Raw genomic sequence first — 125853 nt, forward strand, 5'->3', positions numbered from 1 at the left:
ACATGAGCAGGCCTGGGGTCAAGTTCAGAGGCCGCCATGTGAATTTCTAGATTTCATTCCAAGGTATCCTTTGAAAGTACCCAGGAATCTGAGAAGTAGTTTGGTAGGAAGATGCCTTGCAAAGTCTAGCAGATATCTCCTACCTCTGCTCCAAAATTCCAGGGTAAAGGCAGGCTCTAGTAGATGTGAACAGGAACACATTTTCATGATATTTCTGATATTAGTTCAGAACAATCTGAGAATAGGTAGGGTAGATAGATGAATAGATAGATAAACAGATGGGCAAATACTAGTATTGGTATCAGAATCATATTCTGCTACCCAAGTTTCTTTTTTCAATAGCTACCTTCTCTGTTGTAAGAACTTTAACCTATTTACATATAATTATTTTCCCTTCTAAAATGGTTTAAAATGCCCATTTGATTTCTAAGACACAGTGAGTATTGGGGGCACAGACTAGCTTTTTAAATGGGCTGGTTTCTTTCAAAACAGGAAGCAGTACCAGCCAAGTTCATTAAAAATCAGCATCAGAGAATACTTACTAAGTACTTAATTATGTAATCAGATTTTGGCTTGGGGGCTGGGTACAAAGTTAGAAAGAGAGAGACTGGTTGTACCTGGCTGGGTGAAAAGAGAGCAAGGGACTGAGACAACATCCCTCTCCAGGCATGCTGGCCTCTGGTGGCCCACGTCTCTGAGCCTGCAGGCCGAAGCCCCAGACCCGAGATGTCCTACTTCTCTAAGTCCAGTGAGTAGGGACCCTTTTCCGTGGGGAGGATTCACCCCCTTCTGGGAATGATTGTCATCGGTGCACCGTGCCTAATGACACAGTCTAACTTTAGAATAGCAGAATGTTTTTAAAGATGTAGATGTACATTTAACTGGGAAGATATTCCAGGGGTTAAACCCTGCCTTTTCCCTGCCCTTGCTATGTACTCCTTTGGCTCTCCTTTGTAGGTTGATTTACCTCTCTGTCTCATTGTAGCAGTCAGCCTTTTAGAAAACATCTTCGTTGTACTTTTCAGCTTTCATAGCATTATATCATTATACGGAACCATAGAATTTTGAGGAGGGAAGGCACCTCCTCAAACCCACATGAGTTGCTACCCAAACTCACACTGAAACTAGTGATAAAGGCTGAATCCTGTCTCTCTTGTCCCTACCGTGTTGCCTCCCTTTCTCCTTGCCAAGTCACCATCACCTTAGAGCCACAAAAATGCAAAACAAACTTGAACCTTGGTTGAGAGCTAAGCCTATGAGTCATGGTTGAACAACAGCTTCTTTCTCTCCACATTAGCTGTGTTTCCTCCACTGTAGCCCAAACAAGAATCAACCATGCTACCGTGAATGTCATTAAAACGACGTTGGTTCGCTTAGTGGCAATGGAGTGGCATTCAGGGGCTCCTGTCGTGGAGCAGGCACTGTTTGGATCCTGCAGAATCCGGGTAGTAAGCTGTCTTATCCTGATGGAGTGAGCAGGGGGATTCCTGAGTGCAGAAGGCACCTGACCTCATTCACTTTCAGATGGTCAGCAAAGCCTCTGGTGGAGAGGAGGATTTCCAAACATCTTAAATACCTGAGGGTAGGGAAGGCTCCCAGGGCAAGAGGAAGGAATTTCTGGGAATAAGCTGTCTGAAATCAGCAAAAGAACTGATTGGAATGAGACCTTGTGTCACTTTCTAAAATTGGACGTGGCTAAAAATAGCTGTTGGAGGGACTTGGGAAAGAAGGAGCTTTGCCTTGAGTTCTAGGAATGTCCCGCACGGTGGGTGTCCAATTTGCTTCCTGACCTCTGCTCTGTCCTTCGCTACCACCTCTGCCCCTCTCACTTCCCACATCAGCTCTGTTCTGCCTGTTCATGCTTATCTCAAACTTCTGCTAAAAACTTCCTCTCTCCAGTGATGCTCTTTGTTCTTTGTTCTTTGTAGAGGATACTTGATTCTCCCGAGTCCAAACTCAAAAAAAGACCTTCCCTCTAATGTTTTCGAATGTTCCCCACTTGTGGACCAAATATTTTTTGAGCAATTATCATGTGCTGTTGGAAAATTCACAATTTATAAAACATTCACCCTACATGATTACTTTAAAACAATACAACGTGATATATGGTTAAATATCAAGGAAATAGCAACCCATTCCAGTATTCTTGCCTGGAAAATCCCACGAACAGAGGAGCCTGGTGGGCTACAGTCCATGGGGTCACCAAGGAGTTGGACACGACTTAGGGACAAGAACAGCAACATACACAACGGGTAGGAGGTGTTTCACGAATTTAGAAGAGACAGAGAGATCATGCTGGGGCTGGAGTCCACACTGAAGGCGCCACAGAAAAGCAAGCCTTCAGACTAGATGGTAAGAAGGTGGAACCAGGGCGATTCGAAATAAAGCCAAGCTTAGCGAACAAATACTCGCAGGAGGAATTTCATGGTAGAGAATAATAAAAATAATGTTTAACAGCTAAAGAGGACCTTATGGTTTGCAACTGCTTTCACACACACACACACACACACACACTATTTGAGGGGTACCTCACCATGCAGCTTGTGGGATCTCAGTTCCCTGACCAGGGTTTGAACCTGGGCAGTGAAAGAGCCAAGTTCTAACCACTGGACTGTCAGAGAAGTACTTCCCCGCCTCTACTATCCCTACACTATTGAATTTAAGAGCAGTGAGCTGAAATAAGGTCCTGCTGTATAGAGGGGGAATCATATCCAATCTCCTTAGGATAAACCATAATGGAAAGGAATTAAAAAAAAAAGAATGTATATATGTGTTAAAAAAAGAATCTGAAAGAGTGGATATGTATGCCTGTTGTATATGTATAACCAATTCAGTTTGCTGTACATCTGAAACTAATGCAACACTGTAAACCAACTATTCTCCATTAAACAAACAAACAAAAAAAAGAGTCACGAGCTGAGGCAGATTACAGACACTTCTGAACACCAGCTAATACATGGCAGATTCAGCAAGTTTTTGGTGGGCACTTACCTCCTATCAAACAATTCTGCATCCCTTATCTCATTTAATTCAATAACTAAACTTGTGAGAAACATGTTGTTATCACTATTTTACAAATGAGTAAATTAACAGTTAAGAAATTTCTCAAGGACACATTGTTATTAATAAAAATAAAACAACAGCAATGGCTATTACACATAGCAATTCCAATGTGTTAGATACTATTTAAGAATTCTTATAACAACTCTTATAGTGAGGTAGGAACTATTGTTATTCCCCATGTTTTAGATAGGGAAAACTGAAGCATGGAGATGTTTAGCAACTTGCCCAAGATATACAATTAAGAAGTATCAGAGTCTAGACTTGAACTTAAGCTATTTGAAGCCTAAATCTTAGTCTCTGAATTCTCTACCCTAGAGTAGAGCTGTCAATAGAAATACAGTGCAAGATACAGATGTGAGCCACATATGTAAGTTTAAGTGTTCTGGTGAAAGTGAAAGTCGCTCAGTCGTGTCCGAGTCTTTGGGACCCCACTAACTATACAGTCCATGGAATTCTCCAGGCCAGAATACTGGAGTGGGTAACCTTTCCCTTCTCCAGGGGATCTTCCCAACCCAGGGATCAAACCCAGGTCTCCCGCATTGCAGGCAGATGCTTTACCAGCTGAGCCATAAGGGAAGCCCAAGATTCCTGGAGTGGGTAGCCTATCCTTTCTCCAGCGGATTTCCCAACCCAGGAATCGAACCAGGGTCTCCTGCATTACAGGCAGATTCTTTACCAACTGAGCTATCAGGGAAAATAAAGAGAGGGAATTCCCTGGTGGTCCAGTGGTTAAAATTCCATCCTTCCACTGAAGGGGACACGGCCTCAAACCCTGGCCAGGAAACTTCCTGGAAGCCAGGTGGTACGGGAAAAAAAAATTTTTTTCTAATACATAAAAAGAAAAAAGGTAAAAATTAATTTTAATAACATATTTAATACCAAATATCTTCAAAATATTATCATTTCAATATGTGATTATTATGTTTATATTATTTATATTTTTGTATATTCAGTTCAGTTCAGTAGCTCAGTTGTGTCCAACTCTTTGCAACCACATGCACTGCTGCATGCCAGGCTTCCCTGTCCTCCACTGTCTCCCAGAGTTTACTCAAACTCATGTTCTTTGAGTCAGTGATGCCATCCAACCATCTAATCCTCTGTCGTCCCCTTTTACTGCCTTCAATCTTTCCCAGCATCAGCATCTTTTCCAGAGTCAGTTTCACATCAAGTGGCCATAGTTTTTGATGTCACATTTTTATTCTAAGTCCAGTGTGTATTTTTAGACTTAGACCACATTTCAATGCAAATGCTAAATTTTCATCAGAAATATTTATCTTCTATTTCATACAATTTATAGTTTAAAAAAGTAGAGTTTTTTCAAATTACTTCAAGCATACTGAAAAGTTTTCCAATGACTGAGTTGAGTTCCAAACATCACTCTTTCAATGTGGGCATTTGTATTGTCAAACTTGTTTTTTTTTATTTTAGAAGAAATGACCTGACTTTGAAGCAAATTGAAATCAGTTTCAATTCTATCTAAGTTAAGTAATTCACTAACTTTTCTGTAAACCCAGTATTATTAACGTTCAATTCAAAGAAGTATTGCACAAATTGAAAAGCAACTGTGAATTCATTGATATTCATATTTGTATAAAATATTCATATTTTTATTTTAGTTTTTGCAGCTGACTTACATAATGCTCTTGGTTACAATGAAAATCTTCTATATATTCATGTTTGAAAATATGAAAATGAATTATTATTATTATTGTTATGAAAATTTCAATTTCAATATAAATTCTTATACCTTCTGGATAGTACTGGTGCCTGTTGGGGATCCCTGCTATAGAGTCTCTTCTATTTCCCAGCTCTGCTAAGGAGCTCGGTTAACTTTTAGCAATCTGAGTTCTCTTTCCTGAGTGCCATAGAGTTAGTTGTACCTTATAAGTTTAGCATTCAGCTTAAGATTCAGGGTAACTCAGGATTTATTTCTCCATATACCTCTGTTCTCTGCTATTCTGCCTCAAAAAATACAGCTACCTCAGTTCAGTTCAGTTCATTTCAGTCGCTCAGTTGTGTCCGACTCTGCGACCCCATGAATCGCAGAATGCCAGGCCTCCCTGTCCATCATCAACTCCCAGAGTTCACTCAGATTCATGTCCACTGAGTCAGTGATGCCATCCAGCCATCTCATCCTCTATTGTCCCCTTCTCCTCCTGCCCCCAATCCCTCCCAGCATCAAAGTCTTTTTCAGTGAGTCAACTCTTCGCATGAGGTGGCCAAAGTACTGGAGCTTCAGCTTTAGCATCATTCCTTCCAAAGAAATCCCAGGGCTGATCTCCTTCAGAATGGACTGGTTGGATCTCCTTGCAGTCCAAATCCTGCCCAAACTCTGATCTTTTTGCTGTCGTTTTAGCAAGACTGTTTTGTCTGCTTGGATCCCTCTTCTTGTGATCTGGAAAGTGCCTCCAGGCAGAAAGCTAGTCTTATTGTTTCTCTACTCCCAGGAATCACAGTCCTGCACTGTGTGTTGTATGATGAAAACAGTTATTTCAAGCATTTTTGCCTAAATTTCTTGTGTCCTGTGAGAGGGTTAATCCAGTTTCTGTTAATTTTCATGTCTGGAAGTACAAGTTTTTTCATCGTGATTTCTTTTTTCACTACTAAAATAGCTCTTGCTTAAGTCAATAAAAATATTTTTCTGTACACGTCAAACTGTCTTCTAACTTTCCTCCTTGATGTCACTGACAGGCTATTACTTCCTTTCTCCCCAGGAATCTAAATCAATGCATTTCCTTTGTTTTTGTTTTTGCAACCCATCTGTTCTGGCTTTTACTCTGCTGGTGCTACTTCAGTGTCACTTTTCCTGTAGGTGGACATTCTCTAAAGTGGTGCTCAAGCCTTCCTTTGTCTAGCTCGCTTTCGGGAATCCTTACTCTGCTACCTGAAGGTTGGCAGTCTGTCTGCTGGCTGGATCTAGGGCACATAGCAGAGAATTCTCTCCGTGTCTGGATTTCCCCTTTCATAAATGCCCAAGTATCAGCAGGAGGAGAAGGGGACGACAGAGGATGGGATGGTTGGATGGCATCGCTGACTCGATGGACATGAGTTTGAGCAAATTCTGGGAGTTGGGATGGACAGGGGAGCCTGGTGTGCTGCAGTCCATGGGGTTACAAAGAGTCAGACATGACTGAGCGGCTGGACTGAACTGATCAGCTCAATTTCACCATTTTTAAAATACAGTGACCCCGACCAGGGAGTTAGCTGGTGCCACCCTGCATTGGAAGCGCAGAGTCTTAATCACTGGACAACCTGGAAAGTCCGCGCTGAGCCCTATTTGTGAGCAGCGAGGGCCGCTTTGTTCTTCATCCCTGACTCCCCGCCACAGCGGCTGAGCCCTGCTTCTACTGCAGCCCTTCTTCGTGTTTAGCCCTGGAGATCCCCGAGGAACATGGCAGGCTGCACATCTTTTGCCCATTTGTTTCTGTCATTCTTTTTTTTTCCTTAAAGAAGAAAGAGAGGTTTGTGTTGTTTGTGTAATTTCCCTCTTTGCTCCAGCCTACTCCAGGCGGCCAGCCCAGTCTAGCCTTCATCTTTCCCTCTGTTAATATCTAACATGTCATCGCCTCTTTTAAAAAATAAAGATCCAGCTCTCCGCCTCAAAGACCTTAAGAAACTCTGTTAACTCGACTTGCCTAGCCTCAGATTCATCTTTGCATCCCCTTTCCTTTCTTCCTCTGACACTCCTTTCGTTCCCGTGCCACAAGAGAAAACTGGCTTAGCATTTGAACATTTGGTTAAAGGCCTCCAGTTCACATGGTCCACCAATTCAAATTCTTGGCACCATTTGTAATTCTTCCCTTTGAGTTGCCACCCTCACATCCATCCAGTCTCTCTGGTATTTCCTTGTAATGTCTTTCATACCTGTTCTCAGGGCCATTTTTAGTTAAAGCCTGTGGTCATCAAGGAAGGGGAAATGAGGCCAGGCAGGGGGCAAGGACTCTGGATTGTCATTTGGGAATTTTTTCAAAATACTGTAGAGCTTAAAAAATCTCCACACTGATATACTCTGCTTAGCACCACTCAGCCAAGTCCTTATCCTGGACACCCATCCTCATTTTCACCTAATCTCATTGGCTTCCACTTTCCCCACCCACTGCTCTTAAAACACCTTCAGTTCAGTTCAGTTCACTCGCTCAGTCATGTCCGACTCTTTTTACAACTCCATGAATCACAGCACACCAGGCCTCCCTGTCCATCACCAACTCCTGGAGTTTACTCAAACTCATGTCCATTGAGTTGGTGATGCCATCCAGCCATCTCATCCTCTGTCGTCCCCTTCTCCTCCTGCCCCCAATCCCTCCCAGCGTCAGGGTCTTTTCCAATGAGTCAGCTGTTCACATGAGGTGGCCAAAGTATTGGAGTTTCAGCTTTAGCATCAGTCCCTCCAAAGAACACCCAGGACTGATCTCCTTTAGGATGGACTGGTTGGATCTCCTTGCAGTCCAAGGGACTCTCAAGAGTCTTCTCCAACACCACAGTTCAAAAGCATTGGTTCTCATCAAATACTGTCCTGAGAGAGAAGTCATTAATATCTTTTCCTGGGCGTATGCCTCATCTCTTCCCCTTGAGTTGGTGCTCCCTTAGGGTTGGGACCACAATATTTACCCACAGGCTGTGTTCATAACAGGCCTCAAATCTGTGATGGTGCTTGTTTGGTCCATAGGATGACCAGCCCTCCTGGTTTGCCCAACTGTGTGTGCAATTATACCATCTTTCCTTTGGTGCATATTCCCTGCTTTGTTCTCTTAGTTGAATTTTTTTTAAAAATATGTATTCATTTATTTATTTATTTGGCTGTGCTGAGTCTTAGTTGCAGCATTCAGGACCTTCCATCTTTGTTGGGGCGTGTGGGCTCTAGCTCCTTGACCATAGATCGAACCCCGGCTCCCTGAAATGTGAACTTGGAATCAGCCACTGGACCACCAGGGAAGTCCTCATAACTGTAATTGATGTGAGCTCTCCCCACTGATGGTGAACTCCATGAAGTCATTCTTGTGTCACTCATAGCTACCCTCCGAGCACCTGGAATAAACCAGGGACGTTACAGATCAATGGATATTTTTTGAGTGAATGAATAGGAAATATTGGACACCATTATATCTCTTGACGAGCTCATTTTCCCTCTAGATAACAGTACTTCAGAGCGCCACATTTACAAATTTTTTTTACAGTGCTAGGCATCTTATAGCAGTAAGATTTCAATCCAGTCAATTAGATTTCTTTGTGAATGTCTCTATACAGACTGAATAAACGAACTTGAATTTCCACTGATTTCTTTTTTTTGTTTTAACTTTTGGGTGTCACTGTGTACAAGTATTGAAGCTTGAAATTCTTTAGATCATCTTACAGCCACAAGGAAGTAAATAAGTGTTAGTCACTCAGTCTTGTCCGACTCTGTGTGACCCCATGGACTGTAGCCTGGCAGGCTCCTCTATCCATGGGATTCTCTAGACAAGAATACTGCAGTGGGTTTGCCATTCCCTTCTCCAGGCTCCACTGATTTCCACAAGAGAAGAATAGAGAACCCCAGAGATGCTAGAATATAAAAAAATTGTTCCTGGACATGACAGACGTCACTGGAAACAAGGAGAATAGGAGAATCCTAGGACAGTAGAGATGAGTGTCACACAGATGAGAGAGAGACCTTAATAATCTTGTTTGATCTCTTTCTGCCAGATTTGTTGTATGAATAATGCCTGGTATATGGTAGGTGTTAAATTTATGCAGGTGATTATATGTGCCTACCCAGACACATACACAGTTTAAAAAGAAAAAAAAAACAACTGCGTCCTTTGGCACAGAAGTCAAATCTTAGGATCTGGAAACACTGGAGAATTTCCAGTTCTATAATTCCTGAAAATCCTGTAATATTACTAGTACTGCTTCTTCAAAGCATAGACATCACCTGATACTGAGGATATAAGGTTAATTTCTTAGATTTTCAGATTGACTATTTTTTGGAAGTTTGAGCCAAAGGAGCAAGCTAGTAAGAGAGAACACATTGCTGGCATGCAGCCACTAGGTATTTTAAGATAGGCACTGCTTCAAAACTTACTATATGCTTCCTCCAGGCAGATGAAAGAAGATCAGTTACAGGTTTGTATAAAATCTGCATATGAGTGGAACAGTAAGTAGCCATATAGTGTTTTTATGGGCTTCCCAGGCAGTGCAGTGGTAAAAAAAAAAATCCGCCTGCCAAGGCAGGAGGCACTGGAGATAGAGACATGAGTTTCATCCCTGGGTCAGGAAGATCCCCTGGAGAAGGAAACTGCTACCCACTCCAGTATTCTTGCCTGGAAAATTCCATGGACAGAGGAGCCTGGAGGGCTACAGTCCATGGGGTCACAAAGAGTCAGACAGGACTGAGCAAGAAGGACAACAGTACTTTTATAATGACTGTGCTGCAAAATATAGCCAGAGAGCAGTCCTGATTTGAATTTAATCTGCTTTTTTTTTTCTTTTTGCCCATTCACCTCCAGGTCAAATTCTGACTCAAGGTGTGGTATAATATATTCTTCTGCTGAAATGGAATTTTTTTTTTTTTTTTTGGTAAAATGTTGTGTGAAATAAGTAAGTTCATTGACTGAGATATTGAAATCTTTTTTCTCAGTTCCCTGGCCAGGAATTGAACCCAGGCCCATGGCAGTGAAAACCCAGAATCCTAACAACTAAACCACCAGGGAACTCCCTGGAAATCTTTTTAGTAATGAAGAAAGGTGGGTAAGTTAGTTTCTTGAACGGCAAGTATTCTTCTCTGTTGTTTTTGCCCTTATCCATATAAAATTTTTGTTTTGTTTCAAGAATCACTTCAAACATTACTCTTTCTGTTACATTTTCTCTGACCCTCTTTGCAAACCAAATTTGCTCTTTTTTCCACTGTGTTTACACAGGGCTATAAGGAACACTTAGGATATACTCTTTGGTCATTTGTTTGTGCTGTCCCTCCTCACTAAATTGAAAGATCCATGCTTCATTTATCTTTTCATTCCTAGTGTCTGGCATATTGCCTGGCACATGGATGGCACTTGAAAAATACTTGCGGGGTTGATTTAAAGAGTAGAGAGTTCACCAATATCAATCTTTTAAACCCCACTCTGCAAGGACGAAAGGATATGGCATGAGCTGAGCTCCTTCAAACTATTCTAGTTCCTCATCTAGTATACAGGTAAAGTGTTGCCCACATCAGGAGTTATCCAATATTTTCAACTCAGCCCACTTAGATGGGGGCAAAAGACCTCACAGCTATGGGAAAAGGATTCAGAGATAATCATAAAGTGTAATTGTGCCGGCAAATGCTCTGGGGGAATTACTAGTACCTCTGCTGTACCAACAGCTCACATTCACTCCTTCTGCAAGTCCTATGTAATCCTCCACTAAGATAAATCTCCAATCTAACCATCTCTACAGCCACTGACCTTGTCTGAGTTCTTGGTTCACCAACACAATAGCCTGTAAAATAGCCCACAACAAACTTATTTAATAATGACAAGCTTAACTGAAAGCAATTTATAATTGAAAGCAAAAATGGCATCAACTGAAAACCATGACTACCAATCTTCCCCTTGTGACAAAGGATCCTTCCTGAAAATTGCCAAAATTCCAATTGTCTCAATGTGCACTGGTATTTGAACAGTGGCCAGAAAGACAACACAGAATCAGAGTTCTTGGAAAAAGTCTAAAAAGTGCTGAATTTAGTTTATGAAAACCAAGTGCCAAAAATCTTTGACCACTTGGAGAGTAAGTTATTAGTCAGAAGATCTCATTGTATACAGAAACAAAAGTCTCCTGTAAGTCCTGGAAAAAAAAAAAGGACTTTCCAGTTTGGATCAGTTTGAGGTCTGTGAGGAGGACCTTCTTGGTCTACCTGAGGTCAGGTAACAGCTTGACCTGATTAGCATTTAAGGTCTCTTCAAATTTCATATTTTGTTGATTCACAGCATGCATATATATCTGCAACATGAGTGACTTAATAAAGTAATGAAAGAATGAATGCATAGGCGTGAGTAAGTCTGTAAGAACTTTGGAAGCTTCACTGAAGTATAGAGCAGTGCTTTTCAAACTTCTTCAGTGATGCGTGCTCAGTTGCTCAGTCGTGTCCAGCTCTGCAAGTCCATGAACTGTAGCCCGCCGGGGTCTGCTGTCTGTGGAATTTTCCTGGCAAGAATACTGGAGTAGATTGGCATTTCCTACTCCATCTTCAGTGATGAAATACCTATAAATCATGTAGCTTTTGGTGGAGCCTCTAAAAATGTTAATTTATTAAATCTTAAGAGAGTAAACTGATTCTATCTCTAGAAGCACATAAAAGAATCTGATAGCTTCAATTACCTCCCAGGGAGGGAATTTTACCTAATTTAAATATACTTAAATAAGAAGGAATGACATATTAAAAATTAATGTTTTATGATACTATCTTGATTTAGATTCAAGTACAGTAGTGCAGTTGTAAGAATCACAATTCTAAGAAAGATACAAGGAAAAAAATCTTTATTTTGTTTCTGTAAATTGGGAAAAGATCGGTACTATTTGATTTTCATATAAAGCATATTTGTTTGGTGTTCTATAGGAGTACCGTTTGGGTATCATGGTTCTTAAGGAAAGAGAAATGTTGGCAGCCAAAACTTTGCTTGGACATGCTTTAGAGAATTTCACAGTGATGTGGACATAATACAGTCTCTGATGCACTCTTTAAAAAAATTTCTTCTAGTATTCTTGAAATTTAAAGCACAAATAATATGCTTAGCCATCAGAGTTGCTGGAATGTTTTTTCCTCTGATGCACACTTTAAACCATTAAAAGACCTTGATTTTGCTATTGTAAGTATCGTCATCTCACTCAGTTCAGTTGCTCAGTCATGTCTGACTCTTTGCAACCCCATGGACTGCAGCACGCCAGGCTTTCCTGTCCATCATCAACTCCCAGAGCTTGCTCAAACTCATGTCCATAGAGTCGGTGATGCCGACCAACCATCTCATCCTCTGTCATCCCCTTCTCCTCCTGCCTTCAATCTTTTCCATCATCAAGGTCTTGTCCAGTGAGTCAGTTCTTTGCATCAGGTGACCAATGTATTGGAGCTTCAGCTTCAGCATCAGTCCTTCCAATGAATATTCAGGACTGATTTCCTTTAGGATGGACTGGTTTGATCTCCTTGCCTATTTTCTCCTGCAAGATAGTCATTGTGAATAAAACAATGAAATCAGTAAATAAATCAAGTCATGTGAGGATAAAGTAAAGCAAAGAATTTGCCAGTGGTGAAGTCTTGGCCTCTCACTTATATATGGGTCTTAACATATGGAAAAAAACAGGAGTTCTACAGCATGGAATGGTCACTGACACTCTTCCTTGTCAGGGGTACAAACAGTTCAGCACTGAGATTGTGGTTTTCTGTTAGATGATTCTTAGTGACCAAATCTGTTTATGACTCAGATACTTTATTTACTTAAGACAGTGCATGGAAAAGAAATGATTAATATCATGCACACGATAATTTTATGGACATACATATGTGCATAAAATTATCAAGTGCATGATATCTACTTTTCCAAGAGTTTGTTTTATGTATCATATTTAAAACTCATGCCAATATTGTAAAGAAGGCTGGTTACTTTTTTTTCTAATATACAAATGTGGAAACCAAGCCTCTGAGAGGGTAAGTGACTTGATAGGACCATACTATAATTAATAAAGTCAGGCCTTTTGAGTCTTTGGCTATAGTTCTTTCCATCCCACCCAAAATGTTTGGTAACTTGAATCTAGAATGCCATCTTGCTCTCTTCTTTGGTTTTGACTCACACTTTCTTTAAAATTTTTCTCAAAATTCTTCTCCAAGAGGCTGTTTCAGAAAACTCAGACAGTTTTGCTTGTTCCAAACCTCTCAAGAATTTGTTTCCAGTATCTATTTTCTATCTGTTCTATTCAGTCTCTATTTTCCATTATTTATTATGTCATATTCCAGTATGAATTTTACCTTTGTTGGTGTGCTTTCTGCAATTTATTTCCCCTTCTTAGCCTATACAAATTCTATTAAAAATTCTGGACATTTAAGATCTATTTTAAATAACATCCAGGTGACTAGAGAATAGAGTTTCAAACATTCATGTGCATAAGAATGACATAGGAAACTTATTAAAAATATATTTCTCAGGGAACTTCCTTGGCAGTCCAGTAGTTAAGACTCTGTGCTTCCAATGCAGGGCATGCAGGTTCAATCTCTGCTTGGGGAACTAAGATCCTACATGCTATGCCATGCGGCAAAAAAAAAAAAAAGATATTTTAGTGCTTTTCCCATTGGTTCTGATTCTGTATGTGTGGGAGAATCCTGTGTGTTAGGCCCAGCAATCTGCATTTTAAATAAGCTCCCCAGAGGATTCTTATGCAGGTAATCCAATGACTATACTTTTAGTCATTTCCCTGTTCTTGAGAATTAAAAATTAGATTGGTACATACTGCATGTTTATACTTTGTTCAGTAAGAGATACAAAGGTATAAAATAACTGAGTCCTTACTCTTTTTTTATTAATTTCATTTATTAATTTCTTTTCGTCTGTGCTGGGTCTTCATTGCTGCACGCAGGTTTTCTCTTGCTGCAGAAAGTGGGGGCCACTCTCTAGTTGCAGTGCTTGGGCTTCTTGCTGAGGTGGCTTCTCTTGTGGCAGAGCACAGGCTCTAGGCTCATGGGCTCAGTTATAGTGGTATCCAAGCTTAGTTGCTCTGTGGCATGTAGGATCTTCCTGGACCAGGGGTCAAACCTATGTCCCCTGCACTGGCAGGCAGATTGTTTACCAGTGGACCACCAGGAGGTCCCTTACTCTTTCGATGGTTACAAACAGCCGGGGAAGAAAGAGCATAGCACCTGCAATATCTGACCTTATATGAGGACAGACTCTGTGAGTGGTGTAGGTGATAAATGCTCTGTGCTTAGTTGCTCAGTCATGTCGTACTCTTTGCGACCCCATGGACTGTAGCCCGCCAGGCTCCTCTGTTCTATGAGGAACAGAGGAGGAATCCTCTGCTTCTAGGCTATCAGTATGTGGAATGATGCGTCTAAATTGAAAAAAAAAAAAAATTGTGTAGAGACATGGCACAATTTATGCCTGGAAAGACATCCACGAGTTAGAATGAGGAGAACCTGGAATTGGGACTTTATTCCATAGGTACTGGATGGTTCTTCACACATGCCAATAAAATAAATGTGGCAGTAGTAAAAAGACTTATCTGGCAGTGAGTTTGAAAGCCCTGAACTATATTTGGGGATCGGTTAAGCAAATTGTAAGGAAAGCTTGGTTTGAACGTTTGTAAGGTAGATTCAACACAGTCTGGAGCTTGACTGGATGAGAAAGAGAAAGATGTCTAAGACACTGCTGAAGTTTGAACCTCCTTGACTAGAACGCTTGTGTACAATTTCACTACTCAGTGAATATACTGCTACTGCTGTCACTTCAGTCATGTCCGACTCTGTGCGACCCCGTAGACGGCAGCCCACCAGACTCCTGTCCCTGGGATTCTCCAAGCAAGAACATTGGAGTGGGCTGCCATTTCCTTCTCCAATGTATGAAAGTGAAAAGTGAAAGTGAAGTCGCTCAGTCGTGTCCGACTCTTGGCGACCCCATGGACTGCACCCTACCAGGCTCCTCCGTCCACGGGATTTTCCAGGCAAGAGTACTGGAGTGGGGTGCCATTGCCTTCTCCCAGTGAATATAAGGAGGGAAATATTTTAAGGTAGCATTTGATTCTAGATCTAGAATTCAACTTCCTACCACCTTCTTTACCTCTGCATCAGTTAGTGTTGCTTAAATATATGGCAGTATTTTTAGCATGTCGAAAAGAAAAGATCTGGGGCTCGTCGAAGATAAATGGAGATTGGGGTCCAGTAAGCCAAAGACAAGACAAGCTGTGCAGTTCACTTATTTTTATTAGGCATCATTATACAGAAAGCACCGGACAAAAAACTAAGATGACCAACATTTCCGGTCTTTAAGAAGTTTAAAATCTGGATGGAACCTGTAAGAGATCCTAGTAAGAGTAAACGGCCAGTCCTCAAATTTACAAACTTCTGATCAGCGAATTCATACTCGTCCTGTTGAAGCAGTTCAAGGTCTCCGGCTGAAAAAGCGAAAATTAGTAGGATGTTAAATTGGGAATGAGAAACCTTTTCTTGGAGGATGTGGATTTGGGAAAGGCTTTCAAGTAGTAGGCACCAGACAGTCCGAACTCGCGCTAAAACAGCTCTCAGGAACTGTGTTGCCAGAACCTTCAGAAAGCTGTAAATTTATCCGGTAACTTCCAAGTGCGCTGCTTAGGGCCAGAGAGGCTCCAAAGCCCGCCTTTGGAGAGTCCAGCATCTCGCTCCCATTGGACAAGCTCATTTCCTCGCCTTCCTCCGCGGGGCGACTTCAGCCATCAATCACACGGCTTATTGCTCCACCCCTTTCCAGTGACGTAACACTTGGCACGCCTTCTCGCTCCAGCCCTCAAGCTCCCCACCAGTCGCTTCAGCTCCTTATTGGCTACCAGAAAGGGGAGGAAAGGGTACGGGCTTTCTCTTTTGCTCTCTAAACTCCCTCCTCTAGTTTCCCGGTCTCCTCATAGGCTGTCCACGCACCCATAGCCTTGAGCTGTCGCGCAGGCGTGCACAGACGCTTGTTGCTGGAGCCGCACCTCCCCTCAAGCCTTCGCGAGTTACGCGGTTGTGACGTGAGAGGGGCACTCCGCTAAGCCGTCTTCACTTACGATTGGCTGTGGTCGAGGTCCGTCACGTAACCACGCCCCCTCTCTCCTCCCAACCTCCCAGTTTGATAAGACCTTGCAGAAGGCCACGCCTCAGCCCGTTGGCCGCTTCACCCTGCGATTGGCTGAGGGAGCTGGCATGCTTTCCCACCCCCTCCACCTCGCAACTCCTTCCCGAGCTTCCGAGAGGCTGGCCGGACCCTGCGGAAGTTGTCAGTCAATCTCCTCCCGCGAGGCCCCGCCCCCGGGCCGCGCGCCCCCAACGCGCGCGCGCACACGCGCTCGCACTCACCCTACCGCCGCCCTCCCCTCGCCTCTCCCAGCACCTTCTCAAGTTGTAGCGGCCGCTCGCCAGGGGTTCTCTGTGGGCGGCGGAAGGGCGCGTGGGGGAGGGGGTCCGGACCGCTGGGCGCTTCGAGGAGCGAGTGTGAGTGTGTGTGTGTGTGTGTGTGTGTGTGTGTGTGTGTGTGCGCGCGCGCGCGCGCGCCCAGGGCCGGGGCGGCGGGTCACCGCCCCGGGAGATGAGGGGTCGGCGCTGACAGGGAAGAGCGCCGGCGGTGGAGACAGCGGCTCGGAGGGACCCCGCGATGGCAGCGCCTCGGGAGGAGGCTCGAGACCGGGCGGGCTGCCCTGGCAGCGGCCACTGAGGTGCTGGCGGACCGGCCGCCCGGGCACCCGGGCCGCCAGGGACGAGAGGCGCGTTCGACGTCCGCGCCCTCGCCTCAGTTGTCTGAACTTCGGGCTCCCGTCCACCCGCCCTCGGAACTCGGGAGTCAACAACTTCTTCACACACCACCCCCCGCCAGCCCCGGGGAGCTCGCCGAGCGGCGGGGACCGGGAACCTCCGGCCCTGAGATGCGGCCGTGAGGCGTCGGCGGGCGGCGAGGAGAGAGCTCGGCGGGCGCCCGGGAGCGGGAGGGCGGTGCGGCTGGGGGGCGCGGGGCGGAGGGGCGCGAGCTCCTCGGCGCCTCTCCCCCGCCTCCTCCTCCTCCTGCCGCTGCCCGTTCCGTGCTAGCCGCAGCCGGAGCTGCCAAGCGCCAGGGCCGCGGAGATGTCGTCGTCGTCGCCGCCGCCGCCGCCGCCGGCGGGGGCTGCCAGTGCCGCCATCTCGGCCGCCGAGAAAGTGGACGGCTTCACCCGGAAATCGGTGCGCAAGGCGCAGAGGCAGAAGCGCTCGCAGGGCTCGTCGCAGTTCCGTAGCCAGTGCAGCCAGCCGGAGCTGCACCCCTTGCCCCAACTCAAAGGTAGGTAACCTCCGAGGGCGCAGCCCGGGGAGGAACTCGCGGGTTCTCTTCGGCGCCGCCGGAGCCTTTGCTTTCTCGGGCGCGGGGGTGGGGAGTTCCTTCTGCCCACCTGGGGCTCGCGTTCCCCAACCTTCCTTGGCGTCCTCCCACCCTCTTTATGATTCTGACAGGTTTGATGTTAAAAGAGTCTTACTTTTTCTCCCCCCTCACTTATCTGGGTTCACTTTAACTCTTCCCTTCTTGGAGGAGGCCAGCACCCCTCCCTCCCCACCTGCGCGCTCGGGTTCTTGTCCTTGGGATTGCAACTCTCCTGAGTCTGGAGGGGTAGACTTTTTCTTATTTCAGTCTTCTTCCTCGAGTCTTGCCCTTCCCCGTCTTGTTGTAACAACCTGTCTTACGTTCCGACCTTCACTTTTCTGAGACCTGCCTCCTCTTTTCGGCCTCTCTTAATCTGTTGCTTTTCCGATTATAAAGCGTCTTTGTGCACACTATAACTTTTTACTTTCCTCTGATCTTTCCAAAGAGTCTTAGGATTAGGAATCCTAATGCGTACACCCGTTAAGAGTTACCTGCCTTTAGATTGATTTATAAAGAAAAAGCCGAAAAATCTGACCAAGGTAGTGTCTTACTTACTGGGTCATTAGATTTAAATGTTACTCTTTAGCCCAAAGAATGGAAAGATTTAAAATATTGTCTGAGAAGATACACACGGTAGAGTTGGAAAAGTATTAAGGAGTAGGTCGTGGTGCTTTGCAATGAAATAAGAACTTAGTTCGCCAAGCAGTGATTCCAGGGAGTCTGTAGATTTGTACAGTAATTCAAATTGGTATCCATGCCTAACGCCTTACAGGAGAACTTGGCACTCCTCCTGCCTCACTTACTTTTCCCACTAGGTTTAGAGGATTAAAAAAGAAAAAGAAATTGATTCCTGACGTTCTAGTTTATTTTTTTTTGTGGATTACTACCTTTTAATTTTATTATTTTAAAGTCTTTGCTTTTTATGAGACAGACATTGTCTTGGAACAAGATGATAATGGTCCTAAACATTTGAATTTTTTTTTTCTACAAAAGAAACCTGATAGAAATCTAGATCATCTGTTTTGCAAGACCAGGAAATGAAAGTTTCTGTACCGGAATAGATAATGTTCAGGAGGTTTTCGATCAATTTCAAGGAGCTCCTGCATCCGGTTCAAGGCCAGCCTGGTTCTGATTTGTCTTTAGGCCCAGGAATCCAGTCTTAGTTTGGCCAGGAGTCTAAAGAAAACCCCAGATCAAATCACAGTTGACCTGCAGTAACTTTGGAGCCCCATTCACATCCTACACTACCCTGCTTCTTGGGGTGCTTCTAAGCATCCCACTGCCAGAATCAAACTGGCTTTTGAAAGAAAGTTTTAAGATGAGTAGCCTGTGGTACTGCGTTATCATTTGCTCTTTAGTATACAAAAATTGTTCAGACATTGGCATCATAGCCTACAGTAGACCACTAATGGTAGATGTTGCCAAGACTTTAATTCTTGAGTGATGTCATAGCTATAAAACAATATTATCTTGTTAGGACATTGAACTGCTATTCATGAATTTTAGATTTTAAACTTAACTAAAATATCATACTTATTTCTACATTATTGGGTTTTTTCCCCATTAAATTGGCAAATTATTTTTGCAGTTTGAAGGTTTGGTGCTAGTGTTAGTGTTTTTCTTTCATATGTCTTTACTTTGCTTTTCAGTAAGATATTGTGGTTCTTTATATTGTCTTTTTCATTTTTTATCAATTTTTATTAGAGTGTAGTTGCTTTACAATATTGTGTTAGTTTCTACTGTACAACAAAGTGAATCAGTTCTACATATATCATCTGTTTTTTAGATTTCCTTCCCATTTAGATCACCACAAAGTACTGAGTAGAATTCCCTATGGGTTCTCATTATCTATTTATTTTATACATAATAGTGTATATATGTCATTCCCAATCTCCCAGTTCATCCCACCACCCTCTTCCCTGCTTGGTGTCCATATGTTTGTTCTCTACATCTGTATCTCTGTTTCTGCTTTGCAAACATGTTTATCTTATATTGTCCTTTTATATATAATACTTATTTGTATTTAATAAAAATAATTGAATATTAAACATATATTGATAGTTCCTTCAAGCCAAGAGATGCAACTTTATTTTGCTTTTAAAAGCCTAGCAAAAATATACAGTCAGTAATCATCTAAGTTATATGGTGTATAGTTCAACAAGTTGAAGGTGCCATTAAATGTTTTATTTATAGTATTTTGCTCACTAGTAGAGAAAATTAAAATTTTAGATTTAATCTATGTGTTTCACATGAAAATATAGTACTCTTTATAAGGAAATTTATGTATTCAGGATAAATTTATGTAAATTTAATTGAGGAATAAGATTCTTACTTAGATTACCCACTATTAGGAAAAATGACTTTTACTCCAGATGCCAAAATGCTTGAAAAGTGGTTTTTTAAAAATTCAGTTGCTTCACTTAGAACTTTGGCAGTGTCCTTGATACCACATGTTGTGTGCTTTTTCTGTCAGTAGTAGTTTTTTCCATTTGTGGCCTTAACAAAAACCAGTGGAAAGCCCTGTAATATGTGTATGAAAGAGAATTTTTCTTCCTGCTCTGAAATACCATCTTACAGTGGAGTGATTCAGGTATCTGGGCATCCAAGATCTTTTCAGTGTTTATACCAACCTGCTTACATTACACTTTGTCCACATGGATCTGAGCTGGAAAGGTGCCAGCTATTTTCCTCAAAGCATATTGTGGGTAATAAAAATAATCCCACTTTTTCATCCAAAGAAGTTTATTTGTGCAAAATAACTTAGTAAGTGGGTTGCAAAATTTTAAAGGTAAAAATGTTCAGAGAAAATTCCGTTTTATTGGAGAAAGTATTTTAAAAACAAGCCTTGTTAAAAGGAGTTTTTAAAAATGAGAAACTGTTATATAGGCCCTCAATCTACCTTGTATAGCTTAAAAACAATTTTTTTTCCAAAACACTTGAAATTTGTTATGTTAGTTCTGTAAGTTCCTCTGAAAACTAAGTATGAAAAAATAAAAGTAGGGATAGTCTATCAATCATTTCTCTGTATTTATATTTACATTAGTATTGTGCTTAATTTTTCTACCTTAAACTTTTCCTCTAGTAACCAACAGGAAACTTTTAACTTAAAAAAAAAAAAATAACCTGTTAATGGGAAGTTTTTCTGTCTGTTTAACCTGTTTTGTGTCTCTGAAAGAATTGATTTGGTAGAATAATAGATGTTATACAGTTATATAATAGCATTTATAAATTATTTTATACTTTTCTTTACATTTTAAAATTATAAGAACAATATCGATCATAATAAGTGAAACAGTCCAGAAAGTTGTGTAATACCTAATCCCGGGTATCTGTTTCTTTTTCACACCTACTGAGGTAATGTTGTGTGAGAATCCACTACCCTGTATTTTTACAAAAATTGCATATCATTGTGTTATCCCAGCAACTCTGTGCAAGACCAATATTATTCCCAGATGTGATGTTGAGACTTAAAGAGCTTAGTTTCAGGCCTGTGATTATTTCTCTGGATGGCAGTTGATACTGATACCCAGGTTAAATGATTTCAGTATTTTTGCTGTTAACCTGCCTTATGAACATTTGAGCAGGATGATAATCGAGTTGGGTCATTGGGGTCAGCCCTGGGTCAAAGGTAAAAGTTTAATCTTTCTGAGTTGCTTTCCTTTTCTGTAAAATGGGGATAAAACCTTCTATCTCCCTAGGATTGTAGGGCTTATGTGAAATAATGTAATTGGTTCCTAAAAATAGGCAAAGAATATTAGTCCCATTCTCTTTGATATTTGAAAATCCAAATTAAAAGTATTTTTTAAATGAAGGGTTCACATAAATAGTAAAACTTTGCTAGTGTAAAGTATAAATTATTTAATCAGATCTCAGATATGATCTATGTGCACTGAGGTAAAGCCATACATCAGCATAAGTGTGGATATGGAAATAGGGTAAATGACTTTTTAAATGTTGAATGCTATAGTTAGAAGTTTTTTTTTTTTATCAAGTAAAGAAATTGAATTAACCAGTAGAATTATATAGGTGTGAGTCTCTCATAGGAGACAGACCGTAAATGGCAAAGAACAGAATGAAACTGGCATTGAGATTAAAGTCCCCTTCAGATGAGGTAAAGAATTTCCCAAATTTCCTCAGTTTCTTGGTTGGTATATTCTTAGAAGTTGGGTCCTCCTGGAGGTATTGAGGCTTGTAGTAGTGGTGTTCATTTGAAGAGTTCCCTTATCTTTATGGAACACTTTTTGTTTGTTTATTTTTCTTGATATATGTGGTTGCAGAGTCGGACATGACTGAACAACTGAACTGATGTGGTCTTTAGGGTATCTGGTACAAGAGCACTGACATGATTTGAAATTTCCTAACTAATGACTTTTTTTGTGCTGGTGAGGAACACTACTCACTCAACTTTTAAGGTTTATAGATTTTTCTCCCCAAAGTTAATTTCATTCATCTAAACCCAAAACCCATTTTAGTAATTGGGACAGCATTAAAGGAGAGTTGAAATTCACCTGAATATGTTAAAAGTGTGTTTACAAAGGAATATATAACATTTTAGTCATTTTACAGCTATCTTCTGGAAGTATTAATAATACCATATTTCTTCTAGTCAACTTACATTTTAATTTTTAAGAACTTTTAGGATATACCTCTAGAGAAATTAATATAGTGTCATTGTTGGCCTTCACATGAAGGAAAAACTTTTCCATTTAAGTCTTAATTTAACATTTTCAGAATTCCTGTTTAGGGTCAGACTTCTTTTTCCCCCAGTTTTATTACCTCCTCTGATTCTTAATTGAACTTTGCCTCCTTTCATGAAGTGCCTGTAAAGTAAGACTCCAGTTAAATGTGTTTAAGTAAAATAGTGTGATCATTGGGACAGAGTACCGACCCGTAAATAGACTGAAGTTGTCTTCCTGCATTATTGATGAGTCACAATCACTTTGGGCTGGTTGGTTAACCCTTCTGAACTGATTCAGTTAATTATTTTTACTTGTAAGAATAGTATTTTCTCTTGATACAGTCTTAAAGATGAATTAGTCTTTAGTGAGTTAAAGACTTTGGATGACAAAGACAGGTTTATCAACAAAAAATAATACATTTGGGAAATAATAGATTTTTGAATAGTCTTTGAATTTTAACTTTTTTAAGATTGTAAAAAGCCGGGGATGGAGACTAGCTTATTTTTATTTGTTATGTGTTTAGCAGGGTTGTCAACCCTGGCTGTGCTCTTAGTTTTAAAAAACATCAGTGCCTGGGTCTTACCCTCAAGTGACTCTAAATAAATTGGTCTAATGTAGGTTGCAGGCATTTGTATTTTTGGAAGCTCCCAGAATGATTCTAATGTGCAGCCAGGGTTGAGAATCACTGGTTTGACATTATCTGTCTATTGATTTAATTCATTAATTGAGACTTTGTCCTTTTCTCTAGATATTCATGGCTCATTACCCAGCCTGTTAACATTTCCTGCCCTCACTTCACCTGCTGCTGTTTACTTTTCTCTCTCTTAACTTTGCTGCCCCCTATGGCTAATCAGCTGCTTTCCTGAAGGGGGAGAATGCTGTTGGATTCTGGAGTTTTAGGCGTTATCTTTTGTATTTTCTTGTAGTTAGCGTAATTAAAACTCTGCTGTTATCCTTTGATACAAGGTGATCAGGTTTGGTTTTTTCTGTGACTTTTGGAGCTGTGACTGAGCTGTCAAGCAGAAGTGAGAACATAAGAAAGCAGTTTGCCTAGTTTTAATCCCCTCATCCAGGGTAACATAATCCCAACCAATCTGGAATGTAAAATTGTTTGCTGGATGTTCTCAGCAGTGTTCCATCTCTTGAAGATTTAGAACTAATATAACTACTGTGTAAATTGACTATTAGGTGTTGAACAAATGAGATATTGTTTATCATAACTGTGTTTTTGGTAATGCCTTATATTTATTTAGCATCAAGTAATGTTTTTCTTGTGGTTGCCTTGGCAGCACATATACTAAAATTGGAACTATAGAAGATGAGCATGGCTTCTGCACAAGGATGACACACATTTGTGAAGCATTTCAGAATTTTGCAGAATAAACAGAGCAATTGGGGGGGCGGTTAGAGAGAGAGAAAGAAATTTTTTCTTCAGAGGGTTTTCACATCTGTCCTCTAAATCTTGACCGTAGTCTTTAACTGAAGGTAGGGCAGCAGTGACCTGGGGCCGTTTACATTTTATAACCGTCTCTTGTCTTTGGCCTTTCTGCCAGCCAGTTTGAATAATACCCGTGTTTGCTGATTTGCTGTTTTGAGTCAGTTTCAGTCATTACCTAGTGAAGTCCTCTCTCCAGAATGAGATGGTAAGATTTTTGTGAAAGCAGAAGTCACCTGTGTTTTCATATCCTGTTATAGTACCAAAATACAGTGTTTTGTGCATAACAAGTGTGATCATGTAGACCGTCACTGTTTTGATTAAGAAATTACCTGTTAGCCCTCCCTTTACACCTTTATTCAGGGTTTTTTTAAGTAAATTAATTTTGGGTTTTTAATACCATGATAAATAGTAGATACAGTTTTGGAACAGATGATTGTTTGCTCCTGTATTTGGGGCTTTGCCTGGAGAAGGAAATGGCAACCCACTCCAGTATTCTTGCCTGGAGAATCCCATGGACGGAGGAGCTTGGTGGGCTACAGTCCACAGGTCGCAAAGAGTCGGACACGACTGAGCGACTTCACTTTTACTTTCACTTTCACTTTCACTTTTGGGGCTTTGCCAGTGACGGGTGTGACGTAACATTATTGCTGTGGAAGGTACTGTGTAAGATCTGTGTGGAAAAGTAATACTGGGTTGACTTCCAGATGTGGACAGCTGTATATAAATACCAGATAAACTGAAATAACTAATTTCCAAATTTAAGGTTCAGTCTTTATTTATAAGGATGTCCTTGAAGGAGATGAAAGGAACAGATTTTAAATATATAATTACTTTTAGTGCATTATTATGTAACAGGTAACCCACGTGATGTGCCAAAAGAGTTTTACTGGACAGACTACATTTATATGGAATAAGTTGTACTTGTCTGAGCAGGATATTCACTAATAAGCAGTTTCAGACCACTTTTTATGTATATGTTTTTGAACTCTTCCCTGAAGAAATTTATTCATGTGGGTTTTTTGTGTGAGTAATGGTGGATTTTAGAAATCCTGCAGTTTTGATCATATTTCCTAAAGAAACCTACTAGGATTTTCTGGTAGTTTGCTGAGTATCATAGGTAGGTTCACATTATAAAATCCAGAGAACCTATTTCTAACTCGGATACTGAAGGCAAGGGATTTCTTGGGAACTCACTCCTCCTACTGGAATGGTGATGCTAATTGCATTTACGGTTCCCTTACTGTGCTGTTGTATCTAGTTGAGCCTTCCAGTGCTGAACGGGACCTCAGGAGTCATTCTGGTTTAGCTTTCATTGGGAAAGAGTTTCATTGCTCTTTAGCAAAAGAGACATAGATGTATAGAACAGTTTTTTGGACTCTGGGAGAGGGAGAGGGTGGGATGATTTGGGAGAATGGCATTGAAACATATAATATCATATAAGAAACGAATCGCCAGTCCAGGTTCAATGCAGGATACAGGATGCTTGGGGCTCGTGCACTGGGACGACCCAGAGGGATGGTACGGGGAGGGAGGAGGGAGGGGGGTTCTGGATGGGGAATGTGTGTACCCCCGTGGCAGATTCATGTTGATGTATGGCAAAACCAATACAATATTATAAAGTAACTAATCTCCAATTAAATAAATTTATATTTTTAAAAAATCTATGCAGGAACCTGGGTTCGATCCCTGGGTTGGGAAGATCTCCCGGAGGAGGGCATGGCAACCCCCTCCAGTATTCTTGCCTGGAGAATTCCCCATGGACAGAGGAGCCTGGCGAGCAATAGTTCATGGGGTCGCAAGAGTTCGACACGACTGAGTGACTAAGTGCACATGCACACACATAAAATAAATATCTTATTTTCTCACCAGAAGAGCCTTCTTTAAGGTAGGGAGAAAAAATGTAGGGTTTTTAAGCTCTTAGATGCTCCCTCAGAATCTGCTTAGTTAGTGAGTAAACTGCACAGACAATAATTAAAAAAAGTTAGCTCTGTGAAACCAGAATTTTTTAAAGACTGGACTTAACTTGTAGTAAAGGAGTATAAAATATTAACTCTAGCTTCAGAAATGATACATTTTCTCTGTTTGATTGGTCTTTGCCTTTGATTCACACTCACTGATAAAGGATGTTCTAGAATTATAATTATTATCAGAAGATGATGATTATTTGAACTCGTGGTTAATCCTGTGCCTTTAAATTTATAAAGTAAAAATGATGAGACAGTTTTTGTCATAAGCTCTGAATTTTGATTTAGCAAAGAGGGGTGTCTTTAAAACAATTTTCTAAACAGACTTTTCTAAAGATAAACATTTGTTGAAGTCATAAGTAAAATATAACTTCTATAGGAATATATGCTTTTTTTTCACTTGCAGTACCATTCTTCTTTTAATTAGCCAGAGGAAAAATATTTTGTTTGCCTGCTGTGAAACTGGAAATATGCTTTGCTTTCAAAATCTAATACAGAAATATTTTCCTCTTTGATGTTCATAGTGCTTAAATTTTAGGTGAACCATTGTAGAGGTTAAAATTTTACTCAGTAAAGTTAATAAAATGATGAATGCTTTTTCTTTTGAAATGTCTTTAGGAGCTTGTGGTCTGGTGGGGTACATCTAGACATGTAAACTGGTGGTTTCAATTAGCGACAAGTGTTGTGACAAGAGTAAGCAGTAAAAGCCTAGGGGAGTATGTGAGGGACCCAACTCAATTTTGTGTGTGAGGAGAAAGATCAGGGAAATCTCTGGAGAAAGTGACAGGTAAGCTGGGACCTGCAAGGCTAGACGTGTTAGACCAAGACAGGTGGGTTCTAAGAGGCCTGCCAAGGACCACATAGAGGTAAGTAAGTGACTGTGATGTGCTTCGTCTCTTTGCATGCCCATGGGCTGTAGCCATGGGATTCTCTAGGCAAGAATACTGAAGGGGGGTTGCCATGCCCTCCTCCAGGGGATCTTCCTGACCCAGGGATTGAACCCTGGTCTCCTGCATTGCAGGTGGGTTCTTTACCATCTGAGCCACCAGGGAAGCCTGTGACTGTGATAAAGAATATTACAGTAGGGAACTGGCTAGAGAAGAGATTGGAGCAGCATTTAGGGTCTAAGTAACAGCCTTGATGCTGTGTCCTGCAGTATTCCTGACAGTAGTGTGAAGAATGTATTGGGAGATGAGAGTGAAGAATCCTAGTAGATGCTGGCACAGTAACACAAGCAAGAGGTAATGGTCTCCTTGTCTAAGTAGGAGTGAGTGAGATCATAGCAGGGACTTGGAAAGAGGGAAAAATCAATGATGATACATTCCTGACTTGAGCAACTAGGTGTATGGCAGCAGTTTCCTGAAAGGGAAAAAGAGTAGAAGAGCCGATGTGGGAGAAGATAGTGGTTCTACATGTGGGACGGGTTGAAATACCTGTGGAAATAAAAGTGAAGAGTCAAGTAGGAAATTAGATGTTTGGGTCTGGAGCTAAGTAGAAAGAGCTGTGCTAGGAATCAGCGTTTAAAAACTTTAAGGATGATTTTTGAAGAGATGCAAGTAGAAGCAACTGCCTACTGGAAATGTACAGAACAAGAAAAGGGCAAAGAATATCATCATTTAGATGATCAGAGGAAAAGGAGCAACAGCTTGAGTGGAAGATAGGAGAGAGTAGGGACAGGAGAGGGTAGGGACAAGGTGGTCAAAGGAAGAAAATGTGTTTTTAAATAGGGATGAGGTGGGGCTAGTAGCAGTCAGAAGAGCGGCTGACAGGTCAAATATTTAAGAACTGAAAAGCTTCCATGGGTTTGGTAGTCTTCAGGCAACACTGGTGACTCGAGATGCATTTCAGAGGGTTGATGATCTTGAAACCAGAGTTCTCTAAGGTGGGGAGTGAATGGAAATGGAGAGCCAAGTCAGTAAGTATCGACATCTCTTTCAAGACGTTTGACAATTAAAAAAAGTATCACTCGAGCTGCTGGGTGAATGGATTGTAGCAGAACTAGGTTTTTAGAAGGAGGACCAGTCAAGAATTTGTTTTAATAGGCTAGATGAGATATGATATAGCTAGGGCTGGGTGCTAGCAATAAAGATGGAGAAAAGAGATGTGTTCAAAGTACAGCTAAGCTGGGACCTATCGATGAATTATATGGAGGAGATGGACAGACAAAGGTAGGAGTCAGAGGTATTTCCCAGGTGTTTTAGCTTGGACAGCTGCTGCTGCTAAGTCGCTTCAGTTGTGTCTGACTCTGTGCGACCCCATAGACGGCAGCCCATCAGGCTGCCCTGTCCCAGGGATTCTCCAGGCAAGAACACTGGAGTGGGTTGCCATTTCCTTCTCCAATGCATGAAAGTGAAAGTGAAGTTGCTCAGTCGTGTCTGACTCTTCGTGACCCCATGGACTGCAGCCTACCAGGCTCCTCCATCCATGGGATTTTCCAGGCAAGAGTATGGAGTGGGGTGCCATCGCCTTCTCCAGCTAGCTGAGTGCATAGGTCTACCACCACTGAGAAGGAATATGTTAGAAAAAGAACCAATAAAAAGGAAAAATTCAGAGTTATAATTTAGACATTATAAGTTTGAGATGTCTTTTGGAAACCTGGGTATAAATATCAAATAGACTTTTGGATGTGTGAATCAGAGAGTGCCCATTGGTAATTTCTGTAACTTCTAAATATGAATTAAAAGATGTTGAGATTGTTTATTAGAAAATGTTAGTAGTTTGAGATGCTGACCACTATATTTTTTGGCCAAAATGGGATTATCTAGCCCCAATGAGTGCAATGTCTGTACAAGACATCGTATAGTGGTAAGATATCCGTGATATATGTGTGAGGTGATCACAAAATATGGTGGGACAGGTGCATGAATAGGGTAAGTTACTTAATTGACTGTTTTCTGCCTTTAGATTAGAAGTTAAATACTTTAGGACCTAAGATCCATAACTTCCTTCCTAGTATTTAGGCCTTCAGTGCTTGGTTTTAATATTTATTGAGTGAAATAATGAAGCAAATGCTATTAAATTGATTTAAAGAAAAACACCATTTTGTGCCATGCAGTAATTTACAATTTTATAATGATTTATAATTGAGTGATAGTTTACATACAGCTCCAAATTGAGCATTTTGTTGATGAGAAAAACATAGGTTATATTCTTGTGCAAGTCATTTATAACTTCATCTCAGTTAATTCCTCCTCTTTAATGTGAAACTGAAGATATGTATTGTCTGCAGTAAAGCAAAATTAGCACTTTATTTTTTATTTTTAGCACTTTATGTTCTAAACAGTACAAAGGAGAAATAGTTGAGAGCCTTACAAGAAAGATACTGAGTTCTTACAGGACCTGGGCAGGTAGGCCAGTACTGAACATAGGTTTTTCCAAGACCCTGTAAAGCAAAAGATCTTTACGTCTCAAATTCTTCTGGTATAAAAATGCTTTGTTGACCTTCTTTGCAGGTCTTCCTTTTAGCACAGTTCTTCCATTTTTTAAGTAACATAAAGTTTTTCTGTAGAAGAAATCGGAGAGTATCTGTTTTATGAATGAGTACTGAGAAGCAAGATGAAGTGAACTTTTAAATCAGCACATTTGTGTCAGCTAGATTTATAATTTGGTGTCTCAGTTAAAAGTTATAATCTAATTAGTAGCTTTGAGGAATTATGGAATTGTTATGGGATATCACAAACTGATTAAATTCTGTCCACTTATTTTTTCCTCTCTGTTCCCTACTACACGTGCTATGTACAAATAGTTTTGAAAAAAATTTTTTTAACTGTGACATTAACATTGTACTTTCTAATCATTATTTCCCAATTTAAGGAAGGAAAATAAATTGGAGCCAGATAATTGAGACTTGAGTATAATAAAAGTCAACTGGGCCAATTCATCTAATCACTTGACTGCTAAATTGCCCCCCAAAACTGAAATTAGACAATATGTCATCTCCTTAAGTAGTTATTTACATACATTTGTGCTCCCAGACTAAATTTGAATCCGAAGTGGAAATAAAGTAGCAAAGTATTTTGTAACAATGAAATATTTTAAAGGTGCATTTAATTTTCACAGTTGTATTTTCTTCATAGGAAATTTCTATGATTCATGTAAGAGAGGTTGAAAAAATAACCCAGCTTTTACATACCTACCAGATACCTAGGCACTGATTTTGGTACTTCATATAGTTTGATAATTCTGTTTTTAATTTGTACCACCTGGGTAAGCTTACACATAACATATTCAATATTTTGAGAACTGCTTTTAAAAAAATCTAGAAAAGTAGTTTCTTCTGTGGAATAAGAATGACTATTTTAGGATACAATACTTGCAATGAGTCATGAGTAATCTCAGTTTTCATGGTTTTCTAAAATAAACTCATTTAAAGACTATGCAGTAAGAAATGTCATATTCTTAACTTCCCTATTTCTTGTATAATGGCTTTATTATTTTTGTATAAACTTACAGACTCACTCTTAAAAAACAAGCCAAAAGAGAATCTTAAAAGATAGAAAGTAAAAATCCCCAGCCAGAAGAAACTTCTAAAAATTTGAGCATCTTCTTAGATTTTCCCATTAGTGAGATCATATAATAATGTATGCTGTTTTATAATTCATTACTTTGACTTTAATAAAATGTTATAAATAGCACATTTCTGAAACAAAAAATGAAATCTATTTAGAATTGTTTCTGACTATATTATTTTTGGAAATACTTAGTCAAATAATTTTAAACCTTGATTATGAAAATTCCTTATATCATCCATAAAAGGAGAGAAAATAATTTCTAAGAGTAGTGGTTCTTTATTTTAGGGAGATTATACATGGATCTTTTAGAAAATCTAATTAAAGGAATCCATCATCTTCTCAGAAAATATATACAGTATTTTATATATAATTCCAGGGTCCTTGAATTGCACCACCACCACCCTGAAGCCCATCTCTGGTCAGATAGAGGACGGGAGTGGGTAGGGTATTTTGTGGACTATCATAGGACTTGCTCTAGAAACTTCAACAACCTTGTTAAAATAAGTAATCCTTTTTCTTAACACAATAGCAGGTGTTTCTTAGGGGGTGCATGTAGGGTTAGCTAAAAGATGAAACTCATCACAGCTATCAGAACCATCTATAAAAACGCTTAATACTTCTTGTTCCCCAAAGGCCCCAAATGAAACAATTCAGTTCAGTCACTCAGTCGTGTCCGACTCTTTGCGACCCCATGGACTGCAGCACACCAGGCCTCCCAGTCCATCACCAACTCCTGGAGTTCACCCAAACCCATGTCCATTGAGTCAGTGATGCCATCCAGCCATCTCATCCTCTGTTGTCCCCTTCTCCTCCTGCCCTCAATCTTTCCCAGCATCAGGGTCTTTTCCAGTAAGTCAGCTCTTCGCATCAGGTGGCCAAAGTATTGGAGTTTCAGCTTCAACATCACTCCTTCCAATGAACACCCAGGGCTGATCTCCTTTAGGATGGACTGGTTGGATCTCCTTGCAGTCCAAGAGACTCTCAAGAATCTTCTCCAACACCACAGTTCAAAAGCATCAATTCTTTGGCACTCAGCTTTCTTTATGGTCCAACTCTCATATCCACACATGACCACTGGAAAAACCATAGCCTTGACTAGATGGACCTTTGTTGACAAAGTAATATCTCTGCTTTTGAATATGCTATCTAGGTTGGTCATAACTTTCCTTCCAAGGAGTAAGCGTCTTCTAATTTCATGACTGCAGTCACCATCTGCAGTGATTTTGGAGCCCCAAAAAATAAAGTCAGCCACTGTTTCCATTGTTTCCCCATCTATTTGCCATGAAGTGATGGGACCAGATGCCATGATCTTAGTTTTCTGAATGTTGAGCTTTAAGCCAACTTTTTCACTCTCCTCTTGCACTTTCATCAACAAGAGTACTTCTAAAAACCTTTACTGTATTTAATGAGTAGTAGGCTTTATAATCAAATTAAGCAGATTGATAGAGATATTCCATTTATTCTCCTAGGAGCCTGTTTTTCAGTATTCTGCTTCTCAAGGTTCTACATTCTGAGAAATCCATGTAACATGCCCCACTAGCTTATCTTCATTTCTTGTTCTTATCTACTTTAAAGTGGTTTGTTAATTGGAAAAAAAAAAAAGTGAATTTTTTGAGATAAAGATTGAGCAGTTACTTTAACCCTTCTGTAGTGTAGTAGTTCTGGACATACTCATATTTGAATGGTAGTTGAGTAAGACATGTGAATATTTATGTTTTAATGTCTATGTCTTTAAAGTTTTAGATAGTATTCTAGGGATTTTCTTAAAATGGTGTATACAGTTGTATATTAGAATGTATTATCAGACTGGTAGGGTGCATATATTCAGATTCCTAAAATGTGATATCTACAATTTTCCCAGCATTTTCAATTTTAAGGAAATCATAGACCCTTAACTAAGTCATATTTAGTTAAAATGCTAAGAATCATCTGTTAATAAAATTTCCGTTATTACTTTGTAATAGCTTGATCCTCTAAAGTTTCAAATAAAAGCTGATTTTAGACTCCTAGTTATTAATGTTCTAGGGGTATTGCCAAAAAAAGCTACATGTCCTATATTCTGTGCCAGTTTCTTAAATTAGAATCTTGGATTGCATCCTCAGCGTGTCACTGTAGTGGTATTGCTGGGTTGCTATGATACGGTGCTTGTTCTATAATTTGTAGCATGAATCTTATATGAGTGCCTACTTTAGATTTCAAATATGTGAGCAGCAGTAATTGGGAATATGTTACCTTTTTTCTTTTAAGAAAAATTATACCTATAAAATGTTATTTCTGTTATGACTTCTGATACCTAGACCTTCAAACTGTTCTTAGATGTAAAATAATGAACAACTTGAAATAATTTAGTTATCTCTGTGAAGTTTAGTATATCATATTAACTTTTATGAAAATGGACAAGAAGAGGAAGATTTTATGATAATGAATATTTTAAGATTTCAATGTTCTCGGTATTTGAGGTCTTGAAAGAAATGAATGTAGACTGGATTTTATGATAATATTCATTTAAGACAGTACCAGTAAAACCATATGACAAGGGAAAACTCCAAGTTATATTACTGTTCTGAATGTAATTATTTTACTCAGTGTACTCTTCTTAAAACCAGCCTTACATGGCCATATTAATAAACTATTATTATCATCTCTTTTAAAAAATGTTATTGAAGTTTAGTTTATTTGCAGTGTGTTAATTTCTGCTGTTTGGCAAAGTGATTTAGTTATACATGTATATATGTATATATTAACTTTAATATTATGGACAATATTATATATTATCATTAATATTATGGGCTGTGATCAACCTAGATAGCATATTAAAAAGCAGAGATATTGCTTTGCCAACAATGGTCCATGTAGTCAAAGCTATGGTTTTTCCAGTAGTCATGTATAGATGTGGGAGTTGGACTATAAAGAAAGCTGAGCACTGAAGAATTGATGCTTTTAAACCATGATGTTGGAAAAGACTCTTGAGAGTCCCTTGGACTGCAAGGAGATCCAACCAGTCTATCCTAAAGGAAATCAGTCCTGAATATTCATTGGAAGGACTGATGCTGAAGCTGAAACTCCAATACTTTGGCCACCTGATGCAAAGAACTGACTCACTGGAAAAGACCCTGATGCTGGGAAAGATTGAAGGCGGGAGAAGAAGGGAATGACAGAGGATGAGAAGGTTGGATGGCATCATTGACTCGATGGACATGAGTTTGAGTAAGCTCCAGGAGTTGGTGAAGGACAGGGAAGCTTGGCGTGCTGCATTCCATGAGGTCGCAGAGTCAGACTTGATTGAGTGGCTGAAATGAAACTGATTATAGTTTATCAGAATATTGATTATAGTTCTCTGTGCTATAAAATATGACCTTGTAGTTTATCCATCCTATATATAATAGTTTGCATCTGCTAATCTCAAGCTCCCAATCCTTCCCCTCCACACTCTCCTCTTCCCCTTGCCAACTACAAGTCTGTTCTCTGTATCTGTAGCCTGTTATGTTTATTTGTGTCATATTCTAGATTCCACATGTGAGTGGGATCATATGATACTTGTCTTTCTCTTTCTAATATACTTCATTTATTATAATAATCTGTAGGTACATCCATGTTGCTTCAAATGACATTATTTCATTCTTTTTTATGGCTGAATAATAGTTCATTGTGTGTTTGTGTGTGCGTGCATGTGTGTATATGTAAAATACTACAGCTTCTTTACCCATTCATCTGTTGATGGGCATTTTGATTGTTTCTCTGTCTTGGCTATTGTAAATAATGCTGCTATGAACATAGGTGTGCACGTATCTTTTCAAATTATAGTTTTGTCTGGGTGTATACCCAGCAGGGAGATTGTTGGATCATATGGCAATTCTGGTTTTTTGAGGAAACTCCAAACTGTTTTCCATAGCAGCTGCACAGTTTACATTCCCATCAACAGTGTAAAAGTGAAAAGAGAAGTTGCTTAGTCATGTCCGACTCTTTGTGACCCCATAGACTGTAGTCTTCCAGGCTTAGTCCATGGGATTTTCCAGGCAACAGTACTGGAGTGTATTGCCATTTCCTTCTCCAGGGGGTCTTCCCAACCCAGGCCTTGAACCCGGGTCTCCCACATTGTAGACAGATGCTTTACCGTCTGAGCCACCAGGGAAGTACTTGTAGACTTTTTGATTTTGGCCATTCTGGCCTGTGTGAGGTGGTACCTCATTGTAGTTTTGATTTGCATTTCTCCAATAATTAGTGATGAGGAGCATCTTTGCATGTGCCTTTAGGCCATCTGTATGTCTTTGGGGAAAAGTCTGTTTAGGTCTTCTGCCCATTTTCCAATTGGGTTGTTTGTTTGTTACTGAATTGTAGAAGCTGTTGGTTTAATATTTGTTTATTTTGGAAATTAAGCCCTTGTTGGTTGCATCATTTGCAAATATTTTCTCCAACTCCATGGGCTGTCTTTTAATTTTGTTTACGGTTTCCTTTGCTGTGCAAAAGCTTATAAGCTTGATTAGGTCCTATTTGTTTTTGCTTTTATTTCGGTTGCTTTGGGAGACTGACCAATCACTAATATTATTTCTGTCAGAAAAGAAAAGAAAATTAGTCTCTCAGTCGTGTCCAACTCTTTGCCATCCTGTAGACTGTAGCCTGCTAGGCTCCTCTGTCCATGGAATTTTCCAGGCAAGAATACTGGAGTGGATTGCCATTTCTTTCTCCAGGGGATCTTCCCAACCCAGGGATCAAACCCCCCCGGTCTCCTGCATTACAGGTAGATTCTTTACAGTTTGAGCCACGAGGGAAGCCCCAGTAAAATTTCTGTCAGAGAATTTTTTAAAAACTTTATTTTGTATTGTGGTATAGCTGGTTAACAGAGTGTTGTAATAGTTTCAAGTGAACAAGGAAGAAACTCAGCCATACTTATGTATGTATCCATTCTCCCCCAAACTCCCCTCCCATCCAGGCTGCCACATAACTTTGAGCAGAGTTCCATGCACTACACATAATGTAGGTCCTTGTTGATTATCTATTTTAAATGTAGCAGTATGTATTTACCCTTCCCAAACTCCCTTACTATCCCATCCCTCCAGCAACCGTAAGTTCATTCTCCAAGTCTGTAGATCTCTCTTTCTGTTCTATAAATTCAACTGTATCATTTCTTTTTAGATTCTACATATAAGGAATGTCATACAGTATTTCTCTTTGTCTATGTCAGAGAATGTTTTGCCTGTGTTCTTATTATTAACTCTTACATGATGGTTTTTAATTTTTATTTATGTGTTCCATGAAAATGTCTAATTTAGTATGCTAAATTAATATAGGCAACATAAAGACAAAACAAGAATATTCTAAGCATCTGTTGTAAACATGTACATTTATGGTGGAATGAAGTTTATGTGATTATTATGTGTATATGATCTTTAAACTGTAATTTATCTTTAAACTTTTACTCTGTTTGAATAATATCTTAGGTATTTGACATAAAAGTATTTTAGGGACTGGATTAAATTTTTTAAACATCTTTATTTAGATATAATTTATGTACTGTAAAGTTCATCTTTTAAAGTATATAGTTCAGTGGCTTTCGGTATATTCACAGATAAGTGCTAATATCACTGTAGTCAATTTAGAATATTTTCATTATCTCAAAAAAAATGTTATACTCTTTAACTATTACCTCCGTTATCCCTTCATCCCTGCCATCCCTACACTAAGCAATCACTTATCTATGTTCTGTTTCTATAGATTTCCCTATTGTAAACATTTTGCATGAATGGAAGCATACAATTATGGCCCCCCATTTTTTTTTTGGCATGCTTAGTCATGTCCGACTCTTTGTGACCCCATGGACTGTAGTTTGCCAGGCTCCTCTGTCATGAGATTTCCCAAGCAAGAATACTGGAGTGGGTTGCCATTTCCTTCTCCAGGGAAATGGCAGTAGTTGTGACAAGAAAAGAAAGTGAAAGTGAATGTCGCTCAGTCTGTCAGGACTGTTTGCAACCCCATGGACTATACATGAATTCTCCAGGCCAGAATACTGGAGTAGGGAACCTTTCCTTTCTCCAGGGGATCTTCCCAACCCAGGGATCCAACCCAGGTCTCCCGCATTGCAGGCAGATTCTTTGCCAGCTGAGCCATAAGGGAAGTCCAAGAATACTGGAGTGGGTAGTCTATCCCCCAGCAGATCTTCCCGACCCAAGAATTGAACCAGGTCCCCTGCATTGCAGGCAGATTCTTGACCAGCTGACTAGGACTTTTTGTCTTTCCTGACCACAGCCTCACCTGTAAATTCCAGTGACTCTCAGCCAGCTGCTGTCTTGTTTCCAACAGTGCAGTGGAGCATCACTGTTCAGCAGTCCAGTCAAATTCAGGCTCCTTTGAAGGGATAGTTCTTGATATTGGTGTTCGATATTTGTTCTGACACCAGGAGGGCTCCTCTAAGCTGCTCCTTTATCTGGTATTGTCTTGCAAACTCTCCAGCCTAGAGTTTAGCCTTATGTCCTCATTGAATCTACAGATCTCTCTATTACCTTTTACCACAACTGCCATTGTCTTGAGAGATTCAGCTTAAATTTAAGCTTGAACTTTTCATGCTCTGTTGAAAATGAAGCCAGTTCCTTTGGGAAGAGATAAAACAGCCGATTTATGGCTTGTTTCTCCCTCTTCCCCCGGCAAAATCTTGTGAGCCAGAGCCCTGGAGCTGGGAGTGGGGAAAATGGCATGCTTCTCTCTGAGAAACAACCCATTTTAGGAGCTGAATGTGAGGTGGAGAGGGGGCAGGCGTCTGAGATTCTCTTGGCTTTCCTCTTCCAGTATGGAACTACAAACTTACAGTCCAAGACTAAGGTAATTGGAGCCCCAGTGTTCTCAGTGGTTCTGCACCAAGAGTAGAGTCTTTGTCCCATGGATCGAGGTTGGGTAGAAGATCGGACTTCTGCCCAGGTAGGAGAAGGACTTCTACCATTCTTGACAACACTGGCCTGGGAGTTGACCTCAGCAACAGGTAGCTGTGGGCAGAATGAGAACCGCCAGCATTCTGCTCCACACCTGAAGAAAGCTGTCTGACTGGGAGCTGGAGGTAGAGGGATCCTTGGGTGTACCTCTCTGGAGTGGAATTTCTGCCTAGCTGAGCTGACAGGAGAAAGGGAGAAAGCTATCTTGGTTCAGATACTAAGATTGGCTTTTCGCTTCAGATATTCATAGATACTCTTGGATAGATGATTCCTCATTTACTTTTTGCCTTAAGATTATTTCCAGAGGCTTTAAAAAGTTATTTTTTAAATGATTTTAATCAGTTTCACTGGAGAGCAGGTCTGGAGCTCTTAAGCTTGTCTTGCTGAAAGTTGATCTCCCTGTGGACTAAAAGATTTAGCTTCTTTTATAGTAATAATTTGTACCTTACAATTACCTAGAAATTCATAGCTTGCAGGTATATAATAATGCCAATAAATTTGAAAACTTAGAGGAGAGGAGTTGGGAAAATCCCTTGAAATAAACAAACAGCTTTCTCAAACTGACACAGGAAGAAACAAAAGTCTGAGTAAGTCTTACATCTATTTAACTGAGTCCTAATTAAAAACCCTGGCAAGGACAGTACAAGAAAAGGTGGTTATAGACCAATATCCCTTATGAACATAGATGGAAAAATCTTATACAGAAGATTAGTAAATTGAATTTAGCAGCACATAGATAATACCTTATGATTATGTGGGATTTATGCCAGGAAGCTACGGTTGGTTTACATTCAAAATGATTTGCTGAATAAATATTGATAGAATAAAAATGTCCTATTATTACTTCAGTACAAATAGAAAAGTAGAAAATTCCTTTTCTGTATAGTTAGCTTCTCTCTAGTACTTTTCCATGCAAATTCCAGCCATTCAGGAGCCTTGATCTGTGATGTCTATTTAGCTCAGTCTATTTGGCTTTTGCTATTTTGAACCTGTATTGTTTCTTCCTATACTGCAGTTACAGATAGAGCTGTTGCAGTTGTGGAACTCACTCTCTTTTCCTTCTCTCAGGAATAGCAGTCCTGTACTACCTGTTTTCCAGCATCTGAAAACAATTACCTCATGTATTTTGTCCAGTTTTTAGTAGTTTACTATAGGAAGATTGGTCTGCCAGAAACAGAAGTCTTGCCCATACTTTTTGTCAACCTTATGCAATAAGTATGAAATGATATATGGCATTTCATACATAAACTCATATATATAGTTTATATATATTTACATTTTTCTCCTTAACTAGTGTGGTTAAATGTCTTTTCTTCTTTATTGGTGGTTTGTGTTTCACATGCCTTTCTGTAGGTTTATTTTCTTTATCTTACTGATTTATAGATTTTTGTGTGTGTGCGTGCTAGATGCCATTCAGAGTTGTTTAGAAAACTCTAAATAGTTTATAATTTTCCTATTTACATTTAGTTTTTTAGTTCTCTTGGAATTAAATGTATAAATAAGTGAGGGAATCTGACTTTTTAATATGAATAGCAAGTTGTCTTTGCATAATTTATTTTGAAATTCCCCACTGACTTTTTTTTTTTTAAAAACACCAATTCTATTGTATATCTTCTATGTATGTGCATGTATTTGTAGGTGCCTTATTTCCCTGGCCAGTGGTCTTTTTGTCTGTTCCTGCACAGTACCATTTAGTTTTAATTACCTTGTGTAGTAAGATCACTGTTGCCTTCTTTGTCTTGAAAATCATCTTGCCTATTCTTGGTTGTTTGTTTTTCCAGATGAATTGTAGAGCAACTCTTCAAGTTCTAGCAAAACACCCTGTTGTAATCCAAAATGTATCTCTGTTATTTATGTCTTTGATATATTTCTTTAGAGTTTTATAATTTTCCTCATAAAAGTCATGTTTTGTTCTTTGTTAGATCGCTCAAATCACTTGCCCTTGGAACCAAGTCACCATATGATGAGGAAGCTTAAGCCATATGGAGAGGTTACATACGGGGGTTCTGGCACTAGCCCTAACTGGTCGTTCAGCCAGAGGCCAGGATCAACTATAAGACATATGAGTGATTGAGCCTTCATATGATTGCAGTCCCTAGTTTTCTAGTTTTTTTAGCTTGAGGACTTAGATATCATGGAGCAAAGATAAGTTGCCTGAATCTCTGACCCAATGAAATTGTGATAGATAATAATTCTTGTTTTAAGCCTCTAAAGTTTGGTATAATTTGTTATTAAGCAGTAGAAAATTGGGCTTCCCTGGTGGCTCAGAGGTTAAAGCGTCTGCCTGCAATGCAGGAGACCTGGGTTCAATCCCTGGTTGGGAAGATCCCCTGGAGAAGGAAATGACAACCCACTCCCGTATTCTTGCCTGGAGAATCCCATGGACAGAGGAGTCTGGTGGGGTCCATGGGGGTCACAAAGAGTTGGACACGACTGAGCGACTTCACTTCTTTCACTTTCAGTAGAAAATTAATACACTGGATACCATTCTGGTTATGATTTGGCTTCTCCTATAATCAGGAGAGTTCCAGAAAAAGCATCTACTTCTGCTTTGTTGACTACGCCAAAGCCTTTGACTGTATGGCTCACAACAAACTGGAAAATTCTTCAAGAGATGGGAATACCAGACCACCTGACCTGCCTCCTGAGAAATCTATATGCAGGTCAAGAAGCAACAGTTACAACTGGACATGGAACAACAGACTGGTTCAAAATTGGGAAAGGAGTCCATCAAGGCTGTATACTGTCACCCTGCTTACTTAACTTATATACATTAGCTTATAGTACATCATGTGAAATGCCAGGCTGGATGAAGCACAAGCTGGAATCAGGATTGCTGGGAGAAATATCAGTAACCTCAGATATGCAGTTGACACCATCCTTATGGCAGAAAGCAAAGAGGAACTAAAGAGCCTCTTGATGAAGGTGAAAGAGGAAAGTTAAAAAGCTGGCTTAAAACTCATTCAGAAAACTAAGATTATGGCATTCAGTCCCATCACTTCATGGCAGATAGATGGGGAAACAATGGAAACAGTGACAGACTTTATTTTCTTGGGCTCCAAAATCACTGCAGACAGTGACTGCAGCCATGAAATTTGACACTTGCTTCTTAGAAGAAAAGTTACGACCAACCTAGACAGCATATTAAAAAGAAGAGACATTACTTTGCCAACAAAGGTCCACATAGTCAAAGCTATTGTTTTTCCAGGAGTCGTGTACGGATGTGAGAGTTGGACCGTAAAGAAAGCTGAGCACTGAAGAATTGATGCTTTTGAAGTATGGTCTTGAAGAAGACTCTTGAGAGTCCCTTGGACTGCAAGGAGATCTAACCAGTCAATTCTAAAGCAAATCAGTCCTGAATATTCATTGGAGGGACTGATGCTGAAGCTCCAATACTTTAGCTACCTGATGTGAAGAACTGACACATTAGAAAAAACCCTGATGCTGGGAAAAATTGAAGGCAGGAGGAGAAGGGAGTGACAGAGGATGAGATGGTTGGATGGCATCCCCGACTCTATGGACATAAGTTTGAGCAAGCTCCAGGAGTTGGTGATAGGGAATCCTGGTATGCGGCAGTCCATGGGGTCGCAAACAGTCAGACATGACTGAACGACTGAACTGAACTGAACTGATAGGTCTGCTTAAGGTTTCACTGGGCTTCCCTGGTGGCTCAGTGGTAAAGAATCTGCCTGCCAATGCAGGAGATGTGGGTTCAATCCCTGAGTTGGGAAGATCCCCTGGAGGAAGAAATTGCTACCCAGTCCAGTATTCTTGAACCCAGGTCTGTGGCTCAGACGGTAAAGCGTCTGTCTACAATGAGGGAGACCTGGGTTCGATCCCTGGGTCGGGAAGATCCGTTGGAGAAGGAAACGGCAATCCACTCCAGTACTATTGCCTGGAAAATCCCATGGACAGAGGAGCCTGGTAGGCTACAGTCCACGGGGTCGCAAAGAGTCAGACACGACTGAGTGACGTTCCTTCCTTCCTTCCAGTATTCTTGCCTGGGAAATCCCATGGACAGATATAGTACTTGGAATAATTTCTCATCCTAAATTAATAAACTAAACTAGCATTTGTTACTATGTCATGAGTTTGGCTAATTTATATTTGTATTTTATATGATAAGAAATCATGTATCAGCATGTATAAGGCCGAGGAATGAACTCATTGAAAATTCATCATGAACATCATGTTTCTTGAGAAACTGACCTTCTTCTCTTGAGAATGAATTAACATACCAATGTGGTTGAGATTGAAAGTTTTCATGTATTCCATAATACTTATATAGTCAGATACAACTTGTACTATGTTAAAAAACCTAAACTTGTCTTAAATACCTGTTAATTTGGTGGTACAGTCTTTCTAAATAGGTTTCATAAACTGACACCAAAGAGTACAGTGTAAAACTTCCTTACATTTTTCTAAAGACTCTAATTTACTTCAAAAACTTCTTACAAAGTTCGCTAATATCAAATGAGTCAGGTGATAAACTAGGTTCTGTACTCAACTATATAAGTGTTACTTTTTTCTCAAACAGTTTGTTCTGTGAACCTTGAGATCTCTTGTGACTCCAGCAAAAATCCACCTTGGAAGTCATGTTGCATCACTTCCACAGTATTCAGTCTGTTCCCTGGAAGCAAGTCACTTTAGTCCAGCCCACATTGATGGCAGGAGAAGTAGACTCCATCTTCTGAAGAAAGGAGTATCAAATAATCTGTGGACAAATTTTAGAACTACTGCGCTTGATAGTTTCCAGTAGCTTTGGGCTTCCCTGGTGGCTCAGATGGTAAAGAATCTGCCTGCACTGCAGGAGACTTGAATTCTATCCTGGGTCAGGAAGATCCCCTGGAGAAGGAAATGGCATCCCACTCCAGTATTCTTGCCTGGAGAATCCCATGGACAGAGGAGCCTGGTGGGCTATAGTCTGTGGGGTTGTAAAAGTCCAACACAACTCAGAGACTAGCAAACACTTAACACTGCACTTGACAAGCTTGAAATTAGTACAAAGGAAGTTTTATAAATTAATGATATTAGGCTTAACATATCCTGATTCTCTGTCTCACAATACAAGGTATAGTTGTGTTTAGGTCCTGGTAGACTTCAAATCCTTTGACTAAAATTTTTTACTGCAAGAGGAGAGAGTGGGATGAATTGAGAAAGTAGTATTGATGTATATAAGTAACATGTTTAAAGTAGGTAACTAGTAGTAAGCTACTGTATAGCACAGGGAGCTCAGCTCAGTGCTCTGTGATGACCTAGAGGGGTGGGAGGGAGGCTCAAGACGGAGGGGATATATGTATACTTAGAGCTGATTCACGCTGTTTGTACAGCAGAAACTAACACAGCCTTGTAAAGCAGTTATCCTCCAATTAAAAATTTTAAAAATAAAGTTTTTTACTCATTGAGTAGTGTTTGCATGGGCACTGTCTTTATTTGCTTCTAAAGAAAATGAAGAAATAATGATGGGAAAGTGCATTCCAGCCAGTACATGTGCAAACGGGCCACCTGGGGAACTTGGAACTGTCAGCATGAATGGAACTTGGATGATGGGAAGTGAAGTTTCTCCTTCTCTCCTTTCACCCTCAGCTTTTGTCATCTTTACATTTTTAAGGTTAATATTTTCTATGGCCATAATTAAGTTTTATATAAATTGTTAAGTTAATTCTAAAAGTTGAAAGCCAGTGGGCAGGGTTTGTGTGTGACTGCATAGGCTCCAGAGCTACATAATATATTTCCATTCTTATTTAGTTTTCTTAAGTATTTCCTGGAATTTCTGTCTATTTTTTCCCACCTTTAACATGCTCTCAGTTTTTTCCTCCAAATCTCCATGTGATAAGATACCCTAATGATTCTGCTTTAGAGACCAGTTTCTTAGGGCCTTTCCTCCTGCTCTAAACGGACCCAGTTTTTCTCTAGGTCTGCTTTTCTTGAATTTCTGTAATTCCTGGATTCCATTCCTTTCCCTTTCTCCGTATTGCTGCATCGTGTCCTCAGAATTTCCTATAAAAGGTTGTTTGAGGGTGCTAAGTTTTCCAAGTAGTTGCATGTCTGAAAGTGCCTTTTTTGAACCTGTATCCTATTTCTGCTTTATTGACTATGCCAAAGCCTTTGACTGTGTGGATCACAACAAACTGTGGAAAATTCTGAAAGAGATAGGAATACCACACCACCTGACCTGCCTCTTGAGAAACCTATATGCAGGTCAGGAAGCAACAGTTAGAAGTGGACATGGAACAACAGACTGGTTCCAAATAGGAAAAGGAGTACGTCAAGGCTGTATAGTGTCATCCTGCTTATTTAACTTATATGCAGAGTACATCATGAGAAATGCTGGGCTGGAAGAAGTCCAAGCTGGAATCAAGATTGCCAGGAGAAATATCAATAACCGCAGATATGCAGATGACACAACCCTATGGCAGAAAGTAAAGAGGAACTAAAAAGCCTCTTGATGAACGTGAAAGAGGAGAGTGAAAAAGTTGGCTTAAAGCTCAACGTTCAGAAAACAAAGATCATGGCATCCAGTCCCATTACTTAATGGGAAATAGATGGGGAAACAGTGTCAGACTTTATTTTGGGGGGCTCCAAAATCACTGCAGATAGTGATTGCAGCCAAGAAATTAAAAGATGCTTACTCCTTGGAAGGAAAGTTATGACCAACCTAGATAGCATATTCAAAAGCAGAGACATTATTTTGCCAACAAAGTTTTGTCTAGTCATATGGTTTTTCCAGTGGTCATGTATGGATGTGAGAGTTGGACTGTGAAGAAAGCTGAGTGCCAAAGAATTGATGCTTTTGAACTGTGGTGTTGTAAAAGACTTGAGAGTCCCTTGGACTGCAAGGAGATCCAGTCAGTCCATCCTAAAGGAGATCAGTCCTGGGTGTTCATTGGAAGGACTGATGCTAAAGCTGAAACTCCAACACTTCAGCCACCTCATGCAAAGAGTTGACTCATTTGAAAAGACCCTGATGGTGGGAGGGATTGGGGGCAGGAGGAGAAGGGGACAACAGCGGATGAGATGGTTGGATGGCATCACTGACTTGATGGACATGAGTTTGAGTGAAGTCCAGGAGTTGGTGATGGACAGGGAGGCCTGGCGTGCTGAGATTCATGGGGTCGCAGAGTCAGACATGACTGAGAGACTGAACTGACTGAACCTTGTTATCAATATCAGGTATTTTGAAGCAATGATGATAAGTATGAATATATTGGTATTTCAAGTCTATTACATTGGCCTAGTAAAAATAGCCAAGTAAAAACAATATGTGACCTTAACACCTGAAAGTGCTAAATTGCCATATTGAAACACCACTGAGTATACTTCATTTGCAAGCATGCTTGTAATGGGGAAACTGAAGTATAAAGTCATCAGTGTAGACACTGTCAGTACTTTTTACATTTAGTAAACAAAATTATTATACATTCTTTTTCTCACATTACTTTTTATTCATATTTATGAAATACAGCCAAGCTATAGTCTTATTTTTTCAGGTAATTGAAGTATATTTTTTGTCTCTTTTTCTTATGAGAAAATTCTGAAAATTGATGTTTCAGAAAGATCCCTAAGAGGCTATATTAAACATCTATTTTATAATTTTTTAATAGTGAAACCATTGATCTTTTTTTACTAGGATAACCATTATAAAAATTGGACCAATATAAAAATGTTATGTGTCTTGAACCTAAAAGTAGGCCAACCAATAGTAGACGATAGGAGCATCCTCTCTTCTCTCACTTAACCTTTTCCAATCTAATCAACTCTTCCACCACTGTTTTACCTTAGCTTCCAAGAGACTCAACGCAGAGTGCTTAAACACAACAGTCAAATACCTTGTATAGCTTTCCTGCTTTTAATTAATCCTGATTTTAGTTTTAATTGTTCTGTTTATATTTAATCTTGTAAGCACTCTCAAATTCTTTCTGACTCCAGGTTATATTTTTTAAGGTTTTGTATCTTGCCTTTTCAACTTGCTTCTAAGCCCTTGAAGACAGGAAATCATCTCTAACTTTCAAAACTAGCCTCAAAGGACTGTTTTAAAGTTAAATAGACATAGGAAACACTTAGAATTGTATTTGGCATGAAGGAAATGCTAATGTTAGCAGTGTTATGTTTTATTATGTTCAGATTACTCTATAGAACATGTACTTATAGGAGGTGTTTAGGTAAGAAAAGATTTTTCTGTTCCTCAATACTTAACAAAAATTTCAGGACTGGACATTTGTATTTTAACTCAGTGCCAAATGAGTTGAAATGTTAACTGCTTTCTAAATATATCTAATGTTTGGTAAAATCCAAAGGTGACCTCTTCCATCCAAATATTAGGTAATGCTGGGACATAATTCTGGAGGAGAAAGCAACTTGAAAGAAGTCTTTAGGCTAAGTAGCACATTACTGAATTGAGAAGCTATGAAAAACATGAATTTATTCTCAGAGGAGGCTGAAGAGATAGGTGCCCAGAAAAAGAAACTTACTTTTTATATGTAACATGTTCCTGAATCTACTGTTTGCTAGTCTTGAAGATCATATTGTATCTTTGAACATGTTAGCTGTAGGCTACTAGCCTGTCGTGTAAGAGAACCCCGTGGACTTTAGCCCACTAGGCTCCTCTGTCCATGGGACTTCCCAGACAAGAATACTGGAGGGTGTTGCCATTTCCTTCTCTAGGGTATCTTCCTGACCCAGGGATTCATCTTGCGACTCCTGCATTGGCCAGTGGATTCTTTAGCACTGGGAAAAAATAACCTGGGAAACCCCCTATATATCCCATGTTAGTAGTAAAACAGATGAAAAGGAAAGCCTGCTCAGTGAATGATCCTTGCCCTTGAGGAACCGTCTCTGAGTTGGGAAGATCCCTTGGAGGAGGGCACTGGTAGGTGGTGGTGGTGGTGGTTGTTTAGTCTCTAAGTCATGTCTGACTCTCTTGCGACCCCATGGACTGTAGCCCGCCAGGCTCTTCTGTTCATGAAATTTTCCAGGCAAGAATACTGGAATGGGTTGCCATTTCCTACTCCAGGAAATCTTCCCAACCAGGGATTGAACCCATGTCTCTTGAGTCTCCTGTGTTAGCTGGCGGATTCTTTACCACCACGTCCTGTGGGAAGCCCTAGGATGTCACGGCTGTAGCCTAAATGATGAATGTGTGAGTCATTAAAGTGGCAGAGGGAGTGACAAGAAGCGGATAGATTCCAGATTTAAAAAATTGAATCAATAATACTTAATGATTGATTATGGGTAGTGAGAGAGGAGGAATGTAAATTTTCATTCCTGGCATGAATAATGGGATTATATGGTAAATTTCTCACTAGGCTTTTGAGAGAAATTTTACTTTATGTATGTGAAGAGCTTCTTCAAAATAGTAAACATATGAAGGTAACTTCTGAGTAGGTCATTTCTAAGTTTCTCTCTTATTTTTATTTATAGATGCCACCTCAAATGAACAGCAAGAGCTTTTCTGTCAGAAGCTGCAGCAGTGTTGCATACTGTTTGATTTCATGGACTCTGTTTCAGACTTGAAGAGCAAAGAAATTAAAAGAGCAACATTGAATGAACTGGTTGAGTATGTTTCAACTAATCGTGGTGTAATTGTTGAATCAGCGTATTCTGATATAGTAAAAATGGTAAGCTTCTAGACTTAAGTTCCTCAGATTTATATAAATTCAAGTAAGATCTGAGGTGTAATTACAATTTAATGAGATTGGTTTTTAGTAAATGTACAATAGTTGATGTACTCAAAAGAATGTTTTTTAAAATAGTCCGTTTGAAAGATTATCCATTCCAGTGATGCTGTCATTGCTTTATGATCGTTTGGGACTTCGGTAGCCACAGTGACTGATGGCTACCACATTGGAGAGTGTGGATCTAGAACTTCGGAGAAAGATGTAAACTCAAGATTATATGGGTTGGTAGGTAATTAATGTTGTGCAGCTGAATGGAGAAAGAATAGCTAAAGGGGGAAGAAAAGACTAATGAAAAAATATGGGGCTCTCCACACCTCAGAAGTGGATAAGGGAGTCAAATATAGACCATTCTTATTTAGGACATTTTGATATCATATGTGTAGCTTCTATAGCACTGAATTTTAATCAAAATTCAGGACCCTTAAATGATATGAACAAACATTTGAAATATCTGATGCGAAAAAAAAAGAACTAGAAGTGTTGAAGAAGTGTTGTTCAGGGTACTGTTTATTATTTAACCATATTCTTCAGACTGTAGAAATTTGCTTAGGATGTATGATTTTTGTATTTTATTGCATAACAAAATATTAAAAAATTCATTTGGAATTAATATAGTCACCAGGCACACAATTTAAACTTGTGTTGGTTATGGAAGGTTTCACGGAATCAGACATGACTAAGCTATTCACACACAGAAGGTTATAGCAAGTATGATCTAAACTAAGTTATACTCTTTGCATTTGGTCACTTAAGAAGGCTTTCTTATCTCTCCTTGCTATTCTCTGGAACTCTGCATTCAGTTGGGTATCTTTCCCTTTCTCCTTTGCCTTTTGCTTTTCTTTTCTCAGCTATTTATTAGGCCTCCTCAGATAGCCACTTTGTCTTCTGGCATTCCTTTTTCTTGGGGATGGTTTTGGTCATCACCTCCTATACAATGTTATGAACTTTCATCCATAGTTCTTCGTCCAGTCTGTCTGCCAGATTTAGTCCCTTGCATCTATTCGTTATCTCCACTGTATAATCACAAGGGATTTGATTTAGGTCATACCTGAATGGCCTAGTGGTTTTCCCTACTTTCTTCAATTTGAGCCTAAATTTTGTAATAAGGAACTGAAGATCTGAGCCACAGTCAGCTCCAAGTCTTGTTTTTGCTGACCATATGGAATTTCTCTGTCTTTGGCTGCAAAGAATACAATCAGTCTGATTTTGATACTGGCTATCTGGTGATGTCCATGTGTAGAGTCATCTCTTATGTTGTTGGAAGAAGGTGTTTTGCCAACATATGTTGGGTCATAGAGAAAGTAAGGGAATTCCAAAAAAAAAACCATCTACTTCTGCTTCATTGACTATTCTGAAGCCTTTGACTATGTGGATCACAACAAACTGTGGAATATTTGTAATGAGATGGGAATCCCAGACCATATTACTTGCCTCCAGAGAAACCTGTATGTAGGTCAAGAAGCAGCAGTTAGAACTGGACATGGAACAACGAACTGGTTCAAAATCGGGAAAGGCTGTATGTTGTCACCCTGCTTATTTAACTTACATGAAAGTACTTTATGTGAAATGCTGGGCTGGATGAATCACAAGCTGGAATCAAGATTGGAGAGAGAAATATCAACAGCTTTAGATATGCAGATAATACCACTTTAATGGCAGAAAGTGAAGAGCAACTAATGAGCCTCTTGATGAAGGTGAAAGAAGAAAGTGAAAAGGCTGCCTTAAAACTCAACATTCTGAAAACTAAGATCATGGCATCTGCTCCTATTCACTTCATGACAAATAGATGGGGAAACAATGCAAACAGTGACAGACTTTATTTTCTTGGGTTCTGAAATCACTGCAGATGGTGATTGCAGCCTGAAATTAAAGGACGCTTGCTCCTCGAAAGAAAAACTATGACCAACCTAGACAGCATATTGAAAAGCAGAGACATTACTTTGCCAACAAAGGTCCATCTAGTCAAAGCTATGGTTTTTCCAGTAGTCATGTATGGATGTGAGAGTTGGACCATAAAGAAGGCTGAGTTTTGAAGAATTGACACTTTTGAACTGTGATGTTGGAGGAGACTCTTGAGAGTCCCTTGGACAGCAAGGAGATCACACCAGTCAATGCTATAGGAAATCAGCCCTGAATCTTCATTGGAAGAACTGATGCTGAAGTTCCAATACTTTGGCCACCTGATGCGAAGAGCTGACTCATTGGAAAAGACCCTGATCCTGGGAAAGATTAAGGACAAGAGAAGAAGGGGGTGACAGAGGATGCGATGGTTGGATGGCATCACTAATGAACATGAGTTTGAGCAAGCTCCAGGAGATGCTGAAGTACAGAGAAGCCTGGCGTGCTGCAGTCCATGGGGTTGCAGAGAGTCAGACATGACTTAGCTACTGGGCAAGAACAAAATAAGCTATATGTACATATTTGAGTCAGATTATTCTGTAATTTGCCATATGTTAATAAAATTTGGGATTTAATTCGTTTTCCCAAGCAAAAGGTGTGTTTTTTGTCTTAAAAAAAATTTTTTTTTAACTTCTGGGTACTTCATTTCTAGTTAAGAAGCCTACTCACTTAGTTCTTTAAAGCTTTTTGGTGTATTTGGGATACACAGTTAATTTTACTGGTATACTTTTTCTTTTACTAGCAACAATAATAAGTATGACTTCAAAGGCAAATTATGCCCTTCTATGGGTTATATTCCCTTTTTGAGTTCTAGCTATGACTTTTGGCCACTTGTTGTGAAATTGATATCTACTAAACTATCTATTGGCTCTTCCCCATATATAGGTTTTGAGTTTTAGCAAATCAAATTTTAGATTTTTACTTTCTAAGTCTTAGGGTTGTGCGTGTGTGCATGCTATGTCAGTTTAGTTGTGTCCAACTCTTTGCAACCATGTGGACTGTAGCCTGCCAAGCTCCTCTATCCATGGGATTCTCCAGGCAAGAATACTGGAATGGTTTCCATGCCCCTCTCCAGGGTATCTTCCCAACCCAGAGACAGAACCCACATCCCCTGTGTCTACTGCATTGCAGGCATATTCTTTGCTGCCGAGCCACTGGGGACAGTTAAGTTATTTGGCATACCATAGATGCCACTTCATAAGAATGGTTGTGAATTTGCTTATACCACCAAACAACCATAGTTCATCAGACCTGGTCCCTTAAATCAAGACAATCCCCATGGAAAAGAAATGCAAAAAAGCAAAATGGCTGTCTGAGGAGGCCTTACAAATAGCTGTGAAAAGACGAGAAGCAAAAGGCACAGGAGAAAAGGAAAGATACAAGCATCTGAATGCAGAGTTCCAAAGAATAGCAAGGAGAGATAAGAAAGCCTTCTTCAGTGATCAATGCAAAGAAATAGAGGAAAACAACAGAATGGGACAGACTAGAGATCTCTTCAAGAAAATTAGAGATACCAAGGGAACATTTCATGCAAAGATGGGCACGATGAAGGACAGAAATGGTATGGACCTAACAGAAGCAGAAGGTATTGAGAAGAGGTGGCAAGAATACATGGAAGAACTGTACAAAAAAGATCTTCACGACCCAGATAATCACGATGGTGTGATCACTCACCTAGAGCCAGACATCCTGGAATGTGAAGTCAAGTGGGCCTTAGAAAGCATCACTACGAACAAAGCTAGTGGAGGTGATGAAATTCCAATTGAGCTGTTTTCAAATCCTGAAAGATGATTGAAAGTGCTGCACTCAATATGCCAGCAAATTTGGAAAACTCAGCAGTGGCCACAGGACTGGAAAAGATCAGTTTTCATTCCACTCTCAAAGAAAGGCAGTGCCAAAGAATGCTCAAACTATCGCACAATTGCACTCGTCTCACACGCTAGTAAAGTAATGCTCAAAATTCTCCAAGCCAGGCTTCAGCAGTACATGAACCGTGAACTTCCAGATGTTCAAGCTGGTTTTAGAAAAGGCAAAGGAACCAGAGATCAAATTGCCAACATCTGCTGGATCATGGAAAAAGCAAGAGAGTTCCAGAAAAACATCTATTTCTGCTTTATTGACTATGCCAAAGCCTTTGACTGTGTGGATCACAATAAACTGTGGAAAATTCTGAAAGAGATGGGAATACCACACCACCTGACCTGCCTCTTGAGAAACCTATATGCAGGTCAGGAAGCAACAGTTAGAAGTGGACATGGAACAACAGACTGGTTCCAAATAGGAAAAGGAGTCCGTCAAGGCTGTATAGTGTCACCCTGCTTATTTAACTTATATGCAGAGTATATCATGAGAAATGCTGGGCTGGAAGAAGCCCAAGCTGGAATCAAGATTGCCAGGAGAAATAGCAATAACCTCAGATATGCAGATGACACCACCCTTATGGCAGAAAGTGAAGAGGAACTAAAAAGCTTCTTGATGAAAGTGAAAGAGGAGAGTGAAAAAGTTGGCTTAAAGCTCAACATTCAGAAAACTTAAGATCATGGCATCTGGCCCCATCATTTCATGGGAAATAGATGGAGAAACAGTGGAAACAGTGTCAGACTTTATTTTTCTGGGCTCCAGAATCACTGCAGGTGATTGCAGCCATGAAATTAAAAGATGCTTACTCCTTGGAGAGAAGTTTTGACCAACCTAGATAGCATATTGAAAAGCAGAGACATTACTTTGCCAACAAAGGCTATGGTTTTTCCAGTGGTCGTGTATGGATGTGAGAGTTGGACTGTGAAGAAAGCTCAGTGCTGAAGAATTGATGCTTTTGAACTGTGGTGCTGGAGAAGACTCTTGAGAGTCCCTTGGACTGCAAGGAGATCCAACCAGTCCATCCTAAAGGAGATCAGTCCTGGGTATTCATTGGAAGGATTGATGCTGAAGCTGAAGCCCCTTTGGCCACCTTATCTGAAGAGTTGACTCATTTGAAAAGACCCTGTTGCTGGGAGGGATTGGAGGCAGGAGGAGAAGGGAATGACAGACGATGAGATGGTTGGATGGCATCACTGACTCAATGGACATGAGTTTGAGTGAAGTCCAGGAGTTGGTGATGGACAAAGAGGCCTGGCGTGCTGCGATTGATGGGGTTGCAAAGAGTCGGATATGACTGAGCCACTGAACTGAACCAAACATTTGTCTCATCCTCTATTCCCCAAGTAATTTATCTTAAATGACCAGTGCCTCAAATGTTAGGGTCTTATGTGTTTACTGAACCATTTGGTCTATCAGTCTGTTCATCATTCTTCAAAAAATTTTGAGTTGGGCTCACAATCTATTCTTTGGTAGAGAAGGACTGTAGCGTACTTTGGTACTAAGACAGTGTGAAAGATGAGTTAGAATCTAAAATAAAGAGTCTCGAAGCATACCATTATTTCAGCGAGATTAGTATTTTTTAAAAGGCTCAGAGTAAATGAAATCAAATCATCATCAGTTCAGTTCAGTCGCTCAGTTGTGTCTGACTCTGCAACCCCATGAACCGCAGCACGCAAGGCATCCCTGTCTATCACCAACTCCCGGAGTCCACCCAAACCCATATCCATTGAGTCTGTGATGCCAAATCACCATGAGGTATTATAAACTGTGTCTGTAATGGCTATATACCCCCATCCTCCTCCTCTTTATAAAATGTGGTGTGTATGTAAGACTAGAGATATTTTACCAAACTCTTTTGGGTTATAAGGTAAGTAAAAGTCTGGGTTAAAGTATGGGAGAAGTTGTGGAAAGACGAAAAGAATAAGTTAGGCATGGGGAGAGTTAGGAACTTTATGCTCCCCTCCCCCAATTTCCTCCCATCCACTTTATTTTTTTTAAGCAAAACTTTGAAAAAAAAATTTGTGATTTAAAGAAGAGGAATCTGGAGGTAGTCTGTATGAAATTTGATGTCTTTAGAGGTCAGAGTTATGGGATAGAGAAAAGAAAGAAAGAAATGGCTGCCTTCATATCTTGAAGAGGTTTATAGGTTTTGAGCTAGACTTACAGTCACAGCTTTTTTCTTAAAGTTATCTTTAAAATGTTTCATTTTGCATTTTTAAATTTAACTGAACAACAGAGAATAGAAGTCTAAATTTATTTTTCTTTACAGATCAGTGCTAACATCTTCCGAACTCTTCCTCCAAGTGATAATCCAGATTTTGATCCAGAAGAGGATGAACCCACACTTGAGGCCTCTTGGCCTCACATACAAGTATGGAACATAATTTTATTTAAAAAAGTTTTACATTTATGCTGTTTTGCTGAAATCATGGAACTCAGTTTTAGATTTGAGTGTCTATTTAAAGTACTAGATTTTTAATACATTTTCTTAACATTTCCTTTTCCCAAAATATTGCTTTTCATTTTTTTAATTGTAAATTACACTTAACATTTACCTTTTAAACAGTTTTAAAGTATATTCCATAGCATTAAGTACATTTGTAATGCTATGCAGCCGTCACTATTACCTAGTGTAATAGGCACTTTTTCATTACCTTTTCATCATCTACAATCTTTTCATGACCCCAGATGGAAACACCCTTGTCATTAATACTTACCATTCTTTACCTGCCCCCTACCTCCCAGCCACTGGCAGCTATTAATCTACTTTGTGTGTCTATGGATTTGCCTTATATGCTTAACATAATATTTTCAGGGTTCATCAATATTGTAACATGTATCAATATGTCATTCCTTTTAATGGCTGAATAATATTCCAGTGTATGGACATACAACATTTTGTTTATCCATTAATCAGTAGATGGACAGTTAGATGGTTTCTGCTTTTTCGCCTTTGTGAATAGAACTGGTATGAATGTGTAAGTCTTTGTTTAACATGTTTCCCATAAGTTTTGACATGTTGTGTTTTTATTTTCATTCATTTCAGTGTTTTCTAACTTCCTCTGTAACTTATTTGGCCCATTAGTTATTTATGAATGTGTTTAATTTCTGGGCTTCCCTTGTGGCTCAGCTTGTAAAGAGTCTGCCTGCAAGGTGGGAGACCTGAGTTTGATCCCTTGATTGGGAAGATCCTCTGGAGAAGGGAAGGCTACCCACTCCAGTATTCTGGCCTGGAGAATTCCATGGACTATCATCCATGGGGTCACAAAGAGTTGGACAGTACTGAGCAACTTTCACCTTAATTTCTACATATTTGTGGCTCCCATATTTCCTTCTGTTACTGATTTATAATTTTATTCCATTGTGGTTGGTGAATATACTTTGAAGTTTTCAATCCTTTTAAATGTATTGGGCCTAGCATATAGTTTATCATGGAGAATGTTTCATGCGTGCTTGAGAAGAATGTGTATACTGTTGTTGCTGGATGGAGTGTTGGGTTGAAATCTCTTAGATCTAGTTGGTTGTTTAAGTTTTCAGTTTCCTTCTTGACCTTCTATCTAGTTCTCTCCACTATTGAAAATGAAATATTGAAATTTCCTACTGTTGCAGTTTAACTGTTTCTCTCTTCTGTTATGTCAGTTTTTGATTCATGTATTTTGGGGTCTTATAAATCATGTTTATAATCATTTTACAGTTTTTTTGTTAAAATTCATTTTGTCTGATATAGTATTCTATAACCACTATTTAAATACTATATTTATATAAATACTAATAAATTTACATATATAAATACTACATAAATTTATAGCCACTATATAAATACTGTATTTATATAGTATTTTACAGCTACTGTCTAACTCTCTTTTGGTTACTGTTTGCATGATATATCTTTTCTGTACATTGACTTCTTATCTATTTGTTTCTTTAAATCTAAATCGTGTCTCTTGGGAATTCCTTGGTGGTCCAGTGGTTAGGACTTTTCAGTTTGACTGCTGAAGGCCTAAGTTCAATCCATGGTCAGGGAACAAAGATCCTGCAAGCCACACAGTGTGGCTAAATAAATGGTCTCTCTTGTAAACAGCATGTAGTTGAAACCTCGTTTTTTTTTTTAAATCAGTTTTGACAGTCTCTGCTTTTGACTAATGTTTAATCCATTTATATTTAATGTAATTGCTGGTATGGTAGAATTTACGTTTGCTGTTTTGGCCTTCCTTGGTAGCTCAGTGGTAAAGAATCAGCCTGCAGTGCAGGAAATGTGGGTTCTATCCTAGGATTGGGAAGAACCCCTGGAGAAGAAAATGGCAACCCATTCCATTATTCTTGCCTGGGAAATCCCATGGACAGAGGAGCCTGGCAGGCTCCATGGGGTCACAGAATCAAACACAATCTAGCGACTGAACAACATTTTACTGTTTTATGTCTTATGTCTTTCTCATTCCTCTACCCCTCCGTTATTGTGTTTTGTATTAAATACGATTTTCTGGAGTACCATTTTAATTCCCTTGTTTCTTTAACTATACTTTTTTGAGGTATTTTCTTAGTACTAACCCTAGGGATTACATTTTAAAACAAACTAGTTTGATTGAATAGTAGTAGTATTCAATTTTAATAATACTAGTAATTTTAGTAGTATACAAAACTTTGGTCCAGTATACCTCCATTCCCTCCCCCTTCTTCTGTGCTGTTACTGTCATACAAATTGGATCTTTATGCAGGCATTTTATTGCACTTTACTTCATTGCACTTTGCAGATATTGCATTTTTTTACAAATTGAAGGTTTGTGGCAACCTTGTGTCAAGCAAGTCTACCAGCACCATTTTCTTACTTCATGTCTCAGTGTCACATTTTGATAATTCTTATAATATTTTAAACTTTTACATTGTTATATTTTTATGATGATCTGTGATCAGTGATCTTTGCAAAAAGATTACAACCTGCTGAAGTCTCAGATGATGGTTAGCATTTTTAGCAATAAAGTATTTTTAAATTAAGGTATGTACATTGTTTTTATAAAACATAATGCGATTATGTATTTAATAGACTATAATATAAACATAACTTTTAAATTAATTGGGAAGCCAGAAAAATTCATGTGACTTGCTTTCGTGCAGAATTCACTTTATTATGGTGGCCTGGAGCCAAGCCTGCAATATCTCCAAAGTATGCCTGTACATTGTACATCCATCAACCCAGTTTTGTAATTATTGCTTTATGTGGTTGTCTTGTAAAACAAAAGAGTTATAAATAAAAACACAATATGTACCTTTACCCATGCTCTTTCTTTCTTCCTATGAACTCATATGGTGTCCTTTTGTCTCAGCCTGAAGGATTCCTTTTAATATTTCTTGTAAGGCAAGTTGAGTAATCTGGGAATATCTTAATTTTCCTTTCATTTTTGAAGGACAGTTTGGCTGGATATAGAATTCTTGGCTAAGTGCCTTTTCCCCTTAACACTTTGAAGGTGTCCTCCCAGTGATCCTCTGATGTCCAGTTTTCTGTCCAAGTCAGTTATTAATCTTATTAGGATCTGATGTATGTGATACATTATCTCTTGCCGCTTTGAAAATTTTCCGTTTGTCTTTAAGTTTTGTCAGTTTGATTATGATGTCTCTAGATATGGATCTCTTTGACTTTATTCTAGTTGGAGCTCCACTGAGTTGAGCTCCAACTAGAGCTCAGTTGAGTTCATTGTATAAATTAATACTTGTCATCAAATTTGAATTGTTTTTAGCCATTTCTTCAACTATTATTCCTTCCTCTTTCTCCTCTCCTTCTGAGACTCCCATTATGTGTAGTACGTTGGTATGATTGATGGTATCCCACAGGTCTTTGAAACTCTGTTGTTTTGTATCCAGTCTTTCTTTTTGCACCTCAAACTAGATAATCTCTACTGACCTGTCTCTCTGCCAGCTCAAAGTGTTTTTCATTGTTTTTTTGTGGGAAAGGAAACATACTGAAGTCCTCACTTTGCCATTGCAGAAGTCCTCTCTAAAGCACATCTTTTTAGTTGACACTGAGGGAGGGATAGTCTTCCTGCCCTAATGCCACTGTGTGACAACTCCTCATAATTATTGGAAAACTGGTAATAAAAACTTACTTTATGAGAAGGACCAATTCTTCCATTAAACCTTCTCCAGCCAATTCTTTCTAGCCCTAACTTCCTTATTCAGACATTCCCCTCAGATACATGGCTTTAGTATAAGGTCATCTGAGGTTCACTCAGTTAACTGAATCACATTGGTGCTACCACAGTTAATACTTAAAAAACTAGGGCTCTTTAGATAAGATTCAGAGCAGAATATATTGTAACTCTTGTGCTGTATTTAAGAAGTGTTACAAAGGTTCCATTATAGCTACGAAATACACTTATGTGTGCTTAGGGTTTCTTGTGCGTGCATGCACGCATGGGGGTGTGTGTGTGTGCTCAGTTGCTCAGTCATCCAACTCTGCAATCCCACGGACTGTAGCCCCCCAGGCTTCTTTGTCCATGGAATTTTTCAGGTAAGAACACTGGAGTGGGTTGCCATTTCCTTTTCTAGGGGATCTTCCCAACCCAGGGATCGAACTGGGAAGCCCTTACAGGGTTTCTTTGCACATGTTTTTATATGGCTAGTCTTTATGATTGTTGGTTTTTTTATTGTATACATTAGGTTTTATTTTTGCTCTCCAGAATGTCTAATTAAAATGCTCTGAGAAGACCCATATGATGCCTTCAGTTTACAGATATTTTCTTACTTTTAAAATAAGCAAAGCTATGAGGGAGAAAGTAAAAGATACTCTTGCCTAATGCTTCAACTATAATGCCTTTAATATTTTTTATTGGGGTATAGTTAATTTACAATATTGTATTAGTTCCAGGTGTATAAATAGTGATTCAGTATTTTTTATAAATTATACTCCAGTTGTAGTTATAAAATATTGGCTATATTTCCTGTGCTGTATAATATATTCTTATAGCTTATTTATATTATAAATAGTTGTTTGTACCTTGTAGTCCCCTACCCCTTTCTTGCCTCTTCCTTCTTTCCTTTCCCCAGTGGTAACCACCCGTTTGTTCTTTATATCTGTGAGTCTGCTTCTTTTTTGTTATATTCACTAGTCTGCTTTATTTTTTAGATTTCATGCTTAAGTGATATCATATATTTGTCTTTCTCTCATTTATTTCACTTAGCATAATACCCTCCAGTTTCATCCATGTAGTTGCAAATGGCAAAATTTCATTCTTTTTATAGCTGAGTAGTATTCCCTTGTATGTGTGTCTATATATATATAGACACACACACTATAACACTATATCTTTTTCATCTGTTCATCTGTTGATGGATACTTAAGTTGCTTCCTTATCTTGCCTATTGTAAATACTGCTGCTGTGAACATTGGGATGCATGTATCTTTTCAAGTTAGTGTTCTTGTTTTCTTTGGATATACACCGAGGAGTGAAATTGCTGGGTCGTATGATAATTCTGCTTTTAGTTTTTTGCAGAACCACCATATTATTCTGCACAGTGACTTTATCAGTTTACATTTCCACCAGTAGTGCACAAGTCTTCCTTTTTTTTTTTCCATATCCTCACCAACATTTGTTGTTTGTGGTCTTTTTGATGATAGCCATTCTGAAAGGATGATTTGTGTATTTTTAAGATAGTGTTCAGTCAGTTCAGTTCAGTTCAGTCGCTCAGTCGTGTCCCACTCTTTGCAACCCCATGAATTACAGCACACCAGGCCTCCCTGTCCACAACCAACTCCTAGAGTTCACTCAAACTCACATCCATCGAGTCGGTGATGCCATCCAGCCATCTCCTCTGTCGTCCCCTTCTCCTCCTGCCCCCAATCCCTCCCAGCATCAGAGTCTTTTCCAATGAGTCAGCTCTTCACATGAGGTGGCCAAAGTACTGGAGTTTCAGCTTTAGCATCATTCCTTCCAAAGAACACCCAGGACTGATCTCCTTCAGAATGGACTAGTTGGATCTACTTGCAGTCCAAAGGACTCTCAAGAGCCTTCTCCAGCACCACAGTTCAAAAGCATCAATTCTTCGGCACTCAGCTTTCTTCACAGTCCAAATCTCACATCCATACACGACCACTGGAAAAACCATAGCCTTGACTAGACGGACCTTTGTTGGAAAAGTAATGTCTCTGCTTTTCAATATGCTATCTAGGTTGATCATAACTTTTCTTCCAAGGAGTAAGCGTCTTTTAATTTCATGGCTGCAGTCACCATCTGCAGTGATTTTGGAGCCCCAAAAAATAAAGTCTGACACTGTTTCCACTGTTTCTCCATCTATTTCCCATGAAGTGATGGAACCAGATGCCATGATCTTAGTTTTCTGAATGTTGAGCTTTAAGCCAACTTTTTCACTCTCCTCTTTCACTTTCATCAAGAGGCTTTTTAGTTCCTCTTCACTTTCTGCCATAAGGGTGGTATCATCTGCATATCTGAGGTTATTGATACTTCTCCTGGCAATCTTGATTCCAGCTTGTGCTTCTTCCAGCCCAGCATTTCTCATGATGTACTCTGTATATAAGTTAAATAAGCAAGGTGACACTATACAGCCTTGACATACTCCTTTTCCTATTGGGAACCAGTCTGTTGTTCCATGTCCAGCTCTAACTGTTGCTTCCTGACCTGCATATAGGTTTCTCAAGAGGCAGATCAGGTGGTCTGGTATTCCCACCTCTTTCAGAATTTTCCATAGTTCATTGTGATCCACACAGTCCAAGGCTTTGGCATAGTCAATAAAGCAGAAATAGATGTTTTTCTGGAACTCTCTTGCTTTTTCAATGATCCAGCGGATGTTGGCAGTTTGATCTCCGGTTCCTCTGACTTTTCTAAAACCAGCTAAGATAGTGTTAGTGACCTAAAATCTGCAGGCAAGCACAATGAAGTGTTTTTCTAGAGAATTGAATGTATTTGCCTGTGTTAGTCGCTCAGTCGTGCCCGACTCTTTGCGACCCCATGTACTGCAATCCACCAGGCTCCTCTGTCCATGAGATTTTCCAGGCAAGGGATACTGGAGTGGGTTGCCATTTCCTTCTCCAGGGGATCTTCCCAACCCAGGGATCGAACCCGGGTCTCCTGCCCTGCAGGCAAATTCTTTACCGACTGAGCTACAAGGGAAGCCCGTATTTGCCTACATACAACCAGTAATATTAGTTTATCAGATGGCTTGCTGATCATGTTTAGGTAATTATGTATGTCTCTGTGTGTGTGCTCAGTCGTGTCCAACTCTGCAACCCCATGGACTGTAACCTGCCAGTCTCCTCTGTCCATGGGATTTTTCAGAAAAGAATACTGGAGCAGGTTGTGTAATAACACTATAAAAAGTAGATATTGTTCATATTTTATGGATAAGCTTAAGATTAAGCTAAAATAGATCAAGAATCCTGCCCAAGATTATGCAAAAAGTAAGTGGTAGGATAAGGTTTATAGCAAAATATTGCTCCAGTGTCCTTGTTCTGCATTATTAAAAGCTTCACTGCTTCCCCTAGATACCATCTATGGTCCAAGACAGATATATACAAATTCTTATGAAGTTTTAATTCATACCTTTTTAGCTTCATTTAACACCATTAAATAAGGTCTCCCACTAGCTATCACTTCTTTTTTTTAAGCCCTCATAAGTGACTTTTTAAAGGTATAATTATACAGGTACAGATGTGCCTTAGTTAAATGGTACAGAAGTATATATATACACATTCTAACAAGATACAAGAAAATTATTATTACAAAGTATGGTGAAGTGGAAATGATCCTGGTGACAGACCTCTACTCAAATCTCAGTTTTGATAACTTACCTATGGAAATGACCTTAATTAAGCTGCTAAATTTCTCTGCATCCTCCTTTACAAAGCTGGCGTAAAACAGGGTTATCTAAAAATTGAATGGGGTAACACATGCTCAAAACATAGCACAACTTTTTTTAAACTATGGTATCTGTTTTCCTTGCAGTCCCCCTTTTTTAAAAAGATATACTTTTGGTATTTAGAAAGCAGTATATATATATACATATATACACACACACATATTATATATATATAATGTTGGCCTTTATGCTGATACCTTTAAGAAATACCCTTGGTGCTTTCTTTTGTAGCTAGTTTATTGATTCTCTAGAGTGAACAGTATTGAAATTAGTAAGTAGTCTTTTCTTCCTCTACTTCCTGCCTCTCTAGCATCTAGTATAAGTAATACACTTTTACTCTCACAGTAAATACCTATATGCCCATCACTTGTCATTAGTTCTGTAGGAAATTTATTTAATATTTACTGTCAATCCTTACGAAAATTTTTTCTGATCATTTTCTTGGTAATCTGAAGCTCATTCTTTAGTAGGTCTCTGAGTTCTTGCATATTTCATAGCAGTTTTTCTGTAGCCTTCACATTTAAAGATCAGCTTGAATTGATATAAAATCCTTGGTTCAGCTTCTTTCCTTAAATTCCTTAAGTACCTTAAATATTCCATTGTCTTCAGTCTGATTTTTTTTTCTTTCATATTCTTAATGGTTTTGCTTGGATGCCCAAAAGATATTTTTCCTTTAACGGCCAGTTGCTTTTATTGAGCTATATGTAAGTGTTGACTTTTCACATCAGTTTTCCCAGTTGAATGGTGTTCTTTCACTGTAAAAGCCCACTTCTATTTCTGAAACGTTTTCTTCAGTATACTTTTTAGTACTTATTTCATTCTACCACGTTTTTCTTCTTCTTTCCGCTGTTCATGTTGATTCTGTTCTTCTGTCTCTGTATCTTTTCCCTTGAAATCTTTTTGTTTTTCTCATCTCTTTCTTTATTTTGTTGAACTGTTTCTGATTTCTCTTTTTTCTTTACTCTTTAATTTTTCCATTACTGTAGTTGAAAGGCAGACTGACAGAATGAATATTTAGTTTTTCCAGCTTCAGTAGTAGAGACATACGGGGGGAAGGGAATGGGTGTTATACTGGCTTATCTATAATGCCTGCCACAGGCTTGAACCGTTGGAGACAAGAGTCTGTCCTGAATAAAATGAAAAATGATAGCTTTGTTAATGACAGTACGATAGATAACATCAGCTATTTTCTACATAGTCCCTGTGAGATAGAGAAGAACTGTGCTTTATATATGGGTGCTCAGTGTTGCTTCAGATTATATTGTTTGGTTTGGGGAAGGTTGGGTTTTTTCTGGCGGCATCATGTGGCTTGCGTGTGGCTCTTAGTTCCTCCTAGGCCCTTGTCAGTGAAAGTGCAAAGTCCTAACCACTGAACCGCCAGGGAATCCCCCCAGATTATATTGTTGATTTTTATTTTGCAAGAACTTGAATTTTTTAGTGACATTTCATTTTATATTTTATTATAAAAGACAAGAGAAAGAAATTTATATTCTAAACTACTTGGGACATTTTAAAGCAATAGTCTGCTTCATTATTTATTTGATCTGTCTATATATCCAAATAGAATGAAAGAGGAATCCTAGGATTAGTGTAAATTGATAAAACTTTTAAGATTTATCAGCACATTAGAGCTTATAGAATAGAAAATCTGAAGTGGTAAACTACTTTTTAGTAGCACTGCACACAGTTCATCTGAAATTTATACCATGGTTTTTGTAAAATCAGCAATACTGGGTTTAATACTAAAGAGGTTTTAAAAGCATGAAATTCTCGTTAGCTGTTAAGTTGTACATATTTTTGATCACATGTAGTTGGATAATCTCAAAAGAATCTCTTCAGTCTTTGAATTTTGAAAAATAGTTTTTCCATTAAGACATTTTTATATGCCCTTGAGAATTAACTGTAAAATTTCAGCCATACATACAATGTGCTTTCGGTTTTTCACTGGTATGATCTGAGATTTCACTTAAATTTGCTGAAACTAGTGGTTCTTAAATTTTAGGGGATGGTGAGTTACTTTAAAATATGATTTTTAAAAAGTGTGTGTTCGCTGAGACAAATTCACAGAGACACACAAGAAATATTATACATCCATAGTCTTCCGATTAAAAGGCTCTGCTCTGAATATAAGTGTTTATAGTTTAAAATATATCTAGTAATTAAATTTGATATACAGTTTTTAAATCTGGTGGTCAGATGGCCTGCTAAATATGAAGTGAACTGATTGGTAGGATTTGTTACTATTTAGTCATCATATTTTCTTTACAGTAAAATGTTAAAGCTGTTCTGATGAATGAAATTATAGTGTAGCACTGAGGAAATTTGCTCAATTAAAATTTCTGTCCTGGTGGTTAATATTATTTGAATCCACCTGAAATTTTTTGTTTGGTACTAAGTTTGCATTTTATTAATACATTTAGCTTATTGGATCTTTGCTGCTAGAAATTAACTTGGTAGGGTGAAAAATAAACATTAAATTTAGTCAGTGAGGGGAAAAATCTCAAATAATTTCAAAACCTTTCAAAATTGTGTTTCTTCAACCTTTTCATGAGTTTTCTTAAAATGTGCTAATTTACCATTTCTTTTTACTTTTTTTTTCACACTGTAATGGAAATACTGATGAACAATGGAATAAATAAACACAGAAGAAAAGAACAAAAGAAAGGCCATTTCAGTACTAGGGGATTGGTGGATTGGTCATATCTTTTAATTTACTAAATATTATATGATAATTATTAATATAAAACAGTTATGTTATTTTAAAATTTTCTTTCCTAAATATTATTGCTTTATATTTATTGAAGACCAAAAAGATACATAATTTTTTATGTACCTAGTTATAGATAGAGAGGCATGACTGCTCTGCTAGCCTGGAATACAGGCAGATTATGTATTATTTTTGTTTTCTTTTATCAGTTTTCTTTTTGGCACAGATAATTAAGATGCAATTATATAGGATACTGAATAGAACATAGACCTTTTTAAGATAACTTGGCTTTAGGGACTAGAGGCTCTTCTTTATGATCTGTATAAGTAGAAATTTAAACTGGGGACATATATATTTTATAATGTACACCTTCATGTTCAAATACTTCTTGACCAGATACTATATTTTAAATATTTGCATGTTCCAAGAATCTAAAATTATAGGGGCCATAGCTTAATGCACTAACACTTATACACAGAAATAGAAAAAAAACATCTTTTATCCTTATTTAAGATTGAGAAACATTTTTATTACTTTAACCTTTTTATCATAGTTATTTGTTATTAATTACCTTTTTAATTATTATAGTTAAAAGAGTAGGAGGGAAAACAGGTTGATCCTATATAAGCTATTCAGGGTTCACACAGAATATGTCTTATTTTTTAAAGGATTACAGAGGGGAGAAAAAGATTCTTACAGAACTAAGATTTTGTTAGTGTTTGCTGTGTCCTAGGCAGCAGGTGGCACTAGTGGTAAAGAACCTGCCTGCCAGTGCAGGAGACGGAAGAGGTGTGGGTTTGATCTCTGGGTCAAGAAGATCCCCTGGGTTGCATGGCACCCACTCCAGTATTCTTGGACAGAGGAGCCTGGTGGGCTACAGTCCATAGGGTCGCACATAATTGGACATGACTGAAGCGACTTAGCACGCATGCAGGCAATGTTCTAGGCACTTACTATCTCTCATTTAGCTTAGTATATGTTAATTCTTATATGAATTCTTTCAAATATTAGATGAATTTTTAAATCTCCATTTAAGTTAGCTTCCTCTTAATAGAGGTTGGAAAACATTCAGTCAACATATTCCTTGAAAAAGAGCCTTTTGTATATTTGTAAATCATTAAAGTTGCTTTTAAATCTTTGCCTTTCTAGGTCAAACATGTCTAGTTCCTTTAGCTTTTGGTATAGGTCTTATTTTCAAATACAGTAATACATTACAAATACATTAAGAATCTTTGCTGTTTTGTGTTGTACCTTCTAAAATCTTTTATTGGTAAAGACCAGAATTTTATTTATTTTACCTACCATAGGAAAGACACAGTGAGTACTGAGTAGAAAGGAAAGATTATCCTTCATTCCTTATAGTTTTTAGTTATGTTAGTTATCATTTTTTAGGGTGCTTTTTGGCTTATAGGAATAGGAAGAACAGCCATACACCGCTCACACATGAAGTTTGCCATTTTATTAAAGAATTAAACTCATTGCTGAAAGTATCTGTTGTCCTTTGCAGCATGGTTTCTTAGGTTCTTGGGGCAAATCAATTTTTCATGTGGAAGAAGATAGAGAAACTTTAGTACAGAAATACAGTTTCTCAACAACTGTGATATTTCATTCAGCAAATATTTATTGGTCATCTGTTGTTTTTAGGCATTATTCTAAATATTGGGGGTTAAGTATTGAACTAATAAGCAAACTGTCTTACATTCTTGGGGGAAAGAATAACTAATACTATGTCAGGGTGTGATAGATACAATTAAAAACAATAGTGCAGGATAGAGGGTATAGAGAGAGTGACTGGAGACAGGATGCAGTTTTATAGAAATGTGGTCTTAGTTGTGCCACATTGAAGATTTTTAGCTCTGTAGATCACTCGTGTTTATTCTGCCCCTGTTTGGGATCATTCAACAAGTGTTTAACTTTTCGTCATCATCTCTTCAGTGGTGCTAAGTTGGTAGCATAAAAGCAATTTGCTGCTAATCCTGACTGGTCACTTAATTAATGGTCACTGTGTCAAGTAAACAGTGCAGATGAAAGCTCTGTAAGAAATAACATGTCATATCTGTGATAGGTGCAGGTTTCAACTGGGTATGTGATTTAGAGGGTGCATTTTGATCTCAAGCTTGATGTCATGTAAGTTTCCCAGAAGACATGCTATTACTGTTAAAATTAATAAGCCTTAGGCCCTCCATTTCTTACTCAGGGTTGACTTGGTCCCACCTTACCACTGCTTTTAACTCGGGATCTGTGTAAAGATTCCGCGTCTCTGATTCCATACCCACCAGCTTCTACCCTACACTGTCTTCTTCTTGAGACAGGTTCTACTTATCTTACAAAAAGCCCTCCTCTTTCTTCTTGTCCAAAATTAAATCTAATGCAGGGCTCAAATTGTGTGTCCTCCTTAAAACTTTTCCTGTTGACCTTATCCCACGGTGATATAGCCCTTTTCTAAATATCTCCTGCACTCATAGTTTTGCCATATAGTTCTTGTGTATATACCATTTTATGTTTTTATTTTTGTCTTACTTCCCCAATATGTGAATGAGCTTTACAGTGCCTACTATCTGTTCATACTAAACATAGATAAAGGAAGACTTGTCTTTTCTACCCCCAACATTTCCGATGCCAAATACATAGATTTTCTATACCAAGAAATTCTCCAATTCTCACTGGGTGTCCTGCGGTTTATTCATTCTGACACTGACTACCCACTTTAGCAGGGACCTCTAGGGTGAAGGGCTCAGTCTATCAAGACTGTTCCTCACTGCAGATGACAGTCATGATTCTGAGCCTCCCATCCATCTAACTAACTGGCTATAAATATGGGGTTACCATGACTCACTCTTCCAGTTCAGTAATTTGTTATAAGAGCTCACAGAACTCAAGGAATCACTTTACTTACTGTTACCAGTTTGTTATAAGGATAAAACTCAGAAACAGCCAAATAGAAGCGAGGCATGTGGTAAGGTGCGGCAAAGGGTTCGGGTTTTCCATGTGCCACCCTCTTAGCACTTTGATGTGTTCACCAGCCCAGAAGTTCTTCAGACTCCTTTGCTTAGGTTTCTGATGGTCCCAGGTGGTGGTGATTGTTGTTCAGTCGCTAAGTCGTGTCCAACTCTACCTCTGTTACCAAGTTGACTGTCACAGCATTGCAATACTTGTCTTCAAGTAACCCTGATGTGGGGCTAAAGAATGCACCTGCCAATGCAGGAGTTTGATCCCTGGCTTGGAAAGATCCCCTGGAGAAGGAAGCAACATCCCACTCCAGTATTCTTGCTTGGGAAATCCCATGGACAGAGGAGCCTGGCAGGCTACAGTCCATGGGTCGCAAAAGAGTTGGACACGACTTAGTGACTAAACAACAACAACCTTTAGGGATGCCAGAGAGAAGTTGTGAAGTGCTTTAAGGAAAAGGTAAAAGTTCTCAACTGGATAAGGAGAGAAAAAAAAGCATATGCTGACGTTGCATTTGTGGTAATAAATCTTTTATCCGTGGAATTCTGAGGAAGGAAAAAAAAAATCACGCTGGTTTTGCTGTTACACCTCAGACTACAAAAGCTATGGCCACAGTGCGTGGTAAGTGCTCAGTTAAGCTGGAAAAGGCATTAAATTTGTGGATGGAAATCATGAATAGAAAAGGGTCCAATGCCATTCGGTCCTGGGGAGGTGGTGCTTAGAACTTAGCACTAGAGGTTAAGAGGGCAGTACTGTATTTTTAAGATGCTTAGCACTTTTTAAGTAAAGGCTTATTAGGGCTTTTAGTTTATTCATTGTGGTGCACAGACATTTATTTGTGGTGCACAGACATTTATTTCTGAGCCCTGCACTTAGATGATTTGGTTAATTATTTCTAAAGTGTGGATAAGATATCCTGGTTTCGATTTAGTTACTTTTTCCCTCTGTAGTTTTATAGAAGGACTTGAAGTTTTTCTCTTTTTTAAAACTGATACTGATACACTGTCCCTTACAATTCAGTTTATTCTTATCTGGAGGTTTCTGATCCTGCATTTAAGTAACTCTGGAAATTAAGGTGACGTAGTTTAGCAGACCACTGAAGAAAGGTTCCCAGTGAGTATGCAGTGCGTCTTCTAACTTAAATATTTTATAGGCATCGTCTTAGTTTTCTGGCTCCTGTAAGTTAATATTTTCAATGAATGATGCAAAGCAATAAATCCAAAATGTACCAACTTGGGAGACAAATTGTGCGTATATATTTAGTTCTGAAAAAAAAGTTACCAATTCATCACATTTTATAATGAGATCTAAATGTCATTACTAAGTTGTTAAGGGAGGTATGTTTTTTATATGAATTTCACATACAGTAAAATTTTATAGGCTTCATCTTGGCTTTTATTTCATTTTATCCTACAGTTGGTGTATGAATTCTTCTTGAGATTTTTGGAGAGCCCTGATTTCCAGCCTAGCATTGCAAAGCGATACATTGATCAGAAATTTGTACAACAGGTAAGGAATTCTTCTGTCTTAAATTTCCTTATATTCATTTCAGCAGTGATTTATTAACTTGTGATTAAAATAGTCTTTCAAAAGTTTAAGGATTTCTTTTCAACAGCACCTAATATTCTTGGCCAGATGATGAGAACTAAAAGTAAAGTAGCTTTGAGAATACAGGAGTATTTTTAATCAAGGTTTGCCTTCTGTTATATCAATTAAATTATTCTGTCTAAATCCTAAATTTTCATAGTTGTTTTATAAAGGCCAGAAAAGCAAGCCTTGTTGGAATGTGTAACTTAGAAAATTTGGTATAACTAAGGGGAAACCATTTTAAAAATTTTTAAGTCTTTGAGCTTGAACTTGACATATAGTTCTAAGGCTAAGCACTGTGACAGAGAGGGGGAAAATAAATATGAAATTATTTTTAGAAGTTTGGGCTTTATGTCACTACCTTTTCTCCCCTACTCCTTCCCACCTTACGAATTCTAGCCACCCAGTTCCTAAACCACAGATAAAATATTTAAGAAGCAAAGGAGCTAAATATATGTGATACCTTCTTTCTTTTTATAAGTTGATTGTTAGCTGGGGTTTTTTATTTTGGAACCTAATACTTAAAATTCATTTCTTAGAATTTGTTCATTTTTATTTTCAAAGTCTTTTCAGTAACTTAAAGGCATCTTTCAAATACAAAGGACTTCACTGGCCTTAGACAAAATTGTGAAGTAGAGCAAACTTCTCTGGGTCCATTTTCTCTTTTGAAGTACTTAGCTGTGAGTGGGGTCTCATTAGAAATTTGATACTCTCCTTTTCTAAAGTAATTAGCATTTTAAAGAAAGGCAGAGGACGGGTGGAAGGGTAGCAATGAAGTGCTGAGGCCAGGATTAAAAAACATTACAAGGACCTTTGCTGCTTTCTTCCCACCATTATGTGTCTCCTAGGATAAAGCTCATGAGTTCCACGTATTGGAGTTAATTTCTGGTCATCTGCTATAGCTACCACGTAAAGTATTTTCACTAGTGCTGTGAAGTACTGATAAATGAAGAACATTGTCATTGTCCTTTAACCTTTCATGTAGTTCTTCAGAAACTATGACGAAATACTAGGTGTGTGTTAACTGTAAAGTGTGGATTTCATTTCAATACCAAGTTAGAAACAGTCATTAAATGGAGCTCTGTTATTTTGGTATTAGAGATGAATGCATGTTTCCTTCTGTAGCTCTCTTGTGCTATAGAAGAAATACAGTGTATTAAGGAACTTTATGGCACCACACTCCAGTACTCTTGCCTGGAAAATCCCATGGATGGAGGAGCCTGGTAGGCTGCAGTCCATGGGGTCGCACAGAGTCGGACACGACTGAGTGACTTCACTTTCACCTTTCACTTTCATGCACTGGAGAAGGAAATGGCACCCCACTCCAGTGTTCTTGCCTGCAGAATCCCAGGGACGGGGCAGCCTGGTGGGCTGCCGTCTGTGGGGTCGCACAGAGTCGGACACGACTGAAGTGACTTAGCAATAGCAAAGGAACTTTAGTAATGCTGTGTTAAATTGTATTTAAGATAATAGGTTGAGTGGAACAATTGCTGTAGGGCTTCTTCACCCTGGAGTTTGAGATATTTTAGCTGGTGGATTATTCAGTAGGTTTGGGGGGCAGCAGGAAGAAAACTGGTAGGATAGGACCCATTTTCTACCGTCTACTTTAAATTCCTGAACTATCCGAGAAGACAAGGCCTCATTATTTGTTTCTAACAGTTTACATCACTGTCTTTCACAGATCACTGCTCTGAGGTATTCTTAGTGTGTTGCTTCAATAAATATCACTATGACATTTCTCAGCTTTTATATTTTGAAATTATTTAATTAGGTGGTAAGTTTAAGATGTAGAGGTACAGGAGAAAAATCTGAAGTATAAATTTGGACGTTTGTTATTGCAGGAGAAGAAAACAAGTATATAATTCCAGGTTGTGCTCAAATCATTTCCTGAAGGAGGAAGTTAAGAATTATTTAGTGCTTTTTATGTGCCAGGCACTGCCCTTATCTGCTGTCACATAAAAAGCTAGATCATGTCCAAATTTACAGAGCTAAAAGATGGCACAATCAGGATTTGATTATATATAATAGATGATAAATGTGATTATATAAAACAAATTATTTTATTTAGATTATAATATTTCAAAATATTTACTTAAATAGATTTTCTACTTAGCTAACAACTGTTCTCTAATATTTCACATTGACCCCGAGGATCAACTTGTATTGCATTATATTTGTTCTTGAATTAGACGTAGTGACCTGAATAATTAAGGATTGCTTTTCTTAATTTCAAAACATATCTTCCAAGTAAACTCAACATCAGAAACTTGTATTTGAGTGTCTTAAGTGAATAGTTTAGCTATTTTAATTAGAATGATTTGAAGTGACTTAATTAGGTATAACAATACAAATTCTCATGCTTTATGGACATCTTTAGCTGGAGCCTCATGCAGCACTGAATAGTCTGGCAAACAGCAAATGCAGACAGTAAGCAAGACACGTTAGGGTTAGAGCTGACGTCATCACGGTTCTCAAAGAACACGCACTCTTGTAGAAGAGGTACACAAACTAACAGTTGCATATAATTAAAGACAAAATGGAAAAAACCTTTAAGGTTCAGAGCTTCCTATCATGACAGTAATTATTATTGATGAAAAAGTAATTGCAGTTTTGGACCGTGAATTTTCAATCATTATAACTATGCTTAAACACATCTTTATTAATAAAATAGGAATCATTACAGTCAACACATTTTTGCCAACAAGATATAAGTTTGTTTATTCCTGTAAAAATCCATGCTTCAGGATTCAGCAAAGTCTTGAAAAGCATTTTCTGCCTCTATTAGTTGTGGAAGCATTTTCCCTGAAAAAGTTGTTGAGATGCTTGAAGAAATGGTAGTGCGTTGGCAGGAGGTCAGGTGAATATGGGGGATGAGGCAAAACTTTGTAACCCAGTTCATTCAACTTTTGGGACTTGCAGTCAGGCGTGGTCATGGAGAATTGGGCCCTTTCTGTTCCAAAGCTGACTGCAGATATTGCAGTTCTTGGTCATCTCATTGATTTGCTGAGCATGCTTTTCAGGTGTAATGGTTTCACTGGGAATCAGAAAGCTGTGGTGGGTCAGACTAAACAGTGGCCATGACCTTTTTGAGGTGCAAGTTTGGCTTTAGGAGATGCTTTGGAGCTTTTCCTCAGTCCACCCACTGAGCTGGTCATCAGCGGCTGTCGTTTAAAATCCACTTTTCGTCACACATCAACAATCCAATCGAGAAGTGGTTCGTTGACGTATTATAGAATAAGAGAAAACAACATTTCAAAATGACGATCTTTTTGATTTATGGTCGGCTCACGAGGCATCCACTTACTGAGCTTTTTCATCTTTCCAATTTCCTTCAAATGCCAAGTGACTGTATGATGGTCAGTGTTGAGTTCTTCAGCAACTTCTCATATCATTGTAAAAAGATCCATTTCAATATTGCTCTCAACTGGTCGCTGTCAGTTTCCAGTGGCCAGCTACTGTCTTTCTCATCTTCAAGGCTATCATCTCCTTTGTGAAACTTGTTGAACCACCACGGCCTGTACATTTGTTAGCAGTTCCTGGGCCAAATGCATTGTTGATGTTGTGAGTTGTCTCTGCTGCTTTACGACCCATTTTGAACTCAAATAGAAAAATCGTTCAAGTTTGCGTTTTGTCTAACATCATTTCCATAGTCTGAAATAAATATGAAATAAACAGCAAGTAATAAGTCATTGGGCTTTTATTAGCAAAAAAAACATAAAGCAAGAAACACACATTAAAATGATGTATAGCATAACCACATTTACTTAAAAATGTATTCCAATATCAAACAGCAGGTTTCAACAGTGCAAAACAGCAATTACTTTTGCACCAATCTAATAACAGTCCCAAAGTACAGAACATGAAATTCCTTGATGACTTCATAGGTAATTGTATTTTATAAATAGATTTATATTTTTTGCTAAGAAAATCCAACTTTTTATTTAAAACACAGTAATATAAACTTATTTATTTAACAATTTGCAATCTACAAGCTTAAGATTCTAAAAGCATTAAAAAAAAATCTCAGATTTCAACAGTTTAAAATTATAAGCTATGTTTAGTAGCCAAGAGTAGGACAGAATTTTAAAATGAGTAGGAAGGCAAAAAAAAAATTGCACTTTTTTTTGAAGTGTTTATTTGATTTATTGTGCATTCTTTTTCAAAATGAAATAAAAGAAATACTCTGTGAGCTTTAGTGCCATTCTTTAGTGCCATTATTTAGCAATAATAAAGTTAATCTGATAGGGCACAGAGTCTTTGTAAAAAATTTAAAGATTTTGTGGGTTATCTTAAAATTAGAGTGAAGTGTTAGCTCGATTATTTTTAAAAAGTAATTTCTCAGATTTTTTTTAAAGCTCCTGGAGCTTTTTGATAGTGAAGATCCCAGAGAACGTGACTTCCTGAAGACTGTTCTACATCGAATTTATGGGAAATTTCTTGGATTAAGAGCATTCATCAGAAAACAAATTAACAACATTTTCCTCAGGTATATTATTTGTATGTTTTATGTATAGCACTTTTTTCCCTTCCATATTTTTTTATTCCAGTTTCTTTAGGTTAGTTTTTAATGTCTGAAACTTATGAACTTAACTGATAGTAGTTGAGTCATTTCTAGCCTATTTTGTGGATATCGTTTGATTGCATCTAACTTTTTCTTGTAACTTCTCATCTATGTGGATAGTACTAATGACAGTTTTTAATAGATAATACAAATGTTATTCATGGTTAAATTTTATTGAGAGAAGAATTTGTCTGTTTCAGCACTTGTTTTAAAAAATCCTGTATAAATACTGTTTAAATCAATAGCTCTTAAAGTATTTTCAGTTGATGTTCTGACAAAGCTAATTAAATATATGTGCGCCCTCTCTTGACTACTTTATAAATGAAATCATTAAGTAGGTGCTTCAGATTAGGGGGGTTTGCTTTAATCTTTGTACCTTCCTGCATCTTTCATTCAGTTTAGTTTTCTGATATTTTTCTTTATATCTTTGTTTTAAATTCAGGTTTATATATGAAACAGAACATTTCAATGGTGTTGCTGAACTCCTTGAAATTTTAGGAAGGTAAGTCAGTTTTTTGTTCTTTTTAAGAATTAAGTAACTTTGAATGTTTTGTGTATTAAAATATTAGCTGGGATTAGAGAAATTATTTCACATTTTATAATTTGAATATACAGTATAAGGCATAATTTCTCAACTAAATTCTTACTGTAGCTTTTTAGGGGGTCAGCATATTAAAGTAGTGCCACACAAAGCATCTGTTTCAGAGTAGACTTCCTGCTTTTGAAACTGTGGCATATTTTATGCCTAATCTTGCCAGACCGCCTCAGAAATTTCCAGGATCTGATTGGGAAGAGATGAAATAAGCTATAGTGAATTTTTGATGACGTTTCAGGAGTTCTTGTTCCAATGTTGATGGACCATTCCCATACATCTTTTCTTTTTAGAAGAATCTATAGCCTTTGATTTTAGTTCTATGAACTTTTTTGCCTTCTTGTTCACCACATAGCAGTATCAACCTGAGAGTTTAGACCCTCTATTTAAAGAATGGTTTTAGTCTCCTCTGTTAATATTTAGGGCATGATTATGGAGAGAACTGTTCTTAATTTCAGAACTTTCAATAAAAGTAAGAGAAACTACCCATTTACTTCAGAATATATTGAAAATTCTAATATTGTGATACTGACTCTCCTGTACTTTAGAGAAGAAAAGTAAAGGCATCAATAAGTGATAGGCTTTATAGAAAATGTAGAATTTCTTACTGGGACATTAAATTAGCAGTTCTCATTTTCTTTTGGGACCATTGCGTGACTTAGAGGAACAGGCTTCCTAGTGATAGTCTGTCTAACTTAGGTTGCAGATAAGTAAGTCATTCAACACTAGGCCTGAAGCAAAGCAGTTCCTATGTACTTGGGGATGTAATAATTTAGAAAGAAAGTAGTAACTACGTAACCCTTCCCCTGCCTTTTTTTCCCTCCAGTATTATCAATGGCTTTGCATTGCCACTGAAAGCAGAACATAAACAATTTCTAATGAAGGTTCTTATTCCTATGCATACTGCAAAAGGATTAGCTTTGTTTCATGCTCAGGTAAGTAGCAGATTTCAGGTGAAATGAACATTGTTTCAAAAACTGATATAAAGGCAGAGAAACTGAGAAATACTGAGGTGGCAATTTTAAGTATACTTAAGCAATTTGCTTTGTAAGTTGCCCAAAGCAAATTTTTAATTATATCATAATTTTTAAAGCGTGATGATATTTAGTATTCTTAAATAAGCTCAATGCATTTTAAGTATAGGCATAAGAAAAATCAAGTTCTTTTCTAGTCCAGGCCCTGAACTAATTAACTGTGTGACTTTGAATATATCCCACATATTTGCAGAATGTTCTGTCTAGCCTCCATGACCTAGTTAGAGAATGATTTTGGTTTCTTCTATTAACACTCAGAGAATATCATATCAGCATAGGCATACATGTTAGAAACATGCTAAAAAACTATTGTTAGCACTAGTCTTATTTCACTCAGCTTTATTTATCTATCTGTTTAGTGGGCTATGGTTACATTTTTGATTTATAAGACAAAGACAGTTACTTTTAATTCCCCAAAGGACTGGTCTACCGCCTCAGTAATATGGAAAGATTGATATGCCCAACTACATTTTCTTTAATATTTCAGTTAACTTAATATTCAGAAGTTACTACTGAAAAAAGGACATCTTTTTTAAGTAGAAGTTATTTATATAATTATGGGTATATTTATTTTTATTTATTTTTATATATTGCCATAAACGGAAGTTTATTAAAATGAAGTAGTTTTGTTAGCTAAATATAAAAATCCTGCATTACTAAACGTTATTTCATTCAGTAACATTTATAAACTGTCCCTTTCATTTTAGCTAGCCTACTGTGTTGTACAGTTCCTGGAGAAAGATACAACATTAACAGAACCCGTAAGTGTTTTACTTATTTTTATGTTTTTGGTCTACATCATAGCATTTTATTTGAGCTTCCTTTATACTCTTATAGCTCTACCAAACAGTCGTAGTATTATATTTTAAATTAAAATCATTTGGAAGAAGAAAAGTGAGGTTAATCTGTATTTGAAGAATAAGAATGGGATGGCAAGTTCTCATGAATTATGTGTCTTAAATAACTTAAATATAGGTTAAAATTAATATATAGTAGTTAAGATGTGTGATGACAGGCTCAGATGACTACAGTGAAATAATTTATTATCTTCAATGGTAATCTTTTTCATCTTCATTCACCTTTTAAAATTAAAACATTAAAACATACTGTAAGGATTCCAAAACTATTTCCTTGAATTTTGTTTTATCTTTAGAAATAGGATTTTCCCTCTTAGTTATGGTAAACCATGTGTTTCCTTATCTTTAGTGACTGAGCTATAATCTTGGAGTAAAGATAATTTACTTTATGAATCAGCATAGCAATTCAGTCTTAGAATTCTCCTGCTTGCTAATTATCTATTAATACAAAGATTCAGGAGAGAATAAAAATGTTACCATGAAAATTGAAGAAAAACAATAGATAAGTTTAGGGAGAAACAGAAAAGGATAAACACTTAGAAAACAACGTTTTAACCTTGGTGAAATAAATATTCTGAGAGAGTGTTTTCTAGGTATTCTAAATCTAAATAGTAGATAATTATATTTTAAATTAAAATCATTTGGAAGAAGAAAAGTGAGGTTAATCTGTATTTGAAGAATAAGAATGGGATGGCAAGTTCTCATGAATTATGTGTCTTAAATTATGTGTCTCTTTTTATAATAATAGAGTTCTTGACAAATAGCACAGGGTTTGAAGGATTTAAATTATGTGCTTTTCTTCATATTAGAACTTTCTGAGGCTAGGGGCACTTGCAAAAATTACATACTTGGTCCTCCTTTGACTTGAGTTTTGTGTGTGTAAGGAACAAAAGGTATTTTTCCGCTCACTGATATTTAGAGCTTTAGACTTTTTAGATTTGCAGTTCTTTCTGAAATAGCTAAAAACAGTTTTTAAAGACAAATAGAATTAGCAGCCCAATACTTACATGAAACCACATTAACCTCTAAAGTGAATTAAAACTTAATAGAAATCCATAACATATTAGAATTTAGAAAAAGAAAGCCCATAATATGGTTTATGCATGGTGGCTAATAAACAGATATGCATTAAATATGATTAAGTTAATATGGAGTGGATTTGGGAGATTGCTGATTTCTTTTTAAAGAGTGAAAGGTTAGGGAGAGGGATGAGGGCCAGACATTTGAGTTAGGTGAGTTAATAGCAATAGGAGCAGCATGAGGAGGTAAAATGTCCAAGTTGACAAAGGAAAATATTTTTCAGTACATTAAGATCTGCAGATAATAGACATCTTGCAATTACTATTCTGGGCCATCTTAGCACCAAAAATTATGGCCATAGTACTTGGGTTTGAGCCCTAATAATCATTTTCTAGAAGCCTGGCATTCATATCAAAGCTTCCTACAAATTGTAAATAAGTCAGAGGTTTGGTTGGTTTGTTACATTCTTCGTGTTCCTAGATCTTGTATTGAAATTATCTTACTTTCCAGAATGGAAATGACTTTATTGTTACATCCATTTATCAAAATAATGTGTTAATTTGATTCACATAAGACAAAACCATAAAGCATAATGTGAAGGAATTCCTTGAAATTCGCCTAAAGATAACCATACAGATTGGTGAATACATTTCTATAAATTTTTTCTGCATGTATGTTTATGTGTAAAGTTAAACAGTGGGAAATGCTGACTGGGTTTTTTTACCTCTCAGTGTAACATGGATATCTTGCCATATTAGTCTGCTTCATATTTTCATTGGTAGCATCAAATTCCATTGTATGGATTGACATATTTAATTCATCCTCAATTCATGGACACTTGAGTTATTGGAGTTTTTGTTGTTATTAACATGTTGCTGGGTATGGGGATGTTTTAGTGTGTTGAAATTATTCTTTGTCCTGTCTATAGTGTTGCTTACAAAAAAAATCTTAATATGTGTATTAAATTATCCTCAGAACTGCACACCAAGAAAAGATAAGGTTTACTGTATGTAACAGTTTTAATAAACCAAGTTATTGAAATTAAAACCTGTTTCTGGGTCAGAGTACAGTGTGTGATGGTGCCTGTTTCCCCACATCAGCCGGTACTGAATACTATTTTAAATTTTGCTAGTCCAATAGGCATGAAATATTTTAATTGGATTTTAAAAATTATCACAGCCATACTCTTATAAAGTTATTGGTCATTTATATTTCTGTGTCCTTTCCCTACTTTTAAGCCTTTGCCTATTGTGTTTTGCAAGTATTTTTTTTAACCATTTGGAGTTTTCCTTTTAACTTGAATATACTGTTCTTAATATTTGCCTTTTTAAAGAACTAAAAAAAAATTTTAATGTTGGGTAATTTATTCATCATTATAGCTTCTGGCTTTGGTGTCATGCTAAGTAAAATCCTTCTACCTTTTGAGATTATAAAAACACTCTCTAGTATCATGTTCTAGTTATTTAACGGATTTAGTTTTTACAAAAAAAAACTATTCCATCTATGGTGTTTTTCTAGAGCTGCCATGACAAATTACCACTATCTTGATGGTTTAAAATGACAGAAATGTGTTCTCTCACAGTTCTGAAGGCCAGAGTCCAAAATCAAGGTGTCAGCAGGGCTGCCAGGCACTCTGGGGGTGGTTCGGTTCCTTGCCTCTTCCAGTTTCTGGTGTCTCCAGGCATTCCTGGTTTGTGGCTGCATCTCTCCAATATCACATTGCTGCCCCTTCTTCTGTCTCTCCTCCAGCGTTATCTCTTACAAGGATACTTGTCATTTTGGATTTAGGGCCTATCCAGATAACCTGGAATGATTTCACCTTGAGATCCTTAACTTAATTATATCTGTAAAGACCCATTTTCCAAATAAGTCACGTTCATAGATTTCATAGAAATTAGGACATGAACATATCTGATTGCAGGCCACCATTCAACCCACCACACTGTTGGAAACTGAAATTTTCGTGTGACAAGGTTAAGAAATTGTATTTGTCTTCTATTGCTGCATAACAAATTGTCACAGAGTTTAGTGGCTTGAAACAACAAGCATTTATTATTGGATAGTTTCTGTGAGTCAGGAATCCAGGCACGACTTAGCTGGGTCCTCTGCCTCAGGGTCTCTCATAAGACTGCAGTCAAGGCGTTGGCCGGGTAAAATCTCAGATGAAGGAGGAGCTGCTTCTGAGTTCACGTGATGGTTGGTGGTAGCATCCAGTTCTTCACATACTGTTGGACTGCTGTTCCTAACTGGGAGTTGGCGAGCAGCCACCCTCCGTTCCTTGGTACTTGGGCCTGTCTGGCTTCCCAGGTGGTGTTAGTGGTAAAGAACCTGCCTGCCAGTGCAGCCGATGTAAGAGACATGGGTTTGATCTCTGGGTTGGGAAGATCCCCTGGAAAAGGGCAGCACAACCCACTCCAGTATCCTTGCCTGGAGAATCCTGTGGACAGAGGAGCCTGGCTGGCTACAGTCCATGGGGTCGCACAGAGTCGGACATAACTGAAGCAACTTAGCATGATGGGCCTCTCCAGCATAGCAGCTTGCTCTATCAAAGTTTGCAAGACAAGAAGGCCCAGGAGAATCTGTTCATAAGGTGGAAGTCACATCTTTTCTAACTTTCCCATCGAAATGACATTCTGTCCCTTTTGCCACATTCTGTTGGTTAGAAGCAAGTCCCCAGGCCAGTGCACACTTAAGGGAAGGGCTCAGCTACACAAGAGGGTTAGTTCAGGAAATCAGGACCATAGGAGATTCTTTCAGGCATCTGCCTCCCACAGGAGCGACAATTTTTTCTCTAACTGATTCAAGTTACCAATTCACTGACTAATTTAGCTGTTTTCCAGAGCTGAAATGCCACCTTTGTCATATATTAAGTCTTGTATATACTTGAGTCTGTCTAGACACTCGTCTATGTCATATCTTTTCTGTCAGTTTCCGTGGTAATACCTTGTTTTAATTATCTGATTATTATAACATTTTGTTTTAAAAGGTATTGATTTTTATATATTTATCTTTTATCTAACCACATACTGAATTTTCCTACTCATTTTAGTACTTTTTCAGTTCTTTTAATATTTATACATTTAGGCAAGTAAGTATAATTCTGGTATTTCTTTCCAGCATTATTTATCAAATTTTTCTTACTGGATTGGCTCCAGAACAGTGTTCTTCCCCAGTTTTAATTTGAATGAGTGTTCATTACTGGATGAGACCAGTAATATAAACTTACTTAAAAGGCTGTCAAAGATTTACCTCTACCAAAGCACCCAAATGTTTTACTGCCTATTTCCAGGAATCAGTATATAAGTTGATTACTGATGGTTTCTGATAAATTCTTAGTTCAAGCTTACAAAATTGTTATCAAAATATATAGTCAATCAAACAACTGTTCAAAATCTTTTGAGATGATCATATAGTTCTTGAGGTTTTTTTCACCCCTTTTAACCTATAATGAGTTGAATCATTCTGGAATTTCTGGAATAACTTATGGGGTAGATAGTATTATTCTGTTAATATACTGTTCAATCACTGAGTCATGTCTGACTCTTTGCAACCCCATGAACCGCAGCATGCCAGGCCTCCCTGTCCATCACCAACTCCTGGAGTCTACCCAAACTCACGGTCATTGAGTCGGTGATGCCATCCAACCATCTCATCCTCTGTCGTCCCCTTCTCCTCCTGCCCTCAATCTTGCCCAGCATCAGGGTCTTTTCAAATGAGTCAGCTCTTCACATCAGGTGGCCAAAATATTGGAGTTTCACCTTCAATATTAGTCCTTCCAATGAACGCCCGGGACTGATCTCCTTTAGGATGGACTAGTTGGATCTCCTTGCAGTCCAAGGTACTCTCAAGAGTCTTCTCCAACACCACAGTTCAAAAGCATCAATTTTTTATAGACCAACTCTCACATCTGTACATGACTACTGGAAAAACCATAGCCTTGACTAGACGGACCTTTGTTGACAAATTAATGTCTCTGCTTTTTAATATGCTGTCTAGGTTGGTCATAACTTTCCTTCCAAGGAGTAAGTGTCTTTTAATTTCGTAGCTGCAATCACCAGCTGCAGTGATTTTGGAGTCCCCCAAAATAAAGTCAGCCACAGTTTCCACTGTTTACCCATCTATATGCCATGAAGTGATGGGACTGGATGCCATGATATTAGTTTTCTGAATGTTGAGCTTTAAGCCAACTTTTTCACTCTCCTCTTTCACTTTCATCAAGGGGCTCTTTAGTTCTTGTTCACTTTCTGCCATAAGGGTGATAAGTCGCTCAGTCGTGTCCTACTCTGCGACCGCATGGACTGTAGCCCACCAGGCTCCTCCATCCATGGGATTTGTCATCTGCATATCTGAGATTACTGATAGTTCTCCCGGCAATCTTGATTCCAGCTTGTGCTTCCTCCAGCCCAGCATTTCTCATGATGTACTCTGCATATAGCAGGGTGACAATACATACTCCTTTTCCTATATACTGTTACATTCAGTTTAATACAGATTTTTACAACTGTGTTTACTTGAATTTCATGACTTCTTGTCTCACTGTATTTGGCTTATCAAAACTGCTAGCCATGAAATAAATTTGGAAGCTTTCTGGCTTTTGGGGGGTGCTTCATGATGGTTTAAAAAATAGGAATTATCTGTTCCTTAATTTTTCCATAAAATAACCTCCCTTCCTCACCCCACCAACTCATTATCTCATACTTAGTAGGAAGTAGCCCTTACTACTATTAAAATTATTCATTTATAAGTTTAATTGCTAACTATGTCAGTCTTCCTGCTTTGTGAAAATCAGGGACCATCTTCGTCTTGTTCATCAATGTGTCCCTGATGTAGAGCAGTATCTGGTACAAAGGTACTCAACAGGTATCTGTTGAATGGGTGAAAGCCTAAATAAAGCTGAGCAGAGTAAGGGGAGATGCAGAGGTATTAAATAATACTCTGCTACTTCAGAATGAATATTGATATTATGACAGTTATTTAAAATTTCCTGAGGTTAGCCAGCTTCATTGCTTAATTCATGCCAGATTTTTCCCTTTCTTGAAGGTGATCAGAGGATTGCTGAAATTTTGGCCAAAAACATGCAGTCAGAAAGAGGTGAGTTTGGTTTAACAAAAACAGTGCATTTTATTAGAACTTTTCAATCTCAGGGCTATAAACTGTGCTTCCTTGGGTTGCGGGTATCACCACCACTACCTACCAAGCGGGCACTGTTTTGCGGGGTTTAGAGAAACTTGGTGGAAGAGCTGTCCATTATGGTAAGTTGCATATACTGTCAAGGTATTTTTCATCCACTGTTAACCTTCTCATTTGTGTTTTCTATATTAACATCATATAATTTGTCATATTATGTTTCTTAAAAGAAAATTTTTTTAACCTAGGTGATGTTTTTAGGAGAAATTGAAGAAATCTTAGATGTCATTGAACCAACACAATTCAAAAAAATTGAAGAGCCCCTTTTTAAGCAGATATCCAAGTGTGTATCCAGTTCTCATTTTCAGGTATGGTGTTTTCAGTGAAGCCATTTTTATTTTACACTATTACTTTTCTTAGTTTTGATGTTTCTGAATGTCTTTTTTAGGTTGCAGAAAGGGCACTGTACTTCTGGAACAATGAATATATTCTTAGTTTGATTGAAGAGAATATTGATAAAATTCTGCCAATTATGTTTGGCAGTTTGTACAAAATCTCCAAAGAACACTGGAATCCGTAAGTGTCTTTTATGTTGATTGTGTCATTTTTGTTTTTCTAATGTCTTTGTCATTTGATCTCATAACCCATACATAGGAAACCTATAGATTTGGAACTCCCAAGGTTAATATCACATGGTTCTATTGTGCAGTGAGTTTTATGAAGTTGTACATATATGTGGGTCTGTATGTTTGTTTGTTTGTAGCAGAGAAAGGTTTATTGTAGGGCCAAATGAAAAGAATGGGGTGGCTTATCCTTAAAAACTCTGAACTCCTGCATGTTCTTAATTTTTGTTTAGAATTGCAAATCTAAGGACTGTCTGGTATGACATTCTGCCAGTATCCAGGCTCACATCTCAGCTGGCTTAGCCCAGGGAGAAGCGTCAGTGCTCAGGGTCGCGTCAGTGATGTTTAGATTACGTATGTTCTAAATTCTGTAACATCCTTATCCTGTTGTCAACTTTTCTTCTTACAAGTCATAGTAATTGCATCTTTTCCAGCTGCTTTTAATGCTGTTATTCAGGATTTGTGATTGTAGACTCTAGAGTAGTCCTTGTGTTCCCTCATAGCTCAGTTGGTAAAGAATCTGCCTGTAGTGCAGGAGACCTGCGTTCGATTCCTGGTTGGGAAGATCCCCTGGAGAAGGAAATGGCAACCCACTCCAGTACTCTTGCCTGGAGAATCCCATGGATAGAGGAGCCTAGCAGGCTACAGTCCATGGGGTCGCAAGAATCAGACACAACCTGGTGACTAAATCATCAAATCAGACTCTAGAGCAGACAGGAAGCTGGCCATAACATTTTTAGGGTTTAACCCAAGCATGACACAATGGGAAGGACGTGAGTTTTGGAATCAGATAGACTATCTCTGCTACCACTGGCTGGGTGACCTTCAACAAATTACTCAACTTCTTGAGCTTCAGTTTATCCTCACTAGTGGATAGTCAGTGTCAAACCCATTTCAGAGATGATAGTGATACATTTCCCATCTGTTAGTAGCATCAGTAACCCAGCACTGGCTTGTTTCCTTTTAGGACCATTGTAGCACTGGTGTACAATGTGCTGAAAACCCTCATGGAGATGAATGGCAAGCTTTTCGATGACCTTACTAGCTCATACAAAGCTGAAAGACAAAGGTATTTGACATTTTTAATTACAAAGTTAACTGTACATTTTAGATTACTTGAGTGTGATTCAGTCCAATAAGGTATTCTAAGTTAAAATTATGTTTAAAAAGCCAATTACATCAGCCATTACAATTGGAACATCTCAGGTGGTGTTATGGTTTAGAACCTGCCCACCGATGAGGAGACGCAAGAGACACAGGTTCAAGCCCTGGGTCAGGAAGATCCCTTGGAGGAGGAAATGGCAACCCGCTCCAGTATTCTTGCCTGGAGAGAATCCCGTGGACAGAGGAGCCTGGTGGACTACAGTTCATAGGGTCACAGAGTCGGACACGACTCAAGTGGCTTAGCATAATAAACACTTGATGGGCTTCCCTGGTGGCTCAGGGTAAAGATTCCGCCTGCCAATGCATATGAACAGAGGAGCCTGGCAGTCCAGGGGGTTGCAGAGTTGGACTCAGATTAAACAATAACAACAACAATAATAAATACTTCAAAGTCATATGCAGGTAAACTCCTAATGGTTAGATTATGATTTTAATGTGGATCATAAATTCTGATCTCATTGTGAGCCTTAGACTTCATCAGTCTTGGTAATATCTACATTGTGAAATATATTTTATATTAAATTTTAAATACTATTTTAATCAGTTTTATTTTTACATTTATGAGAATAGATTTTGTCCACATGGGCTTCCATAGTGAGCTTATTCTTTAACTGTCCCTTGCACAATATTTAAACTTAAGGTGGACAATAACTGATGTACCTGAGCCCATTTATTTCTAATAATTGTATCATCTATTATGTTTGGAAAAACTGATCTACTTTGATTTTAAGTTCTTAGTCCTGGTTTTCTGGTGTCAAGTAGAGAAAGGATCTCTCTTCTTCAAAGTCATCCTAGCCCATCAATAATTAACTCAATGCGTTATTTCTTTTAAATAGCACCTTTCAGGCAGGAAAACAAATTAGGTAGTTAAGAGCCCTGGAAGCAATAGGAAGAAGGAAGAGATGACTGGGATCATATGAAACTTACATTGAAAAATGCATATTTCACATAACTAAGACTGATCCTTGTATCTATCTGCGTGAATCAGCACTTTTGTCCCCTTAAAGCATATGTAACTGTGGCACTGTGAACCTGTGGGTTTTTCACACATTTATATAGCCCTTCAGAATAGTAGTGTCCACATTATTCAAAAATGTTCTCTTTAGAACTGAAATTAAGTATTAAATTGAAGCAACATGTTTTGAGTTTTGTGGGGTTGAGAGATTATTCAGACTTTAAAGTTTCCATCTGACATGCAAGAGACAAGAGATGGTAAGACACAGACTGGTGGGTAGGTTAGAGATGGGATGTGGAAGGATGCGGGTCCACCAGGAAACGGCCCCAGACAAACTCATGGCAAAAGAGCAATCGTGATGACTACAGCCACTGCAGGGGGTTTACGTGACTGAGTCCACGTTGAGTGGTTTGTCAGCCATGAAGCACTTACAGTGGTCGTGGCGATGACGATACATTTCAGTTGGTGCGGGAGACGCACGGACATGGTTAATTACGCTGAGGAGAGTAATGGCAAATAACGCAGTGCCCTAGGTAGACCTGACTCACAAATGCTCTAGGTGGGGGGGGGCGGGGGGTTTAAGTGAAATGTGAGACAGCAAGTCTGTTTTCCAGCAAACTGCCAAACAGCATGTTTCTTCAAGCTATGAAATAAATTTCTAACTACAAAATTCTTGCTTTGTTTAAAGGGAGAAAAAGAAGGAATTGGAACGAGAAGAATTATGGAAAAAATTGGAGGAGCTAAAGCTAAAGAAAGCTCTAGAAAAGCAGAACAGTGCTTACAACATGCACAGTATTCTCAGCAATACAAATGATGGATAAAAAAAAAGCCTGCCACCTCTGTTGGCTAGGCAGTTTTGTACACTTTTTTGAAATATGTAAAAATTATGAAACAAACCTCATCAGTATAATTAAAAGGCCAATTTTTTTTCTGGCAACTGTAAATGAAAAAGTATATGGACTAAACATAGCCCTATGCTGTATCATGGCCACAGTATATTGTAACCCTTGTCTAATCATTGATTTGTGTCACTTCTGAAGTTTCACAGAAATGAACTTTCTCATCAATGTGATGAGTGAAATAATTACGGGAGTGGTAGGAATCATGGCTTGAATCCTGGTTTTGGTTGTGTTGCACATAGGCGTAGTAGTCTGCTCTGTATATTTTTCCCTTTGATAATGTGCTTTTCACATCGCTGCAGACCTTAGTTACTTCCTAGGAAAAAGATTATTTCCTAAACTAAAACTAAGGTGTAATTCTTATCCTTCCCTTCATCTCTTCCAGAAGTATGATGGAGGGAACTACTTGCCCTAAGCCTTCCTTTTGATATATTACTGTACTCTGGAATTTAGGCAAAAACTTAATTCCAGGCTTTAAAAAGCACAAATTATAAATAAAAGCTGGGAAAGTAAACCAGATTTCAGATCAGTCCTTACGCATCTCCCCCTTCATCTGCAACTCCCCAGGGTGATGAGCACAGACTAGTGGAGGCAGCACAGTGAACACAGCCTGCCTCTCCGTTCATTCCTCCTCTTCCTCCCAAAGGCTGAAGGCAGGGCCTTCCCAGTCCTCACAGCCTGCCCTTCTCCGGCCCCTCCCGACAGGGACGGAGGCTTTGAGTCCCACGGTGTGGTGGTGCCGAGCTCGCGTTGTCACTGCCTGGCTCTATTTACAGGAAATGCAGTAGGCTTCCTCTGTAGGGTTCTGAAAAGGCAGCCTGTAGGAAGTCATGTATGTTTTTACTTGGTCAAGTATTTCTCACATTTTATTATCAGAGTACCATTCCAGTCTCTTAACTTGCAGTTGTGTGGAAAACTGTTTTGTAATGAAAGATCTTTATTGGGGTATTGAGCAGCATTTAATAAAGTTTATGTTTGTATTTTGCCTTACGTCACCTTTGCTTTTTTCAGCAGAGTTGAGACATCCAGAAGCCCGCCCCCTCCATTTATTCATATATATGTACATACATGTATACAGAGAAAACTTGTAAGGCAAACTGCAGGTTATATGCCAGTTAAAGAACAGGAAGACTGTGTGCCAGAGTTGAGTGTTCCAGCCATTTCCCAAAGTTTTCTATTTTACAGAATTTGTACATAAAACTCTAAATTTGAGGATATCTCTCCATCTTCCTTCATGTCCCTTTATGTTCACAGGATGGGTTAACTTACCTTAAATGTGTATACATACATAGACAGTGTTAATTAAAACAGACTCAGGAGCAAAATCTCAAAATCTGTAAGTAATGGCACTGTTTTCTATGGGGGGCAGGGAGATTGTGGCAGAATCAAAAACTGTTACCAGGCTTTCAACTACTGATACCTGCTTCTGCTCTTTCACAACCATAAAAAACTCTAGCAGAAATTCTAGCACACTCTTCCTAGGTCACTGCGAAGGCAGTTCATTCCACTCATTGTGGCCCCAGGAGAAACTTCCTTTCCGGAATTGGCTCATATTTTACACTGTTTCCAAGTGGCAGCCTTACCACAACCATCCAGACCCAATGTTCTTGCCCAACGCTCCATGCTAACCCGAGGCCCGCTAGGATTAGTGACAGCTGGGGGCAGCACACGCAGAAGAAAAGGGATCCTAAGGCTGAACACCACAAAAGGCAAACCCAGCCCCCCTAGAAGAGAAGGCTGGGTCTAAATGTCTTATTTTGCCGGTCTAAGCAAATATCCTTTACTAAGAGCAGCTAGAGCAGGTTTTGACAGGCTGCAGTTAACAGCTGTTAAGAGAGCTAGAAACGCTCACTTCCGACCTAGGTACTCACTCTAAAGCATATTCAAGAGGTCTCTCAACTTCCTAAAATAACAGGAAGTGCAGTTTCAGTATGTTCATTGGAGCCAATTTTGCGAGATACTTAGTATGAAAATGGTGTGTCAACTTTAGAAATACTTTAAAAACACACACTTGTTTTTCAATACTGTTGTTAATGTAAGCTTCTATGCCAGGCTTTGCATTTGCCTTACAGAAAAGTGTTACAAGACCTTGGTTAAAGTTTGTATGCCTGCTTCAGTGCCACAGAAAAATAGCACGGAATATTTCCTTACACAAGTTCACTTTTAATAATTCAACGAAAAACCACAGTTTCTTGCTAAGTTAGACAAGAGATTAAAATTGGCCCCATCATACATTGGAGTTTTTCTCTTTGAATTACCTAAAACCAAATTATGAAATTGAAGAAGTGCTACCCACAAAATTGAAGAAATGCTACCCAACTCCTGTCTGGATGCAAAGGTCATGTAAACAGTTTAGAACTCCCAAAAATAATTTCCCAAAACCTTAAATCAGTCAATGGCTACCATGTGAAAAATACCCAGACGGTACTCCTTTCAGGCTAGGCTGAAAGCTCTGAGGGTCCATGCTGAGGGTGCCTTTCTCAGATGGGTGGGCTGCAGAACAGAAGAGTTAACACAGCTTATTCACGGAGCTTCACCGCCACTTCCTGCCCACCCTGCCCTTCCCTGCACATGCTTGTGATGTAACGTGGGAGTCCAGGCTCGCCCCCCCGGCCTTTTATTTGGAGGTCACGGGATAAAAGCGTACCAGTACCTACTGATGGAGCAGATGCGCACACGGCTCACTGATTCCTTCGGTATCAACCTAACTTACTCACCTGTTAATGAAATCATCAAAACACACTGAGGAGGGACCTACTCTGCACACATGTCCTAGCGCTTCTGCATGTTAATCATGCCAAACTCATACATGCATCAGTCAATATTCTAGCCAGACAGGTAGGTAGGTAGCTGCTCAGTCCACAAGTAATCTAATTACTAGTTTCCACAGTAGTTTTAAAAAACAGTCTCATTTAATATTTAACACATGAGTGAGTGTGTCAGAGACTCGCACATGGCACCAGAGATATGAGGGGTTTTGTGTTCCTCATGAATAGCACACTGGTTGGTTCCATACTGTGACCTCCACAGCCAGAGAGTCACCAGTCGGGGAGAAGAAAGTCACACACTCTTCTGTTCATTTAAAAAAAATCTCAAGGAGAAAACCTACGATCAGAACCTTAATCATCCTGTTGGACCTTAACTATACACCAAACCAAGGAAGAAGGAAGACGGCTTCCACAAACTCAGAAAACTGGATTCTATCTGAGTCCATCTTCCATTTGACATATTCATGTCATATGTCAAAAAATGTTCATTAATAATTTAAATACTTAAATAGCATTTAGGTCATCCACTGGATCTGTTCCACTGGGCTCTAAGACAGTCTCGCTGAGGGGCCAGGTTAGAAGGTGCAGTGTGACAGGCTAGCCCCTGGCAAAGCCCATTTTCAAGTGAGGACTGGATCGTTGGCAGCCTGGTTTACCAAAGGGGAAGTGATGAGAACTTCCATCAACTCGGGCAGTTTCTACGAAGAACATCGGCAACTTCAGCTTATGTGGTTTGTTGCCTGACCTCTTTTCTTAAGGTATCGTCTCCGAATTTTGATCATCCATTTCACACTCAGTTTGGCAAACTCTGCAGCTTTAAATAATGCCAAGAAGGCCCCACAGAGAAGAGCAATTGTGTTCCAAGGATTGGCGGTGATTATCTGTGAAATGGAAACAAACACAAGTTTCTCAGTTGGCTTCCATTTTTGTCTCAGTGTTACTGTCAAAGAGCCCCCCAGATTACTGGCACAACGAGAAAAACAACCGGTTTTTAAGACTGCCATAACTTGGGACTTCCTGACTGTCCAGTGGTTAGGACTCCGTGCTTCCACAGCAGGGTGCACGGGTTCGATCTCTGGTCAGGAAACAGATTCGGCATGCCACTTGGTGCAGCCAAGAAATTATTAAATTGCCATAACTCTATACTTTGTTCACAGCTCCAGTTTGAGGAGAAAAATACTAGTCCCTCTTGATAATAAAGTGATCCTGAAAAAAGAAAAAAAAAAATTTTTTTTTTTTTTCCACAAAAGCTCTGCACAAATAAGATAATCAGTGCTGAGTTTTAAATTTCTGGCCTAATTCACAATGCGACCTTGCTTCCAAACAACACTGATGGCCTGCAGGCCAGGCACCCCCCCCCCACCCCGACTCACCTGCCCTGGCCGCTTCCCCGAGTCACTGATCCTTCCAGGCCTGTCACAGCTCCCGCTGACCACTAAGCCAAACCCTCTCAATGTGAGCAGAGAGATTTCTCCCACAGTCTCCCCTGGCAGTTCCTCGCGGTCTGCAATTAGTTCCTTTGTGGCTTAGGTGGTCCTCTGACCCTCCTTCAAGGCCGAGGTCACGGCTTATACGTCTGAGTTCCCCTCTTGGTCAACACACAGCACTTCTAAGTCCCAGTTCAGCAGGGGGACCTCGGGCTCATCTATGAAAGGAGTTACTCCACCACCACCATTCAGGATGCCTGATGGACGACTTAAGTCAAGGGACCTTGAGCTCAGGGCTTTACGTGGCCCGAGATAGGACTTAAAACACTGAGCACAGCAGGTCAGAATGCGCTTGATCACACACTTCCCCTGTGGAACTAAAGGCATTCATTCTTCTATGTGGCGTCTTTTGTTCAGGGGGTCCGCACACACTTAATGTGTGTATGGCCCAGCCAGGCCCACAACTAACAGCGTGGTGGGATCACACACCACGTCACAGAGACCCTCCGGGTTTGAGCCTCAGCTCTGCGATGTCTTCCCCCAGCCCACAACCGCATCAAGATACTTTATGATGATCTTAAAACAAAAATTGCTTATCAGATACGGGACTAGCTCTGGTGGATGGCGTCTCAGGAATGTTCTGGCAAAGCTGTCCCATTACTCCTCCCCTTCTGAGATGGTGAGTCTAGAATCTGACATTAATTGATGCTCTCTTTAATTTCTGATTAGTACCTTTCCTTTCTTTTTTCTTTCTGGCCCCACGCTACAGGGCAGGTGGGATCGTAGTTCCCCAACAAGGGATCAAACCGGTGCCCCTTGCATTGGAAGCATGGAGTCTTAACTACACTGGACTGCCAGGGAAGTCCCCTGAAGAGTACCTTTCTACTTTGACTAATGACAAATAAAAGATTCTTATTCTACAGAGAAGCAATAAAACAAACAACAGCTTCCAGCAGCAGTAACTAGATGATTAACTTCGTGCTTTCTACTCCACTCACTCATTACCACTGCTGAGTGGCTACTCTGGATTAAGCACCATGCTGCACACTTAAACGGTGAACAAAGATGAAGCCCCCATGTTCACAGGGAAGACAGTCCAGCGCTGAAGACAAGATTAAACACAAATGAGAGAGAACGTGAATGTCATAAATGCAAGAGGCCGATCAGCGCTACGGAAGACGAGGGCGGCCCGCGAGGATGAGCCTAAACAGCTCAGGGAGAAAGCTCATGGTCAAGACCTTAGGCGATACTCACATCCTGGACTTTCTGGATGAAAGGATCTTTCCATTCAAAGACCACAAAAAACAACTGAGCGCTTTTCTCGGCCGCGGGTCTCTGGTCAATGTAGTTAACCACACTGGTCTAGGTAAGAGGAGAGGAAGCAGTGTTAGCGCCTGTGTGCCGCCCTGGCCGGGGCTCCAGGGAAGGTAAGGGCAGTTTAGGGGATCTGACACCCCGGCTCCTCTCACTCCATCTTTTGGAGGCAGAAAGACAAAAACCTCCTCTACACGATGTCCTGAGACTGGTCCCAGAGCCCAGGCTTCAGCTTGGTTCCCATAGGATCTGGAGTACACAGTGGGTGTTTTAAATCTGTCACTAGATACCTGTGCATGCTAAGTCACTTCCATCGTGTCCGACTCTGTGCGACCCCAGGGACCATAGCCCACCCAGGCTCCTCTGTCCATGGGATTCTCCAGGCAAGAATACTGGAGTGGGTTGCCATGCTCTCCTCTAGGGGATCTTCCTCACCCAGGGATTGAACCTGTGTCTCTTACGTCTCTGGCACTGGCAGGCGGGTTTCTTTACCACTAGCGCCTCCTGGGAAACCAGATATCTGTACTCCTGATTAAATTATTTTCAACGTACTGTGTAAGACTCAATTCACAACGTAAAAATCTCACATTTCAAAATACTTGACCTGAAGAGCTGAGTGTTACAACCCTTCCAGTCTTGCAGGACAAAGTGCAGCCTCACAGACTGGCCCAGCTGAGCACTCCCTGTAAACAGTTAGCAGGCGTGCTTGGTGAGGCCTGGTTACAGCAACTGCAGAGGCTGGGAGGTGAGATGGAGAGCAGACAGGTCCCAGGGGCAGAAGCCTGGCTGGGCCATCATCTGCTCTGAGCCTCTCCTTTGCACTCATCAGTTCAGTTCAGTTCAGTCGCTCAGTCCTATCTGACTCTTTGCGACCCCATGGACTGCAACACGCCAGGCTTCCCTGTCCGTCACCAACTCCCAGAGTTTACTCAAACTCATGTCCACTGAGTCGGTGATGCTGCCCAACCATCTCATCCTCTGCCATTCCCTTCTCCTCCAGCCTTCAATCTTTCCCAGCATCAGGATCTTTTCAAATGAGTCAGCTCTCCTCTGCACTCATAAACAGGACAAAACGCCCATCTCACTGAGCTGCAGCAAGGCTCTTGTAAAACCACACACAGGAAAAGCATTTTGAACTTTACAACATGATATAAAAACATTAAGAAAATAATTTTTAAAACATTTTTGTTCCAAGGAGTGTTCACATCCCTTGCCAAAGACTTCCCATGCAGACAATGCTGAAAGGCACACGCGCCTTCCATAGCGCACAGGTTCGCGGGGTGAGGGGGCTGGGCCCCCTGGTTTCAGATCACAGCTGGAGCTCCCAGGGGAGCCAGGGAGGCCTGTGAAGATCTGACCATAAGGTGGACACGCTGAGTCTCCTTTCTCAGCTGACTTGGGGGCCAGATAAGAAAGAACTTGTGGAGTTCTTGGCAGAAAAGCGTGGTGTAAAAATCCAGGCAATGACAACCATCTTGCAAAAGAGAAATATTTTAAGGATCTACTGCCAGGGGGTCGTCACCACCTATGGCAGGGGAAAAAAAATCCTGTCTCTTAAAGAAAACTGGCTTCAGGACTTTTCCAGGTGGGTGGCCTTTGGGCCTTTCCTCCCACCTGGAAGAGTCCTAGGACTGTGGTGCAGGCAGGGGCAGACCCAGAGGAGGCCCTGAGTGCCTGGCTTCCGTTGGCCCATCCGTCAGCTGGAGTGGGCCCTCCTACTTCAACCTGGCCCCTTCCTAATGCTGCCCCTTGGAGCCCAGCCCAAATGGAACTCCTCCACGGGGGAGCAGAGGATGCGAGAACAGAGCCTTCTCCTCCACGCCCCTGCAGACCCCTAGCCACTGACACACAACACACGGGGTGGTTGGGCCCTGGGCGTGCATGCTAGCGGGAGGACTGAGCCCCCGCAGGGGCTGAAGCCGAGGCAACCCCAGGGTCCCCTCCCTCCACCCCGGCTCCACGCCTTTTCCCAAGAGCCTCTCACTCTCCTGCCTGGATCATGGCATACTTTCTGGCCTCAGGTCAGAGGGCTGAAAGCTTTCGTATCACACTTCCCATTAGCAAAGCGTTCTGAGCATGTACCCAACACATTTATCACTCTTACAAGTGACATTACTATCACTATCCTAACGGTACCTGCGTTTTAAAACACTCACACAAAAAGAATGAGATTTTTTTTTTTTTTAAACCAAACAGATTAGAATGCGATTTTAAAAATATAAAAAGATATTTTCCTCCTGTGTCCCAATGGGTCACCACGCACCTAACACTTCAGAGCCCCTCCCTACATCTAACCTGTGCCCTGCGAATAGTTTTTTTTTTTTTTTTCAAATGCAGCTGCCAGCTATACGGGAGGGAGTGGAGCAGAGCTACAAACCAGCTCAGATCCAGCTGGACCAGGCACCGCTCTGTGAAATGCTCCACTATGTGTGCTCTGGGAGCCGCTGGGACAAAAGCAAAGGGTCTGGGGCAGGCCGGGCCTGCAGAAGAAACACGCAGCGAACCCCCCGGCGGTGGGCCCACTCACTTCCTGTCGAACATCCACTCACCCTTAAGACCCCGGGGCCAAGCTAATCTCTCCGAGAGGCTTCCCTGCACGCAGGGCTCAAGGGTGGACCCAGAGACAGCGCAAGGCGAGCCCAGCGGCACCTACCTCCTGCCGGAACTCCACCGCCTCCCGCCCGTCCTCCTCTTTGGTCTCCACCAGGGACATCTTAACCCAGGTGCGGAAGCCCCCAGAGAACTTCCAGCTGGAATAGGCGCTCTCACAGGCCTGCATGAAGCCGGCCCTGTCTGGGCTTGGAGGGCAGAGAAGGAAGGTCCGCGTTAATTAGGCAGGGCTCGAACTTAGCCAGACAAATTCCAGCCCCTACGGCCAGCCAGCTCCTCTGCTGGTACTGGCAGGACGCAGCCCACCCCCTCCTTCCTCACGGCTGGAGGGGAAGCTGCCACCTGCCTCAAGGCCGAAGCGTGGTCCCTGGAGCTCCCAGCAGAAGCCCCCCACCCCACCCCTCTCCCCTCCCTGTCTTCTCCACCACCTGCTCCCAGCAAAGAGGCCTGCAGACTGGGCTGGGGCCCCCAGCACCCTGGAGAACTCAGCTTCAGCAGCCCTGGGGTGCCCTCACTGGCCATCAGCCTCCCTAAAGGCCTGGAGAGGGGAGGAGGGTTCCCTTGGGAGCTCTCAGCCAGAGGAGGCATCTTCAGCGCCCACCCAAGGGTCACAGAGTGCCCGCGGCCAAGAGGAAACCGCAGTGCAGCACTGAGAACGCTCAGAGGGGTACAGGGAGGCGCTGGGCAAGGAGGGAAGCGGCCCGCGTCCGCAGGGAAGGGAGGGGAGCTCCAGCTAGAAGAAGGGGCAGAAGAGGCCCCGAGCCCCAGGACAGGGCCACGGGTGTGACCAGCAGAGGCAGCTCATGGCCACATCAGCCCGGGGGTGGAGGAGCAGCCTCCCTTCAGCCGTGGCTCCGTGAGCCACCGCACCTGGAGGACCTGAGTCACCAGCCCCTCAGGACCCCCTGCAGGGCACGCTCCTGCCGCCCACGACCACTCTGGGCCCCAGAGATGGCGCAACAGGGGTGTCCCAAGATGGACAGGAACTTGCACCCTCCCGTTAGAAATGGGTGGCAAGGGGGCACTGGGCCCTCCCTTAGGGCCAGCCCCGTCCCCGGACGCAGGGGAAATGCAGCCCAGGGCAGAGGCTGGCCACCTGGGGCCTCACAGAAACCGGGCAGCTCCGCCTGTCCTCTGCAGCACCATCAGGGAGTGGGGGACCCAAGCGCCCACCCTCTGGGGCACATCCAGTTCTGCGTGTGGGGTCAGAACACCCTCCCAGGCTCCCTAGACTCTCTCAGGGGGCCCTCCGTCTGCCCAGTGGCCACCTAGCATCCCAATTCCCCGCACCTGCCCCCCACCCCCAGCCCAGGGATGCACACGGCTAGAGTGAGATCCCGGGGGTCAAGCGGGCTCTGAGGGGCACCTCTGCAGGAACTCCTGGAAGGACGAGAAGAGCAGGTAATCGATGGCACTGAAGTCCTCGCTGCTCTGGTTCAGGCGGAACTGGAGGAAGACTAGCTCCCGCTTCTGCACCTCCTGCGGCCCCCGCACAATCAGGGCGGATTTCTGCGGAGACAGAGAGACCAGAATGCCAGCCTGGGGAGCCAGGCACACGCACCCACCCACCGAGGCGGGTTCCTCAGTGGACCAGGCCCAGGTGACCCAGGACGCAGGAGTCTCCTTCCGGGGCCAAGGCAGGACACACCTCACAGGTCCCACCCCAGGGGCGTCACCAGGCCTCGGCAGGCGGCTGTGCCTCTCAGGGGAGCTCCACCGTGGCCTCTGCTCCTTCTCCACCTCTCTGCCTGGTGCAGGGAGGGACGCGGGGCCTAGGGACCAGGTGCCTCCTCTCTAGTCCACGGCTGTGGATGGCGAGGAGCCACCTGGGGCTCGAGGCAGTAACTGCAGTCAGCTTCTGTCTGCACGGAAACGACTCTCCTTTTGAGCCCTCATTTCATGAATTTTTATGATACTCAGTTAAACTCTATTATAACAAATCTAACCGGCCTGGATGGGTGTGGGCCACGACGACTCCTGGTAAGCGTCCCACTCAGAGGGGAGCCAAGAGGAAGAAAGGCCGGAGAGCTGGTATCCACAGTGCCGTCTAAGTGGGCACGGGCTGGTACCCAGGGAACTAAGACAGCGGGGCATCCGGACGGTGTCTGCACTGTACTATGCAGCTCCCCTTTCAAGTTCCTTACAGTTCTTTTCATTTAAATTAGCTCCCATTTCCTGGAGTCAATTCTGTCAGTCCCTCTCCAGCCTTTCGTGCTGTTGGTCTCCTGGCGACCCTGAATTCTCCATTCTGAGTGTAGGGTTGGGCTGTCTAGTGCAGGTCTGGGGTGTGGGCTTCCTCCTAAGGGGGGCTCTTGCAGGTTGGCCCCGGCCTGGGGCTCACGGGGAGGACGCCCCGAGGCAGTGGGCTGTGCGGGCCGGCGGGCCAGGCGCTCCACGTCCTCATCTCCCATGAAGAGTCTTTTCTCCCAGCACTCTCCTCCTTCTGCCGCGGATGTCCCGTCTCGAGTTCTGCTGTTTCTCTCTGCTGGCCCAGTGCCCAGGCAGGAACCCCCCACCACGAGCTTATGCAGAGAAGGGCCCCGGGGCCTTCCCCCAGAGCAAACACTGTCCCCAGAAGCCCTGTGAGGGCTGCAAGCCGGGCCGCCGGGCCCAGAGCCAGGATCCCTACTTGCCCAATGGGCAGCCTGGCTCTTCGTGATGAAAGAGAGCTGGGAGTGGGAGGAAAGCCTTCACCACGACAGCAGGGACTCCATGGCACCTGTTTTCAGGCACGGGCTTTCCCTAGCCCTGCTCCATTGATCTGATCCAACGGGCTGTTTATACCTTACACCAGTTCCTCAAAACCTCTGGTCCTCCTATCCGTTCTTGGTTGGCAGGGTTATCATCGATGTTGTACCTTACTCTATTGTGTGCAGGAATGGGAATCATTTCAGCAGGATTTCAGGAGGAGGTCTAGAATACATATTAACAAAAAGTCTCAGAGGAATTCTTTCATCTCAAGGTCCACCTGGGGCCTCTGTATCACCCAAGGGGCAGGTCCTGCTCTGTATGTGACACGCGAGCTGCCTCGTCGGGCCGGTCCTTCTGTCCACAGCTTCGCCATCTGCTGCCCTTTGGGGGCCCCTGGCTCTCCAGAGACACCCACCTGTGGAATTTTGCTCAGAGGAACAAACAAGCATGCCGCTGCCTCCCTTTATGTTTTGGTGCAGAGTTTCTCTGCCTAGAAACCCTTTCCTTCCTCGTTTTGAGCTGGAAGACTTAATGCAGCCCTGTCCTTTTGGAAACAAGGATACGGGATGCAAAGGAGAAGATGTAAATATATACAGAATTCCTTGTCTCCAGAACCCTTGTCGTCCACTCCCTTGCTGAGCTGAGCCTCCATGACGGCCGGGCCAGGGTCCTTGTTTCCGGACCAGCGCTCCTTCTCACAGGGGCCCCCGTTACTCCAGAACACGGATTCCCAGGCCCTGACCCCAGGAACCACAGTTCTGGTGGGCCCAAGTGGAACCCGGAATCTGTATTATCAGAAATGATCCTGGCAGTTCTGTTGCGCACTTGGGAATGGGGCCCTCCTGGCGACATCACACCAGCTCCACTCTGCAGCCCTGCCTCCTTCCATCCAGGACCGGGTGTCTCATCACGCTGCCAGGAATCGCAGAGAGTCACTCAGAGAAGGATGAGGCCCCACTGCTGGCCTGGATGCAGGCGAGCCAGCCACGGCCAGACCCCAGAGGACAGCCTCATGTTTGCTGTGGGTGAGGGCCCACACCAAGGGCAAGGGAGGCTAGCTGGCAGAAAGAAGATAGGGACCCTCGGGGTGCGCACTGCCCAGCCCTGGCCCAGGAGATGAGCGTTACCAGGGTCTGATTGGAGAAGGGGTCCGTGTAGTTGATCCTCTGGGTGGTGCAGTTCATGTCTCCGGGCTGCCCGGGGCTCCTCAGAGGCGGGATGACCTCATAATAGTGCTTACAGCTGAGCAGCTGGGCCTGACCAGGGTACAGGGCAATGCCTGGAGGGGGGACAGGGAGAAGTGAACACACCCCTAAAACCATGTCATGCCTATTTTTTCACACTCATCAATCACCTAAGTCCAGGACTCCTGGGGTGACTGCAGAGGAAGAAGAAAAAAAGGGCTATTTACAGAGGGTGGGGAGCCCCACACCCTGCCCTCAGAAAGGCCTGCTCTCATGGAGGCAGCCAGGGCCTTCTCAGTTAGCTCCTCTCCTGGCCGGGGACGCGGCCTCCCCGGTGCCTATAGCAACACCCACCCCATTCAGAGCCCTGCTCCACGTGCTCCCAGGAGGGCCCCCGAGACGAAGCCGGGAGGCCAGGCCCCCGGGACCGCCACCTGCCTGAAGGCTCAACCGGGCGGCCCTCGGCGGTGGGACTCCCCAGGTCTCCCCGTCTCTCATCTCCTGCTCTGACTGGGCGCTCCACGTGTGCAAGTCACATCTCCAAAGTCCCTCCCCTTCCCCAGCCAAGGCACCGCACTCCAAGCTGCAAGGATGGCAGATGTTCTAACCACACTGAGAGCTGCACATGGACCCCGGACGCCAGCAATGTCAGAGAGACAAAGGGACCAGATACAGAGCAAAACCCACAGAGAGAAAGACCTCAGCGGACACAGAGAGAGGAAGGACAAGAACGAAGCGGGCAGAGGCTGGGACCAGCACACGCTGTCAAGAAGCCCCCGGGAGAGGGGACTCGAGACTCCAGCTCTGCGCTGTGAGCAGTCCGTCCAGAGGGTCACTCAGGGGTGTCCCGTGGGCAGAGTGGCGGGGGCACAGGCTGGGCGGGCAGAGCCCGAGCCCACAGACCTCACGCTATCCCCCCCCACCCCCGTTCACATCACGCTACCAGAACCCAGCACCAGCACCGCCACCCTGGAGCAGACAGTCCCCTCTTCGGCAGAGATGGCTCCCGGTGGGTGATGTGGCCCGGGGGTTCCCTCTCCAGGTAGGCCCCAGCCACCTCTGGATGGCCGCGCCTCCCCTGCCCCCCGGAACTCCCACTTCCCCTGGTCACTGGCCCCTGGCTCCAGCCAGACTAGACTCATCTCCCCAGAGAAGCCCTGTCTCCCTAAGTTCATCTCTGCTCCTATGGACCCGCCTCCCAGAGAAACTCTTCCATCTGCCAAAGCCCAGCTCAAATCCTGCTGTGAACGAAGCCTTTGGTGCCCACTCCAGCCCTGCAGCCAGCACTCCAGGCTTGGTCCACCTCCCTCCTTGGCACACAACCCTCTGGCTGGGTACCAACGGCAGCTCATGGTGTAGGGCAACCCACACTCAGACTGTCTCAGACTCCCCTGCCCCGCCCGTGGTGCCCGGCACCGTGCCAGGAATGCAACGGAGGCTCAGGGGGTATTTAGAAGTCGCTGCCTGGGACCCGATGCCTATCCCGGGGCAGGCGCTACCTGGGGCGTCGTAGCGATCCACCTCCTTGTAAGACACCGACATGACAGGGTGCTTGAGCTTCTCGCGGAAGTCCGTGATGGTCTGGTAGACCAGGAAGACGGCCACAGCCATGAGCAGCAGGTAGATAAAGATGAGCAGGACTGAGAAGACGTTCTTCAGGCAGGCCTTGCTGAAACGGAGGCTGCTGGAGGCCGACTCGCTGTCCAGGGCTGAGCAACAACAACATGCACATGACCCAGAGGGTGTCTCCAGGCCCTTGACCTGCTTCACCCCAGAGGCGAGGCTGTCTGCACACCCAACCCCCCAACCCCAAAGCCCAACACCTGGCACCCGTCAACATACACCACACTCCTGCTCTGCCAGGACGGGGACCCGAGCTGGAGGAGACCCCCCCAAGAGACGCTTTCAACCCAGCATGGGCGCTGCCCACCCCTGAGCAGCCGAATCAGTGCGCCCTCCTCTGCCCCGAAGCCCCTCTCACCCCAAGCCTGGCCTGAAGCACTGTTCTCCCAATGGCTGCCTCCTAACTCACCCTTCAGGTTTCAGTTTAGAAAGGCATGTCCTCAAGGAAGGTCCCCTGACCCCGTAACTTGACTGGCACCCGTTTCTCAGTGCTCCCAGGACACCCTATGGCCCTTGTTATCACTCTGCAATGTCACCGTCTACATGTCTTTTTATCTCCCAGGCTGTGAGCTCCATGTGGGTGGATACGGGGCCATTCTTGTCCACACTGCACCCCTAGCCCTTCATGCGATGCCTGGAATACGGCAGGCCTTCTGTAACTAAATGGTGAATGACTGCATGTGTCCTGAGGCCATCCCCTCCCCAAAAGCCCTAAGGTGAAGACTTAAGACAGGGTGACAGTGTTTGGAGCAAGGAGCTAAGGCAGTTAAAGAAGGTCATAAGGATGGGCCCTAATCCAATAGCATGAATGTCTATAAAGAAGAGCCCAGTGGCATTTTTCACAGAAACAGAACAAAACATTTTCAATTTGTATGGACACACAAAACACCCTGAACAGTCAAAACAATCTTGAGAAAGAAGAACAGAGCTGAAGGAGTCACACCCCCTGACTTGAGACCATCAGTTCAGTTCAGTTCAGTAGTTCAGTAGTTCAGTCGTGTCCAACTCTTTGTGACCCCATGGACTGCAGCATGCCAGGCCTCCTTGTCCATCACCAACTCCTGGAGTTCACTCAAACTCATGCCCATCGAGTCAGTGATGTCATCCAACCATCTCATCCTCTGTCGTCCCCTTCTCCTCCCTTTTTCCACCTTTCCTAGCAACTTGAGACTATGCTACAAGGTAATCAAAACAGTATGATATGGGCAAAAATACAGAAACACAGGTCAAAAGAACAGAATATCAAGCCCTGAAATAAACCCACACACTTGTGGCTAATTAATCCATGACAAAGCAGGCAAGAATATACAAAAGGAAAAAGAAAGTCTCTTCAGTAAGCAGTGTTGGGAAAACGGGACAGCTACGTGTGAAAGGATAAAATTAGAACATTCTCTAACAACATACACAATAATAAACTCAAAATGGATAAAAGACGTAAACGTAAGACCAAATACTATAAAACTTCCAGAGGAAAATATAGGCAGAACACTCTGACATAAATCGCAGAAATTTTTTTTTGAATCCACCTTCTAAAGTAATGAAAATTTTTTTAAAAAGTAAAGAAATGGGACTGAATTAAACTTAAAAGCTTAAAAATGAAAAGACAATCTTATGGTCTAGGAGAAAATATTTTCAAACTACAAGACTGACAAGGGATTAATTTCCAAAACATACACATAGCTCATATAGTTTACTATCAAAAAAAAAAAAAAATCCAATCAAAAAATGGGCAAAAGACCTAAACAGACATTTTTCCAAAGAAGACATACAGATGGCCAAAAGGCACACGAAAAGATGTTCAATATCGCTAACTATTAGAGAAACACAGATCAAACCACAACAACATAATCACCTCACACCTGTAGAGAATGACCATCATTGTAAGAGGTCTACAAATAATAAATGCTGGAGAGGGTGTGGAGGAAAGGGAGGGCCTATGCTACTGGTAGGAATATAAACTGGTACAGCCACCATGGAGAACACTACGGAGGGTTCTCAGAAAACTAAAAACAGAATTCTACACGATCCTGCAATCCTACTCCTGGGCCCGTATCTGGAGAAAATGCGGATTCGAAAAGATAACATGCAGCCCAGTGCTCACTGCAGCGCTGTTTATAACAGCCAAGACATGGAAGCAACCTAAGTCTACCAACAGGTGAGTGCATAGGGAAGATGAGGTACACGCACACAGTGGAACACTGCTCATCCATTAAAAAGGATAAAATAATGCCATTTCCAGCAACGTGGATGGACACACAGATGATCATATTAAGTGAAATCAGACAGAGAAAGACAATCATCATTCATATGTGCAATCTAAAAAAAATGATACAAACGAACTTATTCACAAAACAGAAATAGACTCACACACTTAGAAAACAAATTTATACCAAAGGAGATAGCAGGAGCGGGTGTAGAGAGAGAGAAATTAGGGATGTGGGATTAACATATACACACTACTGTAAAAAAACTAGGTAAACAGCTACATAGCACGGGGAACTGTACTTGGCATCACGGAATAACCTATATTGGAAAAGAATCTGAAAAAGAACATATATGCATAACTGATTCACTTTGCTGTATGCTTGAAACTAACAAAACACAGTAAATTAACCATACTTTGAAGAGGGAGAGACAAGAGGGGGCAGACACTCAGAGAAAAAGTCACACATGAGAACGCATGGACTGAAAGCCAAAGGAAAGGGACCTCGGGAGACTCCAAACCTGCCGACACCGGGGCCCTGAACTTCCAGCCTCCGCAACCGGGAAAAACATTTCTGTTGCTTCAGCCACCAGCCTGAGGTACTTGGTGAGGACAGGCCGAGCTGACACACTCCCACAGTGCTCCTGGAGGGTCTCTGCTCCTGAAACCGTGGGCTCCCTGAGGAAAAGCCTGTCTCCTCCCCAGCAGCTGAGCACAAGGCTGAGGAGGAAGCGGGGTCGGAATGGAAGCCCCAAAAGGCACGTGCTTGGCTTCTGGCTTCCAACAGTGACAAGGCTGCGCGGTCACACCACCCTTCTACAGAATACAATTACAAACTTGGACGAAATAATTTAAAATTATTTGAAGGCACTGGAAAATGATCAAAAGCAAGCTGAAACTAAAAGAGAATCTACCCCTTTTGAAAAAAAAAAAAACTGCGTCTGGTGAGATTGTAAACTTGCAGCTTTTTGCCTGAGGGCTCTGAACAGTCTCTATAAGGTGTGGTGCAGGGAGACAATGGACAAAGTCCAAGGCTTGGGAAGCAGCCAGAAAGTTAGGGGAAAACTCTGAAAGGGAGGGAGCCACACGGGGGAATGAACTCCCAAATCTGCAAACAAAACATGCTCCAGTTCTCGCTGAAGACCCCAGGAGGGCCAGGAAAAAGCAGCAGCTGGAAACCTCAAGATTGAGAATAGAGTTCAGCTGCTCTTCATGCAAGGAATATAGGCGATTAGAACTTGAGTCTTGCTAGTTTATCTACTTGCTAAAATAAAATTCTTCACAGGATCATAAGAGAATTCAGAACCTCTATAATGTGTCACTGAAAATGTCTGCTGCTGCTGCTGCTAAGTCACTTCAGTCGTGTCCAACTCTGTGCGACCCCACAGACAGCAGCCCACCAGGCTCCCCCGTCCCTGGGATTCTCCAGGCAAGAACACTGGAGTGGGTTGCCATTTCCTTCTCCAATGCATGAAAGTAAAAAGTGAAAGTGAAGTTGCTCAGTCATGTCCAACTCTTTGCAACCCCAAGGAAAATGTCTACTGTTCAATAAAATAAATCATTAGACATGCAAAGAAACAAGAAAATGTGACCCACACTTGAGGAAAAAAGTAGTACATACAAACCAGCACTAAGATGACCCCAAATGTTGCAATTCGCAGACGGGAATTTTACAGCACCTGAAGGACTTAAAAGAAAATGTATGGATAAGGAATGAACAGAGGAGAAGTATAGAAACTATTAAAAAAGAACCAATGGGGATTCTAGAGCTGAAAAGAAAAATAAATAAAATGAAGAACTCACTGTGTAGTCTTTAACAGCAAAAGATGGCAGGAAAAAAACAAAAAAAAAAAAAACTGGGGTAGTTGAAATTAAATGAACAGAAATTATCCAATCTAAAAAAAGAAAGATTGAAGAAAAATCTAACAGAGCCTAGATAACTGTGGGACAACATCTAGCAGTCTAACAAAAGGTAACTGGAGAGAGAAAATAGATCACAAAAAATATCTGAAAAAAGAATGGCCCAAACTTCCCAAAAACTGGAGAAAAAAATATCAATTTATAGATTCAAGAAGCTCAATACATGCCAAGCAGGATAAGTAATAAACCAATTCTGGGCAAATCATCCTGAAACTGCCAATGCAAAGATTAAAAAAAATCTTGAAGGCATCCAGGAAAAAAAAGGAGGAGGGGGGAGCATATTACATACAGGAAATTAAATCTAACAACAGGTTAATGATTGATCAGAAGTAATGAAGGCTGAAAGACAATGGGGGCTTCCCTGTAGCTCAGATGGTAAAGAATCTGCCTGCAATGCAGGAGACCTGGGTTCGATCCCCAGGCTAGGAAGATCCCCTGGACAAGGGAATGGCAACCCACTCTAATATTTTTGCCTGGAGAATCCCATGGACAGAGGAGCCTGGTGGGCTACAGTCCACGGGGTCGCAGAGTCAGACACGACTGAGCAACTAACACCGCTACTATAAGACAGTGGAACATCTTTAAAGTATTTAAAGAAAAAAAAAAATTCCATCAACTCAAGAATTTTTAAATTCCAGCAAACTAACCTTTAAAAATGAAGGGGACATAAAGGTATTTTCAAGCACAAAAGCAGAGAGAATTCATTACCAACAGATCTGCACTAGAATGCATGCTAAAGAAAACTCTGAAATGACACTAGATGGTAACTCCCAGATGTATACGAAGGAATAAAGATCCCTGGAAATGTTAACTATGTGGGTAAATATAAAAAGCCATTTATATAATTTTAAAAATTTAAGGCTATCTAATGCAAAAATTATACAACAATACTGCAAATTTTCTAACTTTCAGGAAAGAAGTGACAAAGAAACAACATATGAGACAAACAGAGAACAATAAAATGGTGGAGCCAAGGGCGACCGTACCAACACCTGCAGTAAACAGACTAGATACCAGTGAAAAGGCAGAGACTACCAGTCTGGATTAAACACAAGACCCAACCAAATGCCGTAATTAAGAGATGGACTTTAAATGCAAAGACACAAGAGTATTTGCTCATAACTATCTCATTTTCTTTTATTTAAAAAGCACAAAAGCAAGAGGAGCACAGAACTACAAAGGGCCCTAGGTGGTCAGAAAGAAGGAAATCATTCACTCTACGTCCGCAAACCAGCATCGAGCACCAGCTCTGCGCGCAACACTTTGTGCTGCGTGCTTCGGGGAGATCCCGAGAAAGGACCCGAGAGAGAAGGATCGATGGTCTGCGCTACAAGTGCAACAGAACTCCGAAGGCCCTGAAGATGGAAACTGTGAGACTTCCTTTCCTCAGAGGGACGAAGGGGAGTCAGGGAGCGTGGCAGAGGTCAGCAGAGGCTTTGTGGAGGAGGCTGAGTTAGCTCTGGGACTAAAGCCCCGGGAGGATTCTGAGGAAGGCATCATCTGCTGTTCATTATTCACGTGTTTGGTGAACTGAAGACCAGCTCTCTAGCCCAGAGGCACAGCAGCAGCGTGGCCTGCAAACCCAGCCCTGCTGCTGACTATGACTACTCTGTGGCCCACAGCAAGCTATCTGGCACTCCTAGGGCTCACCTGCTGCCTGTGAAAAGGAAATCATTTCAGTTTTCCAGCATTTCTGAGAGAAGCAAATGACAAATTTGCTTCCAATGCATGACAGAGTACCTGCCCCATGAATTACTGTCACTGGAGAGAGAGAATGTACCCTCTACCCCTCAAAACATGAAGCCCTCAGCGATGAAGATAAGATAACAAAGGTGAAGACCATGAAACAACCATCTCATAATAATGAGAAAAAAATACAAGAAGATAAAATGGAGGTGGGACAGAATACAGTGTTTCCCATAGTAGGCATGTAATGTTTTCATGTCTGTTAAATGGATGAACAGCCCAAAAAACAGATGAATTAAGTTGGGCAATGCCAACTTAGCTACCTCTCAACTGGTCAGTACATTTCAGGCACACAGAACTATAAACCAATTGATGTGCCTTACTATTAATGGCAAAAAGTTTAAAAAATTCTTCCTTTACAGGAATGCCAATTTGCACAAGTGTTTCTGTGGTTCCTTCAGGTCGTGAAGAGCAGGTTACTCTAGACAATGGATGTTTTAAGAGGAAGCAGCAAGCCCCAAGGAAACCCCTTGGGTAGCTGAGAGCGAAGCCAAGGCACAGAGCAGCTCCAGTTCTCCGAAAGGAATTAACGCAACTCCTGTTTTCGACTTCTGTTGCCTCCGATTCTACTTCTGCTGCTTCCTGTTACGAGGGACTGTGTCAGCTCTCCTCCCTCACAGCTTGGCCACCTGCCTTCTCGCCGTGCCTCTCTCGTAACTCTGCTCCATTTTACTCTCAAAAGTCTTTCTCTCAGCCTCGCATCCAGACCTTCTCCTGAAGAGTATCGTGTATAGGATAGGGTTGCCCATTGGGCATGTCACAGACACGGCCCTTCTTCACACTCAACTGCAGACGGCTTCCCTTCGCTCAGGTGTTGGTCCCTGATCGGTCACCGGAAGTACGGTGGTCTGTGCACAGGGGCCTGCCCACAGCCCTTTTGCTTGGAAGGCACCCCCAGCCCCTGCGGTCCAAGTGAGACCACAGGTTCACCTCAGAACAAGGCAGCTAAAAGCACACTCACTGTCTGAGTGGCTCATAACTGCAGTGGCAACAGGTAATCAGGGTGCTATTTCCTAAGGTCACAAGATGAGAGGGAAGGAACTCTGAATGACTGAATTGGTGCACAATAATATCTGAACAGAATCTTCTAAGAGTTGTTAGGGACCTAAAAGGCCATCTGGTCCAACTCCATACTTTGTGCAGTGATCCTGGCCCCACAGTCATCAATGGACATCAAATGAGGGTCCTGGAATACTGACTCCTAGACTCCAAATTTAACTTCTTTACAGGGCTTTCACTGATCTACAAATTGGCATGTAATGTAAATAAAACCCGTAGAACTGTTTATCATCCACACATGCTATGTGCGATACTCCAGTGCCTCCTGAGAAATCTGTGTGCCGGTCAGGAAGCAACCGTTAGAACCAGACACGGAACAAGGAACTGGTTTCAAATTGGGAAAGGAGTACGTCAAGGCTGTATACTGTCACTCTGCTTATTTAACTTATATGCAGAGAATAGCATACGAAATGCCAGGCTGGATGAAGCACAAGCTGGAATCAAGATTGCCAGGAAAAATATCAACAACCTCAGATATGCAGATAACACCACCTTTATGGCAGAAAGCGAAGAGGAACTAAAGTTCATCCTGATGAAAGTGATGAAGTCATTCTTGATGAAAGTGAAGAGTGAAAAAGCTGGCTTAAAACCCAACAGTCAAAAAACTAAGATGATAGCATCCAATCTCATCACTTCGTGGCAAACAGATGGGGAAACAATGGAAACAGTGACAGACTATTTTCTTGGGCTCCAAAATCACCGCAGATGGTGACTGCAGCCATGAAATTAAAAGATGCTTGCTCCTTGGAAGAAAAGTTATGACCAACCTAGACAGCATATTAAAAAGCAGAGACATTACTTTGCCAGCAAAGGTCCGCATAGTCAAAGCTATTTTCATGGATATGAGAGTTGGACCATAAAGAAAGCTGAGCGCCAAAGAATTGATGCTTTCAAACTGTGGTCTTGGAGAAGACTCTTGAGAGTCCCTTGGACTGCAAGGAGATCAAACCAGTCCATCCTAAAGGAGATCAGTTCTGAATATTCATTGGAAGGACTGATGCTGAAGCTCCAATACTTAGGCCACCTGATGCGAAGAGCTGACTCATTAGAAAAGAGCCTGATGCTGGGAAAGATTGAAGGCAGGTGAAGGGGACAACAGAGAATGAGGTGGTTGGATGGCATCACCGACTCAATGGACAAGAGCCTGAGCAAGCTCTGGGAGTTGGTGATGGACAAGGAAGCTTGGTGTGCTCCAGTCCATGGGGTTGCAGAGAGTCGGACACAACTGAGTGACTGAACTCACTGAATGCTAGAAGTAGACACTGTTACATTTTACCATTATTTTAAAAAGGTGCTAGATATTTGATAAAATGTCCCATGTACTCTTCAGTCAGAAAAACCAAACACTGGCTATTCTGTGGCAAATTGGATGAATGCTTTTCAAAAGTATGTGTGCCTGTGGTAAGTCGCTTCAGTCATGCCCAACTCTGTGATGCTATGGACTGTAGCCTGTCTGGCTCCTTTTGCCTGGATTCTCCAGGCAAGAATACTGGAGTGGGTTGCCATGCCCTCCTCCATGGGATCTTCCCGACCCAGGCATTGAACCCATGCCTCTTAGGTCTCCTGCACTGGCAGGTGGGTTCTTTACCACTAGCACCACCTGGGGAGCCCATACCTCCTTTATATATATGCAAACTCACAGTAGGAGAAAGACAAAAAGAACGTAGGAGACTTTCTGGAGAAAATTAATTTATGAGTTTTGTAAAACCCATAACAGAACTGTTTCAAAAACCAAGCGTGCCCCAGAATGTATTGGTAAGTCAGTCCATTAAGAAGATGTGTGATGAGCAACTCAACTTCTGAAAACATCGTTGAGACCTTCATTCACAGGAACGGAAACTGGCCGACTATCATAACCCTGCAAAACTCTACCCTGCAGGCAGCACTGGGCTAGGATGCATTCAGACTGCGAAGAAGAAATGAAGTCTTGGTCTATCCTTTTCTTCTTTTTAGTGATGTGATGGGTTTGTTGGTTTAATTTCATTTTGGGTTTTTTTGAGATATAATTTAGATTCCATAAAATGGACCTTTATAAAGTGAATACAGTAGTTTTTAAAATATTCACAAAGTGTACAATCACAACCACTATCTTATTACAGAGCATTGTCATTACCCAAAAAGAAACTCTATACCCATTAGCAGTCACTCCATCTTTATCTTAGTCCCTGGCAACCAACAGTCTACTTTCCGTTGCTATGGACTTACCTATTCCAGGCAAGTCTCATAAATGGAATCATACTATATGTGACCTTTTGTGTCTGACTTCCTTCGCGTGACAGTGTTTTGAAGACTCATCCATGTCGTAACAGGTATCAGCCCTTCATTCCTATTTCTTGCACAATAATATTCCATTGTGTGAACACAGCATTTATCCAGTCATCAGTGTACGGATATTCGTGTTGCTTCTACTTTTTGTCTATTATGATCCTGCTATAAACATTCATTACAAGTTTTTGTGTGGACATACAGTTTTCATTTCCCTTGGATATATAACTAAGAGTGGAACCACTGGGTCATATGGTAACTCTATATTTAAACCTTTTGAGGAACTGCCAGACTATTTTCCACAGTAGCTGCACCATTTTATTAATACATTTTCATCAGCAACATCTGGGGTTTCTAATTTCTCTACATCCTCACCAAAACTTGCTTATCATCATCTTTTTGATTATAGTCATCCTGGTAGGTATGAAATTACACCTCACTGTGGTTTAGATTTGCATTTCCCTAAAGACTAACAATGTTGAGAATCTATTCATGTGTTTGTCATTTGTATACCTTCTTTAGAGAAACATTGTTCACATTCTTTGTCCACTTTTAATTGGGTTGTCTTTTCTTACTGAGTTATAAGAGTTCTTTATAATTGCTAAATACAAGTCCTTTATCAGATATATGATTTGAAAATTTCTCTCATCCTGTGGGCTATCTTTTCACTTTCATGATAATATCCTTTGATGTGCAAGTTTTTTATTTTAATGAGGTTCAATTTACCTTATTTTTTCTTTGGTTGCTTATCTTTGTCTGTTCTATTAATATACAGTTGTCTCCGTGGAGAACTAACCAAATGTTCTCAATTTGATTACATCCCTAATACAATAAACTGCTTATTCAATTAGCACATCCAGTCTCATCTTTTCCTTTGAAAAGAATAATGAGCGGTTGTGCTTCCCCTGATAGAGAGGAAATGAACAGACTGAGGCTTTAACCACATTATGGCATGGAATTACTTCCCTCAGAGAGTAACACTGGGAATACAATCCTGAACGCCGGGTGCTTAACTTGAACCTCGGCTGCTAAATACTCAGCATCCCTGTACTGTCTTCCTGTCTTGCTACCGCGAACTCCAGCCCACCTCCTCTTCTGGCCTCCAAGTGAGGACAGTTCCCATGTTCATGGCCCTTCCTTGCTTATTCCACATTCTGTGTCCCTGGCTTTCTTCCAGGCCCCTAAACCTCCTGCTATGGGTCCAGTCCTCACCTCTTTCCTGTCAATCCTGTAGCTCTCACTGCCTCTGGGCCAACTCCACCCAGACACCACACCCACTGAAGCTTGTCTTCTCATCCAGCCACTTGCCCCTCTGTATGTTATTCTCCTCCTCACCTGGCTTCAAACCCCAGAATCTTCTGTGATTCTTCCTTCTCCCTCTCCCCCACATCAAAACAGGCTATCGTATCAGCCTCCTGCCTCTGACATGGCAGTTGCCTTCAGTTCAGTTCAGTTGCTCAGTCAAGTCTGACCCCATGAACTGCAGCATGCCAGGCTTCCCTGTCCATCATCAACTCCCTCAGCTTGCTCAAACTCATGTCCATTGAGTCAGTGATGCCATCCAACCATTTCACCCTCTGTCGTCCCCTTCTCCTCCTGCCTTCAATCTTTCCCAGCATCAGGCTCTTTTCCAAGGAGTCAGTTCTTCACATCAGGTGGCCAAAGTATTGGAGTTTCAGCTTCAGCATCAGTCTTTCCAATGAATATTCAAGGACTGATTTCCTTTAGGATTGACTGGTTTGATATCCTTGAGGCCCAAGTGACTTTTAAGAGTCTTCTTCAACACCACAGTTCAAAAGCATCAATTCTTTGGTGCTCACCTTTCTTTATAGTCCAACTCTCACATCTATACGTGACCACTGGAAAAACCATAGCTTTGACTAGATGGGTGACCTTTGTTGGCAAAGTAATGTCTTGCTTTTCAATATGCTGTCTAGTTTGGTCATAACTTTTCTTCCAAGAAGCAAACGTCTTTTAATTTCATGGCTGCAGTCACCATCTGCAGTGATTTTGGAGCCCCCAAAAATAAAGTATCTCACTTTTTCCATTGTTTCCCCATCTATTTGCTATGAAGTGATAGGACCAGATGCCATGATCTTCGTTTTCTGAACGTTGAGTTTTAAGCCAGTTTTTTCACTCTCCTCTTTCACTTTCATCAAGAGGCTTTTTAGTTCCTCTTCACTTTCTGCCATAAGGGTGGTATCATCTGCATATCTGAGGTTACTGATATTTCTCCCAGCAGTATTGATTCCAGCTGTGCTTCATCCAACCCAGCATTTCGCATGATATACTCTGCATATAAGTTAAATAAGGAGGATGAAAATATACAGCCTTGATGGACTCCTTTCCTGATTTTGAGCCAGTCTGCTGTTCCATGTCCAGTTCTAACTGTTGCTTCTTGACCTGCATACAGATTTCTCAGGAGGCAGGTAATGTGGTCTGGTATTCCCATCTCCTTAAGAATTTTCCACAGTTGGCTTGCTTCAACTTAATCCAGCCCCACACCCTGCCACACTCACCTTCCTTAAATGCCCACTGTATTCCTTACTGTTCTGTTCTAATTCCTTTAAATACTGCTGCTCCCTAGAGAAAGGCCAAACCGCCAATGCTGAAACCGCAACCCCAGTCTGGCCCAGCCCGGCTTTCCCACCTCACCTCCGTCTGCTTCTCTCACCAACCCTCTGTTCCAACCCCCGTGCTTCCCACTGATTCTGAAACGTCCTATTTTCATTCCCACCTCTATGTGTTTGCACATGCCACCCCTCCTCCCTGGCCAGCCCTTCTTTTCCACCCATACCTCACCCTTCCTTCGGATTAATCCCACTTCCTTCACCAACTAGCCCTTGCTCATTCATTCCTGAAGCCCCCGTCTCTAGCATTTCTTTGGCCTTTGTTCACTCATTCATTCAAGTTGGCTTAGGTACGATGCTTTCCTGCTCTAAATCCCCACCTCCCTCTCCAAGAGCACTGATATACATGGGGCTCCTAGACAGGGCCAGGCTACTAAGCACTGGAATTACAGTGGGAGTAGAGACGGGACAGACCTTCGTGCCTCACAGAACTCCGGGGCAGGCCCAAGGGGTTGACACAACTGAAGAATTACAGTCGATAAACGTGCCCTCTCAGCTGTGCTAAATGCTACAGAAGAAGAGTAATGAACGCTAGGAAAGCAGGCGGCAGGCAGAAACAGACCCCATTCGGTTGTTCAGGGCAGGCTCTGTAGGAGGGCTAAGTCCTTCTCGGGGTAACCTGCCTTCTCTCTCCACATGGCCTGAGCTCCTGGAGGCAGGCCATGTCTCACTCCCCTTCTTTGTGGTCTTGGCATTTGGCGCAAAGATGAAGGAGTCCGTGAGTGACTCTGGCGGATGTCAGGCAGGAGTTTGGGACAAGAAAGCCCCTCATCTAGGAACAACTGAACCAGAGTCAGAATACATTCAGAGAGACAGGCCTAGGTTCATCGGGAGCCCTGCCATTCATTCAGTGGGAGCATAGTACTTTTCTGTGCCCCTGGTTTGTCTATCAACTGGGACTAAACATCTCCCTCAGAACGTGGCTAGGAGGATTATAAAGCAGTGGTAGAGTCTATACAGAAAGCCCCGCCCAGGCCTGGTACAGGAAAGCACCTAGCAGGTGTGGCTGCTATCATCAGTACCATCAGTTTTATTACCGTGAGCGGACTCAGAGGCACAGCACGGGCTCGGAAAGTTGTACCCCACATCATCAAAGTCACTGCTGAGACCGGCTGACGGGACTTCTGAGCACCGGGCTGTCTACGGTCTAAACAGGACACGCATCCAGCCGAGTTTCCCAAAATCAGGGAAGGCTCTTGCTGGCCAACGAACTACCCAAAATCCGCTCTTCCTGGAGGCTGGCTTCCTGCTCTGCCTCATCTCAGGCTTTGAGGCCCCAGGAATCTGAGGCAGAAAGAGAGGCTGCTAAGGTTGAAGGTCATCCTGGCCATGTCCTCATTTGCCTGGCATTTATCTCTGAAAGGAAACACAACAGGAAACTTCGCCTTCCAAGTCTGGCCTCCATCCTCTTCCTGTTGCCTCCATCCATCCTCTTCAGCCTCGGGGCAAGAGGGCCGTGCAGGGTACAGCAGGCAAAATAATGACCCACCACAGGTGTCCACGTCCTCAAGCTCGGAACCTATAATTATGGCAAGTTACAGGGCAAAGATGCGATTATAGTTGCTGATTATCTGACCTTAAAACAGGGAAACGGGACTTTCCATTCAGTGGCTTAGAGTCCACCTGCCGATGCAGGGGACATGGGTTCAATCCCTGGTCCAGGAAGAACCCACATGCCTTGGGGCAACTAAGCCTGTGCGCCACAACTACTGAAGCCCATATGCTCCGGGCTCCGCAAGCCGCCAACTACGAAAGCTCATGCACCTAGAACCCGTGCTCAAAAACAAAAGAAGCCACCGCAAAGAGAAGCATAAGCCTGTCAGTGCAATGAACAGTAGCCCCTACTCGCCACAACTAGACAAAGTCCACATGCAGCAACAAACACCCAGCACAACCAAAAACTGCACAGATAACTAATTAAAGAAAACAACAGGGAAATGATTCCGGATTACCTGGATGAGCCCAGTATAATCACAAGGGCTCTTTAAACATGGAAGAGGGAGGCAGAAGTCAGTGTCAGAACGAGCAGATCTGAGAAAGACCTGAAGGTGGAAGAAGGGACATGAGCTGAGAAAGGCAGGCACCCCTGAGACGCTGGAAAAGGCACTAAAACAGATTCTTCTCTGGAGCCTCCAGAAAGGCACTGCGGCCTGCCGACACCTTAACTTTAGCCTAGGGAGACTCATTTTGGACTTCTGACCTCCAGGACTGTCAGATAATAAATCTGAGCTGTTTTAAGTCACTAAGTTTGTGGTTATTTGTTACAGAAAAGATAGAAACTAATACACAAAGCTTTCAAAACCTTCTCCCTAGGACCTCAGGGCATTGTCTCCCTCGGAGGCAATGTCCAGAGTCAGAGTTGGGGCAGTCCTGCTACAACCTTTAGCACATTGGAATTTAACAGAAGGATGCTTAAGTTATTTTTTTAAAAAATCACAGGTGCAGTAGAAACCATCTGGGGTCAGACAGCACCTGATGCAGTCAGTCTGCAGGCCAGCGTCAAGATTCTCCCACAATGCACTTAATCTCCCTGAGCCTTAGGGCCTCAAGTGGAATCAAGAGGATGACCGCCTCACAGGGCTGTCACGAGAATTAGATGGGGCATAGGAATGACAGAGCCTGGCCCAGGGGAAGCAGTCAGTAAATGTTAGCCGCCCTTCCTGCCTCTTTCCTTCTACAAAGTCTTCTCTAAGGATTAGGCACAATCACAGAATTTCTGATCCCATCCCCACCCCTCCAAATATGGGCATCCAGAGGAGCAGAACCCCACCCCCCTCAATCCACCCAAGAAGCTGGAGTCAGGCAGGACTCCACTCACTCACTCACTCACTCACTCACTCAGGCATTCACTCGACAAATCCTTATTGCACGGCCAGGGCTGAGTGGGGAAGCAAAAGGGACTGGTCTCTACCTTGGTGGGGTTTATAGTCTAGTAGACTACACAGATATTAACCCAACAGTTGGGCCAACTCTTACACCATTCCATCAGCCACAGTTCCAAGCCAGAGACGCAGAGGTTACCAGTCACAGTGGACGTGATCTAGCCAGACAGTCAGACAAGGCTTTGCAGGAAAAAAAAAACAGTGAGCTGACAGCTGAAAGATGATTATGCATTAACTAAATGACAGACAGAAGAGAACTCCAGGCAGAGGAATAAAACAACAAAAAAGCCCGGAGCGAGGCCTGAAGAAAAACGCCAGCAGGGTCAAGGGGCAGTGAAAGCGGGGAAGGAAGGAAAAAAGAATGACTCTCAGGTCCAACTGGGTGGTGACGGCATTGTCCCTGGAAACAGGAAACACTGGGAGAGGGTCAAGCTGGCAGTGGGGAAACCAAGAGGTCAATTTTGGACACGTGGAGTTCGGGGGAACTTTGGGACATCTAGGCAGAGCCATCTCCTGGGAATCAGGGTACACAGCATATGTAAAAAGGTACCTCTGGGCCAGAGATAAAACCACGGCAGACATGTGTTAGCAAACAGTGACTGAAGCAGGGGAGGGGGCCTGGGCGAGGCCACCCACCGGAGACTGAGAGAAGGGGGCCTCTGAGAAATATTTAACACCCAAGAGCGGGAGGGTGACTGCAAAAGAGGCTGCAAGGAGTGCTCTGAGAAGCATAGTGTTACATTATGGAAGCTAAGGGAGCAGAGTGCAGGCAGGAGGAAGAGGTGGTGGAGGTACCAGAGGTTGTCACCGCCAGGCTCTGCAAGATGCCACCTTACTGATGGGACCAGCTAGCTGGGCAACGAAACTGGAGAGGCCTCTTGTCAGAGACGTGCGCCTACCAGATAATCTCCCAGACGGCCCTGGGAAGCGACCCAGGTACCAGAGGCTCAACTGCCGACAGCTTCCCAGGGAAAAAGAAACAGAAAAGCAGAGAACCAAAGTCCCTGCCATTGTATCCAATATGCATGGCTGCAAAACGACGGTGATACTGGAGATCCAACACCAGGCAGGACCCCCTCTGACGCAGGTGTCTGGCTGGACTGGGGCCTGCAGCTGCAGCAATGGCTCAGCACCAGGCACGTCCACCCCCAGCGCTGAGTCCACTCACCTGGTAAGATCCCTGGACCCTGGACCTTGACCGTCTCCTTGTCCCGCTCGTCCGCCTGCTCTGAGTTCTCAACCACCTGATCCAACTCCTCACTCAGCTGAAGGGAGGAACAAAGAGCACAAAGAAGTCAGCTACATCAGCTTTGCCTTTCTAGACTAAAACAAGAAAGCAGAGGCTGCTTCTCACTTAATTATCACCAAAAAAAAGAAAGAAATCATACACTGCAGGGTATGTGCATGCGTGCACGTGAAGTCGCTTCAGTCCTGTCTGACTCTTTGCAACCCCATGGACGAGCTCCTCTGTCCATGGGATTTTCCAGGCAAGAATATGCAGTAGGTTGCCAGGCCCTCCGGTGGGGGACCTTCCCATCCCAAAGATCGAACCGTGTCTCTTTAGGTCTCCTGAATACCCAGGAATAGAACCATGTCTCTTTATGTCTCCTGATCGGGCAGGTGGGTTCTTTACCACTACCACCACCGGGGAAGCCCATGATGCAGGGTATGTTATACCAGCTCTACAGATGAACACAATGAAGTTCAGGAATTTCAAATAACTTCTTATATGTTAGGCTTCCAGGGCTACCACAACAAAGCACCACAAACTAGCTGGCTGAAAACAACAGGAATTTATCCCCTCATAGTTATGGAGGCTAGCAAGCTGAAGTCAACGTGATGGCAGGGCTGGTTCCTTCTGAAGGCTGTGGCGGAGAACCTCTTCCACGCCTCTCTTCCAGCTCCAGGTAATGCCAGCAACTCCTCGTGCTCCTTGGCTTTTAGATGCACCCACTCTCCAAGCTGTCTCCATCTTTACATGGAGTCTGTGTCTCCACATGGTCATCCTTCTAATAAGAACACCGAGCAGGCTGATTAAGGGCCATTCTCCTCCAGTACAACATCGTCTTAACTTTAAGTACATCTGCAATAACCCTCTTTCCAAATAAGGTCACTCTCTGAGGTGCTGGGGGTGAGGACGTCAATGTATCTTTTCAGGAAACACAATTCAACTCACAAGACTTTCCATACCCACAGAGACAGGAGCCAAATCCAAGTTAGTCTAGTTCCAAAACCCACGCTCTTAATCACTTTCCGGAAGGGGAGGAAATGCAAGCTTAGCGTCTGCTCAGGCAGACGATGGAACAGTGAAGTTGGCGTCAGAGCTCAAGTCCACCAACTCAGGCTGCAAATGCAGAACAAAGTGGGGAGGGCAGGCCACCCCAGAGACAGGTGCTAATTAGCAGCCTAATAGCAGGCAACCTCCACCTCACTTCCTCAGTGTTCTCACCTGTCAAATGGGGACAATGAACAGTGGCAACCAACAAGGCTCCACAGTATTAAGAAGAGCAAGAAACACCAGGACCAGAGTGTCTCACTCCAGGTAGCAGCCAGCAGTCCCCTGGATTGGAAGGGAGGGGGCAGGGACAGATTTTCCCAGCATTTTCTTAGGTTCCCAGTGTCAACACTCAAGGTCTCAAGATTTTTTCTTCTTTTTTAATATTTTTCTCATTTTTTCAAAAATAATTTTACTTATTTATTTCTGGCTGCGCTGGGACTTCACTGCTGCTCAGGCTTTTTCTCTAGTTGAAACATGTGGGGGCTCCTTATCGCAGCAGCTTTGCTTGTTCCAGATCACAGGCTCCAGGCGCACTGGCTCAGTAGTTGCAGTGCGTGGGCTTAGCTGCTCCTTGGCATGTGGGATCCTCCCAGACCAAGGACTGAACCTGTGTCTCCTGCACTGGCACGTGGATTCTTAAACTCTGGACCACCAGGAAAGTCCCTCAAGACATTTTCATTAAAAATTCATCTCTAGGAGACTTGAGCTAAAATAAAGCTTCTATGTACCTAACACTCTTCCATCTCCTCCTCCACGCCTGCCCTTTTAGAATCAGGGAAAACTTCTGAAGTCTTCCAAGCCAAAAAGAAAAGGAAAACCAACACGTGAAAGAGGGCTAGGAGCTTAAAAAAGATACCACGAGAGCCAGAACCCCAGTGGGAACACAGACCAAGAGGGCCCCAGGGCTCTCGCTGGCCAAAGGGAAAGGGAGGTACAAGTCCTGGAAAGGCCCAGCACTCTCGGATTCAAGCTTCACACAGCTTCAGCCTATAACCCAAACAGGCTCCTAACCCAGCTCCCCTCCTGACTACCTGAAGCCGTAATAAACCCACCTCCTTGCCCGGCCCTGGCCAAGTTCTCCAGCATGACGCCTGCAAGAAAGAGTCAGGAGGCCGCCTTCTTCTGAAGGTGAGAGACAGGACCTTCAGAATGGGCCACTGAGGAAGGCAAGGGGAAGGGTCCTTCCAGTATCTCCCACCATGGGGAAACAGAAACTGAATCCACCCTTGGCCTTGACCCTGCAAGCAGGATAACTGCCTATGTTTTAGCAAACGTGTTAGGAGCCCTGCTTGAGAAGAGGACGGTAGAGTTTATGTGCAGATGAGGGACAGGGTCCTGTAAACCAGGACCCCAATGCTTCCCAGAAGCAGGAGCTGCCCACACCCTGTTAACAAGAACTAGCATTCACTGAGGGGCCACTACTGCCAGGCACTGAGCTAAGCACCCTACATACCAACTCAGCTAATCCTCACAGCCCCATGAGATAAGGACTACCATCAGCTTCATTCTACAGATGAACCGGAGGCTCAGAGAAGTGACTTGACAAAAGCCCCACAAATGGCAAGAGGTGAGGCAAGGATAGGAACTCGGGCTTTTTGACTTAAAAGTCCTAGTATTTGGGGATTCCCTGGTGGCTCAGTGGTGAAGTATATATCTGCCAATGCACGGGTACAACCCCTGGTTGGAGAAGATTCCACATGCCAAGAACAACTAAGCCCGTGCACAAGTGCTGAGCCTGTGCTCTAGAGCTCAGGAGCCGCAACTACTGCGCCTATACGGCCTAGAGCCTGTGCTCAGCAGCAAGAGAAGCCCCAGCATGAGAAGCCTGTGCACAGCAACGAACAGTAGCCCCCACTCACTGCAACTAGAGAAAGCCCGCGCATCAACAACCCGGCAGAGCCAAAAATAAATAAATCAAAAAAATTTTAAAGTCGTAGTAATTATCCATTATGCTCTATTCCATATAAACCTGAAAACTTGCAGAGTCAGGAAAAGGCACAACTCATTCCCCAGGATTCCTCTACTGCCTTGGGTACAGAATCTAGGGGCCACAAAATCCCAAGCACTGGCTAAAATCCAACAGGCTCCTCTGGGATAAAGGAAATGGTAGGAGAAACACAGAAATTTGTCCCAAAGTCAGATTCTAGCTCAGATCCTGCATTAAAAAATGGCAAACCTCAGGCAAATGTATCATCTGTTTTCAACTTGACTTCCCTTTTTACTATAGGGCAAAGCCATCTGCTTTACAGACTCCACATAGTATCATTTACAAAGGGTGAAATGTACATGAGTATTGATCAGTATTGCTCAAGGCCGCAGCAGCTCACAGGAGAGGGACTGACAGAAACTTCAGACTAGTCTGGAAAGTCAGACTGCATCGAACACGTGAGATTTGAGATCCCTCCTTGTAAAATAAGGGAATTTTAACCAAAGGGCTTGAAGCAGCAGTGTGAACACAAGCATAGCAGGAGCACATTTTGAAACGGTGAGTTTCCAGTGTGGCCAGAATCTAGATGGGTGAGGACATGATGACGGGATACGGCTGCAGGGCTGTCAGAGCTTGTGAAGAAGTCTGGACTGTTCTGGGCAGACCAGTGGCAGCTTCAGGTGTATGTATAAAGGGATGCTCTGGAATCAGAGTAGTGAGGTGAAAGTTGCCCAGTTGTATCCGACTCTCTGCGACCACATGGACCATACAGTCCATGGAATTCTCCAGGCCAGAATACTGGAGTGGGTAGTCATTCCCTCCTCCAGGGCATCTTCCCAACCCACGGATGGAACCCAGGTCTCCCACATTGCAGGCAGATTCTTTACCAGCTGAGCCACAAGCGAAGCCCAGGATCAAGGCAGGACCCTGAACAAATGTGCACAGCCTGGGAGACACCAAACAGGGAGAGGTGATCAGGGCAGAATCAGGGACTCAAACCTGAGGATGGAGGATGTAAGCTGCCTGAACTTGCCAAGGGAGGGGGGCACGGTGAGGGGCAAAAGGGAGGGGAGAGCACCGGAGATGACCAGGGTTTGGGACCCTCGAGGAGGAACAGGAGAGCTGGAGTCAGGAGGAGAGGCTGGTCTGGGGGAAGAGATGGAACCGCTCGTCTGTAGGTCAGGACAGGCAAGAAAAGAGACAAAGAACTGGAAAGTGAGAGTTACAGTCGTGGGAGGAGGTGAGACAGGAGAGAGAAACGGAGCGGAGCGAGAAGCAGCTCTGAGAGAGAAAGCACATTTTCAAAGCTTGCTGGCCATCCAGATGGGCTGTGATGATCGCTACCGCTAGCAGCTGAGGGGCCACGAGGCCCTGGGCGTGGAGGTGAGCTGCCGCCCAGCGCGCCTCTGCTCCGGCCGGGGAGAAAGAAGGGAGTGGGTTCTTCCACTTGTTGCAAAGAACCCCACGGTCCTCGAGGCGACCCGGAGTGCTGCCCGGCGGGCCGCGCTGCCGCCCGGGTCCGGACGAGGCTTTTAATCAGTCACCGGCTGGTTACGGGTCGCAGCTCCGGGGCCCCGGGGCTCCATCCTTCGGCCCAGCCACGGCCGCGTCCGGAGGAGGCTCCGCGCCCCGCTTCCTTCCTGCGCCGCCGCAGCTCAGCACGCCGAGGGACCCCTCCCCCGACCGCTCCTCGGCGGCGCGCTCTGCCCACCCGGAAGCCCCCCACCCCGGGCACCCCAGAAAACGCCCGGACCCTCGAGACCCGCTCCGCCTCGCGGCAAACTGTGCTGTAACGCCCTCCCCGCCACTACCGAGCGTGTACCTCTTGGTAGGATGTGGAGAGCTCCTGGCGGATCATGGCCCTGACCGGAGCTAAGGCACAGCTGAGCCCGCTCGAGTTCACGAGAGGCAGCTCCCCGAGAACCGCCGCCGCAGCCCCGAGATCCGCCGGCTCTCGCCAGCGACGCGAAACCTGTTCGGAGGGAGGAGCGGCTTCGGGACCAAGGCGGAGCCGCACTTGGCGCATGCGCCTCGCGTCCCACGGGCGCCGGGGCTGCGAAAGGCCTGCTGGAAAATGTAGTTCTGGGCGGGGGACGGTTCCGTTCAGTCGCTCAGTCGTGTGCGACTCTGCGACCCCATCGACCGCAGCACGCCAGGCCTCCCTGTCCATCACCAACTCCCAGAGTTTATCCAAACTCATGTCCCTTGAGTTGGTGATGCCATCCAACCATCTCATCCTCTGTCGTCCCCTTCTCCTCCTGCCTTCAATCTTTCCCAGCATCAGGCTCTTTCCTAATGAGCCAGCTCTTCTCATCAGGTGGCCAATGTATTGGAGTTTCAGCCTCAGCATCAGTCCTTCCAATGAATATTCAGGACTGATTTCCTTTAGGATGGACTGGTTGGATCTCCTTGCAGTCCAAGGGACTCTCAAGAGTCTTCTCCAACACCACAGTTCAAAACCCTCAATTCTTCGGCTCTTAGCTTTCTTTATAATCCAACTCTCACATCCATACATGACTACTGGAAAAACTATAACTTTGACTAGACGAACCTTTATTGGCATAGTAATGTCTCTGCTTTTTAATAAAGCAGGTTGGTCATAACTTTTTTTCCCAAGGAGCAAGCGTCTTTTATTCCTGGCTACAGTCACTATCTGGAGTGATTTGGAGCCCCCCCAAATAAAATCTGTCACTGTTTCCATTGTTTCCCCATCTATTTGCCATGAAGTGATGGAACCAGATGCAGGGGACCGCGCTCCACTTTCCTGGGACAACGATGCCTGCGGGTTACCCAGAGCCACGCTAGTGCTTTCTTCATCTCTTACTTCCTCTCTTTATTGGAGGGGGAAGGACGGAGAAGATGAGTAGAAAGTGGAACAAAGGGGCCAAGTCAGATGGGTAGGAGATCCTAATCTATAATTGCAAGAGGAAGCCTGGCCTGGTGGTTTATAACTGTTGTAAATATCTGCAGAGCAATTTGTTACCGAGCAAGTTCACAGCCATTATGCCTTTTATTCCAAGGAACCCGGTCAGGAGGGCATTTTTCTTTCTGTTTTACAGATGAGGAAACTGAGGTACTTTGTTTCAGAAAGGATCGGGAGAAGGCCATGAACAAATGAAGATTATTTAACCCAGAGATAAGCGACAGAACCCAGTTCTTTCATTATTGCTGGGCCAGACCCTTGGAGTCAGGACATCTAGCTCCTCATCCTGGCTCTCTGCCCCTCTCCCGCAGGTCTGAGCTGTCCTCTGTTCGCCTTAGAATGCAACTGCTAAATGCTACCTGCTTCCTAGATCCTTCTTTGAATCAAAATAGGTCATGCAGCAAAACCCAAAGGTGCTGTTTGCAGCAGAAAAAGCCTCCTGCCCTGAATGTGGTGGAAAATTGGGTATTTGCCCTGTAGCTGGGCAGACTCACATCTTCCCCTCCTCCCACTGCCGGAACAGCTGTTCTGTGTGGTGCCCTGGACTGCTCAGTAGTGCAGCAGATAGAGGTTGCTTATGCCTTGGTGAATGCTTGCTCTGTGTTCCATGCAGCTGCAACTCTACAGACCCCTGCACGCGGCCACTCAGGGCCTCTTCCCTCCTCAGTGGCAACCACCATAGCACCAGCCACATCAGAGCGCCCTGAATCTCCAGAGTATTCCTAGCGGGAGGCCTCCACCACCTCTTCTGACTACTCCATCCCAGCCTAGGCCCTCTCAGTTCAGTTCAGTCGCTCAGTTGTGTCTGACTCTTTGAGACCCCATGGACTGCAGCACGCCAGGCTTCCCTGTCCATCACTAACTCCCCTCTCACATTATTAAATGGGACAATATATACAGCACCTAACACATAATAGGCAATCAGCAGAAATGTGTTCAGTTTATGAATGGAACACTTATGCCAGCCATTTCATTTAACAGTCACTTACCAAAACAAATAGACAATAATAAACAACTCATTAAATGCCTTACTACATTACTACAAGGGGGGTTGATAGAACAAGTCATGCAATCATAGAAATTTAGAACTAGAAGGAACTAGAGAAGTCTAGTTCAGCCTTATCATTTCTCTCTACTCTGTTGGTATGACCAAATTGGAAAATGATGGGTTCCTGCATTCGAAGGAGATACTGATGAATACAATATTTGACATGGTTTAAATACAGTGTGGTCAGCACTGGGTTATAGACATGAATAGGGTACTCCAAAGTCCTTGCTCTCGTGGCTCTTCCATGCTAGAGTCAAGAAACAGACCATGTGCATGTAAATGGAATTTTCTATAGTTGATGTCCCTGAGTGCTGGGGTCCTGCCTCGGTGGATCCAGGGAATTCGAAGTGTGAACGGCGTAGGCGAGGAAAGCTTATTTATTTAGAAATATAAGATTAGATTAAGAAGAAATAGTGTAGTAGGAAAATTTAGTGGAGAAAAGAGGCTGGATAACTTGGTTTACGTGGAAAGCCAATAAAGTTCCAGACAAGGAACTTGCACCATCTACGTTAGGCCACCAGCGTCCTCTTGAATAGCAGGGGGTGCCCCACCTTGGGCTCCCTCTCGTGTGGATCTTAGAAGCCTGGGCAAGTAAGTAGACATGGTGAGACTCCACGCCCCAGGTGGGAATTCAGCCAGAAAACAGAGTAAAGAGGAGACACGGGGGAAACCAGTCCAGCGACTGGCCCATCCCCTATTGTCCAGAAAGGCCTTTTATACCTTTTTTTGTACATAGACATCAATGGATAATATAAAATTATGCAGCATCAGCAACCCTGACTCTTATCAAAACCAGGCTTGCTTTCTGCATACCGAGTTGTATACATGTCTTAGGTGATTTACATCATCTTCTGGCCAGAGGACCAATTAACATTTTACGGCCCTTTTCTGATAAGGGTTTGTCAACCAGAAGACTTACTTGTCTTGCTCTTCCCGAAGTCTAGTGCTACTCTCAGAAAGCACTAAGTAAAGTTACATTCTTACATAGCAAGGACACAAGAGGAGTGCAGTGATATATAACAAAGAAAAGTAATTAACTCAAAAGTTTAGTGTTGCTAACATCAAAACTACTACCTTCCTATTTCTATATCCCTATTACATTGATTAATATCCTTCAGGTGTCTAAAAGATAAAGAATATGGAGGCCTGGCAGCAGTCATTGAGTCAACAGTGAAAACCCATCACCAACATGATTTTTAGCTCTTAGAAAAGGCTCTGTATCTTAAGATGCTTTAAGCTTTGTGCCTCTTGTGGTTGGGGGGCTGTAAACAATCCACAAATCGTAAAAGTCTCTAACTGTCAGGCAAGTTAGAGAGCCATCAGAGGGGTTTGAGCTGAGACACTCCTTTTGCAGGAGACTGTTAACTGAAGCCCTGAGTTAACTCTTTCCAGAGAGTGTCAGAAGAGTGGAAAGCACAGAACAATAAAATCAGGCCGACTCTGGTTTTGGGGGTACATGCTCAGGAAAACTCAGGGGGGACCCCTGAAGCTAAATCACTTCTTTGCGTTTTGTCTGGCTTCCTTCCTCAATACCACTGCCACGGGCAGGATTCCTCACGCTGGCTCCCAGCACCTGAGTCCTCTCCTCCCATTTCCACATGAGCACACACCAATCAGGCTTTTATGTTCTCCACTCCGCTGAAAGGGTGCTGATTAAGGTTTGACTTCTGAGTTGTCAAATCAGATGGCTATTTTCCCATCCTCCTCTCTCTTGATCTATCGACTACATTGGCCTAGCTCTTCCACCCTCCTCCTTGTACACTTTCTTCCTCTGGCTTCAGGACACCACATACTCCCATTTTGCCTCCCACCTCACTTGCTCCTTCTCAAGACTCCTTTTTGCTGATTTCTCCTTATCCCCTCAACTCTACAGGGTGGCCTTCCTCAAGCTAGGTCTTTGATCTTCCTTCTCACTCCCAAGGAACTAATAAAGTGGTCTCTTGCAGTCTCATGGCTTGAATTACCACCTATACCCTGTGAATTCCTGTTACGGGTTGAGTCGTGTTCTCCCAAAAGGTACGTGGAAGTCCTAACCCCTGGTATCCCAGAATGTAACCTTACTTGGAAATAGGATTGTGGCAGATGTCATTAGTCAAGACGAGGTCGTGCTAAGCAAGGCAATCCCTTCATCTATTATAACTAGTGACCTTACAAGATGATGGAAGAGGATATTAAGATACACACACCAGGAGAATGCCTGATGCAGCTGTAGTCCATGGTGAGCTGTAATTCACCTGCTGGTTCAGCAGGCCAGGCTCCATCCTTAGCCTGGCAATGGGCAGTATCCCGAGGATTGTCAGCCACCATCAGAGGCTGCTGCTGCTGCTGCTAAGTCGCTTCAGTCATGTCCAACTCTGTGCGACCCCATAGATGGCAGCCTACCAGGCTCCTCCGTCCCTGGGATTCTCCAGGCAAGAACACTGGAGTGGGTTGCCATTTCCTTCTCCACCACCAGAGGCTAAGAAGAGACAATTAAGGATTCTATCTAAAGTCTTGGAGGGAGCATGATCTCACTGACACCTTGATTTCGGACTTCTAGCCTCCAGAAGGAGAAGGCAGTGGCAACCCACTCCAGTACTCTTGCCTGGAAAATCCCAAGGACGGAGGAGCCTGGTAGGCTGCAGTCCATGGGGTCGCGAAGAGTTGGACATGACTGAGCGACTTCACTTTCACTTTTCACTTTCATGCATTGGAGAAGGAAATGGCTACTGCAAGCTTTAAGTGGAACTATTGATCTTCCTATCCCAAACCCACTCCCCTCTCAGGCTTCCTCAGTGTCATAAACTCCATCTTCCCATTTGCTTTGGTCAAACTCTGGAGTCATCCTTGGTTCTTTTCTTCCTCTTACACTCCACATCTAAATCAGCAAATCCTGCTGACTCTACTGTATTCAGAATCTGGCCCCTTTTCATCACCTATTTCATCACCACCGTGGTACAAACCACTAGCATTTCTCGTAGGTTATTTTCGGTTGCCTCCTAGCTGGCCCTCTCTATTTCCACCCTGGCTACAACCATGGCCAATTCCCAACACAGCAGTCAGGGAGAGCCTGCTAGACAAAGGCAGATCATGTCACTCCTCTGCTTCGCCGCCTCCAAAGCCAGAGTCCTGACAGGGACCTATCGGGCACTATAGGATCTGTCCTGCAATGCCTACCTCGTCTGTCCCCCCCCCCCCACTCTATCTCTCCTCATCTTAACATGTTGAGCGTTAGAGACTGGCAGTGGCTGCTCCCTGTTCTGGGACCGCTCTAATCCTGGGAGCTCTATGACTCACTTCCTCACTGCCTTCAGGTTTTTCTCCCAATATCTCCTTATCTATATCCGTATCACCTCCTCTGAGCACCCTGTTAAAACAGCAAACCCCACTGCCAGCTCATCCCCCTACGCGGCTTTACTTTTTGCCCTAGTATGTACCACCTTCTGAGTTTCTTATATTGGGTTTGAAAAATTGAATATTTCCTGCTGTATCAGTAAACAAGAATGCAAGGATGTCATAGTCATCAGCCATTCCGGCTCTCCCAAATGAGCCAGTGAGCCCTAAGGGAACTCAGGAAAGAGAAGAATGTCTGCCATCTAGCAGCCATCACACTGCAGCCTCTTCCTACGGTAAACCTTGAGGAAAGAAAGCATAGGACGTGAAAATACCGAAACTGGCCCCAGATAGCTGAGGTGCATATGAAAGGAATGATTTCAGTGAGCCCAGATCTTGCATCTTCCCGTACATAGAAAAGAACTATATTCCTTAATTGGGTTATCTGGCTTTCTTTAATTAACAATCATCTTTTGATGTTCAGACTACCTGCCCTTTGTTGCAAAACTTCCACATAACCTGGCTCCTCCCCTCGCCTCCTCAAAGCAGCTATCCCAGGGTCACTTAAGATGCTATCTCCTGGGCTGGAAGTCCTAAAAAGTCCCACCGAATAAAACATAACTCAACTTTTAGGTGGCGAGTACTTTTAAGTCAACAGGATTTTTCTGTACCAGCTTCCGGAAACCCGTACGAACTTTTTGGCCACCAATATTTTCAGCCTCCTTGTACTGTTTCAGCTCCTTGAAGATGAGGTGCTTATGTATTTGGCTCGTTTCTGTGTCCCAGGGCCTCCAACAAGGATATGATTGGCAGTTGCTGGTACCCAGAGTAGTTGAATAAAGAAATGAACAAAGTAATTGCACATAGTGACCAGAGGTCTAAATAAAGGAAAAGAGAATACGGGATGGCATAGCGCGTGCCAGGGTGGCTGTGGGAGGAGGTACTGATCATGGGGAGTCCAGAAAGGCCTCAAGATGGTAGATTCCTGTGAGTTGAGACCTGAGTGACAAGAGGGTCATGATGACCTGCGCCCCAAGCCCATGAGGACTTGTACAGAGGCCCAGTACAGAGGCCCAGGTTGGGACCCAAACAGAAGGCAATGTGGCTGGAGGGGGCTGATGGAGGGGCCCTTAGGAGACAGTCAGATGGCTGCAGGAAGGAAGCTGATTCTGACTCTTGTGTTGGAAACTGTTTCTTTGACTTGCTTTTCGTTGCTTTTGTTATTATACTTCCTGGCTTTCCTGGAGGACCCTGCCCCCACGGCCTGACTGTAAACTAAAGTGCTTTTGTTCAGCTCCTGGAGTGATGGTTTGTCCCAGCCTACCTGCGAATAGAAGAGAATAATAACACATCCCTTCCAAAGGCTGGCCACTCCCTTGAAGATGTTTTGCAAGACTGTAGACCCTGTAGAACTATACAAAAAAGATCTTCATGACCAAGATAATCACGATGATGTGATCACTCACCTAGAGCCAGACATCCTGGAATGTGAAGTCAAGTGGGCCTTAGAAAGCATCACTACGAACAAAGCTAGTGGAGGTGATGGAATTCCAGTTGAGCTGTTTTAAATCCTGAAAGATGATGCTGTGAAAGTGCTATGCTCAATATGCCAGCAAATTTGGAAAACTCAGCAGTGGCCACAGGACTGGAAAAGGTCAGTTTCATTCCAATCCCAAAGAAAGGCAATGCCAAAGAATGCTCAAACTACTGCACAATTGCATTCATCTCACATGCTAGTAAAGTAATGCTCAAAATTCTCCAAGCCAGGTTTCATCAATACTTGAACTGTGAACTTCCAGATGTTCAAGCTGGTTTTAGAAAAGGCAGAGGAACCAGAGATCAAATTGCCAACATCCGCTGGATCATGGAAAAAGCAAGAGAGTTCCAGAAAAACATCTATTTCTGCTTTATTGACTATGCCAAAGCCTTTGACTGTGTGGATCACAACAAACTGTGGAAAATTCTGAAAGAGATGGGAATACCAGACCACCTGACCTGCCTCTTGAGAAACCTATATGCAGGTCAGGAAGCAACAGTTAGAA

At 42.0% G+C, this 125853-nt stretch overlaps 2 protein-coding genes and 1 pseudogene across 5 annotated transcripts; 2 read left to right on the forward strand and 1 right to left on the reverse strand.

The window, feature by feature from the left end:
- Positions 1–9681: 9681 nt before the first annotated feature.
- On the forward strand, positions 9682–84991 carry PPP2R5A (protein phosphatase 2 regulatory subunit B'alpha). 2 transcript variants are annotated; one of them, XM_040263122.1, is made up of 13 exons: positions 9682–9782; positions 46047–46243; positions 52332–52433; positions 66999–67091; positions 71525–71655; positions 72173–72232; positions 73149–73257; positions 74064–74117; positions 80274–80324; positions 80609–80728; positions 80809–80936; positions 81951–82052; positions 83791–84991. In XM_040263122.1, the coding sequence occupies exons 1-13, from the start codon at positions 9773–9775 to the stop codon at positions 83921–83923; spliced, it is 1290 nt and encodes a 429-aa protein (XP_040119056.1). In that variant the 5' UTR covers positions 9682–9772; the 3' UTR covers positions 83924–84991. The 2 variants fall into 2 exon arrangements, with proteins under 2 accessions (XP_040119056.1, XP_040119055.1); XM_040263121.1 differs by lacking the exon at positions 9682–9782 and adding an exon at positions 14190–17036.
- Positions 23067–23167, forward strand: LOC120880718 (annotated as a pseudogene).
- Positions 84992–86143: 1152 nt separating the features above from the next.
- Positions 86144–118529, reverse strand: PACC1 (proton activated chloride channel 1). Of its 3 annotated transcripts, XM_040263125.1 has the most exons (9): positions 118351–118494; positions 113492–113588; positions 111394–111483; positions 97495–97704; positions 95939–96090; positions 93487–93629; positions 92164–92308; positions 89451–89558; positions 86144–87650 (listed from the first exon to the last, which is right to left on the reverse strand). In XM_040263125.1, the coding sequence occupies exons 4-9, from the start codon at positions 97604–97606 to the stop codon at positions 87489–87491; spliced, it is 822 nt and encodes a 273-aa protein (XP_040119059.1). In that variant the 5' UTR covers positions 97607–97704; positions 111394–111483; positions 113492–113588; positions 118351–118494; the 3' UTR covers positions 86144–87488. The 3 variants fall into 3 exon arrangements, with proteins under 3 accessions (XP_040119059.1, XP_040119057.1, XP_040119060.1); XM_040263123.1 differs by lacking the exon at positions 111394–111483 and having other exon boundaries at positions 118351–118529; XM_040263126.1 differs by lacking the exons at positions 86144–87650; positions 92164–92308; positions 111394–111483 and having other exon boundaries at positions 89447–89558; positions 118351–118529.
- Positions 118530–125853: the final 7324 nt, after the last annotated feature.

The sequence above is a fragment of the Oryx dammah genome, unplaced genomic scaffold (genome assembly GCF_014754425.2).
Source record: "Oryx dammah isolate SB20612 unplaced genomic scaffold, SCBI_Odam_1.1 HiC_scaffold_21, whole genome shotgun sequence".
NCBI lineage: Eukaryota > Metazoa > Chordata > Mammalia > Artiodactyla > Bovidae > Oryx > Oryx dammah.

What these genes read in the sequence shown, in the direction of transcription:
- PACC1 (XM_040263123.1), bottom strand. Translation starts at nt 118,386, where the DNA reads ATGATCCGCCAGGAGCTCTCCACATCCTACCAAGAG. An exon ending in GGATCGCTACGACGCCCCAG is followed by an intron (nt 96,091 to 97,494) that starts GTAGCGCCTGCC and finishes TCCCCCCTCCAG; the next exon opens with GCATTGCCCTGTACCCTGGT. An exon ending in CCTTCTCCAATCAGACCCTG is followed by an intron (nt 93,630 to 95,938) that starts GTAACGCTCATC and finishes CTGTCTCCGCAG; the next exon opens with AAATCCGCCCTGATTGTGCG.
- PPP2R5A (XM_040263121.1), top strand. Translation starts at nt 16,844, where the DNA reads ATGTCGTCGTCGTCGCCGCCGCCGCCGCCGCCGGCGGGGGCTGCCAGT. An exon ending in CTCCTTGAAATTTTAGGAAG is followed by an intron (nt 72,233 to 73,148) that starts GTAAGTCAGTTT and finishes TTTTCCCTCCAG; the next exon opens with TATTATCAATGGCTTTGCAT. An exon ending in TATCCAGTTCTCATTTTCAG is followed by an intron (nt 80,729 to 80,808) that starts GTATGGTGTTTT and finishes TGTCTTTTTTAG; the next exon opens with GTTGCAGAAAGGGCACTGTA.